Below are 102642 nucleotides of genomic sequence, written 5' to 3'. Positions count from 1 at the left end.
CTGCATAGTACAGGGACTTAGCTGTGGACAGCCAGGGAACTAAAAGAAGGCCAGAGATTGGGGAACAGACAACAATTCTTGTTGAAAAATTTGGAATTTAGTCTAAGAGCAAAGAAAAGCCCTTTGAAGTGAAAAAGCTAAAGGACAGTGCCCAGGTCCTGTTCAAGTCTCAGCACTAGTATAAAAATAAAATAAAAGCAAGAGAAATGACTAAATATACACTCCAGTTGTAAAAGCAAATGCCATGTTGGGAATAAAGATTTTTCTCTATTAGAGAAAAATAATCCAAAAATAAAATTAAGTATAATAAGCAAAACTCACATAACCCTAAGTGTGATGACTCAAAAAGTACATTGCCTTTAAAAATTAAAGTATTTCAAGGCCAGGAGTTTGGCCTAATGGTAGAGTGCTTGGCTAGCAAGCAGGAAGACCTGGGCTCAATTTCTTGCTACCACATACACAGAAAAGGCCAGAAATGGTGCTGGGACTCAAGTGGTAGAGCTCTAGCCTTGAGAAAGCCCAAGGGCAGTGCTCAGGCCCTCAGTTCAAGCCCTAGGGCTGGCAAATTAATTAATTAGTTAGCTAATTAATTAGTTAAAAGTATTTCAAAACCAGGTGCGGTGGCTCCCGCTTGTAATCCTAGCTACTCAGGAGGCTGAGATCTGAGGATCAAGGTTCAAAGCGAGCCCAGGCACAAAAGGACCTGAGACTCTTATTCCCAATTAACCTCTAGAAAATGAGAGATGAGGCCTGGCTCAAGGATAGGGCAGTAGCCTTGAGCTGAAGAGCTCAAGGACAGTGCCCAGGCCCAGGGGCAGTGCAAGTTTTGTCCTAGGAAGACTTTAATGACTAAATCAGTAGCATCTATTTGGTGTTCAGCTATATCAGAGTCTCTTATTCCCGCTTGTTGCACATCAATGGGGTTTCATCTCTCCCTTTCTAGTTCTCCTTGTTTTGCTCTTCTCTTTATTTTGCTCTGCTTTCCCAAATAAATTCTTGCTAAACTTAAAAATGAAACAAAGGGGACGCTGGCTGCGCAGGGCCAAGTTCAAGATCAATCCCAAGAACTGGCAGCGGGAGCGCGTGCAGGACGACCCCTCTACTTCCCCGCAGAGTGGCAGCGCGGGCTGGATCCTGGGCTACAGATACGCCAACAATGACAAGCTCTCAACAAGGGTGAAGAAGGTGTGGAAACCCCAGCTGTGTGAGCGTGAGCTCTACAGTAAGATCTTGGACAAGAAGTTCACTGTGACTGTGACCATGAGGACTTTGGATTTCATCGACCAGGCCTATGGGTACGACTTCTATATCCTCAAGACCCCAAGGCAGGACCTGTGCTCCAAATTTGGGATGGATCTGAAGCGAGGAATGCTGTTGAGGCTTGCCCGCCAGGACCCACAGCTGCACCCAGATGACCCTGAAGGGAGGGCAGCCATCTACAGCAAGTACAAGGACTTTGTCATCCCAGAGGAGGAGGCCGAGTGGGTTGGCCTGGCCTTGGAGGAGGCTGTGGAGAAGCAGAGGCTCCTGGAGGAGAAGGACCCGGTCCCCCTGTTCAAGATCTATGTGGAGGAGCTGGTCGAGCAGCTTCAGCAGCAGGAGCCCGCAGTGGTCCAGAAGAGAGCCCCTCCGGTGCCTGGCCATCAAGCTTGGCCTTCCTCTCTGGGCCTTTAAGCACTGCAGCCATATCCAGGAATGACTGAGGGTTCTTGTGTACTGGCCACACAGCTCCAGGGGTGGTCTTTTCAAAGGTCCTGAAATTCTTGAGGCAAAAAAAAAAAAAAAAAAAAAAGAAACAAAGGCCAGGCGCTGGTGGCTCATGCCTATAATCCTAGCTGCTCAGGAGGCTGAGATCTGAGGATTGCGGTTCAAAGCCAGTCTGTCATGAAAGTCTGTGAGACTCTTATCTCCAATTAATCACCAGAAAGCCAGAAGTAGTGCTGTGGTTCAAGTGGTAGAGTGGTAGTGCTAGCCTTGAGCAAAAGTGCTCAGGGACAGTGCCCAGGCCCAGAGTTCAAGCCACAGGACTGACAAAAAGAGAGAAAGCAAGAAAGAGAAAGAGAAGGGGGGGGGGGAGAGAAGAAAAGAAAGAGAGAGGGAGGGAGGGAAAAAGGAAAAGTTCCTACATCCCTAATCGAATATTGTCAGATTGTCCTTCATTCCTCAATCTTGCCAATAATTTTGAGAGCCATCGCAATAGAATATATTGACAAGCTTTGGGATTTTTCTAATGAGTGAGAAATAGTATACAATATTGATTAAATTTAAAATTACCCTTAGAGGTAAAGTTGAAGGTATTTTCCTAAGGGCTGCTTGTACTTTTTTCTATGGGTCTTACGGTCTGCTGTTTGTTTTGTTCAGTTGGTTTATTTAAAATAAGTCTCCTACAGCCCTATCACCTGAGGACCTCTCTACATTCACTGCTTCCATGGAGAGTTGAAGAACTTGGGAGTTTTAAGGAGTTCACAAAAAGGTTTGTCTCAGCAGATGGAAGTTTTAGCAAGGATTTATTTCAGTATATCAGAAAAAAGTAGGGAGGAGGTAGGGGTGGCGGTCCCTGCTTCCCACACAGAAAATGGAAATTGACACAGTGTTTAAAATCTATACTCCTAGCTACATCTCCTAGGTGCTGATTGTTGTTCAAGGCCAGTCGGGGAGGGAGGGGGGAAAGTTGGTAAGACTCTATCTGGTCAATGTCTGGGAGTTATGGTACATATGTGTCAACTTAGTGACTCAAGAGGATGGAAGTCTAGGCTTACCCAGACACAAAGTGAGACCCTATCTTAAAAATAACTTTAGCCACACTGTGGCTTAAGTAGAAGAAAACTTAGCCTAGCAAGCAGTGCCATCGTGGATGTGCTCCCTGGGTCGGCATCAGGAAGAAGAGGAGCCGGGTTGAGGGCGTTTACTTTTATGATCCAACATCTGGGCCTGTTATCGATTGACTCGGGTGTTGTTAGCCACTTTGTAGGCACAGCTCTTAGCAAGGCTTCTTGGGATTTCATTGGGACCCTAAGAATTGCCTCTATCCTGTTTAAGGAGAGCACATGTTTCCCTTTTTACAGTCGGTAACCTTCTGGGTGCAGAGGTAGGCCTTTTTGGTAGAAACATTTTGGTAGATACCCAGTTGGCACAGGGTGAGGAGAGGTCTTCATGTGTCTGGGTTGCCACAAGCAGATAAAACCTTGTGGCAACCTAGTCAAGTCAATTGTGCAGAAAATCCCCCTTTTGGGTCTGGCCATGCAAAAGCAAATATGGGTTGGTTTACTTACTTGCAATAGCAGGCTTAAGAAATGTCCTTAAGTCCAACACAGTGTCACTGTGTTGTTCTGGAGGTGACACACTGAGAAGGGTAGAAGGGGTAGGCAGCATAGAGTGGGTGGTCTCCACTCCCTGCCAGCCCAGGTGGGATCATCTCTTCCCGAACCCCAGGAGCCTTGTTTTGGAAGTGAGTCAGTAAAGGTTGAGGCTTTGGCTTCTTCTGTGGGAAGCGACACGTATTCTTCTCCAAGGGGGCAAGGTACCAGTAGACTAACTGGCGGGCCTTCCCCCCGTGATAATTTTACATCTTCCTCTTGTAAAGAAATTTTGGCTTTTAATTTTTTCAATAAGTCTCATCTCAGGAGTGGATAAGGACAGTCTGGAAAGATGAGAAAGGAGTGGGTAATTGTTCCTTTTCCTAGACTAGTTGTTCTAGATAGGGACCATACATAGGATTCAATCTTTCCAGTGGTTCCAGTCTTCCCAGTGGCTCCTTGGCTATTCAGTCTTTGTTTAGTTATTGGCTCTTCTGTTTTGTTTTTTTTTTTCAATACTGAACAGGCAGCTCCCATATCCATGAAGAATTTTGTCTTTTTGTATCCTACTTGCAATGTTACCATGGGGTCTGGGGGACTGAGGCCTCATCATTCTGCATCCCCCTCCCAGGGTTAGATTCTGGGCCTCCTTTCTCCTCTCTGGACATTCTTCTTTTTCAATGTCCATTTTGCTTTCAGTATGCACATTGGTCTACTCCTAGAGGTTCCCTATGGGCATTTACAGATGAGTTGCTCTGTCCTGGTGTTGCTACTAAAATTTCAATCACTTTTTTAACTGCTTTTGTCCTCAAGGTATCTTTGTTATCAAACACCTGCTGAGAGACCACTACCAGCTCAAAACCTCTAACCTTCAAAGCTTTTTGCTAATATCTGGGGCTGACTGGGTAATGAAAGCCATATTGAGGGTTCTAAGATTCTCTTTGACCTCGGGATCTACACGCATATAGGTCCTAGATTTTCAAAAGCTATTCCGGAAAAGCAGCGGGGAGCCTCATAGGAGAGTGGCTTTCTAGCCACTGCCCATATCTCTGTTCGCAGATTCTGGCAATAACTGGCAATGCCTTCCTACCTCAGTCATCGTTGTAGTCCTAGTTTGGGTGAGTCAGGGGGGAAGACTAGTTCCAGATGGACTGGTTCATCCACAGGGGGCTTTCTGGTCCAAGGACTACCTTCGAGGCACTGCACCAGATGCACCCCCTTTGCTTTGAGGTGAAGAGCAGCTGGAGAAACCGCCAGGATCCTCCCAGGTGGGTTGATGTGTAAATAAAACTTTCCAATCCTGAGCTAAGTGCCTGGGGTTTTTTCAGAAAAGGATGGATCTTGCCTGTTCCAGTCATACAAGTCACTTTCTATAAACGCAACATACACAGGGTAGGGGGCCTGCCCACAGTCTCCCCTAGGGGCTGCCACAGTATTGGGGCTGCCACAGTATTGGGGCTGTGGTTTTTGTCTTTAAAAACTATGTGTAAGCTCTGTTCAGGGCTATAGATCTTTGCGATGAGAGTCCATCTGCAAATGCAGGTCTTTTAATAAAGACTCCTAATTCAATTTTCAAAACCTTGAAGTGTTTGTAAAATATCAGCTTTGGTCCTTCTCAGATACTATCTTGTTGCCTGTTGAGGTGTGTGTGTGTGTGTGTGTGTGTGTGTGTGTGTGTACTGTGGCTTGAATTCAGGGCTTAGCCACTGTTCCTTACCTTTTTCATTCAAGGCTGGATTCTATCACTTGAACCATAGCTCCCTTTCTGGCTTTTTGGTGGTTAATTGGAAACGAGAGCCTTACAGAGTTTCTTTTCCAGGATGATTTTGAAATAGGATCCTCAGATCTCAGCCCCTCTGAGTAGCTAGGATTACAGGTGCTTGGCTTGCTGTCAGCTTTTATGGGTCATATTTTAAAAATACATCTCTGTTTCTTTGAGTCTCTTGTAATTTCTTGTTGAAAACTAGCTGCTTTAGATACTAGACCGTGATTCCCCACTCTCCTCCTGGGAGAGGAGAAACAACTATCTGTTATTTATTGGGCAATTGGGGCTAATGACTTCAAGTATCTCACTTAGGCAACACAGACATGAAGTTTCTAAGAAGAAAGGAGTGACAAAACATTTCGTGGAATTTATTTTGCGTCTTAGCTACATGCTAGCCTGTTTTTGTATTCTTTTCCTTCCTGTCTGTGAGTTGGACCGTGTCATCCTCTGTGATTGCCTATTTCCCCGACTTTTATTTTATACAGCCTGGCTTTAGTTACCAGATAATTGTTCCATTATTTTTTATGATAGCACCCGATGCATAAATTGCTCTTCTGGCTTCCAAGTTAATTCAAGCAGATGATTATCTCCAGTTAATCAACTGAGGACTCTTTATTCTGACACTGAAACTCAGTTCTTAGAGGTGTCTTTTCCTGGTACTTTCTGGCCTATGGTACTACTGTGGCCTATGGTACTATGGCTTCCTGGTACTACTTGGCCTATGGTTTAGTTTTGTGGTCATAATTTAAAGGAGCATTGCTTTGAAGAGTGAATTTCCTTCCTATTCTGGTTTAAATGAAGTGGATTACTTTTTTTTTTCAGTCCTGGAACTTGAACTCAGGGCCTGGCTGTCTCTGAGCTTTTTCACTCAAGGCTAGTACTTTATCACTTTGAGGGGCTACTTCTGGTCTTCTGGTGGTTAGTTGAAGATAAGGGTTTCAAGGACTCTACTTAAACCTGCCAATGGTCTGCCTCAGTTTACAACACCTTGGATTCAAGGAAAGACAAGAGTCAAGAGTGAACATATTATGACAAGATTGAAATCGACACCCCAGGAGCCAGGAACTTCTTATCTACCTGTCCAATCCTGAGACAAGGAGCAATCACACCACTCACAATTTTAACTGTGTGATTGACACTCTTTTATGATACATCCTTTTCACCCCTGTCCCCATTCTTCCTCTGTTTAAACCTGCACCCTAGAGACTGGCTGAAATATTTACTTTGCCTCTTTCCATAGTATACCCATGCCACATAATGAAACCTTTCTTGGCTCTTTATCATCATTAATCTCTCTGTGTGTCTTTGTTGCTGGTCCTGGGGCTTAATCTCAGGGGTTGTGTGCTGTCTCTAAGCCTCTTTGGGTTCAAGGCCAGCACTCTACCATTTGAGCTGAAGCACCACCTACCGCTTTTTCTGAGTAGTTTATTGGAGTTAAGAGTCTCACAGGACTTTCCTGCCGAGGTTTTGGCCTTGAGCCACAATCCTCAGGTTTCAGCTTCCTGAGTGGCCAGGATTATAGGTGTGAGCTACCAGTGACTGGCTACCATTTATCTCTTTATTTGGAGAAATTGGGGTGAGTAGCTGGACCTGACATGTTGAAACTCATAGAGCTGAGTTTCTCATTATACCTTTGGCAGGCCAAAGTCTGGAGAAAATCTGCCCTTTAGTCTTTAACAATCCATGGCTAGCTGTCTCAGGAGGACATAAAAGAAGGTTTCCTTTCACATAGCTACCAAAATCACATTTATTTGGGAGTCTATTTCTTTCTATCTTGAACTAATGTTGCTTGCATTTTTTACTACCACTTGCTGAGAGAGAAAAGTGAATAACTGGACACCACTGGCTTGAAGTCTGACCTTTAGTTAATTTTTCCTCCCAACCAGTATACCTGTGCCTCAGGTTGTTCTTCCTTTTCCTTGTCGTTTGGGACCTCCTTGCAACCATTTGGGTTCTTCTGAACTAATTACAAGTTTTGCCATTAGTCAGTCAGGGAACTGTGGGATTCTTTGTGGTCTGGCAGGTTTTCTGAGCCAGTTAGGTTCATTGGAACTAATTTGGATCAAACTAATGTTCCTGGAAAGTAAAAACTAAATTAGCGTATATAGCTGTGATACTCATTTTGTCTGTGTCCTTTGTATGTTAAATGTTGTTATGTTCCACAAATAGGTAAGCCTGCTACAATGCAGATCTTAGCAGAATACTTTGCCAGGGTTGGTATCTTCCAAACTGAAAATATTAGTAACACTAACAGTGTGAAGTCTAAATTCATAATGATCCTAACTGTCCTCTTTAAACCCAGAATTAGACATGCCCAAACTCTGCGCTGTAGGCAGAAGCACCCACATAATTAAAATGATTGTGAGCTGGGCATAGTGGCTCACGCCTGTAATCCTAGCTATTCGGGAGGCTGAGATCTGAGGATCGAGATTCAAAGCCAAAGTCAGTGATATTCTTATTTCCAATTAACCACTAGAAAACAGGAAGTGGCGCTGTGGCTCTAGAGGCAGGGCAGTAGCCTTGAGCTGAAGTCTCATGATTGATTCCCCTATCTCTGCATGTGTCCCATCAAGTCATTTTCCCTACCTTGAAGGGTGTGTGTCTTCTTGGGTTATTTTCCCCTATGTTGGAACAGGCCTGGTACACCAACTTCTGTCTGGCCTGGAATGCCTAACGTTACCTTTCTAGCACATTAATAAGTCTCCTTTCTGGCATCTGGCCTTAGTAAAGAAAACCTTGATCTTCTTAACTACATTCACTGTGAGTTGCACATCTTCACCTGATAGGACAAAAGGAAAAGTTGAGATCTAGGCCCATAGCTCACATTTGTAATCATTTCTTCTGAAGAGGCTGAGATCTGAGGATCATGGCCCAATGCCAGCCCAGACAGTAAAGTCTGTGAGAGTCTCATCTCCAATAAACTACCAAATACAAGTGGAATTCTGGCTAACATGAGGTGAGCCGACTCTGTCACCAGCTTTGTGGCCATGATATTCTGACTCATCTCAGGCCCAAAGCAATAGATCAAACCAACTTTGAACTGAAATCTCTGAAACTATGAGAATGAAAGTTACTTATGTTAGGTATTTTGTCATGACAAAAGGTGATTAACCCAAATGCCAATTCCACTGCAGCTGGATGTAGTACAATTCGCTTAACTACAGTAAAAGGATTACAGGTTTAAGGCCAGCCTAAACTACACAGTAAGAGCCTTTCTCAAAAACAAAATAAGAGCTACACCATAGCTCAGTGCTACAGCAGTGTCCTGGCATACACAAAGTCCTGGGTTCAATCCTTAGCATGGCAGAAAAAGAAAAACAACTTTACTCAAATAAATTTGGACAGAAAGTACTTCTCAAATCACTTGGACTCAAATGTAAATGCTAATTCAGCAGTCCTACCTGATACTGAATTTCTAACAAGCCCTAGTTCATGATGCTGGTTCTGATACAGAAAGTACATTTTACAACAAAAATGTTCCAGGGCTTATCATGATGACAACTTTAACCTGCAGTAAACTTGAGGTGGAAGACACAAAGATAGTGTTTCCTAATAAGGCTTAGCTAGAGTTTGGATGAGTATCTCCCAAAGGCTTGGCTGCCAACTTTGGCACTATTGAAAACCGGCAGGTTCCCAGGAATCAGAATCATGCTTCTCAGACGTAAAGCAGTGGTGAAGCCATTCCAGTCCTTACTGGAACTCCAGCCACCTTTCTAATCTTTCTTTTCTTCCCACCTGCCATGGGAGAGCAGCTTCATTCACCCATTATTCCCTGCCATGATATTCTGCCTCATTACAGGCCAGAAGGCAACAGAGCCAAGGACCGCAAACAGAGTCCTGTGAAGCCCTGAGCCAAAATAACCCTTCCCTTAGACGTTGTTCATTGTTGTCTCAAGTATTTTGTCACAGCAAAACAACCTGACTCACACCCTTGAGGTCGCCAGGAATGGCTTAGGAATTTCTAGCCTTATGCTAGAAACACATGTAGGCTTTTCTTTAACTCTGAAACCAGGAGGGAAACTTCCATGGAACTCTCAGTTTCCTCATAGCTACCACACGGCAGCTACTCCTGATTAAATTAGTTCTTGGTCCTTGACAAATTCCAGCTCCCAACGTACATGAACCAATAAAATGCACAAGTTCATTTACAGAAAGTAATGACCCACAAGTCCAAGTAGCCAAGCCACAAGAGTGAAAAAGACAGGATAAAAGGAAAAGAAAACAGCTAACATCTTTAAAACTATTAATAAATGTACCTTTATTATGTTCCTGATGGTACAGAAAATATGTTTAAGACAGCTCTTTTCTAAACTAAATTCTGTCCATTAGCAACAACTCTGACCATCAAAACAGCTGGAATTTCTGTATTTGTGATTTATTTAAGGTTATTGAAAATAACCTTATATTTGTATAATTCTTCCAAAAAGTATACAAAATATCAAGAAATTAAATAAATTTTCTTTATCCCTTCAAGTATTTTTAGTGTTCTGGGTTTGTTGTGTCAATACTGGAGCTTGAACTCAGGGCTTGGGCACTATCCCTGAGCTTCTTTTGCTCAAGGCTAGCACTCTACCACTTGAGCCACAACTCCACTTTCGGCTGTTTTGGTGCTTAATTGGAGATAAAAGCCTCATGAACAGCCCAACTCTCTTCAAAACAAAATCCTCAGATCTCAGTTTCCTGAGAAGCTAGGATTATGGGCATAAGAAACGAGTGCCCAGCTAAATGTTTATGCTTTTAGTGAAAAAAGAAAAGCTAGAATCCTGTATCACTGTGCTGCATTTCTTCTTTAGCCTCCTGGAGGCTGATAAATTGTTCTGTCACTGCCCTGCAGCCAGCATACTAACTGACCTTAATTCAAAGGCAGGATTGTTACCTTCTACCCAGCTACAAGGCTGCTCTTAGGGTGCCCTCTGCTGGCCACAAGTGAAGCAGGAAAAGTCAGACTAAGAATCCCAAGGCAGGAGCAGGAAGGGAGATAAAGAGAAGAAATTGAAAGAAAAACAAAGCTAGTTTTTCTTTTTCTCAGCAGTTTTGATCTCTAAGTTTCAGAAATGTTGCTAACATAACAAAGCGTGTTTGTAAACTCCAATGTCATGGCTCAGAGAAACCTTCTGAAAGTAAAGTGAAATAACAACAACAACAACAACAACAACAACAACAACAACAACAATAATAATACCTCTTGGAGCCTAACAGCAACAAAACAAAAAATGTGATCAATAAACAGAGGACTGACCACGGTTTCTCAAGCATGTAATCTTATCAACATGGTATGCCGAGATTGGGGGATTGAGGTTCAAGGCCAGCCTGGGCAAAGAGTAGTCCAACTCTATTTTAACCAGTGGCTGGACACGGTGGCACATGCATCTCATCCTTAGCAACATGGGACTCACAAGTAAGAGAACTGAAGCCCACACTGGTCCAGACATAAAATAAAATACTACTTCAAAAGCAACAAACATGGGCTGGGAGTTTGGCCTAGTAGTAGAGTGCACAAAGATCTGGGTTCGATTCCTCGATAACACATACATAGAAAAAAGCTGGAAGTGTTGCTGTGGCTCAAGTGGTAGAGTGCTAGCCTTGATGAAAGCCCAAAGACAGTGCCCAGGCCCTGAGTTCAAGGCCCAGGACTGGCAAAAAAGCAACAAATAAATGTAAAAAGAATTGGAGGTGTAACTGAAGTGGTAGAGTGCCTGCCTAGCAGGTACGAGGTCCTGAATTTGATCCCAACGCTGAAAATAGGAAAAGAATTGAACAGATGTTTCTCTAAAGAAGATACACACATGAGCCAGAAAGTTTACGAAAAAAATAAATTCTCAGCATCACTAGAAGCAAAACAATAAGCAATACTTCATTAGAATGTCTACTGCCAAAAACAAAGACAAAACAGCCCAAACTAATATGTTACCATGGATGTAACAAGAAAGTAGAACTGTTGACAGGAATGCAAATTGGCACAGCCATTATGGAAACCGTTTAGTATAGGAAGTCCTCAAAATTTAGAAACAGAATTTCCATATGATTTATCAACTCTACTTCTGAGCATATATCTAAAAACAAACAACAACCAACTGATAACTGGCCCCCAATCTTTTTTTTTAAAGATAGGATCTTGTTACAAAGTCAGTTTGACGCTTGAGGTCCTTGTACATCAGACACCTGACATTGCTGGGATTACAGGAAAGCCTCTGAAACAGGATCTTGAAGAAATATTTGTATTCTCATATTTATTTCTCACACATTTATATCCCTTCTTATGTTTTTGTCCTTATTTCCCTCTCTCCATCCCCTTCCCTCATTCCTCCCCCATTTCAAAAGTATTCTCATATTTATGCTAGCATTGTTTACAAAAATGTGTCTATCAATGCATGAATGAGTAGACAAATGTAGTCTATACCTATAACACATTTGGCTTTTAAAAGGAAGAAAATTTACCATGGGTGGTAGGTAGTGCTTGTGTAAATCCCAGTACTCATGAGACAAGCAAAGGAAAGAATGAAGAAAGGAAGGAAGGAAAAATCTTGCCTTGATGAGTTCCTGTTGGGTGGGTGGCCTCATTCCTGTGTGTCACTCATTTTCCTGAAACACTTCCACTAACAATAAGCCCCTTAATAATAGACAGGAAAGATCCCGAGCATTTCCCCCATTATTCTGCAGTTCTTCCTAACTTGACTCTTAAAAGAGTATCTAACAATCCCTTCAAGGTGGAGGTTTTTGTTTTTTTTTTTCCTACATTGTGAATAGTTGACTTGCTATTTTCTGCCTACAGCATTACCTCCATGGTATACAGTGAAACAATTATTTATTTTACTCTGATGCTTAGGAAAACATAGGTTAAGTCAAAGCTAACAAATAACTGTCCTGGCAGTTCATTGATTTGTATTAAAATAAACCAATGTTTATTTCAAATGTTAAAACAAAAATGTTCTTGCCTGCATTTAGCTTTGGCTGAGACCTTTGAAATGAAGGCCAGGATACTGAAGAGACAAATTATTAGTGCAACATCACCTCCTTCTTCAGCAAAAAGGGGCATTGCAGTATGTGTAGGAGTACTCAGACCCCACCAAGCAAGTCCCAATGGCCGACTTTGAACAAATTGGCTGCTAGCGGGGAAGGTTCCACACAGTAGGTCTCCTAGGTTCCCCAATGGCTCATGGCACAGTGGCCTGTGAGGTAGTCTTCTTTGCATTTACAGGCATCTCTGTGTGTGCTTTGAATGTCCCAAGTGTAAACTTCGGGCTGCACATTCATGCTGGCCCCAGGCCTCAGTCTGCAATTCAGCTTCCAATCTAGCTCTTCAACTCTGCAGGGATATTTTCTTCATCCACCAGCTGCTTAGGTTTTAATTGGCTGCTTAGGGTTAAAAAGGAATATCTCAAACCACCTGCCATACTGGAAAGAGAAAGAAAGCGAAAATTATATACCTTGGATTCCACAAGCCCTTCCTGCAGCATTTGTTGGCATGCTTGTGGCATGAGCTATCAGCACTCACCTAGGATTTAGTCTTTTATTCTTTTAATTAAAGAGACTATATATAATTATCCTCTAAGAGTGTCCTAAAATGTGTTGCAAAAGTAGCCTAGTCAATTCTTACAGCATGTAGGGCACAGTGCTGGGCCCTGGTGGCTCACATCTATAATCCTAGCTACTCAGAAGGCGGAGATCTGAGAATCACAGTTCAAAGCCAACCCCGAGCAGAAAAGTCTGTGAGACCCTTATCTCCAATGAAGCACTAGAAAACCAGAAGTGGAGCTGTGGCACTAGCCTTGAGCTCAGGGACAATAACCAGGAGTTCAAGCACCATGACTGACGTCCCAAAAAAAGAAAGAAAGAAAGAAAAGAAGAAAGGAAGAAAGAAAGAAAGAGAAATTTAGTGGGACACATTTGACAGGAGGAAAGCAGATAACTTAGGAGACCTTTGTGTAAAGATGGGTGAATAGTGTTCAGATCTCAGCCCTTCAGATGTTCTGACACATGATCTAGAAAGTCCTCAAGGAACTGTCATAAGAATGTAAGGGTCATTTGCATATATACATGATCAAATTGACTAAAGTATGATGTACACAGGAGTGAGATTCCATGATGTAACTCATCTGAACAATCAACAGATAGATTTTTTTTAAAAGTGAATTCCAGGAAGCTGAAACATGTCTTAACTTAGGAGGATGGGGCCTCCTTCTGGAAGCAGACAAAAGCAGAAAGGAAAGGGATGTGAATTCCATTTGTGTCATCATATTCAAGTACATATAAAAATGGAACTAGGAAACTTGAGGAGACAGGTGACAGGATGGACGAGGGAGAGAAGATGAAGGAGGGAGAAACGCTGATCAAGATGCATTATACACCTAAATTGACATGTTCAGTGCCTGTACTAATTACTAGACTTGTTGAATGGTAACTACTTAAAGATAAAAGTATAAGTAAAAAACTCTTCTACAATGATTTGAAGAGAAGGAGGAGGAAGAGAAGGAGGAGGAGGAAGAAGAGAAGGAGAAGAAGAAGGAGGAGGAGTAGGAGAAGAAGGAGGAGAGGAAGAGGAGGAGGAGGAGGAGGAGGAGGAGGAGGAGGAGGAGGAGGAGGAGGAGGAGGAGAAAAGTTGGGCTCATGTCTGGAATTCTAGCTAATCAGAAAGCTAAGATTTGAGGATCATGGTTCAAAGCCAATCTGGCAAACAAATCTAGAGATTATCTTTGATTAACCACCAGAAAGCCAAAAGTGGAGGTATGACTCAAATGATGAATGTCAACCTTGAGCAAAAAAGCCAAGTGAGAGTGAAAAGCCTTAATACCAGCCCCAGCAAATGCCCACCTAAGCAAGGTCCCAGAACTAGAGAAAGAGTTCATACTTCAGAAAAAAGAGATTATCTACACTATAACTTATCACATACATACTTCATTTTTCTCCTCAAAAGAACTAGTCCTGTGGTAGCTTAAAAGCAAAATCAAAAAGAGCAGAGGACCGAGGGTTTGGGAGGTTCTGCTGTTCAGAGCGTTCTTGACATACACATGGCCCTAAGTTCACTCCTAGCATGTAATACTTTCCTTTGAACTTTATCACTTATATCCAATATTTGATTTTCCAAAAATGAATTCATTTCAAAATTTCACTCACCAAATATTTAATCCTACAAAGTTTAACAGGGAGAAAATGTAGTCTCCACCTACTAACATTCCAATGTAGGCAACAGACACATTCTGCAGATAAAGAGAGAGGATTTGTCAGTAAAAGAAAAAGATTTAGGGAGAAAGCACATCGAATTGTAAAACCTAAAACTGTATCTTTTAGTTGCATTACATGGTGATTTTTACATATGTTGATTTAATGTTCAATAAATGAATGAAAAGCAGTTAGCTTTTTACAGGTAGCTTTCTAGTAAAAGGAAGTAAATGATGATATAATAACAGAACTAACCCATCTCCAAGCAAAAACAATGGTGAAGCTGAATTATAATAAGTGTTCTTAATCATATTGACAGTAAACTGCTACAGAGTAGAGACTTTTAATAAATTCCAGTGTTCTGTCCATGAATCCAAGAAAGCCTCTAAATAGCCAGTGTGCTGTGTACCTGTGTGGTCAGATGTACACACACACACACACACACACACACACACACACACACACACACACACACACTCAACCTATATGTTGAGCACACTCGTCAAAAACAGTTTATCACAGTACGGTGACAATAGATATTCAGAATCTTTTATTCTCTTCAGTTTCTACTTCTTTTTCCCAAATGACCCCCTCCCACCCATCCCCAATTTGAAAGTAATTATTTGTCATTCCTTTGCTTCCCCCATGCTTTCATTAGTTGTGATGTCCTATGGGGATTCATTGTGATATTCCCATATATGCATATAGGCATTGTGTGATGCCTCCATCTATGTCTATCTTTCTTTGGTTTTGAACTCAGGACTTGATGATGTTTATGAGGCAGGCACTTTAACACTGAATCTGTGCCTCCAGGCCATTTTTTGCCCCTGTTATTTTCAGAGTTTCACTTTATGCCCATGAAAACCTGGGCTGCAATCCTACCACTAGTGCTTTTCTCTGTTACGTGCTGTGGCATCCAGCCATAGTGGTTGAGATAGGGTCTTGACCTTGAACCCCAATCCCTTGATCTCTGCCTCCCAAGCAACTAGAATGACAGGCTTGCACCACTGTGCCCAGCTACTTTGATCGTGTTTTTCCCTTTCCATTACTCTTTTCTTATTCCCCCACTGCCATCCAAGTCATCTCTTTGCTTATCAACTAGTCTAGAAGAGGTAAGAAGGGCTCCTAGCCCTAGCTCAGAAGGCCACAAACTTTCATTCTTACTCCTCCTTTGTTGACAACCACAACAAAAGCAAACTCAGTTTCTATCTTACAGTTTGGATTTCAGTCTTCCAGGCCAGTTGCTCATCACTTACCTTGATGGCTCCAACCACCGCTGTGGTCAGGGCAGAGTTGTAGTAGCTGCACAGAACCGTGGCGTACATCAACAGAAACCTGGGGCAAGGAAATAGACCTCTGAGCTATCATTAGCCTTCCCGGATAGGAAGTGTGGGAAGAATGGTCCATGCACAAGCAAGGAAACCCACATCATGCACAAAGATTTCCTTCCCCATACTTAAACGTGCCTTCCTAATTGTGCTTATCATAGGAAAATGGCCCAGCTGTACATTAATCACACTGCTTGAGGCTGGTGCCTGGATTTCTCTGTGCATTTGCCATTATGTTTCTACCAAGTGGATGTGAAAAAAGAAGTTCTCTTTCTTTATGTTAATTTTGTGAGAATTGTTTTCCGGAAAAGTTCCAGCAGGTGTCTTGGCCTTCTAATTATAGTTTAGGTTCATCCATTTTCTGAGTAGTTTAATTAAGACATCCAATTAGAAGCTCCTTGAATTTTAGTTATGTCCTGTCGATTACACCACACCCCTTTACAGACAACCTAAATGCAGCCAATCTGAGCAGAGGGGCGGGGCCTGCTGGAATAGGGATCAAAAAGGAGCAGCCTGCCTACTGTGTGCTCTTCCCAGATTTTTGATTGATGATTCACCCTTCTGCAGAAGTAATCTTTGGCTTGTAAAGTTCATTTTGAGTTATGGTGTCTTTATTCCTACGGGATAGCCCCACATCCTGTGTTATTTCTAATATGGAGTAATGAGAAGGATTTTTTTTTCTAATGATCTGAAAATGTTCACTGGTATAGCAGTGGTGTTTGCTCCTCCATGGAGCAGAATCTCCCTCAATGCCCAGCAAAGGCAAATGGCTTCAGGTGGAGCACAGCGTGCTACAACTCCATAGGTGACTCTAGTGCACACAGCCAGCAGTGAGGACACAGGTATTAGAAGCAACTCCTGGCTTTAGTCACAAAAAGTTGAACACAATGCCTTGTTTGTGTATGGAAGGTACACTCCTGTACCCTATTACCAAAATTAATTCAGACATTAAATTTGTCAATAACTACAGAACTCTGATCATCACTAGAAAAGAAAAACATCTACACAGAAAAAAAGTTGTAGATGCCAGTCAAAGGTGAGGAAATGACAATAGAGGTGTGGCTCAAATGGTAGAGCTATGGCCATGAACAAAAACAGAAACAAAAACAAAACAAGTGAGACAACAAAGTCCTTAGTTCAAGCCCCAGTACTGGCACATAAAAAATAAGAATGAATTCTTACTAATTGGGAAAGAAGTTAGCTGCAACCTAAGTGAGGTTGCAGGATCCCACTCCTTTCACTCAGATGATTTAATGTTGAAAAGGCTGATGGGGGCTTGGAAAATGGCTCAATGATAGAGCACTTGCTTAACATGTAGCAATAATAATAAGTTTGATTTCACCAGCAATAAAAATAATAATAACAACAACAGTGACAGTAAATGACTAATTGTGAAATGTGAAAGGCACCCTCTACCTCTTAATAAAATTATCTCATCTTGCTTTTAGAATAGACTTGTGTGAACCTAAATCTTAGTATATGTTACCAAGAATATGTGGTTAGGATATTGTCTCCAACATGGTTAGGCTAGAATAAGAGAATTGTCTCTGATATTCTTGACTGGCCCCTTCGGGATCCCAGTCCTCAGAGACAGGTGAAATGGAATGTTGCACTTCTATAAATGCTCACTAGATGTCCCCAGAGGGGCTGGATTAAAATCTACTAAAATCAAAGTGGTATACTCAAATTTATTCTTAAAGAACCATCATCTATTTCCATGTTCAAATAAGTACCTGTACACTGAATTAAGTAAGACCAAGACCCTAAACTAAAAAAAGGCTCCATCTATTCCATACAAGGAAACCCATACCACATTTAATACCCAAAATACCAATCTCTGTGTCAATAGTTTTGAACTCATAAAACACCAAGGTATTTTAAAACAATGCTGAATTCTTACTAAATCTTGCCATTTTGTATTGTTATCATAAAGGTGATATACAGAGGAATTACAGTAATATAAGTCAGGTAATGAGTATGTTTGTTTTTGGACAGTGTCTCCCTTCTATATTTGAAAATCAACATTTCATCTATGCATATTTGAAAACTAATTGCATGTATATTTGCTATACATTTGTTCCCACAACAGTGGTAGCTAAATGTTCTAGCTTGTTTATAAAGGCAAGCCACAGATAAAAGTACCCCAGAGCAAATCACTGGACCAGAACACTGGTTCAAAGTCTTCTCTCTGTTTCTAAAAATAACATAAAAAACTAAGTGATTTGCCCAAAGATTATTTGGCATGGTTGTGGCAGTAATGAAAGACTCAAGTAACTGAATTAAGTTCTCAGGACTGATTACAACTTTGTGTACCAGCACTTACAGACAGATATACAATGTGCATCTATGAAAAGACCACATCCATCCACAACAGTGCCATATATATTTTCATCCTTCATTTCAGGCTCAGAGCTCTCTTGTCAGGTCAGGTTCTGGGTATTAGAGATTCGCTTCCACAAAGGAAGGTCATATATTCGAATCTTGCTCTGCTTTTATGTGTTGGAGCTGGTCATAAAGAAATTTCCTACCTTTGAGCATGGTGGTACAGATGCCTGTAATCCCAGCTAGTCAGCTAGTCCAGAGACAGTTTGTGAGACACTCATTCTCTCCTTCCTCTCCCTTTTATTCTCCCTTGTTCCCATTCCCTTCCTCCCCCTTCTTCCATCCCTCCTTTTCTCCCTCCCTTTCTGTCCCCCCACCAATGTCTCTGTCTGTGTCTTCTCCCTGGATGCCATGAACAGCCTCTGCCACTGGTTTCTGCTACCATGACAATTCTACCTCAAATCAAGCCCAAAACAATGGGTCTAGTTGATCTCGGACTCAAACTTCTGAAATCATGAGTCAAAATAAGTATTTCTTCCTTTAACTTGTTACACAAAAGTAAAGCTTATACAAGAATGCCTTGTACATGGCCAGGAGTTTGGCCTAGTAGTAGAGTGCTTGCCTAACATGCACGAAGACCTAGGTTCAATTCCTTGGAACCACAAACATAGAAAAGGACAGAAGTGGTGCTGGGGCTCAAGGGGTAGAGCTCTAGCACTGAGCTCAGCCCCTGAGTTCAAGTTCTAGGATGGGAAAAAAAAGAATGCCTTCTGTAGTAGCTTTCTGTGATTTTGTCCACCTGTAATCCAGCATTCATGAATCAGAGCAGCTGGGTACCATGACTCACACCTAGGCTGAGATTAAGAGGATCATGATTCCAGGCTAGCTAGGACAAAAGTTTACTGAGACCTCTATCTCAACCAACAAGCCTACACACACATACACACACACACACACACACACACACACACACACATCACATAACTATAAAATATATATATGTGTGTGTTAGTTATTACTGCCTTATACTGTTGTTACTTATTATGTTATTATATATAATGTATATGTTACTTAGCATCTAGGATTTCATCTCATTTTCTGTCATCAGGAGATGAGGTTACCTAAGCCCAACTTTATGGGGTGTTGAGAAATAAACAGGATCACAGCAAAAGACTTAAGTAAAGAGGACTTTCTGGGTAGAAAAAATTCAAAAGATTTTAATAAAAAGCCAGGTGATTTTGCCTCATGCCCTGTAATCCTAACTACTCAGGAGGCTCAGATCTGAGGATAGTGGTTCAATGTCAACCCAAGCAGGAAAGTCCATGAGGTTTATCTCCAATTAACCACCAGAAAACCAGAAATGAAGCTGTGGATCAAAGTGGTAGAGTACTAGGCTTGTGCAGAAAAGCTCAGGGATAGCAGCAATCCCTTGAGTTCAAGCTCCATGACCAATAACAACAAGAAAACTCCATTAATAAAACATCCTCTAATTCCACCCTCTAGCTTTATGTATACATTTTAACTTCTCTGGGCTTCAAGTTCCTTCTCCATCATGTGGAAATAATAGAGTGCTATTCATTCACTGGGGTTGTTGTAGTGATTAAGCTTTAAAAAATACTGTGGGCTGGGAGGTTAGCCTAGTGCTAGAGTGCTTGCCTAGCATGCACAAAGACGCAGGTACGATTCCTCCCGTACCTAATACATGGCAAAAAGCCAGAAATGGTGCTGTGGCTCAAGTGGTAGAGCTCCTAGAATCCCAGGATGGGGAGGCATAGATAGGAGCACAGATGAGAGGATCATAGTCCAGGAAGACCACTAAAAAAGGATCACACAGAAAGAAAAATGGCTGCTTGTATGGCTCAAGTGATAGAGTATCTGCCTAGCAGGATGAAGCTCTGAGATCAAACCCCAGTCCTGAGGAAGAAACCAGCAGAGTTTTAAATCTTACTTGCCAACCTAAACCAAAGTGTACATTTTGCCTTTAATTGCACCTAGGGATTCATGCAAGTCTGTCCATACCTGCTCAGGGCTCCAGAGGAGTCCCCCGAAGGTAACTTCACAGCATTTACATTTGCATTCGAATCGTTTCTTAACTGCCAAACCTCCTTTCTGTGTTGAAATATAATTTTTAAAATGATTACAAAGCCAGCCATGAGTGGCTCACACCTGTAACTCTAACCACTCAGGAGGCTGAGAGCTGAGGATCCAGTTGGAAGCCAATGCAGGCAGGAATGTACATAAAACTCATAGTTCCAATTAGTTATCCCCTCACCCACACACAGAGTAAGTGAGGCTATGACTCAAGTGGTAGAGTGCTAGCCTTGAGCAAAAACACAAAAACAAAAACAAAAGCAGCAACAAAAATCAGGGACAGTGGCTAGGCCTTGAGTTTAAGCCTCAGGACCAGCACACAAAAAAAGTAAAAATGACACTCTGGCTGAGTTTGGTGATTTACATCTGTAATCCCAACTACTCAGAAGTTGAGCGGACAATCATAGTCCAAAGCCAGTCCAAGCAACAAGCTAGCAAAATCTTCATCTTAACAAATAAGCCAAATGTGGTGCTCAGGCCTATGGGCCTATGTGAAAAGCCATGGGTCAGACAGAGATCCAAGCCCCAGCAAAAGCACAAGACTCCACATTAAAAAAAATAAACTAGAAAGCAAAAAAGATGAAAGGCATAGTTCAATCAGCAGAACACTTGCCTAGCAAGCATAAGGCCCTGAGTTCAAAGCCTAGTACTGCCTCCCAGCCAAAAATCATTACAAGTTTTAAAAGTATGCTAAGGTCACACTCGGCGGAAGATGGTGGCGGTTCAGGGTGAGACATACTGAGCTCCTGCCAAGATTCATGTACTGGCAGTGCAGGAGACAGTCCTCAACCAGAAATTGATCCTAAGTAAGCTTTAGGACCACAGAGAACTCAGGCAGAGAGGGGAAAAAAAAGGAAAAAAAATGAATACCAGCACGAAAAGAGAGCGTGGAGCTCCGCCTCGGAGCTTTTCTGAATCAGAGCAGAGACAGTGCTCCACAGCAGCATGGACCCGCTGGCTGCAGACAGAGCCACACAGAGCCTGCGCGAGCCCAGAGCCGACACCGGCCGTGCACAGACCTGCCAGCTTCACGGAACCGGAGAATCCAGCAATTTGTGAGTACCTCCGAGGAGAAGTTTCCACTTCTGCTCCGGGAATGGCATTGGGAGGGAGCCCCTCCCCCTCCAGCTGAGAGCAGTGCCATCTTGACTGCTGGCAATGACCCAGACCAAAGCAATTGGAGCCTGAGAGGTGTTGCTGACAGTGCCACCTAACTGGCAAAGGATTTCCCAGAGATCCCTTAGCCAGAAATCCGGTCCCAGCGCTGCTGAAGTCCATCCCCCTGCGCCACCTGCAGACCTGGTAAACAAAGCCGCCTGTGGAACATTCAGCTTTGTTTTACCAAACAAGCAATCTCATCCGAAAAATCGCAAAGCCAAATCACAAGAGAAAAAGACTTTGTGAAGTGTTTAGATCCAGAATTTACTGGAGACACAAGTTTCCTAACCTCAACCCCCACCAAAAAAAACAAAAAACAAAAAACTGAATACCCTTTTTTTTATCTTTTTTTTACCCCATTTCATTTGCATTTTTAAATGTTCTTATTTTTCTCTTTGCCATTTAACCTACACATTTTTTTCTAATGTTATGATTTATTCCTTTTTTTTCTTTTTTTCTCCTCTCTTTCCCGCAATCCTGCTGTCACTGTGGTTGTTCCTAGAAACACAGTGACAGCTCTGAGTACAGTTTGAACAAAAACGATATCCATATTGATACAGTCACCTGTTTTTTAAACTCCGGGTTCTCAACCCTAGTACCTCTTGGGTAAGAACTCAGAACTGTGAGGAATCTCCCCCCACCTTTTTTCTTTTTCTTTTTTTTGTTTTTGTTTTCGTTTTGTGTGTGTGTGTGTGTGTGTGTGTGTTCTGTTTTCTTTTATTTTGTTGCTGTTTTGTTTCTTTTTCTTTTTTTCTTTTCTTTCTTAAATTGGTATCATTGAAATCTCCTATACCAACCTCTCTCTTTTCTCTATATATTCTTATTACTCTTCTTATTTTGATAAGTTTTATCTAAGTTCATCTAAACTTTCTACACAAATACTATACCTGTCTATCACCTTAGGTCAGTTATCCTTACACGATACCCTTTCTTCATTACTATAATATTCTTACACTTCTGTATTATTATTTTCCTACCTACCTTGTCATCTTTCATATTATTTTTCTATCTCTGGTCCTCTGTTCATCCTTCAACTCTTATAATGCATGGATCTACATTTGATGGTTGTTGAGCAATGCTGTGTATCTAGGTGTTCAATTATACTCTAGGTCCAGAGGGACTTAAATACAATAGAGATTGGATTGAGAGGCTTATTGTTTTGGTCATAAATTGGTCATCTGTGATTGTATTAGATTTGTATGTAAGTGTACAAAAAGAAAGAGAGTGTTATTACCAATCTAAAAGAGCTAATATCTATTGTCAGCCAATTAAAAAGGTCTAGGTTGGTTATATCTGAAAAATTATAATCTTGTTTAGTATTAATTTTGCTCCCATCCTCAAATGGGCGGAACAAAAAACTCAAGAAAAATGTCAAATCAAGGAATAGCATCTCCCACCCAACATAAACAGGCAATGGAGCAGTCAGTGGCAAATGTAAAGGAGAGCCTCCCAAGTGCTATACAAATGCAATTGATAAACATCATTAATGAAAAGTGTGAAAACATAAAGAAAGAGGTAAGGGAGGAAGCCACAGCTAAACAAGAGGAAACCATAAACAAGGTGATATGTGAAAAAGGGGAAGCCATAAAGGAGGCCATAATAAAGGTTTTTCAAAGAAAGATGGATGAATTCATAGAATCCACAAACAAAAAGGTGACTGAACTCCAACAAATGTCCAAAGAGAATAAAGCTGCTGACCTTACCACTCAAATGGAAATCAAGGAGCTAAAGAAATCCATGCATGATCTAAAACAAGAGATGCAAGGCATCAAAAATGAGCAATTAGAAGCAAGGGAGATGAAGAATAAAGTAGATAGCTTTGATAGCAGGTTAGACAATGCAGAAGAGAGAATTTCAGGGGTTGAAGATAATTTAGTTCTTATAGAAAAAGAACAGAACATGAGTCAATTAAATCTAGGAAATATGAGAAAACGCTACAGGAGGTCCAAGATACACTTAGGAAGCCTAATTTAAGGCTAATTGGTATTGAGGAGGGTCTGGAGAAAGAGGTCAATGGCATTGGAAATATACTTCAGGCCCATCCAGATACAAGAAGCTTTAAGAACCCCAAACAGACCTGACCAGAAAAGGACATCCCGCCGCCACATTATAATCCGAACTGGATCAACAGAGGCTAAAGATAGGATCCTAAAAGCAGTCAGGGAGAAGAGAACAATCACCTATAAGGCAAACCAATCAGAATAACCCCAGATTTCTCAGCAGAGACCATGCAAGCAAGAAGAAATTGGAACGATATATACCATGCCCTGAAGTCAAATGACTACCAGCCAAGAATACTGTACTCAGCTAAGCTCTCATTCATACCTGAGGGAACAATAAAAACATTCCATTACAAGGAAAAGCTTCAACATTACGTAGCAACAAAACCAACACTACGTAAAATTCTCAAAGATGTTCTACACACAGAAAACCAACACAAATGTAATACAGAGAAAGACATGGTACTTAAAACTCATAACATCTAAGTACCACAAAAACTATCAAGACATAGGTCCTAATGAAAGCTTGTAAAAACGACAGGAACTAAGAAATATTTCTCAATCCTGACTCTCAATATCAATGGACTTAACTCTCCAATTAACGGCATAGATTATCTAGTTGGATCAAAAAACAGGATCCATTGTTCTGCTGTCTTCAAGAGACACATCTTACCCAAAAAAACAAACACCTTTTGAAAATGAGAGGTTGGAATAAACTCTATCAAGCTAATGGCCCCCATAAACAGGCTGGAGTGCCATCCTCATATCAGATAAAATAGACTTCAAACTAATATTAGTGAGAAAAAGACAAAGAAGGTTACTATATACTATTAAAGGGATCTTTCCTCCAGGAGGACATAACCATCCTAAATATCTACACAATGAATCCTGGAGCTCCAAACTTCATCAAGCAAACTTTACTTTCACTGAAACCATACATAGATCGAAACACAGTGATTGTTGGTGACTTTAAAACACCACTCTCACCTTTGGACAGGTCAACAAGGCAAAAACCCAACAGAGAAACCTTAGAACTGAACAACTATATAGACCAACTACATCTAACAGACATCTGCAGATTATTCCACCCAGCAACAACACAATATACGTTTTTCTCAGCAGCACATGGAACATTTTCCAAAATAGACCACATTTTAAGACATAAAACAAACCTGGACAGATTCAGAAACAACTGAAATTATTCCCTGCACTCTCTCAGACCACAAAGGCATCAAATTGGAACTGAACACACAACTACATCAACGAAAACCCTGTAACTCATGGAGATTGAACAACACATTGTTGAATCACCTATGGGTCATTGAAGAGATCAGAACAGAAATCCAACAGTTTATGAAATTTAACAGACAGGAGCACACAAAATACCAGCTCCTTTGGGACACGGCAAAGGCAGTACTCAGAGGAAAATTTATAGCTACAATAACAAATTAGAAAAATTGCAAACCAACAATGTGTCACCTTAAGCTCCTGGAAAAAGAGCAACAAATCAACCATAATCCCACTAGAAGGAAGCAAATTATTAAAATCAAAGAAGAATTAAATGAATTGGAATCCAAAAAAACTATAGAAAGAATCAACAAAACAAGGAGTTGGTTCTTTGAAAGAATTAACAAAATTGACAAACCCTTAGCAAATCTTACCAAAAAAAGAAGAGAGCATATCGAAATAAACAAAATCACAGACGAAAATGGTAATATCATGACAGAAATTACCAAGATCCAGAGTATCATGAGGGAATACTTCTCAAAACTTTACGCCAACAAATTTGAGAATCTAGAAGAAATGGATGAATTCCTAGCCAATATTAACATACCCACACTGAACCAAGAAGAACTAACCCAACTAAACAGGCCTATTTCAAGCACTGAAATAGAAATGGCAATAAGAGAACTTCCACCTAAGAAAAGTCCAGGGCCAGATGGATTCACAGCTGAATTCTATAAGGTCTTCAAAGCAGAGATCACACCAATACTCCTCAAGCTCTTCAACGAAATTGAAAATGAAGGGTCTTTACCAAACTCAGTCTATGAAGCCAGTATAACCCTCATCCCCAAACCAGACAGAGATTCATCAAAGAAAGAGAACTATAGACCTATTTCTTTGATGAACATCGATGCAAAACTTCTCAACAAAATACTGGCCAACCATCTACAACAACTCATCAAAAAAATTATACACTGTGATCAAACTGGATTCATCACGGGGAGGCAAAGCTGGTTCAACATATGCAAATCAATTAATATAATTCAAAACATCAACAGGAGCAGGGACAAAAATCACATGATTGTCTCAATAGATGCAGAAAAGGCATTTGACAAGATCCAACACCCCTTTATGTTAAAAGCTCTGGTGAAACTAGGAATCCATGGAACATTCCTCAATATAATAAAGGCAGTCTATGACAAACCCACAGCTAGTATTATACTTAACGGCGAAAAGCTAAAGCCATTCCCTCTAAAATCAGGAACGAGACAAGGATGCCCACTCTCTCCACTACTCTTTAACATAGTATTAGAATTCCTAGCCAGTGAAATAAGGCAAGAAGCAAGCATAAAGGGGATCCAAATAGGGAAAGAGGAAGTAAAACATTCCCTCTTTGCAGATGACATGATTCTGTATTTAAATAACCCTACAGACTCTACTCCCAAGCTCCTTGAGCTGATTCAAAACTGTGGAAGGGTAGCAGGCTATAAAATTAACCCTCAAAAATCAACTTCCTTCCTCTATGCAAACAGTGAGAGGAATGAGGCAACAATCAGGAAAGCAACTCCTTTTGCAATAGCCTCAAAGAAAATAAAGTACCTAGCTATTAGCTTAACTAAGAATGTAAAGGACCTTTAGGATGAAAACATTAAAACCCTGAAAAAGGAAATTAAAGCAGAACTAAGGAAATGGAAAAACCTCCCATGCTCCTGGATTGGAAGAATCAATATCGTGAAAATGACAATCTTGCCAAGGGCTATCTACAAATTCAACGCAATACCCATCAATATCCCAATGGCATTCTTTAAAGAAATAGAAGAGGCAATCCAAAATTTCACATGGACTAATAAAAAACCCCGTATAGCAAAAACTCTTCTTAGCAGAAAGAGCAGCGCAGGAGGAATTTCAATACCAAACTTTAGACTCTATTACAGAACTATAATTATCAAAACAGCTTGTTACTGGCACAAGAACAGGCCTGAAGACCAATGGAATAGAACTGAAGACCCAGATATTAAACCACAGACCTATGGCCACCTAATCTTTGACAAGGGAGCCAAAAAAAAAGAATGGAAGAAAGACAGCCCCTTCAACAAGTCGTGCTGGCAGAACTGGTTAAGCACCTGCAGAAAACTAAAGTTGGATCCTTCTTTGCACTAGAATTAACTCCAAATGGATCAAAGACCTGGAGGTAAAAGCTGACACACTGAAAACTTTATAAGAAGGAATAGGAGATACACTAGGCCTCCTTGGCACAGGTAGAAACTTTCTTAATAAGGACCAGGAATCACAACAAATCAGAGAAAAGCTGGATAAGTGGGACTGCATTAAACTGCAGAGCTTTTGTATGGCAAAGGACATAGCTAGTAAACTAAATAGGAAGCCTACAGAGTGGGAGAAGATCTTCACCAACCAAACAACGGACAAAGGCCTCATATCTAAAATATATCAACAGCTCAAAAAATTGAATCACTCCAAAACTAATCTCCAAAGTAACAACCATCCCATTAAAAGATGGACCAAAGACTTAAAGAGAGTCTTCTCTGAAGAAGAAGTAAGAATGGCCTATAGACACATGAAGAAATGCTCAACATCTCTGGTCATAAAAGTAATGCAAATCAAAACAACTCTAAGATTCCACCTCACTCCAGCTAGAATGGCCAGGATCAAGAAAATAATAACAACAGATGCTGGAGGGGATGTGGCCAGGAGGGATCACTACTACACTGTTGGTGGGAGTGCAAACTTGTTCAACCACTATGGAAAGCAGTATGGCAGTTCCTCAAAAGACTAAACATAGAGTTCCCCTATGACCCAGCAATTCCACTACTTGGCATTTACCCAATCATCCAGAAACAAAGACATACTAAATCCACCAGCACAACAATGTTCATTGCAGCACTATTTACTATAGCAAAGATATGAAACCAACCCAGATGTCCCTCAGTTGATGAGTGGATCAACAAGATGTGGTATTTTTACACAATGGAATTCTATGCTGCTGTCAGAAAGAATGACATCGCCCCATTTGTTAGGAAATGGAAAGACTTAGAAAAGATCATATTAAGTGAAGTAAGCCAGACTCAAAGGAACTTAGGTTCAATGGTTTCCCTCATTTGTCATAATCAGTAGAAATCTTGGGCTCTCCTAGCAGAGATTTGCAATAGAGCAAAACCTTGATACAAAAGGCCATATAGTAGGACGGTAAATGAAAAGATCTCTAGGATATAGAAACATAAGCCATATAATGAATGATTGTTGTCCTTAATGTACTATGTTATCTCTCATCTCTTTTGCTGTCCCTTGGTTATCTCATATTGTTACAGTATCTCACTTTGTTACCTAATATATTGGATATATTTGTATTTGCTTTTTTGAAATTGGATAGGGAAGGGGGGAAAACAAGATGAGGGGTGGGGTGGGGGGGAGGGTAATGAGGACCAAGACATGTGAAAGGGTATCATCAATGTATGGGAATTAATGTACCATCTATCTGGCAAATATCATGTAACCCTTCTATTAATTACAATAAAAAATACATGAAAAAAAACTATGCTAAGGAGGGAAGAAGGAAGATGGCAGGGAAACAAAGAATCACCCTAGCTCTTTCTATAGCTCTCTCTAATCCATCAGAGATTTAGGGTCCTAAAATGCACTTTTCCCCACAAGATCAACAACAGCAAATATATAAACAGAGAATACAGATATGAAAAAAAACGAATGCACAAGAATGGAAAACCATGAAGAGCCTTTACCAGCTCCCTATCCCATGCTGACAGCTTCACTACGCTACAAGAGGGGCCTCAAAGCAGCCAGGGACTCCGTGCCCCGACCAGCCAGACTGCAGCATCCAGACACAGAGATCTACCACAGCATCGCTGGTCAGTCCACAACCCATTCCAGTACCAGTGAGTACCCTGCCAGGAACCCCTCCCCACACAGGAGACCAGCACAGATCATGACCCACAGAGCTTGGCCAAGACCCCTCCCTCTGGCCCAAGAAGGGACAGCAGACTTGAAGAGGACTAACAGGCCAAAGCCCTTCCTCACTCCCCTAACCGCTTTGCTGGCTTCCAGCTGGAGGTCACCAGGTCTCACAGTGGCTGGGTGCTATGACTCTGTGTCCTCCACAGCCCTGACCATCAGCAGGGAAAGGCAAGACTATGAACAACCCAGACAAAATCCTGCACATCCATGGAAGCCTGCCCCTCTAGAACCCTCATTCCCATCCTCAAGTTACTCTGCCAAGCCCTCTGCAGAAGACAGGACTACTGCTCAGCTGCTGGCAGAGAGCAGTCCCTTTTTCTGGGCCTGAGAAGTGAGCCCATGCTCAAGCCAGTGACCAACGACCAATCCAGTGCTGACCGAAACCAAACTCCCATGCATGCATGGGAGCCCACCCATTCTGAAGCCTCCTGCCTCCCCCCAAACCCGCTTCCTTGATGCAACTGCCTTCATTGTGGGGATAGAGTTCCCTGGTTCAGAACCGTTGAAGCCTGGGCATAAGCCAGCTCCCAAGTGACAGCCACTGGCCTATGAACCATCCCAGGCCTAAGCACAAACACATCCCTGTGTACCTGTGGGAGTCCATGCTTTCTGAAGTGCACACCCATTCTAGAGGTCTGAATCTAACCTTCCTGGGTCTCACTGCACACCAGACCAAGCTTCTGTCATCTATTCCAAGGCCATGCATGCAGACAAGTGATCGCAGGCCCTCGGACCCAGCATTGGTTAGTCCACCCACTGAGAGCTAGCACAGGCCAAACACAGGCAGTCAGGTTCACTGCTGGGTGTGAACAGGCCAAGCATGGGCCACAGCCCTGACAATCACTGAACTCAAATGTGCAAATCACAACATAAGATTTCAAGACTCAGAACAATTAAGACAACAAACCAAACCTAAAGGCCAGCAACCATCCAGAGAAGGACCCCTGAGAGTGAAAAAGAGGTAGAAGACAAAGGAACCATTAAAGAAATGATGACAGATTTGGCCAATGAAATAAAAGGGAAGATACAGGGCTGGGAGTTTGGCCTAGTGGTAGAGTGCTTGCCTAGCATGCATGAAGACCCAGGCTCGATTCCTCGGTACCACATACATAGAAAAAAGCCAGAAATGGTGCTGTGGCTCGAGTGGTAGAGCTCTAGCCTTGGGAAAGCCCAAAGACAGCGCTCAGGCCCTGAGTTCAAGCCCCAGGACTGGCAAAAAAAAAAAAGTTAAAAAAGGGGGGGGGGAAGGATGCAAAAACAATTCCAAGAGTACAAAGAAGAAATGACAAAGAACATTCAGGACTCTCAAAAATATCTGAGGTAAAAATAGAAATGCTATACACCACATTAAAAGATAAACTGAAGCCAGGTACTGGTGGCTCATGCCTGTAATCCCAGCTACTCAGGAGGCTGAGATCTGAGGATGGCCAATTCAAAGTCAGCCTGGGCACTAATGTCCATGAGACTCTTCTCTAATAGCTTTAAATATCAATGGATTTAATCCCCAAATCAAAAGATAAAGATAAACAACATATTGGATCAAAAACCAAAATCCATCCATTTGTTGTCTCCAAGAGACACATCTCACAGTCAAAGATAACAAACTCTGAGTGATGGGAAGGACAAAAAGATCTTTCACCCAACTGTATCCAACAAGAAGAAAAGAGTGACCACATTAATATCTGATAAAATAGACTTTTCAATAAAATCAGTATGAAGAGACAAAAAAGGCCACTATATAGCAATAAAAAAATGATCCATGGAGAAATCATCTGAACACATTAAACAAACACCTTTTGACTTACAACAGGATAGACCCAAACATAATAATAATAGGAGGTGTTAATACCCCAATCTCACCAAAGGACGGATCAACCAAGTGAAAGATAATCAAAGACACCTCTGAACTAAATGACACCATTGCGCAAATGAACTTACTACACATCTACAGAGTATTCCAGACAACAACAACCCAATTCTTCTCAGCAGCCCATGGCACCATTCTCCAAAATAGATCATATCATAGTACCTACAAAGAATGTAAACAAATACAAGAGAATTAGCATAATTCCTTCTATCCTATCTGACCATAATGGAATCAAACTAGTTCTCAACAACAAAATACACTGCAGAAAGCACTCAAAAACACGGAGCCTTACTTCTGAATAATATGTAGGTCACAGAAGAAATTAAGAAATTAATGTACAAGCAGAAAAGGAAATCATAAAAATAACCTCATTTTCAATAGCCTCAGAAAAAAACTAGGAATTAACCTAACCAAAAATGTTAAAGATCTTTATAGTGAAAAATATCAAAATCTGAAGAAAGAAATTAAAGAAGACACCAGGAAATGGAAAGACCTTCCATGTTCATGCATAGGTAGAATCAATATTGTGAAAATGGCCGTACTGCAAACAAAAATGATATACAAATCCAATGCTATCCTAATCAAAATACCGATGACATTTTTACTGAGATAGAGAAAACAATCCAAAAATTCACATGAAATAATAAAGACCTATAATAACCAAAGCAGAATCACAATACCAGATTTCAAACTCTACTATAGAGCCATAATAACAAAACCTGCAAACTCCAAAGATAGGGGAACAAAGGGCTCTCGTCTTAGTTTTTCTGTTGCTGATGGTTCTATGTTCTTTACAGTGTACTCACATACACATATCTGGAGGGTGGGGTGAGGGCACAGAATCTGAGGAAAAAAGGTGAAAAAGTGCAGCAATGAAGTTCACTGGATACCGATAAAAGTGAACTATGCAACTCATGGGTGGAGCTGGAAGGAAGGGGATAGAAGAGAATAAGGGAACAGAGGATGCTGTATGAAAGAAAATGTGCTTATTACCTAATGTGAGTAAATGTAACACCTCTATAATAACCATTAAGCAAATTAATAGAAAACAGTATGCTAGGGCCCAATGCTAGGGCTGTTAGGTTTTCTTTTGTGAAGGGCTCAATGTCAGGAAGTAGTTGGCAGGAGTTTGTAGGCACAGTGTGGATGGAGTGAAATGGCTTTAGGAGAGTAAACTGGGTGGTGGTGGTATGAAAGTCCAGTGAAACCAAAGATATAACCCAGAGTACATTTTAACAATATGATAACTGAGCTGCTGGTTTGTGTCTATAAGCCTAGCTGCTCAGGAGGCTGTGATTTGAGAACTGCAATTTGAAATCAACCCTAGAAGAAAAGTCTATAAAATTCTTATCTTCATTTAGTTAACAAAATAAGCCAGAAGCGGAGATGAGCTCAAGTGGTAGAGTACCAGACTCGAGTGGAAAAAGCCAAGCAAGAGTGCAAGACACAGAGTTCAAGTCTAAGTACTGGCACTAAAAAGAGAGAAAGGAAGAAAGGAAGAAAGGAAGAAAGGAAGAAAGGAAGAAAGGAAGAAAGAAAGAAAGAAAGAAAGAAAGAAAGAAAACTTAGATGTGGAGAGATTAAGTTGCCCAATGATCCAGAACTAGTCAGTGGCAAAGCTAGGACTCAAACCTGGGCATTTGATTCCAAAATTTAGGCACTCACTGTTGGACTGATGCTGTCACATTAGTGCCCCTAGATGACCTGCTTAAAAAACTGGCCTCCAGCTGGATCTATCTCACATCTATAATCCTAAACTATGCAAGAGGCTGAGATTAGGCAGGGAAAGTCTATGAAACTCTTATCTCCTATTAACCACCACCAAAACTCAGAAGTGGAGCTGTGGCTCAAGTGGACGAGCATCAGGTTTGAGTGACAGAGCTGAGGGACAGACCCTGAATCCTGAGCTCAAGCTCCAGGACTGATACATAAAACAAAAACAAAAGCAAAAACCTAGCCTCTACCTTTTTAACCTTTAAAGTTGAAAGCTTTAAAGCTTTCTTATAGGAAGCTAGCCCACAAGAAAGCTTTATAATTTTTAAGATATTCACTGATTACAACGGTTGTGTTCTTGTGACATTTTCATTTATGAAATGACTACTGATAATAAATTGAGCTTTTCTTTAACCAAGAGAGTATTTATGTTCTAAGCACATTAATAAATGGAGAGAATGCTGGGACTTGTACACAGACAGACAGGGTCAAGCCCCTGACAAGCCCCACCCACCCCTGAGTGACAGCTCCCATTTGCCACACACACCCTCCTCTCCACTGTGGAAGGCTGTCTCCAGATGGCTCACTTCTGGTTTTCCTTCACTGGATGATTGCGTGTATGGAGCATATGAAACAATGAAAACAAAAACTCACTTGAGCTTTACAAGGAAATGAGAACAAAACACTGAACTGCTGCTTAGACAGGAAAGGGACTGGTCTGAGGTTGTCTGGCTTAGGTTGATTGATTTTTCTTTTTTAATCAAAGAGGAAAAGAAAAGAGAGATGGCTTGACAAAGGCTGACTCACAGATGTGACCTAGATTTCTTTCAAGGTTAAATGGTCTCAGTTAACAAATGGGAACACGACAAATATTTAATTAAATTTAGGATTGCAGAAATGTCTAAGTACTGTTTGGGGCCCTCTTACTGTACAACATCCCATGCCCGGTAAAGACGCCTTATTGGTGAGAGTTTTGGTCCTGAAGGAGGTACAGGACTACCACCCAGTTTCTAACTCCATTGTAAGACAGGCTGGCAGCCCAGGGCAGAGTCACCACAGGGTGAGGACTATGGTAGAAAAGCACTGTCTGGGACCTGAGCCTTGGTCCAAACTCAAGCAGGGAAGGATACTGATCCAGGCCCCCAGGAGGCCAACTTCACAATCCCTGCCTACACCCAGAAGCAAAACCAATTTTTCCATGCAGGACAGTTTCTTACATTCTCAAATTTAAGTCACAGTACTGATGAAGATTAAGTGATACACTTTCAGTCACTGGTAACTAAACACAAGAAAGCAAGCCATCACATACCTGAAACAACAATTTAAGTTTCTCAAGAACTAGATCTATAGGAATAATCAGCTATGGACTATCAAATAGCTACATGTGTGAAGTGTGTGTGTGTATGTGTGTGTGTGTGTGTGTGTGTGTGTGTGTGTGTAGGCGTGTGCACCAATACTGGGATTTGAACTCAAGGCACAGTCTCTTAGCTTTTTCACTCAAGGCTAGCCCTCCATCACTTGAGCCATACATACAAATTGCCCCTTTGGGCTTCTGGTAGTTAACTGGAGATAAAAATTTCACAGACTTGGGCTGGGAGTTTGAGTTTGGCCTAATGGTAGAGTGCTTGCCTAGCATGCACAAAGACCTCGATACTACATACATAGAAAAAAGCCAGAAGTGGTGCTGTGGCTCAAGTGGTAGAGCTCTAGCCTTGAGAAAGTCCAAAGACAGAGTTCAGGCCCTGAGCCCAAGCCTAGGACTGGTCAAAAAAAATTCACAGACTTTCCTGCCTTCATTGACTCTGAACCACAACCCTCAGATATAAGATTCTTGAATAGCTAGGATTACAGGCGTGAGACACTGCTGCCTGGTTTTTGTGTATAATACTTAGGGAAATAAAAGATACAGCTTATTGAAGTGGCTCATGCATTACAATCCTAGGAAGAAGGGATTGGAAAGATCAAGGTGCATCTCAACCAATAAAAGCTAAGCAAGGTGGTTCATGCCTGTCATCCTAGGCAAGTCGGAAGCCATACTTCCAGGCCTTTCTGCTTTGATTACTCTCCAGCTAGGGTCTCACTTTTTGTTAGACAGAGCCTCAGACCTTCATCTCTCCCTCTACATCCCTGGTAGCTGAGATGATTAGACATGCATCACCATTCTTGCCTTCAACGTCTTAGAAGATTGTAAAAGAAAGAAATTGGGCATTGTAATCCTAGCTACTTAGGAAATGTAAAATAAACAGAAAACATCCCAGGCCCATACCAGGGCAAAAAACTAAGTCCCTATCTCAAAAATGATAGTGCAAAAAAAAATCTAGAGGTGTAGCTTAGTAAGGATCTACTAAGCTCAAGGTCCTGAGTTCAATCTCAGTACAGAAAAAAAAATTACCCAGGTATGGTGTAATCCCAGCACTAGGAAGGCTGAGGAAGAAAACGGAGTCAAAGACTAACTTGACCACATTGCATGACTCTATCTCAAAAGAAAAAAGAAGCCAGGTACCAGTGGTTCATACCTACAATCCTAGCTATTCAGGAGGTTGGGATCCGATTGTCACAGTTTGAAGCCAACCTGAGCAAGATAGTTTGTGAGACTTTTATTTCCAATTAACCACAAAAAGCTGGAAGTGGATCTGTGCTAGACTTGAGCAAAGAAAGCTCAGGGACATTGTCCAGGTCCTAAGTTTAAGCCCCATGATGGACCTGGGGCGGGTTGTAAAGAAAAGAATAAACATAGTAGGAAGATAGCCCTAAACAATTCTGCAACTAAAATGACATTATTGAACAGCGCAACAGCCAGAATAAAACATTGCTCCTCTAATACTTCCCTACACAATGACGGTACAGTGAGTGCTAAGGGACAAAGGGATCCTAGAAAATTAGAAACATGCTGATAACAGTCCTGATTTTGAGATATCAGCTGGCTTCATTTCTGATGAATTTCTGGAAATCAAAAGGCAACATCATGTTACATTAGCCTGAGTTCCAAAACACTATTGTGCACCTGCTCTTGGCTTTGGAGCTGAGTTCCCATGTTTCATGGATTCCAGTCAAACCTCCTACTTTCAGGAACAGAGTGGCCCTCCATATCCATGGAGTATTGGGTCCTGGGACCTACAGATACCGCAATCTATGAATCTTAAATCCTTTGTATAAGACATATGGCCTTCGCATCTCACTGTAGCTCATTTCTCACCTTTAATATCTAAGACAATGTAAAGGCTGTGTAAATATCGCTATGTGTAATCTTTTAGGGAATAATGACAAGGAAAAATGTCTGCCTGTGTTTGTCATTGACATAATTTTTTCTCAAATATTTTCAGTCCATGTGAGGTTGAAAATGCAAATGTTGTAATATGGATATAGAGGTGACTGATCTGAATCTGAGAACATAGAAAAGAAAACAGAGTTATATTTTGAGTTGATTTAACATGTCTATCATAAATAGACAAGAACGTATTTATTAGTGGCTTCTTACCCAAGAAAACAAGAAAGAAGAAACTGTATGATAAACAGGACATTCTTCCATTGGTTGAATTCAGTGGCCTATAATGAAAAAGAAACTAATGATTAGATTAATAATATTGTAGTTATGGATGGGATGAAGCTAGAATTCACTGATGACAAATACAAAATGATGACTATTATTGTTAAAGCTCTTCAAATCTTTACTAATTTGTGGTAGTCACCAAATCAGATCTAAGTTTACCTTTTGATACATAATCTTAGAGGAAACTTTATTACCAAATGAATAATATTAAGAAGAAAAGTTTAAGCTTATAAATGATTTCCAAGTTTCTCAACATGAAATTTGAACTTTATGAACATGAAGTTTATGCAACATGAATAAGCAAGTAAGTTATTATCTATTAATTGCAAAGCAATTAAGTAATTGGAGTGGATAAGATATAGATGGAGACATTTAAGGCACTACATTTGCTCAATAAATGTACTGGCTCATGACTGTAATTCCAGCTACTAAAGAGGTAAAGATCAAGAGAATATAAATGTTCAGAGCCATCCCCAGTGAAATATTAGCAAGACTATTTCAATAAACGAGCTAGGTGTGCTAACATACCTGTGGTCTCAGCTACTCTGGAGATATAGGTAGGAGGATCCTAGTCTGAGGCTACCAGATGCAAAAACACAAGATATTACCGAAGAAAAACTGGGATGGAAGCATTGTGAGTCAAGTAACAGAACTTGCCCATCAAGTGTATGAAGTTCAAATCACAACACTTTCATAAACAAAGACTCAGTTTCTGCTTTCCAAGTGTATCCTCTTGAAATGACAAGAAACAGTGAAAAGGAGTGTTTTATTGATTAGTCTCTGGCTTGCATCCAAAACCCATTTTAAGGTGACACAAGACTGAATGAAAGTGCTTGTTCAATAATGTGATCAAACCACTTGATAGGAAGCAGCACTTTATTAGCCCACCAAATTTAAGTAACTGTGCATTTAAAAGTATTCAAATGTTTTACAACTCCAAATTTTTAAATAATTAGAGTAGAATTTGCTCCTCCAATTAATACAATCTTGCTGCATTTTGCTGCCATGGATACATTAGGAATATGCACTTACTTCTATCAACTATACATCAACTAGATATGGCAGTATACACCTGTAATCTCAGCACTCAGAAGATGGGGGGGCAGGAGGAGCCAATGTCCAGCCTGGACTATATAGTAAGACTGTGTCTCAAAAGAAACATGCACGCACAAACACATACATGTATGCACACATACATAATATAATACATACACTCAGGTTGATAATTATTGGAACTGTTGATGAACACATGCATTTTATAGTATTCTCTGTATTTCTGCTTATATTAGACTCTGTGTGTGTGTGTGTGTGTGTGTGTGTGTGTGTGTGTGTGTGTGTGTGTTGGTGTGTGTTGGAATTAGAACTTTTACCCATGGCCTCACCCTCTTGCTCAGTATGTTGCTCACAGTTAGAATTCTACCATTTGAGCCATGCATCCAGTCCAGTATTCTTGCTGATTAATTGGAGATCTAAGTCTCATGGACTTTTCTATCCAGGTTGGCTTCAAACCATAATCTTCAGATTTCAGCCTTCTCAGTAGCAAGGCAGGACTGAATAACTCCTTCCTCACTTCTTTTGATATTATTTGTAATGGATCTTGCTTTCTTCTTAGGCCAGCCTGGATCATGTTTTTATGTGCCCCACATAGCTTTCGTAAACTAATTTTTAAAAGATCCTTTTTTAAAATCCTTGTTCCTAATCTACACCGAATGTACTTTGAACCTAGTGCCAGGACTCAAATGATGAAAGTTCACCCACTGAGTGTTTTCCAGGGGACTGATCTGCCAAGAAGAGGAACACTTATCTCTGGCTTCATTCCAAGATTAAAATCAAGGTACTGTCCATAAACCATTGCTGTGCAAATCCAAAGTCCAGGACTGAATTCCCAAATCCGTCAGTCAAGCACACAATCCATACACTCTTTGGTCACCCCTGGTCCTCACCAAGCAGGAAAAATGACTCATCCATTTTGTCCTTCCATTCAAAGAGGGGTGAACATTCAGCTCTCTTTTAAAATCTGCTTTCACTGCAGTTAATCCAAACTTGGAAAATGAGATGCAACTTTATACCAATGTAACTAAACTTACTTCTTTATCACATGTGGGTCATAATCTAAATTTTGCCATGATCGAAAGTGACCATAGGTAGAAAAGGCTATCCTGATCCAAGGAATATGGAACAATGTGTGGAGGGAAAGTTTCACCATTTCCCCTTTCTCTCATCCTGCATCTGTGAGTATCTCTTATGATGCAATGCTTTTGAAAAACAGTCTTTAGGCAGGCACCAGCAGCTCATGTCTGTAATTTTTGTTACTCAAGTGGGTGAGATCTGAGTATCATGTTTCAAAGCCGACCTGAGCAGGAAAGCCCATGGAACTCTTATCTCCAATTACCCAGCAAAAAGTTAAAAGTGGAGCTATGGCTCAAGTGGTAGAGCACTAATCTGGAACAAAAAAAGCTCAAGGACAGTGCTCAGGCCTTGAGTTCAAGCCCCAGCAAATGGCACAAAAATTAATTAAAATATAGTAATATTTTAATTACGATCTCTGCAATTTGTCATTTTATGCAAGACTCTTATTATTGTAAATGTGTTCTATTTTTCTAATTATGAATTTTCTTAATCTATTTACTCTTTGATTTATCTGGAATTTTTGTGATTAGTAGTCACTCTGGGTTTAAGGCACTTTAAGGAAATTTTTCCTAAAATCTTTAGAAATGTTTAAGGGGATATTCTAGCACCATATAGCCTAATAGGAGGGTGATACTCTTCTAGCAAAATAGAATTTAATAAAGTATTGACGCTCTTGTCTTTTAAATTTGACAGTATTGGGTTTTGAACTCAAGGCCCCACACTTGCTAGGCAGGTACTCTACTGCTGAGCCCTTTTACTGCACTGGTTATTTTGAGACAAGATCTTGCTTTCTCCCAGGGACCTGTTTCTGGACCACAGTCCTCTTATTTTATATCTCCTATGTAGGTAAGATGACAGGCATATACCATCATATTTAGCTATTGGTTGAAAAGGGGTCACAAATACTTCTTTCCCAGTCTGGCTTCAACACTCAGTCCTTCTAATATCAGTCCCTCAAGTAGTTGGGAATACAGACAGGAACCATCAGTGCCTGGTACAGATGTTCTCTGACTTAATATACAGCTTCTTCCCAATAAACTCTTAGTTGGAAATATCATGTCAAAGATTCAATAGATTATCCATTAAATTGTTCCTGTGAACAATGTTTTAGTTCAAATAGTCTGTAAGAGTTTGTAGATCCCTATTCCTAGCAATTCTAGCTACAGAGAGGAAGACAGACAGATGTAGCTAGATGGATAGATAGATGGATGGACAGACAGGCACAAACATAAAAACACCAGAATTTGTGCAGTGGTTCAAAAGAAAAGGTCATTTTTGTAATAGTGAAACAAGACAATCAATAAGGCTACTTGATTAAGAATAATTTTGCGTATGTCATTTTTTTACTAATTTGGCTTTAAATCAATGGACAGTAGGTTAAAAAATGAAAATTATTTTCATCTGAAAAATCATCCCTGCTCTTATCCTATGACACTATGAATTCATAGTGTTTACACTTAAGCCTGAAACAGAGGAGTCTTCCTACAAATTGATGCTTCTTGGTGGTTTTCAATGGATGCTGAAAATGACTGGGAATGGTCATTCACTCCTAGAGATGCCATGGCCTTTGGCTGTCTTCATGCAACCCTTTTGCTGTTCCCTCCAGCAGGAAAGTATGTACAGATGAGAAAGGCTGTCTCTACCTAACAATATTGTGGTTGTAGTGCCTGCTGGATAAACTCAGTCCCATCTGTGGCTTTTAGGATGTGAATGCCTGTTACCTCCTGGTTAAGTGTGGTTTCCGTGTTCTTTCTAAAGTTGTACTTTCTAGTTCGTTCGTTCGTTTGTTAGTTAGTAAGCTTGAGACAGTCTCTCCCTATGTTTTCAAAGCTAGCCTTGCAGCCATAATCTTCCTACCTCAACCTCTGTAGTGCTGGGATTATAGGCATGAGTCACCATACCCACTTTGGAGCACTTCTGAATTTCAGGTGAGAAACGATCCACCTCTACTAACATACCATTTAGTTGTCTCTCGTGAATGCACAGTAGCCACAGTACGCAGAGCAAATGCTTAAAAAAATAAGTTCTCAAAATTCAGATATGGCTCCTGAAATGCTGATAGGTAAAATAGCATAATGTCTATGACTTGTTTTTAAATACTCCTAGGATAGAAGCTAATATGAGAAGAACAAAATAACCTAAAAAGTATTGGAGTGGCGTGAAGCACTTGATACTTCACTGGATTATCCTTGCTAAATTTCATATGTTTCAAAATGTCCTTTTAAAAAAGGAAGAATAAATTGATTTTAAAGCTATCAAAATTCTAAGCTGGACAGTGGTGGCTCACATCTGTAATCCTAGCTACTCAGGATGCCAAGATCTAAGGATCGTGATTCGAAGCCAGCCCTGGCAGGAAGTCTATGAGATTCTTACTTGCAATTAACTACCAAAAAAGCTGAAGTAGATCTGTGGCTCCAGCAGTAGAGTAGAACTGAGCAGAAAAAGCCAAGTGAGAGTGCAAGGCAGCAAATTCAAGCCCATTAATAGCACAATTTTTTTAAGCAAAAAATAAACAAAGTAGTCAAAATGCCCTCTCCAGGAAAGTAGCTCTTTCAGGATTCTCAGATTATCACAAAGACCTCAAACTCAGATTGTGATTGTTGTTCTCCAAAATATTCTCAAGTTCTTGTCACTACTCTGGCTTCCACCATGTGTCTACAACTCAATGTCAATAGACATTTGATCCCAAAGGTATCATAGGGGACAACAAACGTCCCTTTGTTGTTCTTGAACCCCTGGGCTCAAGCAATCCTTTGGTATTAGTTTCCTGAGTAGCCGAGACTATAAGAGCATGCCACTAGGCCCACTTTGATTTCTAGCACTCCCCTAGTCATTCTAGCCACCTTTACACTTCCCATTTCAAGCGTGAAGTATGAATTAGCTTTAAAGATGGTAAGACTGTACTGCCGCGCTTACCTGTTGGAGGTCTCCCGTGGAGGCACTAATTATGAAAGTTGGGATGATCATGAAGCAGGCATTGTAGAAGAGCACGCCGTATTTACCGAGCTCCTGCAGGAAACAAACACGACTGCACCGAATTCTAGAAATACAAAGCATCAGACTTCCTGGAACTATTTGCCCAAATTTAAGGCATGCATTCTGACCATGAATTCTGGAATATTTTTGGCAAATGTTTGGGTGTAAGTTGTTTTGTTTCAATTGTACTGTGGTTTCAGAAGAAATATCTGTCTCACACCAGAACAACTTACAACAGATAAAAATGGAAGGCCTCTAGGGTTCTATCTACTTCTAGCATTACAATTGTAGGAAGTTTTTATTTAAAGCATCTTATTCAAAATGAGAAATGTGAAACAAAATTAGGAAGATTAAATAGGTTAACATAACTCCTTTAAAGCATCTGCTCTCTCCATCAAAGAATAGCAGCATTATATATTTACTTTCATTAAAGCTGTCACATTAATTCTCCACCAAAAAAAAAGGATGACATATTGGGATTTTTCTTTCAAAAGGCAACCAACCTGTTTTTGTAACACTGTCACCATTGAAAAGAAACAAATGGCCATAGAGACAAAAAATAAACAAATAAAATAGCTCATGGAAATAAGCCTGTCTGGTCAAAGAGAACTTCCTCACATAGCACAAAGGACTTGGGACAAAGAACCATATGTTTGGCTCATCCTTGACGTTTCAACAACAGCTGGGGTTGGGTGAGGGTGTGGACACTGGGCCCCCCATGACAGGAGGCCACATGGAACAAAGTTCATCCACTGCAGCCCTTTGTGATCAAGAGAGGCCATTGGTGCTAGAGGAGCTCCTAAATGATGCTTGTCATCTCACACCATAGATGAGGAAACAGGTTTAAAGTTCAAAGCCACTATGGCCAGAGAACCTTATGGCCTGTATCCCCAGACTGGAGCTCTCATGTTCCCTGAAGAAATATCTTGACCCTCCAACTTCCATAGTCATTGATGATGCAGGTAAAAAAATATGCTTTGTAAAATGTAGATGTAGGATGAAAATATATTATACATATTAAACATTATATAATTTATAATATGTAATATTGTATGTAATATATAATATAAACTTGACATGTAACATAATGTGTTACATATTATATCATATGTTTTGTATATAAATAAAGTATAATATGCTAGGGATAAATATTTAAAGCATAATATATAATTATTGGATATATAACAATTATATATTATATGATATACTAAATGTACCTTTATGTAACTATTATATATACGTATCCTGATGGCATCTAAAAGTGACACCTTTCTAATTTCTACAGTTTTGCAAGAGCAGAAGTAACAGGGCTAATACATACTAAGAAGAAATTAGTAAAACTAAGAATTATGAAATTATAGATCATGCTACATAAGCTAAGTTACATGTCAACTACACCATTTTCTTTTCATTTTTCATGTCACTTTGGGGGCACATGTACAAGCTGCAAGCCATAGGAAGGAGGTCTGATACCTTTGGGTCCATTTTCTGTTTGGTATAAACTCCATTTGCGGCTGTGAAGATGTCATTCAAGAATACGAAAATATAGCCTTCCAAGTTAAAAGCAAGGTCAGAACTGGCAGAGAGAACATAAAAGAAAAAGGATTATTCAGTCACTCCCAGCTTGGTCTCCAAGCATGCCAGCTTTTCCTCTTTCTAATCATGCTAGGACCAATGCATTCACCACCCAACACAAACCAGACCCACCAAGCAGGTGGCTTCAATAGCTTAGGACCTGAGAACATTAACCATCTACCTTTAACTAAAAATCCCTTTCTGGGGCCGGGAGTTTGGCCTAGTGGTAGAGTGCTTGCTTGCCTAGCATGCACAATGACCTGGGTTTAATTCCTTGCTACCACATACTTGGAAAAAGCCAGAGTGGTGCTGAGGCTCAAGTGGTAGAGCCTTGAGAAAAATCCAAGGACAGTGCTCAGGCCCTGAGCTTAAGCCCGGGACTGGCAAAAAAAAAAAAAAAATCCCTTTCTGATTAGCAGCAGCCCAAGCCCTGAGTTTTCTAAGCGAATGACTGCCTGCCCAGTAGCTCTGCTCACTGTGAACATATGCTGTAGGGAGGGGCCATGCAGCACTGGGGGTGGGTGACCAGAACAGGAAGATAGTAGGAGACAGTGACAACCACACCTGGGGCCCAAAAGGAACTTACCCATCAAAAGGGCAAGGCAGATACCTTGGATAAGGGGCCTTTCTCCCTGTGATTTTTGGAACATCTCTTCGGCTTCCTTCCTTCCTTCCTTCCTTCCTTCCTTCCTTCCTTCCTTCCTTCCTTCCTTCCTTCCTTCCTTCCTTCCTTCCTTGTTCCCTCCCTCCCTCTCTCCCTCCTCTTCTCCTTCCCCTCTCCCTCCCCCCTTCTCTCTTTTCCTTTGATAATACCTCACACTATGTTGATCAACATGGACTCAAACTTCTAGGCTTAATTTATTCTACTGGCTCAGCGTCCTTAGCAGCCGAGACTATAGGTGTGTGTTACAAGTTCCATCTAGTTAGGGTCTGCTAACTTAACAGACAAAAGACAGATTAATAGGAGAGAAGGAATATAAACCTTGTTAATATTTTGCATGTGCAGGAGGTCAGAGCATGAGCTATAAAATAACATCTTAATGAAGGAAAGAGAGTTGGTCTTCGGGGACACATAAATTATGGAAAGTGACTAGGAAATATATAAAGGAAAACAGCAGCAAGGTAAAGTTATTTGAGTTTCCTTTTGTGGACCAATCACAGTGCCAACTCTGTCTCCAATGATAAGAGTTAATGTCCGCTTCCTGGGAGATTTTCATTCAGCTCTGAGACAAAAAGAGACAGGCTGAAAACTCCAAACATCTGTTGGGTCTCTGTTGCCTTTAGCTCTAAATAACACTGGTCATAAAGTAGTATATTTTGGGGTGGTTTATCCTGACTATTTTTCAATATCAAAACAACATTATCTCTAGCCAAACAGAACCAAATAAGCAAAAATTGTATAAAAATATGAATGTAATATGCTTCCTATGCAAACACACACTATATATCTAATATTATATTCATTAACATATGTATAACATAAATACATATGACACAAATATTTATAATACATTGTATAAATACAAATATATATTGTATGTACATACAAATATTTCTATAATATACATAATATCTACGTATATACGTATGTATATAGATATATATTTGTGTGTACACATACTGGGGCTTGAACTCAAGCCATCCTGCTCTTATGTGGCTTTTCACTCAAGGCTTCCTGGTACTCACCCACTTAAGCCACTTCTTTCTGGTGGTTAATTGGACATAAGACTCTCACAGGTTTTTCTGTCCAAGCTAGCTTTGAACCAAAATCCTCAGATCTCAGCCTCCTGAGTAGCTAGGCATGAACCATCAGCAGTGTCAGCACCAGCAAACATATTTATTAGAACACCAATGCATTTTAGCTCATCATGCATTACAATTCTCTAAATCAAAAAAGGAGATTTCTCAAAGTACAGGGCTCCTAAACTTCCTGCCCACTCACGTTTAATGTAGCATCAAGACGCCTTCTATTTCCTAAGAAAATAGATGGCTGTGCTCTAGGTAACTGAATTTGGTCTGAGATGTCTCCAACTTGAGGCCTTCCATAATGAACTTACAAATTAACTTAGCCAGCCCTAGTGGCTGGAGCTTCAGAAAACTGCAGGAGGCTGATGAGCACCAAGTAAGATGTCACCACAGTCAAGTTCTCAGCCTCCACCACGCCTCCATTTCTTGCCTGTGGGAACCTGCAAATTCTGGGCCCTGAAATCTAATAAAGAGAACTGGAATGCCATTCTCTGACTCCCAGAAAACTGGGTGTGACACCAGGAAAATTAATTGTTCTTAGCATTACAGAGACCTGAGATTCTGCCCTAATGTGAGTTAATCAGAATCCAAACTTCCTTGGACCTTGGAGTCAGGTGAAGGACTAAAGAGATGGTGGTTGTTTGCTGACTACTTCGACTTCTAAGAGAAGGAACCCATCCTGAGATTGTATCACTGGTCTGCATCTGTAACTTCAAAGATTATTAATGTGTTTCCTGCATATACTTACTACCCTGTTTGGAAATCAATAAATACTCCCCACGCCCCACTTAATGGGGCCTTGGGTGGCTGGTTGCCAGCAAGAGGCACAAGCTCCCCTGGTCCTCTGAAAACCAATTTCAAGGTCTGGTTTCCTCCTCTTCGTTGCTCCCAGCCATCATCCCAGAATTACTGGCTATTATCCCAGCTTTATCCCAGGATAAGGCAGCTTTGGCGGTTTGCAATACCTGCCATTACAATTCTGCCTGCTAAATGCTGGCAGGAGGGAGCTCTTGGAGTTAAACTAGGTCCTGAGGCCATCAGATTTGGGAATAGTTCCTTAGCTCAGTGAAATTCTGTTAAAGCATACCTTGTCTACAGTTTTTCTCATAAGCTTGAATAAACAGAGAAGATCAAGAGGCAAGAAAGTGCCACCCATCCCTTGGGAGTCTTGGGAAAATGGGCAGGCAAGCAGGTAGGAAGGGAAGCAGGAGGGAGGGAGGGAGGATTAAGAAAAAGGAAGGGAGGGAAGGAAGAGGAGGAGGAGGGAGAGGAGAAGGAAAACTAGAAGAATGGAATAGAAGAGAAGAATCTCTTGCCTTCTGGGGGAGTCCATTCTAGGTGTGAAGTTCGACCAAACAACAACAGCAACAACAACAAAAACTGAAATAGGTTTTTAAAGATGCAGCACACGGCTACTGTCAATATTAGCAGTCCTGTCCCCCTCTTTCTGGTCCTAGAGTTTAAACTCAGAATCTTGTGATTGTTAGGCAGGTCACTTGAGTCATACCACCAACCTCTGGTAGGCTTTAGTTGTTTTCCAAGTAGAGTCTTACATTTTTGCCTGAAGCTGTCCTCTGATCGCATTCCTCTTAAATATGCCTTCTGCAGAGCTAGGATGATAGGCATGTACCACCACTGTCCAGTTTGCCGATTGACAAGGGTTTCACTAACTTTTTGTCTTGGCTCATCTCTAACGGCTTTTCTTCCTATTTCTGCCTCTTGAGTAGCTGAAGTTACAGGTGTGAGCCACCAGATCTGGTGTTTACTTGTCTTAACTGTTGGATTCCCCACACTAGAACAATACCTGCTAACTGTTCATTGCTCTTGTCGAATTTGACAATATACTTGTTAACTATCTCATATGGTTCTCACAACGACCTTCTGAGGTAGATGCTATTTACATTCTGGTGTTACAGCCTAAGTAAAGGATGTACATGAAGTTTAAAAGCCTATCCCTGGTTATAGAGATATGAAGTGAGGAAACAGAAAAAAAAAACCCTCAAGCAGACACCATGGCATCAGAGCCAAACCTTATCTAGTATACAATGAACAGTTTGGACTGTTGGGTCTAAATGAGTTAACAAACAAGTTAATGTTTAAATTCCTCCAACCTTTGTCCAAATGAGCTTATTTTCTATGATCACCCTTATTTTACAGATGAGGAAACTGAAGCATAGAAATGCTGAGAAATAGCAAGGTGGTAGAGCTAAGCCATAATAGCAGGAAATATAACTACAAATAAATTAGGTTCCACACTATAAGTCGACAGGAGTCAAAATGCCAGCTTACTTTCACTCATATGTGAATGATTAAAGTTGCAGTCCTGGGCTACCATGGTGGTTCATATCCAAAATAGACACATACATCTAGTGGCAACATTCTAGCATTGGAAATATCAGATGCTAAAGTACTGTAGAATATTTAAACAAGCACACAAAGCTTTATACATCTGTTGTGGGTTTTTGGTAGTTGAGGGGGGATTGTGTGGGGTTTGGGTACTAGGACTTCAACTATGCATGCTAAACACACACACTCTATTACCAATCTAAGCTCCCAGCTCAGATCTGGACTCAGGATCTGGGTGCTGTCCCTGAGCTCTTTCACTCAAGGCTAGCACTTTACCAACTGAACTACAGCTCCACTTCTGGCTTTTTGTGATGAACTGAAAATAAGAGTCTCATGGATTTTTGCCCAGGCTGGATTTGAACCACAATCCTCGTATTTGAGCATGTATCTAGGATTATAGACATGAGTCACCAGCACCAGGCTAGATTTGCTCAATTTTTAAACAAAATTTGATGAACTTTATAAGTCAAAATTTTGTATTGAAGATATGTAGTAATAAAAGTGAGTCAGTGCATTCTGTAGAGCATATCTACAATAATGTCTACTTCTTGCTCCAGTCTCGGTAGTGTTCAATACAATGTGAGACCCAGTTAAAGTGTTAGGGACGGGCCACTGTCTTCAACAGCTTTTAGCCTCTAGTTGCTCACCTCTATCACAGTCAGATGGAAAATGGTAAAGCAAGGCTGCAGGTGGGGTTATTGTCAGGACACAAAAATGTCATTGAGCAGAAAGATGGTGATGACTCACCCAGCAGCTATGAGGGCCCCAATCACAATGGCAAAGACACTGGCAACAATGCTGAGTGAATACTGCTTCCTGTAAAAGATGAATAAGGGAAATAGGAAACGAGAATGTTAAAAATAGGAATTACGTTGGATTTTTGATTTTCCTTTGTCTGGGGTGTGGACTCAGGGCCTGGGCATTGTGCCCGAGGGCTTTTGTTTATTTGTTTGTTCTAGCTGGTGCTCTACCACTTGAACCACAGCTCCACTTCCAGCTTTTTGCTGGTTATTTGGAAATAAGAGTCTCAATGGTTTTCCTGCTAGGGCTGGCTTTGAACTTCAAATCTTACATCTCAGCTGCCTGAGCAGCTATGATGATAGATGTGAGCCACTGGCACCGGTTTAAGAAGATTATATATTTAAAAGAAACAAAATGGACACTGGTAAATTGAGAGCTAAAACCTAACAGCCAGTGATTCATCAAATTTATTTTACATCTTAAGCAGTCTTCTGCATCTGGTTACCAACTGATTTCTTTAATCTCACTAGAGTGATGTCAGAGCATACACAGACAAGATCTGATTGATAGTCTGAGATGTATGTACTGACTAGAGCTGTCAAAGATTAAGATACAATTCAGTCAGAAGGCTTAAAACACTGAACCATCAACTGAATTTCATTACTAGATAATTTTCACAGAAAATCAAGACTCTGTGTGTGTACGTGTGTGTAGGTACTGGGACTTGAACTCAGGGCCTTGTGATTTTGCTTAGATTTTTTTTCATTCAAATAATGATGAAGTAAACCTCCACTTCCAGCTTTTTGCAGGTTAATTGGTGATAAGTCTCACAGATTTTTCTGTCTGGGCTGGCTTCGAACCACAGTCTTCAGATCTCTGCCATTTATATAGCTAGGATTATAGGCGTGAGCCATGGTACCTGGCAAGACTGTCTTTCCAGATACTAGCCTGAGTGTTCTCTATGAGAAAATGTGTGGGATTGTTTGTTTTCCAGTACAGGGCTTTGAACTCAGAGCCTTATACTTGCTCAACTGGCTTACATACACATAACTGGTTCTCTACCATTTCCGCCATATCTCCAGTCACATTTTGCTCGTTACTTTGGAGACTAAGTCATAAAGACTTTTCTGCCTGAGATGGTTTTGAACTTTGATCCTTCACATTTCAGCCTCGTGAGTAGCATTATAAGCCTGCACCATCAGAACTGGCTGCTATGAGGAAATCTTACATCACTATGACAGAAATTAATTTATTCTGATGTTATAGTCATAGCATCAAATTTGACCTCCCTGATATTCTGCCTTTCATTCCTGTGTGTGTGTGTGTGTGTGTGTGTGTGTGTGATTTTCTTTCTTCTCTATACCAAAATCACTACGTTTTCCAGTGGGCTCAGCAAAATGATTTAGATCTGTTTGGGTGTGGTATTTTCCTCTTTTATAATTTTCAAATTATGAATCTATATTTTCCTAGGAACAAGTGGCATTTGTCTGACTTTAAGTTACAATTTTTCATTTACTCTCTCATTAACTCCTTCAGGGACTATGGAATATTTACCAGCTTTTAAGTACATGAGCTACTTGTCTGTTAGGCATTGCCACTAGCAATGTAACTACTTGGTACAAAAGACTAGATTCTCAATGGGAGAGAATGACACAGTGGGTAGAGCAGGGAGATGAACACATTGGAGGAATGAAGGAAAAACAAGTCACCCGAGGATGATGATTTCCAGCAGTAAAGTGAGCGGGATGGTGAATTTCCTGAGCACAGTGAACATTGGAAGGCTGTCAGGGAAAGATTGGAGGATAATGTCAGACACCTCGCATTGGCTGGCATTTTGATTTACACATCTTACAGCTACGTAAATATACAGATACAGAGATATGTAGTGAACTAGAGATATAAAATATTTTTGTGTGTGCAGGTACTGGGGTTTGAACTTGGGGCCTGGGCACAGTCACACAACTTTTGTTTAATTAAATATTTTATAGTTATTACAAAGGTGATGTAGGTACATCGAGGTTACCATTTCATAAGTCAGGTAATGAGTGCATTTCTTTTTGGACAGGGGCACTCTTTCCTTCATTCTCCTAAAGTTTTGCATTCCTGTCTTTTCCCTCTTCAGTTGTACAATTTATTTCCAGCACAGTATCCAGTGAGTATCACTGCTGCATTTGTTCACTCTTGGTCTATTTCTGCACCTCCTTCCCCTCACAAAGACAGAAAAACAAACAGAAAATAAAACTCTTGCTTCTGTTTCCTGGAGTTCATTTCCATAAATATTATTTTATAAGATTAGTGGCACAGAGGCATCATCTTTGTGTTCCTCTCCTAAGAATATCCTCCTTTGATCTCACTTAGCTTTTTGCTCAAGGCTGATGCTTCATCACTTGAGCTATAGTTTCACTTCCAGCCTTTTGGTGGTTATTTGAAAAATCAGTCTTCTGGACTTTTCTGCTGATGCTGGTTTTGAATCCTCAGATCTCAGCCTCTTCAGTAGGTAGGATTAGAGATGTGAACCACCAGTGCTGGTGTGTTCTATATTTTTAATTGAGTCCAATCACTTTCCAAATTAGATACAAGGCATTACCCTTCCTTATCACATTTGCTATTATTAACTCAGATTGAATAATAAAAATAGAGATAAAATAATATCATCCCACAGTCACATATAGATTCAACCTAAAAGTTATTCAAATACCAGTTGGATTGCTTTGTCTTTTCCTTTACAAAAACCAACATATTGATTTCCAAAATAAATATAGAAATTCAAGGAATCCAAAAAGCCAAAACAATATTTCTAAAGTTAAACTTACTACTATAAAACTATGATAATCTAGACTATCCAGTACTAATTTAATAATTTTAAAACCAATGAAATAGAATTAGGAGTCATTAAATAAATCCTTACAATTATTGTCAGATAGGGTTTCCCTAAGTGCTAGGATTTCAGATGTATACCATCATGTCCAGATTTGGCCATTTGACTTTTAGTTAGGTTATCAGAAAAAAAGTACATACAGGAAGGAATAATCTTTTCCATAAGTGGTCCTGGGAAAAATGAACACTCATATGAAAAGAAGGAATTTGGACTCCTACTCAGATCATATATGAAAAACTAACTCAATATGTAATCAAGGATCTAAACGTAAGAACTCAAATTGTGAAATTTTTTTTGCCTGTCCCAGGTCTTGAACTCAGGGCCTGAGCCCTGTGCTTGGACTTTCTCAAGGCAAGAGCACTACCACTTAAGCCACAGCACCATTTCTGGTTTTTTTCCTGTGTATGTGGTACCAAGGAATTGAACCCGGGTCTTCGCGCATGCTAGGCAAGCACTCCACCACCAGGCCAAACTCCTGGCTCAAACTATGAAATTTTTATAAAGATTGCAGCAATTGCTCATAATCTTCAGTCAAAAAGAAGTCTTATTAGTTACAACACTAAAAGCCCACTCAGCCAAAGAAAAATAGCCTATGGATGTAATTCTATGGTAGAATGCCTGCCTATCATTAAAAGACTCTGTGTTTGATTCCTGGTACTGGAGGGGAAAAATCCCTAAAAATAGTTAAACAGCATTTCATAAAAATGAAAACCTTTAAAAAGTCAGACATGATAGCACATACCTATAATCCCAGCCCTTGGGATGATGAAGCAGGAAGATTCTAAGTTCAAGGTCATCCGACCATACCCATTCTGCTCTCAAAACAACTTTCTTTTTTTTTTTAAATATTTTTTATTGTAATTAATAAAAGGGTTACATGATATTTGTCAGATAGAAGGTGCATTAATTCACATACATTGATACCCTTTCACCTGCCTTGGTCCCATTACCCTCCCCCCTACCCCCCTCTTGTTTTTCCCCCCTTCCCTGTCCAATTTCAAGTAACCAAATACAAATGTATCCAATATATCAGATAACAAAGTGACAATATGCGATAACCAAGGAACAGCAAAAGAGATGAGAGATAACATAGCACATTAAGGACAGCAATCATTCATTATATGGCTTTTGTTTCAATATCCTCTGAAACAAGCCCTTTGGTACAAACAATGTACATTTAAAATAATGAATGGAGACACCAGCTGCTGACAGCACATACCTATAATCCTTGCTACTTAGGAGGCTAGGGTCTAAAGACTGTGAGATAATAGTCTGTGGGACTCTTATTTCCAACTAACTAGTAAAAAGCCTGAAGTAGGGCCGGGAGCATAGTCTAGTGGTAGAGTGCTCACCTAGCATGCACGGAGACCTGGGTTCGATTCCTCAGTATCACATATACAGAAAAGGCTGGAAGTGGTGCTGTGGCTCAAGTGGCAGAGAGCTAGCTTTGAGCAAATAGTGTCCACGGACAGTGCTCAGGCCCTGAGTTCAAGCCCCAGGACTGGCAAAGGAAAAACAAAACAAAAAACAAAAAGCCTGAAGTAGAATATGGCTCAACTAGTAGAGTGACAGACTCAAGCGAAAATGCTAAGGGACCATACCTAGGCCCTCAATTCAAGCCCCAGATCTCACTAAAAATTAAAAAAAATTGAAAAGGGGAAAATTAGTTGGGGATTTAGCTCAGGGTCTCAGGGGATACACACCTAGCAAGTGTAAGGCCCTGAGTTTGGTCCTTAGATCTGAAAAAGATAAGAAAACAAAAACAAAAACCTTTGTACAATTACTATGGGCTAATAATTTTTAAGCTTAAAAATTAAAAAAAAGAAAAAGAAAACTTTACTGACAGGCTCAGAGGCTCTGTTGGAGTGAGGTTTCCCCAGCAGGTGGGAGAAAGTTCACCAAGCGTGTCAATATGATGATGAATATTGCAGTCATTTATTTTTCCTGAATTAAAATAAAACAAAAAAAACTTGAACTTAAGAAGAGGAAAGAAGTTAAGGGGGAATAAAAGGGATACTTCCTTAAAAGTAAATATTTTTGTGTTGTATGTGTAACCCAAGAAGAATTCTGGAAAATCAAACTTGGTCTTTGAACTGCTGAACGCAGATGGGCGACAAACTTTCCGTCAACCATTTCCTTCACAGTACCTTAATTTACTGGTGCTCCATAATCCACTGATGTGGTTTCCAACATATAGAAGAGGCAGCGGAAATAGCTTCAATAAAGAGGAAGAGAGCATAGCTGGTTAGAACACAAATAATGAATTTTCCTCCATGTACAAAAATGGTGATGTTTGTACTCCACCAGTAAGGCAAAATATTCTGTACCTTTTCCTGAACTGACTAAATTTTCCAGAATCCAAAACATATCCATAAGTTTTTCCACATAACTATTATCCTGGGGTAGAGGTAGGAAGGTGAAAGGATCCTAGCTACTGAGGAGGCCAAAATCTGAGAATCATGGTTCAAAGCCAGTACAAGCAGGAAAATTCATGAGACTCTTATTTCCAGTTAACGACCCAAAAGCTAGAAGTAGAATGTGGCTCAAAGTCAGAGCACTATCCTTCAGCACAAAAGCTCAGGGACAATGACTGAGCATGAGTTCAGCCCAGGACCAATATGGACACACACACACACACACACACACACACACACACACACACACACACTCGCAAGAAGCTGAAATCTTAACTTTGCCTGCATTAGTAAAATATTGTTATTGTCCTAAAGAAAACTGGCAATACCAGGTACTGGTGGCTCATGCCTTTAATCCTAGCAACTCAGAAAGGAGATTGATATCTGAGCATTGAGGTTTGAAGTCAGACTGGAAAGGAAAGTCTGTGAGACTTTTATCTCTGATGAACTTCCGAAAAGTCAGAAATGGAGCTGTGGCTCAAATGGTAGAGTGCTAATGTTGACTAAAAAATGTTTAGAGACAGTGTCCAGGCTCTGAGTTCAAGACCTGGACCAGCACACACAGCTAACGTGCATGCGCGCGCGCGCGCGCACACACACACACACACACACACACACACACACACACACACACAGAGCATATGGTCAAGGGCTTTTTTTGAAGGAAAATTCCCTGGTTGAGTAGGTGAGTTGAGGGAGAATATTTCTTGAGCATTTGTACCTGTCTATATGGACAAAAGGAATTTCCTATCTTTTATTGGAAATTGCCACAAGATTGTCAATCTTTTCAAATAGTAGTGCACACTAGCCACATTTAGACAACAATGATTAATTGTCTACCGAGATCAAACCATGTAACAATTGTACTTTTACTGGGTTTGCTGAGAGACACTGCTTCTGAAACCTGTAACACCTGGATCAGGTTCATTGTTTCTGTGGTCTCAAAGAACAAGTGCAGGGACACTGAGGGAGAACTCAAACAGCAAAGATCACAAGGGAAATGATAGAAGCAGAGCTTCTGCTACACAGGTGGTCTCAAGGAAGCATACTACCTGGAGTAAGTTAATAAAGCTAACGGGTTAATAAGGCTTCTCTAGGAGAGAGCTACATGGTTCTAAAATCACAGGCTAGCCCATGCACCTTATCAGTCCCCAAACCCTATAAGAGGCTCCAATCAAGCCTGCCCAAGAGCTCCATGCGCATTTTAAACCCTCTGACTTGGGTGCCCGTTCAAGCCCACACCTCTGAGGTCTAATCAGTTGGCTACAGAGGTGCAAATCTTCCAGGGCAAAGAGTGATGTTCTACTTGTGCAACTACTCAAGATAAGGCGGTGGATGTCTCGGGCCCTGCCTTTCGGCCTGCACACAGGCTTGATGAGGGATGCAGAACCTCCTATGGAAGGGACTTCCTCCCTAATTGCCTAGCCAGATTATTTTTCTGCTTCAAGATCCTTTTATAAGATCACAACAGCACAGAATTTTTCATAACAAATATAATAGGCCATTGTTATCCAGATGAACCCAATCTTGCTTTCTCCACTCAAAAGACCTTAAGCACACAACTCAGGTACTTCATCCTTTGTAACAGTTTGAGATACTAGTATTATCTGCCAAAAATGATCCAATTTTATGAGCAGATTTGCTGTAGAATGCAGCACTGGTATTCACTGAACACTGTTGAAAATGAACTGTACAAGCTGGGCATGCAGTGGCTCACACCTATAATCGTAGCTACTCAGGAGGCTGAGATGTAAAGATCAAGGTTCAAAGCCAGCCCAGGCATTAAAGTCCATGAGACTCTTATTTCCAATTAGCCACCAGATAACTGGAAGTGGTGTCATGGTTCACGTGGTAAAAAAATGCTAGCCTTGTGCTGAAGAGCTCAGGGACAGCGCCCAGCCCTAGGCTCAGAGTTCAAGCCCTATGACCAACAAAAATAAAGAAGAAAGGAAGGAAGGAAGGAAAGAAGGAAGGAAGGAAAAAGAAAATGGACTGTACAATGTGTTGGAGGGGATGGGAGGGAAAAACGAAGAGAGTGTGAGGAAAGGGGTAACATTATCCAAAAAGAAATGTACTTTTTATCAGACTTACATAATTGAAACCCCTCTGTACCTTACCTTTATAATAATAATTGAATTAAAAAAAAAGATTTGCTGGGCTGGGAGTTTGGCCTAGTGGTAGAGTGTTTGCCTAGCATGCATGAAGACCCGGGTTTGATTCCTCAGTACCAAATACATTAAAAAAAAAAAAGCCAGAAGTGGTGCTGTCGCTCAAGTGGTAGAGCTCTGGCCTTGAGTTTAAGTCCCAGGACTGGCTAAATAAATAAATAAATAAATGAACAGGGCATTTGCTGCAGTAAGCGGATATAAAGAAGAGAAGATAGTGGATCTAGGACCTGCCCCCTTACTTGTTAGTCTTGTTCGCAGTCTACAAATAACTCCATAATAACACAACTGATGCAATTCTAGTTTTAGAGGGGCTGGGTTTCAAAAGTCAGTTGCTTCCATTTCTGCATGTGTGTGTGTAAGTATGTTGGGTGTGTGCATGTGGTACATGTATGCAATGGAATTTTACTCATCTATCAGAAAGAAAAATATTATGCTGTTTGAAGGGTAATGGATGAACCTAAAAAAAATTCAGTGAAGTCAGGCTTCAGGGGATAAACAGCACATATCTTATATGTGGAAGCTAGAGCTAAAATACAAAGATAAATGATAAGATGTACAAGGTTCTATGCATATACACACAGCTCAATTCAAAGCCAGCCCTGGCAAGAATGTCCAAGAGATTCTTACCTCCAATTAACCACAGAAGCCAGAAGTGGAGCTGTGGCTCAAGTGGTAGAATGCTAGTCTTGAGCACAAAAGCACAGAGACAACACCTATACCCATAGTTCAAGCCCTACAACTGGCAAAGAAAAAGGAAAAAAAGAGATAAAACTGACTTTTGTAGATGTTAAAAGACAAAACTGCTACAAAACTAGTTTTGCAGCTCTTTGTTGGCTTTATTTAGCTATTACAATTGGCAACAATCTGTCTTAGTGCCTAAGGAAACTCTGCAGAAAAAGAGAAGTGAGGTACAGAGATGGCCTGATTGGCTACAGCCTTCAACCCTATTTGGACATGGTTTGAACAGTTAGCTCCTTGTGACTGGTTGAGATTTAATTACTTATTATGTGTCTTTTATAGTCTGTTTATATATCATGTTAAATTGCAGGACACAGAAACCTTCAGGCCAATATGTGCAGGGCAGTCTTAGGACTAACTTAATTTTAATTCAACAATTCAGACAAAACCAGGGAATTCACTGCAGTGGAAAAACAAATTCCAAAGGAAGAGCTCCAATTAGGGAGAAAAGGGGAAGTGTGAAAGGCCAAAAGGGAAGGAAAGTAAATTAAGTGGTAAACATGCTCAAATATTGGTGTTTAAAAAAGAAATATGGGAGTTTGGCCTACTGGTAGAATGCTTGCCTAGCATGCACAAAGACCTGGATTTGATTTCTCAGTACCACATACACAGAAAAAAAGCTGGAAGTGGTGCTATGGCTCAAGTGATCGAGCTATGGCCTTGAGAAGGCCCGAAGATGGTGCTCCGGCGCTGAGTTCAAGCCTCAGGACTGGCAAAATAAGTAAATAAATAAAATATATGCAAGTGTGAGAGTTTAATGACTATAGAGAATTATTTGATGACAAGAAAGCCAGAGTTAAAAAGAGAGGTCAATGGAGTGCAGGGAGAGGCATTTATTTATTAACCAACTTTAGAATTTGCTAAGCTAGGTATGTCTGTTGCAATTTCTAAGCTATGACCAAAAACACCTGAAGCTGAACAGCTCTATCATGCACTTCATATAACCAGGAAGACTTAACTCACCAGGAAGACTTAATTTATCTTCTTAGACATGCAGCCATACAATCTACCAATCAACCAATGCAAATATACAGATATAGATATATGGATACAGATATAGATATGTAACAGGGAGAAGAACAGAGATCAAAATATAGACGGATATGGATATAGATGATGGAGATGGAGATGATGGAGAGACAGAAAGACAGACAGAGGTGACAGAAACACCAAGAAAAAAAAATCCACAAACAGGTACCAGCTGTGATGGTATCTCATCTGCTCTTTCTATAATGTGACTTTGGCATGCCTTTTTTCCTCCCACCCCAGATGTGGAGTCTGTGGATGTCTTCCTAAAGTTGAAAGGAGCTGACTTGACTAATGGAGCATAGTAGAAAAGATGCCGTGTAGCCTCTGAGAAGGATTCACAGAAAACAAGTTTGAGCCTGTCAGAACACTCACCCACAAGCCTTCTGCCACCATGTAACTGTTCCTCACCCCTGTGCCTGACATTCTGTAAGGTATCCCAAGTGAGCCTACACTAGGGAGCACCTGTAGAAGTTCTAGAAGGAGGGTGGGGAGAGAAAGACAGAGCATAAAACCCCAGCTGCACTAACAAAATCCCTCACTAATATAGTTTCAGATGTTTTGTCTGCAGCCATTAAAGCCTTAAGCAGAACTTCCCCCATGGAGCCCTTCTGGAATCCCTTATTTACTGTGGAAGATAATACAGTGGATATTGTTTGAGCCACTAAGTTATGTAGCAAAACAGAGAGGGAACATCTAGGAAAGGTAGTGACAAGAAACCTACCTTATGATAAATTGTTAAAAGGTTTCCCCTTGAAAGCAAGGATACCCTGTATTGCTATTTCTATTGATTTATCTGTACGGTCACGTAAGGTGGCAAGATCAGGTCAGATCTGTGGGTCATATGATAAGGTCTGAGAAACCATCTGGCTAAGGCAGACACAAATAGGATTAGAAAGTCACCAATCTAAGGCTTATGTCAAAGTGAAATCAAAAGTGAATGATATTTAAATACTCAAATGGAAGAACAATGTTTCCTGCCAGCAAAGGTGTGGAGATAAGGAATGTTAGAACAAAAGTGTAATTTTTTTTTGTACATGACCTGATTGTTTACATTAAAAAGTCAAAAAGGATATATTATTACTAACATTCTATACTTTTAGGTACAAAACCATGCAGAAAAGAACTATAAAAAGACATACCTCTAATTTCAATAATTAGTTTTAAAAGGTACATGCACAAATCTTACAAATCAGAATAAATCTAATGAAAATGCTAACACTCTACAGAAATGATTGTGAAACTTTATTGAAGGTAATTAAAGAAAAGGTGTTTTATGGGTTAAAAATGCAATACTTTGTAGATATCAATTCTTCCCAAATTGGTTTAAAGTTTCAATGGAATCATCAATCCCAACCTCATTAGCATTTGACAAATGGTTTCCGATAGGATACAGAAATGTAAAGAGCCAATAATCAGAGAGACTCACGTCTCCAGATATCCAGGCTTTTAAAATCAATCAACCTATCTATAATAATTAGTGCTTAGTGGTTGAATGCCTGACGAGCAAATGTGAGGCTCAGTTCAGATGCCTGTATTACAAAAACAAGTGTGAACAAAGGTGTAGAAAACAAATGAAAATGCAAAACTAGTGCAGAAATAGTCCATTCATATGAGGTCCATGACACTCTAACACACAATAGATGGCTCTTTTCAACTGAATTTGTGACAAATCTGTCTAGGGGGAAATACGCAATTAGACTTTTAGCTTACACCACTCACCAAAATCAATTCCAAAAAAGATTTAACGCAAAACAAGTGCTAAGTTAGGCACCAGTGGTTCACATCTATAATTCTAGCTACTAAGGAAGCTAAGGTCCTAGAATCGTGGTTTGGAACAAATCTGGGTAGAAAAGTCTGTGAGATATTTATCTCCAATTTACTACCAAAGCTGGAAGTGGAGGTGACTCAAGTGGCAGAGTACTCTCCTTGAGCAAAAGACCTCAGGGACAGAGCCCAGGCTCTGAGTTCAAGCCCCAGGACAGGCACCAAACCAAAAGCTGGAAGAGTGGTTTAGGAATATTGTGCCTGTTTACCAAGTGTGGTACACTAAGTTCAATCTCTAGTACTTCCAATAAGGAAAAGAAAAGAAAGAAAATAAACAACCCAAACAAAATAAAATTAAGAAAGGAAAGGAGAAAATACAGTGTGTATAGAAATGGATCTCATTTCAATTCCTAGTTGTATAGTATTTATATTACGTACCTTTATGGGAATTTTCTTATCAAAATCAGGGAAGTGAATTATCTTATTCAGCTTAGACACATACAGTATCATTATGGTGGCTGCCATCTGGAGGAAAGAAAAATAATTTCAGCAAAATATCAAGGAAAATTGCCTTAAGTATGATATCATTAGAAGGAAACATTCTCAAAACAAATGATAAAAAGAAATATTTTAAAGGTTCAGAGAAAAGAAACCAAGCATTTCATGGAGTGTTGACTGCTTTTTCTGCCACTGTACTTCTATCAGAAATGTAGACAAAAGCTGGGTGTGATGGCTCACATCGGTAATCCTGGCTACTCACGAGGCTGAGATATGAAGATTGCAGTTCAAAGCCAGCTCCAGCAAGAAAGTCCATGAGACTCAGATTCAATTAACCACCAGAACACTGGAAGTGGTGCTATGGCTCAAAGTGGTAGAGTGCTAGCCTTGAGCTGAAGGGCTAGGCCTTGAGCCCAGGCCTAGGGTTCAAGCCTCATGATCAACAAAGAAAAGAAAGAAAGTGTTGACAAAATGTCACACGGACATGATCTTGGGGCTCTAGGAAAAGTGGCAGGTACAAAAAGGAATGTGGTGACCCAAGAATGACCAGAATAGCCACAGACAAAGCTTCACAGTAAGCCGAGAGCATTATGCTCACATATTAAGCTTAAGCTCATGCTTCCCCATTAAAGGGGAACTTACCTTAGGTAAGTTACATATAGCTAATATACACTAGGTATGTTAGAAATCAGTTGTATTATTATTTTCAAACTTTGGGCATAATTTTCCTGTGCAAAGTTCAGAAAAAAAAATTGAAAAACTGCTTCAAATGATTGTAATCCTGCATCATGATCCTAATGAGTTTTAAGTAATATCTGCCCATATGCTTACGTGACTCAGACCCATCATGAATTTTAAGTGTGAATTATAATGCAATTATATAAATTATAAAAATAATATTGTCATTTTTACTTATTTTATAGTTCTTAAAATATACAGTACCATTTATTTAAAATAAATATAATTTGGACTTTTAAAACAAACTTTACTAATCTGTGTGTGTGTGTGTGTGTGTGTGTGTGTGTGTGTGTGTGTAGGTGGGTGGGTATGCACAGCATATGGAGTTTAAACTCAGATCCCAGGAATTGTCCCTGTACTTTTGTTTTGTTCATTATCTATACCAATGACTAATTAAGAGACAGGTTTTTGGTTTTCCTACTTACCTGTCCAATTCCAAGAACAATTGGTGATGGGAAGCTACAAAAAACATAGAATAACAAATCAGTTTAGCAACATACAAAGATTTGAAGAAAATAAATGAAACATTATGCTGGGAAGCAATGGAAACTTAATGACAAACTTACTTATTTGACACTTGTGTATTTCTTTTTCATATTGTTAGTTGACCATTGATAAACTCAAAATTTTCTTTTGCCCTTTGTAGGCAAAACAGATATAATTATGTATGTAAAAAATAATCAAAGGGTGGTTAGGAGTTTGGCTAATGGTAGACTGCTTGCCTAGCATGCACAAAGATCCGGATTTGATTCCTTGGTATCATATACATAGAAAAGCTGGAAATGGTGCTATGGCTCAAGTGGTACAGTGTTAGCATTGAGGAAAAGCCCAAAGATAGTGCTCAAGCCCTGAGTTCAAACTCCAAGACTGGCAAAAAAAAAGGAAAAGAAAAAGAATCAGAGGGGCCAGGAATTTGGCCTAGTAATAGAGTGCTTGTCTTGCGTGCACGAATACCTGGGTTCAATTCCGAAGTATCACACACATAGAAAAAGCTAGAAGTGATGCTGTGGTGCAAGTGATAGAGCTCTAGCCTTGAGAAAGCCCAAAGACAACGCTCAGGCTAAGTTCAAAGCCAGGACTGGCAAAAAAAAGAAAAGAAAAAAGAAAAATAATCAGATTAGAATTAATAAAAATAATTTTAGAAAGGATGCTGAATATAGAAAAATATACAAATATGAAAAAAATTAGTCGAGAGCCAGTGGCTCTTAATTCTAATTAACCACCAGAAAGCTGAAAGTGGCACTGTGGCTTACATGGTAGACTGCTTGACTTGAGCTGAAGAGCTTAGGGACAATGCCTGGGCCCAGAGTTCAAGCCCCATGGCTGACAAGAATGAATGAATAAACAAACAAACAAACAAACAAACAAATAAATAAATGAGGAAGACCTAAAGATCACAAGTTAGAAATTTAATAATCGAGTAATGTTTATTCTCCTCAAATTGACCTATAAAATTAAGCAGTGCAATCTCAGTAAACATACCCATGCATATTTTATTAAAACAAAACAGTTGATATTAAAATTGAATGGAAAGCCAAAGAAGCAAAAATCACCCATGACAATCTTAACAAAGAACAAAGTAGAGCCAAGTGTCAGTGGCTCATATCTGTAATTCTAGCTACTTAGGAGACTGACATCTGAAGATCACAGTTCAAAGTCAACCCAGGCAGCGAAGTTCATAAGACTCTTATTTCCAATAAACTATCAAAAAGCTGGAAGTAAAGGTGTGGCTCAAGCCCTAAGTTCAAGCCTCAGAACTGGCACAGAAAAAAAAGGTAGGAGAATTATCCTCCTGGGTATTAGGATTCATTTGCTATAATAAATGAGAGTGTGTGATACTTGTATAATGACAATTCAACAGGACAAGAAAAGGAAACAGACACAGAGCCAGATTCACTCACATGTGGGGTAATGATACACCGTGGTGGGTGAAAGTCATAATAGTCCCTACCTCATCCTACTCAACAAGGGCACAGCCTACCGCAACTGGCTTGCTCACATGATCATCACCCATTCTCTGCCTCCCATGTATCTTCTTAGGCTACTATAAAAAAGCTAAAAATACCATCAAAACAGCAAAGAATGAAAGAATAATAGAGAAATAGAGAGAAAGAGAGGCAGGGAGGAAGAAAGAAAAGAAGGGAGGGAGGGTGGGAGGGATGAAAACAAGAATGAAAGAAAGAGAGAGAGAAAGAGGAAGGTCTATTTTCCTAGAGAATATTGAAGGAATGACTAGACATTTACCACCTGAGAAGAAAATAAACTCTGGATTCTGGTGGTGTCACCCACATATCTCTTTCCTGACTAAATTACTCCTGACAACAGCATTCCAGCCTCCTAAAGCAACCTGCATCCAACTAACAATTTATATGGGGTATAAAGGCCAGGACCCCTCACCCCACTCAGGAGAGTGATGCAAAGCCATCCCAGTTGTAGAGTCGGTCCCTGGGCTGAAGCCTTTGCTATGACTGCACCACAGCTCATCGTCTCACTCTTTCCACTCTCATCTCCAAGTAGCTCCAAAATATACTGCCTACCTTTTCAGAGTTCAGCCTGCAACACTGAGAAAAAAATTACCGGATGACAATTCAACAGTGCAACATCAAAAATGAAGGGTTTATGGAAGTAAGACCAACGTGTCCAATAGAAGGAATACTCACTAATTTACTTACGACTAGAGAACTCTTTAGTAAGAACAAGGGCACATCAAGAAAATAAGAGCACAGAATCAGATAGAAAAGAGCCAACTGCAGTGAACAGAGAACAAGCAGATCTCAGGAGAGCAAAACAAGGAACTTGCCGCACAAATAACCTTTCAGAACCCAAGGAACTACATAGCCATGGGTAAAATTGAGCTGCCAACACCAAGACAAGTACAGTGAATCTGGAGGGAGAAGACAAATTCTGAAAGACAAATACAGACAAGAAAGACCAATGATACCAAGTCAATCTGATGGCTTGCCCTGGACTAAAGAACTCAACAGAGAGAAAAAAGAAGATGGTTCAAGGACAAAAAAGACTAGCTTTTCTGACATGAAGAGGAAAAAAAACCAGGAATCTTCAAAACTCAAAGAACACAGTGTAACAAAAGCAAAATCTCTTGAAGGTGTTCAAAGACAGTAATAGAAGTCATGAATTACACACACATTCTCTCTCTCTCTCTGTCTCTCTCTCTGTCTCTCTCTCTCTGTCTCTCTCTCTGTCTCTCTCTCTGTCTCTCTCTCTGTCTCTCTGTCTCTCTCTCTGTCTCTCTCTCTCTCTCTCTCTCTCTCTCTCTCTCTCTCTCTCTCTCTCTCTCTCTCTCTCTCTCTCTCTCTCTCCCTCTGTCTCTCTCTCTCTAAAATCTGATAATGGAGTCCCAGCGGTGATCTGTGATGAGGGAAAAAATGTAAGAACTCAGGACTTCGGACACTGTGGTAAAAGGGCTTGTGATGGTTTTTTTTTTTTTTTTTTTTGAGGGGAGGTCATGGGACTTGAACTCTGGCCTGGGTGCTGTCCCTGAGCTTTTCAGCTCAAGGCTACCACCCTACTCTTGAGCCATAGCCCCACTTCACCTTTTCTAGAGGTTAATTGGAAATAAGAGTTTCACTGCTTTGTATTGCCCTGGCTTGCTTTGAACTAGGCTCCTCAGATCTCAGTCTCCTGCGTATCTAGGATTACAGACATAAGCTACCACACTTGGCTTGTGATGGCTATTCCAATTAAATGTACAACAGATTCAAAGAGCCTTGTGCTAATGGTCTGCATCTGTAATCCTAGCTACTCCAAAGCTGAAAAGAGCCAACTGAAGAGGTCAGTTCAAAGCAAGCCGGGAGAGAGGGTGTGAAACTCTCATCTCCAATTTAACAGAAAACAAACAAACAAAAAACTGGCAGTGACAATGTGGTTCAAGTGATAAAGCTCCACCCTTGAGTGGAAAAAGCTAAGTGCACTAAGGGAGGGAATAAGGCCCTGCATTCAAACCCCAGTACTGGCACATCTCACACACACACACACACACACACACACACACACACACACACACACACACGATAAGATTACAAAATATCATGATACGTTATCAAACAAGACAAGAAGGGTTGGGGAAACATAGGGAGGAGAAGGTACCCAGTTTCTTGTTTCAGAGAAGAGAAATTATACATATCTAATGTTGAAACATAGGTTTGAATTTTGCATGATAAGGTTGAGATTAACTCAGTGGTCAAGCTCTTGCCTATTCATTTACAAGGCCCTGGGCTCCATCCCCAACACTTCAATAATAATAATAATAATAATAATAATAACTATAACTTCTTAATGATATCTCACTCTTAAAGGAATGTTTTAAGAAATATTAACTTTTGGGGCCGGGAGTTTGGCCTAGTGGTTAAAGTGCTTGCCTAGCATGCATGAGGACCCGGGTTCAATTCCTTGGTACCACATACATAGAAAAAAGCTGGAAGTGGTGCTGAGGCTCAAGTGGTAGAGCTCTAGCCTTGAGAAAGTCCAAGGACAGTGCTCAGGTCCTGAGCTCAAGCCCAGGACTGGCAAAAAAAAAAAAAAAGAAATATTAACTTTTAGTCGGGTGCAATGGGTCAGGACTGTAATATTAGCTACTCAGAAGGCTGAGATCTGAGGATCCGGTTCAAAGCCAGCCCAGGCACAAAAGACCAAGAGATTCTTATCTCCAATTAATCACTAAAAAATGGGAAGTGAGGTTTGGCTCCTGGGGTAGAGCGGTAGAGCTGAAGAGCTCAGGGTCAGTGACCAGGCCCAGAGGAGGGGTGGTAGGCTTGAGCTGAAGAGCTCAGAGACAGTGCTCTTTTAGTGAAGAAATGTATACAGTTGGCTCTCCAAACTTGCAGTTTCCTATCCACAGATTCAACCAACTGTGGAGCAAATTATTTTCAGGGAAAAGAAATGCATCTGTATAGAACACGTGCAGACATTTTCTTGTCACTGCTCCCTAGATAACGTAGTATAACACTATTCACATGCAGTTAGGTGTTCTAAGTAAATTAGAGATGCTTGAAATATGGGAAGATGTGCATGGGTTACAAACAAATGCTACACATTTTGCATGAAGAAGCTGCGTCGCTGAGGATTTTGGTATTCTGACAAAGTCCTGGGGTCAATCCTGTACGCATCCAGAGTCATGACTATATTTGAACACTGACAATTGTTTGAGTTAAACTTCATTTGCTCTTGTTTCCACTGAATGTAGTAAAACCTAAATTTCAAACAGAAGTACAACTCAGAGCTAGTTGTATTAGACGTCTTAGCTTGGATGCAGATCCTGAGTTACGTTTCTCTATGCTGAGACAGTCCTTGATAAGGTTCGATATGAAAGTCACAGGGCCAGCTGTGAAGTAGTCTGGCCAAAGCTCTTTAAGGTGAAATAAATCGAGCCATTCAATTTAACATCCAGTGACAACGGATAGTGGAGAATAAGTTACTTGCGGTGGTTTCTGTGTTCTCTATGAAGTGTCAGAAGGGTAAAGGGAAGGGCCATAAAAAGTTTCAGGATGAATAAAGTATGGAATAAAAGGATAAAGCTATTTCTGATCAAAGAAAGTAGCCAGCAGCCCCGACGCAGTGTAATATTCTCAATGCTCAGAGCTCGACCCAGTGTTCAAGGAGGCAAGGAAATGACAAAGACAAGCCAACTTAAGAGAGGAAATGGAGTGGTCTGTTATCCCTCCAAGAGTGCTCTCAGAGGGACCAGGTAAGTCATGTCAGGAGGAGCAGGAACGGCAAGAGATAAGATAGAGATCACATCCCAAAGGGATGGGGGTGGGGACAATAAGCAGTGGTGACTGGAGGGGACAGATATCCTGAGAGTAGCCATCCATGGAAAGTAAGTGCAGGACACTTGCTGGAGATGAGACCAGACTAGATCCAGACATTAGGTTAATGGACTTGAAGTCAGATGAAGACTGACGCAAGTCGGGATAGAAAGGAAGATGAAGATTGAATAAAAATCACCTGGAGCTCAGGACCTATAGCAAGGGAGACAGAAAGGGATTGAAAAATGCAGTTTCAACAGAGCAGGAGCTGTGAGGGAACTAAAAGGACATGTCCCCATCTTTAAGGTAGTCATACTGGGTAAGAAAAAAATCCAGCTCGTGTGTGTGTGTGTGTGTGTGTGTGTGTGTGTGTGTGAGCGTGTGTGTGTGTGTGTGAGCGCACGCGCGCACGCGCGTGCAAGTCCTAAGGCTTAAACTCAGGGCCTTGGCACTATCCCTGAGGGTTTTGCTCAAAACTAGTACTCTAGGGGCTGGGAGTTTGGCCTAGTGTTAAGAGTGCTTGCCTAGCATGCAGAAAGGCCCAGATTCTATTCCTTGGTACCACATACATAGAAAAGTGGTGCTGTGGCTCAAGTGGTAGAGTGCTACCCTTGAGAAAGCCTAAGGACAATGCTCAGGCCCTGAGCTCAAGCCCCAGGACTGGCAAAAAAAAAGAGTTACAAACTTTTCCTGCCTGGGCTAGTTTCCTGCCTGGGCTGGATTTCAGCCTCTTGAGTAGCTAGGAGTACCTGTGTCTTTTGAGAGGGCTAGGAAAGACAGAAGACAGAATCTTTGTGAAAGTGCCAAACGAGGAGAAAATTATGAGTTGGGTTTATTGTTTTATTATATAACATTATATAACATAGCTCATCTTATATTCAGATCCTCCTGCCTCCTCTACCTCCTAAATGCTAAGATTATATGGCCTGTTTTTGTTGTTAAATGTAGATGTTCACTTCTCACCCCTGAACACACCCATTCAACAGCTTTTACAGAAACCTCCCCCCATGACTCAGACAACCAGGCTTGTTTGGAAGCCTAAAAGTGTCCTGAAGTCCTGTGATGTGCCCAAAGTCCTGTGATGAATCATGAAAGCAAATACACAGGACATACTGAGCAAATATTTATTGATGTAGATGAAAGGAAGCTCAATCATTTTATTAAGTATTACTAGTTAGGCTTAACTATTTTCTCGCACATCAGAGAAAACAGTATTAAAATGGGGGAAAGAAAGATGAGGGGTGGAGGTGGGGGGGAGGGAAATGGGGATCAAGACATGTGAAAGAGTATCAATGTATGTGAATTAATGCACCTTCTATCTAGCAAATATCATGTAACCCTTCTATTAACTGCAATAAAAATATATGTAAAAAATAAAAAATAAAAATTATTTTTGAGAAGTTGTAAAAAAAAAAGAAAAAGACAAAAGTAAAAATCCCCAATGCAGATCACCTTTGCCATTTTCTGGAGTCTGATCCAAGGCACCATTAGTGGAACAAACTGGCCACAAACACTGGAATGGCATTGTCTCTTCTCCAGCCAGCCCTATCTGGGCCTTGTATCCTCATCCTTCCCAGACACATGACAATGAATTTAAAGCTAATAAATAACTATGACCACCCAACTAGAAATGATCAAAACATAAGAGAGAAAAAAGTCCCCCCAGCTACATCCTCAGGACTCTGTGAATTAAAACTCTATCAAACATTCCCTTCTTCTGTCTTCCAATATAACATTCTGTCCTCAAACTGCTAATGCCAGGATCTGATTTCTAATAGTGTATTGTTGTAATTAAATCACCCCAACTTTCCTACCCTCAAAAAGGTGTGCCTCAAGCATTTTGAAATGAGACACTGAACGGTATTCAAGCCTACTTTTCCAACTGTCTAACATATAACAGTACAGAAATGTGAAGAAATGTTTATTTCTCAGGATTATAAGGATTGGTGCCTTCCTGGGCCTAAATCAATAAATACATAAAACAAAAACTTCCATTTCCTCCTTCAATTCTGAACTCCTGTTTTCAATGTTGAGGATTGAATACAGAGCACGCACGCTACTAGTTACAGATCCAGCCTTGGAAGTGAAATTTTAGAAATGAAAAGACTCATCCCAAAGCTTGTTGTTTGGATAGTCTTCATCTTTAATGCACTGATCCTTGTCTGCTGGTCCCTACCAACAAGGAGAATGGATATTTAAAGGAATCAAGTGCAGTGGCCAATTGTCACAACCTCCTACCTTTAGCCTTCCTGTAGGGTAAGTATGCACTCCGCCCAAGCTCTCTCTCTCCCCTCTGCTCACCCTGGAGCAGGGGTGCGCTTAAACGCAGGGCCTAATCGATGTCACTGAAAGCTGGCACTCTACCACTTTGAGATAAAAGAGTCTTTTGGCCTTTCCTGCCCAGGCAGGCACTGGGCCTGACACTGTCCCTGAACTCTCAAGGCTACTGCTGTGCTACTTGAGCCACAGCATCATATCTGGTTTTCTGATGGTTACCTGGAAATATGAATCTCATCGACTTTCATGCCCAGTGTTGGCTCTGAACCTCCATCCTCAGATCTGGCACCTGGCCCTTCTCTTGTTTTTAATGTGGATGCTAAAGCTTTATTTTTCTTCCATTAGCTTGCACTCTTTGCTAAACAGTTCAGGCAAGTGCAGCCTTCCATTTCTTTGATACAGTATTTGTTGCCTATGAACGCCAGGAAGTCTGCTGCAATGCCTGGTACAGAGCTTCAAGTCATCCTTTCCCTTCCAGGTCCCCTGTTCTTTCCCATCTTTACCTAGGACACTTTAGCAGCACTGCAGTTCTCCATCCACCCATCTAAATATTCTTTTTTTTTTTTTTTGTCAGACCTGTGGCTTTGAATTTAAGAGTCTAGGTGTTATCCTGTCCCACAGGCCACACATTTGGCCTTTTTTTTTTTTTTCAAAGCTACTTGGAGGTAAGAGTCTCATGGACTTGTCTATCCAGTCTTGCTTCAAACCTTAATCCTCAGATCTCAGGTGTGGGCCCCCAGCACCAGTCTAAAAAAAATATTTTTAATCAAAAAAATTATGGCAGCTGGGTGCCTGTGGCTCATGTCTGTAATCCTAGCTACTCAGAAAGCCAAGAACTGAGGATTATGGTTCAAAGCCAACCTGGGCAGAAAAATCCCTGAGATTCTTAGCTCCAATTAACCACCAGAAAACCAGAAGTGGCACTGTGGCACAAGTGGTAAAGCACTAATCTTGAGCACAAAGAGCCTTAGAGACAATGTCCAGGCCCTGAGTTCAAGCCCCCATGACTAATCAAAAAAGAAAACAAAAAAAGTTATGTAATTCCTAAGTTAAAACCTTTCAAGTGACTCCCAATTATACTGAGACCAAAATTAAAACTATTAATCACGGTTTTTCTGCTTCTTCTAATATATGTGCATTGCAGGAACCACAGTGATTCATATCCTAGAACATCCACCCCAGGGCTCCCACCGCACTCAAAATGGATTCTAAGACCTCATCTAGTTGCCATTCCTACCCAAACTTCTCCCTTTCCCAATCCTTGCAAATTATTCTTCCCCTTCTCTCAGAGTGGCTCTCTCCCTCACCTCTCTCAAGCTTTCACTAAATGTTCCATCCAGGCCATTAATGGTCAATGACTTAATCACATTAAGTCACTTAGGTCTCTGTAAAAACTCCACAGGGTTCAGACTGCTTCTGAACAGTGGAATTTTCTGGCATTAACCCCTTGGTTAAGTTGTATCTGAAACTGCCTTGGTTGTTCTTGAACCTGCTTGCTTATTTTCTGTCTCCACTACTGAGATCCGGTCTCTAACAGCAGTGGTTTTGTGCTGTCCGCAGCTGGTTCCCTGGTGGTCACTATGAAATCGGCACCCAGTAGGTGCACAATCATATCTGTTGCACATACATGGGATTCATTTCCCTTGCAGCTCATGACAGTCCACAGAAAACCCTTAGATGTCATTCATTAGCAGGCCTGTGCTCAAACGGTTTGAACCTCTGAGGAAAGTGCTATGGGATTAGTGTCAAGTCACAGATCTCTAAACCACTGCAGACTTCAACAGGATTTCTGAGTCCTTACCAATCCGTTCCAGGAAGTCCACATTCGCTAATCATGCCGGTTATTTAAGAATGAATGGTCAATTGGTTCAAACCAGTTTTGTGAGGCGTCTAGCATTGTTTAGAGAGCGATTCGCTTTAAAAATGCACATTTAAATCACTTTTCTTCACTCTGGGTGCATGGTTAAAAGCAGGCACCTAGTAGACGAGCTCTCCAAGCACTAAGCAGGTGAGTGTGACCCGCAGGTCCCCGCGGGGGGGGGGGGGAAGAGGGAGACACCCCCCCCCCCGCCCGCCCCACTCGTCCACACCGCCGGGGCGGGCGCATGGAGGGCGGGTGCAGCCTCGCCATCCAGCACCCAGGCGCCTCCCAAGGGGCCTCCCCCCACCCCCCGCAGACCCCGCCTCACCCATAGGAGGTCAGCAGTGTCTTGTTGACCAGCACGATGAGGAAGGAGCAGACCCCGTAGAAGAGCGCCGACAGCAGCTTGGGCACCCGGGAGGGCAGCCGCGCCGCGTCGGGCTCGGTGCCCTGGGTCTCGCCCTCGGCCGTCATGTCCTCCCCCGGCCCCGCTGCCCGGGCCGGCCGAGCGCTGGCCTGGCCCGCGGTGCCCCGTACAGCTCGGTCCCCGCCTCCCGGTCGGGCCGAGGAGAGGGCGCGGCAGGAAGAGGAAGAGCCCGAGCCCCAGCGTGAACCCCAGATCCCGGCCCGCCCCTCGCTGGCGCCCCGAAGTCTCCCAAGTGCCAGGGCCCCTCTGCAAGTGGGCTGGGGAACAGTTCCCGACGGCTCTTCAGGGAAGGAAAACTTTTAGGAAGTTTAGGGAGTGTGTGTGTGTGTTTTCTTTTTTTGGAACTTGTAGTTAACATTCACACTTGAGATGTTCTGACAAACACAGACACCCCAATAAACCACTTACCAAAGCAGTGTTCCCAGAATCCTCACCTCCCTCTGTGAACCCTTGGAAATGAATTCTCCCAACTCGTAGCTCTCTATCTCCCATAGAATGTCCTGTAAACGGGGAGCTGCTCCAGAGCTTCAGATAAATGGAGGCAGACTATCCAGGCTCTCTCCCCACTCGGTGGATGGTTTTGTGGGACTTAGCCTTGCGGTCATGTTTTGAGTAGTCTCAGTTTGTTCCTTCGCTCATCAGTTGATTGGCAGATTTGGGGTTGTCGGTGTGAGAGCTATTCTGAAAATGGCTCTCATGAATATTGGTGGGCAAATGTTTTTGTCTGCAAATACTTTGGGTGTCAGTAGGCGTGGAAGAGTCTCAGCATCCTCCAGTAGGGTGGTTTGTGGCAGTTCTGTCCTCATTTCAGAGCCTGTTCCCTAAAACATAGCAATGAACTGCATATAGTAGGCAAGTCAATACCCCACATTTTCATCTTCCACTATCTTGGAAATCTGAAATTTAAACCTGTTCAGAAATGCTGCCAGTCAACTGAAGTTGAAACCTAAATACATCAGGACAAATGTTTTCCTAAATGTTTCTTGGTTGTTCCAAACAACCAAGAGAGGGAAAGACACGTTTTCCACACTGAAACTGAACTTTTGAAACCAGCCAGCACCAGAAAGGCCAAGAGTCCAAATTACTCACACAAAACCAAAGTCCTTGGCAGTGTGGCTCAAGTGGTAGAGCACCCACTGTGATCAAGCAAGCTGATTGAGAACATTAGGTCCTGAGTCCAAACTCTGGTGAGGGGGAGTAAGGAGGATGTGAAGGGAAGAACAAAAGGAGAGGGGGAGAGGAGGGGAGATAAATCCATTTAAAATAGAAAATGAATTCATATTGCAAGTTCAGTCAAGAATCTGAGTCATTTTAGCTAATTTCCTCCAAGATATTTATTATTGTTTCTAGTCACTCTTCAAATAAGCTGTAAAAGGGTACTTTTAAAGCCATTTTTATTGACTTTTATACATGAGGTCCTAAGCACTTCCCAGACACACCCCCTTCCCCCCCTATAATTTTTAGTGATGGCTTGCTTTGTTCCCATTTACCAAATCCCCATTTTTCACCTTGCCCTTTTTTGTGTGTGTGTGCTTTAAGTCAGGGTCAGTACTGTCCCTTGAGCTTTTTATGCTCAAAGCTAATGCTTGACCACTTGAATCACAGCTCTACTGGCTTTTTTGGCAGTTTACTCACACTTTCTTGCACAGAGTTGGCTTCAAACAATGATCCTCAGATCTCTACCCCCTGAATAGATAGGATTGCAAGGCGAGTCCTGGATGCTTTGCCATTTTTTACTGTTTAAATCACAACGCACACTAAAGAGATGCTTGGATATTTTTTGCACAATGAAAGTTAGGATGACCTCTGCCAATACAAGTACTCAGAGAAAACAGATGGAAAAGAAAACCAATTCATTAGGCTCTTAGCAAAGTAAACAGGCTCTCAGTGGATTCTTGGTGGAATGACTCCAGAGTTAAGATATGCAAAGTGAAATGAAATTCTAGTCCCTTATTACCCTAGTTTAAAGTCTGAGATAGAGCATCTACCTATTCTAACACTATGGTGATGAACCACATACGGAAGTTAAGTATAATTTAAAAGACCATAATTTTAAAGGGACAGCAATTCCCAGAAATGAGATGGTAGTAAGATGTATCAAAGTAGGGCTGATGTTAGAATGTAGTGGGTCATATTTCTTATCTTATTTGGGGGGAGGACTGAGGAGTTCCTGGGGTTTTAACTCAGGACTTCATTCTTGTTAGGTAGGCATTCTGCCACCACATTCCCAGCTCTTTCTGCTTTTTTTTCCCCCCAGTCCTAGAGCTTGAACTCAGAGCCTGAGCACTGTCCTTGACCTTTCTTAAGGCTAGTGCTCTACCTCTTAAGCCACAGCACCACTTTTCTGTGTATGTGGTACCAAAGAATCGAACCCAGGGCTATGTGCAAGCTAGGAAAGCACTCTACCACTAAGCTACACTCCTGGCCCACTTTTACCACTTTTAGAATCAGATCTCATCTTTTGCCCAAGCTAACCTATCAGATTGTGAGCCTTTTATTTAAGTTTCTCCAATAGCTAAGTTGACGGTGTGCACCACTGTGTGTGTCAGCTTTTTATTGCTGCTCATGAAGTGCCAGCCTGCAACCATAATCCTCTCCATCCAGCCTTCTGAGAACCTAGGATTATAAGCCAGAGCCACAGCCAGTTTATTTTTTAACTATTTTAGATGTGGTTATGATACTTTTGTAGGAAAATACTTTTGTAGGAAAAAACTTTAAGAATGACCACATACTTTAAGCTTTAAATTAAAATAAATTTTTATTCAAAGCATCTTTCAAAAGTACAGCATATTTATTCATATGCTGCTAACTCTTGCCAAACTACAACTTTGCCATATGAAGCATAAAACACTTCCAAAATTTGAATGTAAACCACATTTTTAAAACAAAAAGCAGTCTGAACACACCTCAAATTTTAGATGCCAATATATTTTGTCCAAATATATACCTTATATCAAAAATGAACCTTTAAAAATGTATCCATAGTGAACAGTTATCATTCCTTTGTTATAATTATACAAATTTTAAAAAATGTTTCTGAAAAACTAGTGTGGTTGACAAAACTTGACTGGAAACAAACAAAAAACCTTTCCTTTTGGAAGGTCTTAAATGTTATCATCTGGTAAATATACTTGTGTTTTCAAATTTTGTATTGCCCTTTCTTCCTTAAGTAACTTATCAGATTTTAAACTTCCCAAAACTGATGAATGTTGCTTTTTAGTTCAGGTATACTTAAGAGGAAAAATTCTTAAGTAAATGTTGGAACCTAAACTGAGAAAATCAGATGCTATGTTCCCTCTAACCACATTTTTAAGTGCTCCAAGTTAAAATTCTATATACCAGATTACAAACAAAATTCTTAGACTATTACAATAAAAATTTTCTTCTTACAAAAAAATCCCTAAATATTTGTAATTTACTGTACAGAGGAATTACATTTTTAAAGTATGTCCTCATCATACACATTATTTGCAACTCTTATTTTCAGTTTCATACTTTTGCTTCTTTCAAGACAATTACATACCTCTTTTCCCATGGCTATTCATTTTAAACTACCTGTATACTGCAAAACATTGGGATGTTTGGATAAAGAAGCCTACATTCTAGATAATGTGTGAACTACATTTGTAGGATACCACCTAAACTCAAAAGTAAAAAAGGCTCTGAAGAACCCATCTTTCTGTCTACTCCTCTGTGGTTTACTCTATGCAATCTCTAAGTTACCATGCTATGCATGTAATTTAATTCAGCTTACAACTAAAGCTGAATTAACAGTTTTATGCCTACATTGGGAGGTCAACTGCTCAGATTTTTTCTTTTTAATATAAAGTGGTGTTTAATAATTTCATTCATTTGGAAAACAAGATTTAAAACCACCACACAAGTCAATACACTTGCAGTTCAAACTATTCCAGATGCCTACATATTTGAGTAACTAATCTTCTGCTGTGCTTAACTGACAGCTAAACTTAGTGAACACAAAATAGTTTGGCATGTTATTCTGAAGTAAAGCAAGAAGGTGGCTTTATGCACCGAAAATATAAATATGGAGGCTTCCATCTGCTAAAAACTCTAAACAAGCAGTACAAATAAAATTTAGTGTTTACTAACAGAAGAGCTAAAACATTTTACTACTCAACAACCCTGTAGAAGTCCCTTTCATTAATACAAACACAAGTGCCAAATCTCATTACAGGGCCCCATAGTAGATGTAATTGGTATAGATATGTACACCAATTACCATATTACCTAGACTTTGCAAGATTAATCACTCAATTTCAGCAAATGAGAAATGTGAAATGTGCAAAAATTCCCAAGTTAACATGTAAAGGGTGACAAGTGCTTTTCAAACTTTATAGTGAATTATAAAGCCCCAGAAAGATAGAGTAAGACTGATTTTACTCCACTTTTGAAGATTCTGAACTGTGGTGCAGCTTACCCAAATCCTCAACTGTCTACTGTCAGGATCAAGTCCATGGCTTACAGCATCTTCCCATCTCTCCAGCTTATTGGGCATGCTATTCTTGCAAACTTAAAACATTTATCTTATACACCCATCTTATACTTTTTTTTTTTGCCTGCATCAAGGTTTATATAGTATCGTTACACATACACTGTTAAAAAAAGACCTTACAAATAATCTACCTCAACCTTCTTTGGCTATTTGTACCATTCCTTTTGTTTTGTTTTTCTTCACACAAATGTCTTATTCAGAAAGTGCCTCCTGTGAGAACTGCTTCCAATGAATGCATTAAACTTGCAAAATCTAGCTTCCCACAATATGTAGTTTTCTACCCTGTACTGTGCAGTCCATATTTACAAAATATTTTAAACTTTACATCAAATCCATTTCCATAGAAAAAAAAAGTGCAATTCTCTCTCACCCCATATTCTGGAGCAATGACATTCTTCATAAATTTCTACAGAATAGCAGCCTAAGACAAGCAAATAAGGTGCTTAGCTTATGCCCAAGGATCTACTTTGTAAGTACGCTGGGCAGTACTTTTGTACAGTGCAGTCTGTGTGCAGCCTACTGGCGGAGTGGCGCCCCAGTCAGATTGGCAAGCTCAATGAGTGCCAGGGCACCATGCAGGCGTTCCCGCTGCTCTTGGAGCCGACGCTGGGCACCGCTCTTCTCATCTTCCTCCTCATCAGACTGAAGGTATTCCAGGGGGTCCTGCTGCTCCTGATCAGCCTTCTGAACCAGCTTGGCTTTTAAGGTGGGGGCACGCTGCTCTCTCATTTCCCAATACCTGTGTGAAAGGTGGACACATGGATTATTTGCAATACATCTAATTCCCAAATACTGACTTCTTTTTCTTTTTTTTTCCAAATGAAGTTCCTTAATACAGCATAGCTTTTCTGTGCTTCTATCTAGTTCTAGTGATTTCACATGTACCATCAACATGCCCATTTACAAAATTCAAAACTCAGCCTCAAAGGAGTGAAGACTTCTGTTCAGGCTCCTTTAACTAAATGCATAAGCAGTTTCCAATCTCATACTCGATTCTAATCATGTGTTTTTGCCATTAAACTGGGGCTGGGGATGGTCATCAGTATTGGAGTGCTTGCCTAACTTATGCAAGGCGCTAGGTTCAAGCTCCAGCACTGCAAAAGAAATGAACCAAAGGAAAAGAAATGGAAGGAAGGGGAAATGAAAAGGGAAGGTAAAAGGGAGGGGAAGAAGGAAGGGGGAGGAAGGAACTATGTAAGGTATTAAAATCACAATATATGGGACATATAAAAATGTCCATATAGTCTTATATATAAATGCTTGCAATTGCTTTATTTGTAGTAGCGTAAAAACCAATGTCTGTCCAAAATTGAGAAGCATCCACAAATTGATTACTCTCCAACAATAAAAGGAATGAATCTTAAATCAATAAAAGGGATGAAATTTAAAATAATGAGGCTGAATGAAAGAAGCCAAACAAGCTACATGTTCAACTATATTTACATAAAATTTTAGAAAAAGTCCAGCAGTGGTGCTTCATGGCTGTCATATTAGCTATGTGGTCAGTGAGAGCATGATTGTAGTCGTAGACCAACCTGGGTAGAAAAGTCTGACAAACTCCATTGCAATGGAAGAAGCTGAGTATGGTAAGGTGTGACTGTCATTGAGATATGGTGGGAAGCAAAAGACAGTAGGATCTCAGTCCAGGTGCATGCCCTGGCAGGAAGTGAAATCCTATTTCAAATATAGGAAGGTATAGCTCAACACCAAAGTCCCTTCCAAGCTAGTACAGCATCCTGAACTTGGTCCTGAGTGAAGAAACAGCCTGTGAAGCTGTGCAGAAGCATGACAAGGTACTAAGTTCTTAATCCTTAAGAGAAAAAATGTTTATATTGACCCCTTCAGAGCCAAATGGCATGCAAATTCATGATGAATTCGATACTTTTTTCAATCAGTCAGGGAAACCCTTGAAAAAGCTTATTAAGAAAACCTGTGTTTAGGGTACTCAAACTAATGATACTATAATTTCCTATCACATAGAATCTAATGCCACTCAACAACTTCACAGGAAATAAAGGACTTTCCAGGATTTTTACAAAATATGCAAGAAAGCAACATGAAACGAGAGAAACCTCAGTTTCTACCACAGCCACAAAGCAGACAGGAATCTTATAAGGAAAGCACAGGGAAAGTGCTTACTTTGCCAGCCACTCAGCAGCAGCCTTGTTGTCCACTGCCTGGTGCTTGCTCAGTGTGTCCGTGGGCTCCTCTCTCTTCAGCCTGGCATAAGGGTGTTTTGGACAGTGGCGGTTTGCATGGGTGAATCTGCTCAGGCAACCTTTAGGAGATAAAAGGAAACACTTACTAAAACAAGCCTCTAATGGTCTTATCAATGTTAATAAAAGGGACAAGAAATTTGTTCTAACACAACTTGATCATCACCAGCAAATATAAATGATAAATGTGTTCATCAAAAAGAGACACCTCAAAAGATGAAAAAAACTCTTAAGTGTGAAAATATTCCTCTCAGCTTTGTTGGTAAGGAGCATAATCAAAAACATGCTACATAGTCAGTAACTAATATTTGCTTAAGCAAATTAAGTTGAATGAGGAAGTCTGTACAGCTCCTGTACAGTACAGGAAAGAACAAAGTAGAGGGATAACCTACAGTGGGAGAAAAGTTTTGCTGTCTATTCCTTAACCAAGATTAATATCCAGACTACATAACAAACTAATAACGTTATCAAAAGTAACCAGGCCAAACAATGGACAAATGACCTGAATCAAGTTTTCAAAAGCACAAAACATCAGGGAAATACAAAAGGACAATAAGATTCCATGTCACCCATCCAAAGAGTAATTATTAAAAAAAAAAAAATCTTGGTCGTGGAAGAACCTTTAATAGGAATGTAAATTAGTATAACACCTATGAAAAATAGTACTCAGGTTCCTCAGAAACCAAAAATAGAACTATATCATTCTTAATTAAGTTAACATACAAAATAAGACACCTGCACACCTATTTGCTGTGGCATTGTTCACAACAACCAAGATAAGGAAGGAGAGCCAGTCTAAATGCCAGTCAGCAGATGAATGGATAAAGAGAATATGGTATATACACAATGGAGTGTTACTTAGTCATTAAGACCAAAGTTACATCATTTGCAGAAAACTCAAAGACGTCGTGTTAAGTAAGCTAGACACAAAGACATGTATTAAATATTCTCTAAATAAAAACTAGATGTCAAAAAATAATTTGTAGACATTTTTAACATTTATAACAATAATAAAATACTATAAAGTAACCGACTATACTGAATTTCATAAATAAAAATATAGAAAAACATCTATGAATTATGATAAAAAAGATTAATATGCTTATTTCAATTGAGTAGTTGAAAAGTTTAACCAGACACAATAGCTTCTGCCTATAGTTCCAGCTACTCAGGAGGCAGAAACTGTAGATAGTAGTTCTAGGTCAGCTTGAACAAAAAGTAGCAAGATCACATACAACAGATCAACCAGGAGTGCTGGTTCACACTATAATCCCAGCCATGAAGATGGTGAAATTTAGAGGGCTGTAGTCCCCCAGGGGTGGGTAGGGAGGGAGATCAGAAAGACTCTACCTGAAAAATAATTAAAAAGCTAGGGTATGTCTTACGTGGTGAAGCACCTGCCAAGTAAGCATCAGACTTAAGAGTTCAAACTCCGGTAATCCCCACCTGCCCCCTTCCAAGTCAAAAACTTTTAAAAAAAGCAATGTAAAAGACTACTCTGAAGGCTATATTTCTTTGATAAGATTGTTTTCCTTCTCCCTGAAATTAAATATAGCATTTTGAATTTTCTTTTAGGGATTTCATCTAAAAAAATAATTTACTTAGAAATCAAGACACTTCCAAGATATTAAGCATGGATTACAATTAGCTAGGAAGAAAATGTGGGTAGGCCAGGGTCCACCAGATGGGAGGCTACCCGTGGTGCCCCCCTCAGCACTCGGGGGGAAAGGTGGAAGGCTTCTACGATGTATAAAAGGTTAACAAAATTTTCCTTCCCTGAAAAAAAAATCTAAGTAAAACACATTTTACCTATGAACTCACTACTTTTCCAGAAACTTATCTATAAGTACATACCATTTTCTGAACAAACAAAAGGCTTCTCTCCAGTATGAAGACGCTGATGCGTTTTGAGCTGTCCACTCTGAACAAAGGCTTTTCCACAGTCTGGATAGTCACACAGATAGGGTCTTTCACCTAGGGAGACAGTGTTATATTATACCTGAGACAATAAAGCAACACATCACTATATAATAAAACACATCACTGCACACAGAGGGACAAGTGGGAAGGCCCATGGCATCACGTGGGTGGTATCAAGAAGGTCTCTTGTAGGGAACGAACCATTATCTTTAGGCCATGGACTGCTGAGAACCAGGCTAGGTACTTAAAAGTTTTCATTTTTATCTTTCCTATATTGTTTATTCCCCCTAATTTAAATCCTGAACTCTTGCTAATTCTTTACATTGTATTCCACTCTTGTTTTCCTGTTCTGTTTCCTCTAGTATGGCCTCCAATACAACCTACCCTCAAGAGACCCTCCCACAGCCTCCTAGCTGGTTTCTAGACTCTTCCTTGCAAAGCACTTCCATAGTAGCTGGCATGTAGCTCTTTTCATCATACCGTCTACCCCCTCACCCCAGATCACCCCAAACTCTACTCCATTCCTTGGACAATTACAAATTACATATTGGCTTTTAAATGTCACATACCATTTTAGCATATGGGGTCAGAATTTACCTTTACCTCCACCACTACAGACATCCTAGCCAGGAGGCTATTCCCCATCTTGATGGTTTTTGTTTCTATTTGTGTTTTGTTTAGCTTTGACTTAGTAGCGGACTAATTAGATTTTTAAGCAAACCCATCAAAATTGGGCTAGGAGCATAGCCTAGAGGTAGAGAGCTCGCTTAACATGTACAAAGCTCTGGGTTCAATTCCTCAGAACCATACACATGGAAAAAGCTGGAAGTGGCACTGTGGCTCAAATGTTAAGAGCGTTAATCTTGAACAAAATGTGTCCAAGTACAATGCCTAGGCCCTGAGCTCTAGCTCCAAGACTGGCAACTACCACCCCCAAAACACAAACAAAAAACAGAAAAAAAACAAGTCATCAAAATTAAATTACTTCACAATAATTTTAATAATAGTATCTAAAGTTAATAATGGTAATCGAATGTAATAGTTTAAATAATAATATATGATATAGTTGGTCAGCTTAGTTTGTAATGATTCAAAATTCTAACTTTACCTGTTTTTAGGGATTTAACTAAGTATATGTGTGTAAACAACAAAAGAAAGAAGCCAGTAAGAACCAGAAAGCTTGTGTGTGATGGCTCATGCCAGTAAACCTAGCTACTAGGGAGGCAGAAACAAGAGTATCAAGGGTTCAAGGTCACCCCTAAACAAAGTAACAAGATCCTGTCTCAAAGCCAGGGCTAAGGGCATAGTTCAAGTGTAGAGTAATGGTTTCCCTAGCACAAGGCCTCTAAATTATTAGAATTATTAGTTCAAACCCCTAAAATGCAAAGTGAGAAAAAGAGGGGAGGGGTAGACAGACTGAGAGGTAAAAGCCCAAGCCCATGTTCTAGACCAGTACTGTCCAACAAAAATAAACTGTAGTATGTCTCATTAAAAAAAGTATGAGGAAAAGGGTAGGTTCATTTTAGTGTGATTTTCATACATAATAATTACTATTATTGTTGGTCTTATTTACTCTTTTTCACACGAAGTACATTTCACACTTAGACTAGACTTCTACATTTCAAGTGCTAAGAATCACACTTAGCTAAGAATCACACATATGGGCAGTATAGCTCTGGACTTAAGGAGCTGATACATTGCAAGGCAGTGGTAATGCATGTTTTGGTACTTACATCTCATGTGTAAATTACTAGCGGAAGACGGCCCTGGTGGCCTACATCTCTAATCTTAGCTACACAGGAGTCTGAGATATGGGGATCACGATTCAAAGCCAGCCTAGGTGGAAAAAGTCCATGAGATTCTTATCTCTAATAAACCACCAGAAAACTGGATAAACCACCAAAAACTGGAGCTGGCACTGTGCTCAAAGTGGTAGAGCACCGTAGCCTTGAGCAAAAGACTCAAGGATAGTGCCCAGACTCTGAGTTCAAGCCCCATGACCAACAATACACATACATGCACAAACAGGCTAACTTTATGAAGAGAAGAAAACAGTCCTCTATAAATTAAGTTTGGGTTCAATGTTACATGGAATAATTTCTACATACAAATCAAGATGTATGATAATTTTGGGACAGCAACTTAAAATACATTTAATTCTGGATAATCACAGTTCAGCATAAATTTAATGGTGAGGTCTAAGGGAACATTGAGCACTCTTAATATTCTATTAATAATTAATAGTTACTCTGGAAAATATAGATTTATCTCCAACTGCTCAGTGAAGAAGAGCAAGAATTGGCAGATAAGACTAAAGCAATACAGAGAAAAAAGTCTTTACTAGCTAGTCAATGAAACATTAATAACCAGAATATAAACAGCTAGAAAAGTTGCACAATGAAAAAAAAATGTAAGGGCAAGTGAGTTGAACACTTTTTGTAAGAAGAAATATAAATGGCTACTAAATACATAAGTGTTCAACATTCTTAGCCATGAAGAAAATACAAATTGAAACTACACTAAGATTCCATATCATTCCACCATTAGGACAATCAATAAGAAAACATAAATAAATGATGGCAAGGATAGAGGAAGGGCCTTATACACTATTGGTGTGAATGTGAACCTAATACAACCACTGTGAAAAATCAGTATGGAGGTTAAAACTCATGACTCTATGCCACTCTTGGGAATATATCCAAAAAACAGTAACTCAATTTATGCTATTGTAGCTCTACCTACCTATCTATCTATCTATCTATCTATCTATCTATCTATCTATCTATCTATTTATCTATCTATCTATCTATTTATCTATCCCCAGTATAATTACCAAAAGCCATTTGAGTTAGAATATGGTAAAGTAGGTGAAATTTGTTCAAAGTGTACTACGTGCACATCTGAAAGTATCACCAAACAAAACCTCATACTACACTTTATGCTAATTCAAAAATAAAGTGTTAAAAATTTAATGATTGCTGTTTTCCTATTTGGCCTACAAATGAATTTTATTAAGTCCCCTTTAGAGTATTAGCAAGTAAAATTCAGGTAGGAGGAGAGTAGAACTCATTTTACAATCATATGACTGTGATCTCTAGCTTAATTACCACAATAACTTTAGAGGTCACATGGAATAAGTATTCCAAAAAATACTACCATAACAAAAAGCAACTGACTACACACTGCTTGTTTTTAAAACTTCAAAAACAATAGTGAACAAAACCTAAAGGTACTACACTTACCTGTATGAGTCCTTTTGTGAGCCTGGAGTGATTTCTCCCTTGGAAATACCCTATTACAGATGTTACAGCGGATCCTGCTGGATGAATGTTCTCCTTCATTTATTAAATCCCGTACTGTATCTGCTCGGGGTCTACCACGCCGGATTCCATCCTGTTAACAATTTTTATAAACCTTAATATAATACTAATAGTCACAAAAGCAATGTATTATAAAAGATAAAAAGTCTTTCTTGAGGGACATTAGCAAAAGTGAGAGGCATGTAGCTCCATCACCCCCCCACCAAAAAAAAAAAATCACAAAAAATTTAGCAAAACTATCCAAATTAGCCCTGTGGCAACTCAGAAAATACTGAATAAGGAGAAAGCTTTGCAGAGTTCTTGCCCAGATTCTCTTTCCCTTCTCCATTGTGTGTCTTCATAACTGCAGCTTACATTCCCATTGTAGGAACCTCAGCCTGCCTTTCAGAGGGGGAACAGAACTTACTCTGATATTAGTGTTTGCCTAAGTTATAACTCTCCCAGAACATAAAACTGATTCTTCAGAGGACGCTCAAAAACCTTGCAAAGCAAATAACCCACTGGATGCCAGAGGCAGTTAGAGTTGAGGCAAAAAGACACATGAAAAGCATGAGAGAAAGTTTCTTTGGAAAATTAAGAGCACTGGCAAGTGCTCAAATATTTAGAAAGCCACACACGTTCATTCCCAGGCCAGACAGGATGCTCAGAAACACCTGCAAAGATTAAAATTTTGCCTCTAGTTGATCGTTAGGCCCAGTACAGCAAAAAAATGAGAGGTAAGGTAAGTGGTGTCCTAGCCCAATAGTAGAGTAGAGTTCAACTTCTGCCACTACCATCATGAAAAAACAACAACAACAAAAGCCATTCTTTGAAGATTTAGAAAATCTCTGCTCCTTTTTTCTTTGGTTGAAAGGTAGAAGAGAGTTTCAGACGTTCAAGGAAATCTCTCAAAATCCTAATGGGCAAAGTGGCCATGGCTTACACCTGTAATCTCAGCTATTCAGGAGTCTGAGATCTGAAGAATGCAGTTTGAAGCCAGCCTAAACAGGAAAGTCTGAGACTCTTGTCTCCTATTAACCACCAGAAAACCAGAAGTGGAGCTGTGGCTCAAAGTGGTAGAGTGATAGCCTTGAACAGAAAAGCTCAGGGACAGCACCTAGACCTGAGTTCAAGCCCTACGACCAAAAAAATCCTAGCTGGACACAAACTAAAGAAACGCACCCTTCTTTGTCTAGCTTCATTGGGAATACTTGGGACAGTTGATTAAATGTTTTGTTTTTGTTTTTTTTTCCTGGTATGTCTCAGTCTGCTTCAATTAATTTCATTATGGTAGAGCATTTGCCCAGCGCATGCAAGGCCCTAGTTTAGTCTCCTGAGAAGAAGAAATACAAAAAGAATACAGACTTAACAATTTAGGAAGGTCACTAAAAAATACAACTCACAAGAAACAATAAAAATAATCTCAGGAGAAAGATTCAGATTTTCAGAATTATAATATACATCATAATACTCAAAATATTACAGAGCATGCAAAGAAAATTTAGAAGTATGGCACATTCACAGGAGAAATTAATTGAAATATACTGAGAAGAAGCAGACACACTGCACTTAACCAGGAAAAGCAATTTAAATCAACTGTCCCAAATATTCCCAATGAAGCCAGACAAAAAATGGGAGGGAGGGGAAGAGAAGAATAATTTCTCATTATACAGAATACTAACAATGAGGCAGAATTTATCAAAAGGAACCACATATTCTGAAATAAAACATTCATTCAGAAGAATCTGCAAGCTTAAAGATAGGTCAGTTGAAATGATCGAGCTTGAAGAGCAAAAAGAAGAATAAAGAAAAATGAAAATAGCTTGTAGAACTTCATCAAGCATGCCAAAACATATATAAAGACAAGAGAGAAAAGGGAAAACAGAATGTTTTAAAGAAATAATGGTTGAAAATATTCCAAACTTGGTAAAATAACGAGTCCAAATATCCAAGAACTTCACTGAACTTGAAAGTAAACACAAGAGATCCACACACTTTGTAATCAAACTGTCAAGATTAAGAATCTTGAAAGCACTAAAAGGGTAGTGACTCATCAGTTTTAAAAGGTACTCATAAGATTAACAGCTGATGTCAAGAGAAACTGTGTAGTACTATGTCACACTTAAGGTCCTAAAAGAAAAAAGAATATATGGTTACGTGGCAGTGGAAAACACCTATAATCCTAGGTATTCAGAACATTGAGATCTGAGAACATCAGTTTGAAGCCAGCTACAGCATGCAAATTCAAAAGATTTATGTCCAATTAACTAGCAAAAAACCAGAAGTGAAGATGTAGCTTAAGTAGCAGAGGTTCTGCCATGAGTAGAAAAAATCTAATAAGAACATAAGGCTCCAAAGGCCACATATCTAAAATATATCAACAGCTCAAAAAATTGAATCACTCCAAAACTAATCTCCAAAGTAACAACCATCCCATTAAAAGATGGGCCAAAGACTTAAAGAGAGTCTTCTCTAAAGAAGAAATAAGAATGGCCTATAGACACATGAAGAAATGCTTGACATTTCTGGCCTTAAAAGAAATGCAAATCAAAACAACTCTAAGATTCTACCTCACTCCAGTTAGAATGGCCATGATCAAGAAATCTAATAACAACAGATGCTGGTGGGGATGTGGCCAGGAGGGATCACTACTACACTGTTAGTGGTAGTGCAAACTCGTTCTTGGTGGTTCCTCAAAAGACTAAACATAGAGCTCCCCTATGACACAGCAATTTCACTACTTGGCATTTACCCAATCGTCCAGAAACAAGGACATACTAAATCCACTAGCACACCGATGTTCATTGCAGCACTATTTACCATAGCAAAGATATGGAACCAACCCAGATGCCCCTCAGTTGATGAATGGATCAACAAGATCTGGTATTTACCCACAATGGAATTCTATGCAGCTGTCAGAAACAATGACATCGCCCCATTTGTAAGGAAAAGGAAAGACTTAGAAAAAAAATCATGTTAAGTGAAGTAAGCCAGACTCAAAGGAACATAGGCTCAATGGTTTCCCTCATTTGTCATACTCAGTAGAAACCTTGGGCTCTCCTAGCAGAGATTTACAATAGAACAAAACCTAGATATGTAAGGCCATATAGTATGACCCTAAATGAAAGGACCTCCAGGATATTAAAACAAAAGCCATATAATGTGTGATTGTTGTCCTTAATGTACTATGTTATCTCTCATCTCTTTTGCTGTCCCTTGGTTATCTCATATTGTTACAGTATTTCACTTGGTTATCTGATATATTGTATATATGTGTTTTTGGTTAGTTGAAGTCAAGATGGGGGGTTGGGGGACCAAGGTATCAATGTATGTGAAGTAATGCACCTTCTATCTGGTGAATATAATGTAACCCTTCTATTAATTATAATAAAAAATATATGAAAAAAAAGTAAGGCTCCAGGCTTGAAGCCCCACAGCTAATACAAAAACCAAAATAAAACCAAAATTAAAAAAAAAAAACCAGCCAACAATATGATTCTCTTCTAAGAAAGAAACAGAATGCAAAATATAGCTAATTGAAAAAATGATTAAAAGCTGGGTGCCAGTGGCTCATACCTGTAAATCCTAGCTACTCAGGAGACTGAGATCAGAGGATCACAGTTCAAAGCCAACCTGGGCAAGAGAGTCCACAAGACTCTTATCTCCAGTAAATTCAGAAAAAAACAGAAGTGGCACTGTGGCTCAAGTGGTACACCACTAGCCTCAAGTACAAAGGCTCAATGGCACAGCCTCGGCCCTGAGTTCAAAAACAAACAAAAACTAAACAAGCAACAACAAAATGAAAAACTCTTGAGTGAGGAACCAGGTGTAGTACTCCTGATAACCTCAACTATTCAAGAGGCTGAGATAGGATTTTTAAAGCAGAATGACTGGCAGTACAGGAATACGAGAAATTATACAGGATCCTAGGTACTCACACACAGTGGCCAAAAGAGGTTACTCAGGAGAAAAACACCAAAGGCTTGGATGCTGTCCCTGACTTTTTTGCTCAAAGCGAGTGCTCTACTACTTGAACCACAGTTCTACTTCCAGCTTCTTTTTTTGGTGCTTAATTGGAAACAAGAGTCTCAAAGTCTAAGAAATGTACTCATTACCTATGAAATAGTAACCACTCTATGCAATATCTAAATAATAAGATACATGCATTAATAAGACATATAAATATTTGAAGAGTCTTACAGACTTTCTTACCTGGGCTGGCTTCAACCTGTAATTCTGCAATCTTAGCCTTCTAATTAGGTATAGACATGAGCTAACAGTGCCAGCTTTTCTAATATTCTTAAAATCATGTTACTGACTATGCATTTCAGAATAGCTGATTTGCTATTGAACATTTTTTAAAAGGTATGATGCAGATGTCAGCGCCTCACAACTGTAATCCTAGCTACTAAGAAAGCCAAGATCTGAGGATTGAGGTTCAGTGCCAGCTGGGGAAGGTAAATCTTTGAGACTCTTATCTCCAATTAATCACCAAAAAGCCTGAAGTAGTGCTGTGGATCAAGTGGTAGAGCACTAGCCTTGAGTAAAAAAGCTTAGTACCAGCACAGGTATAGGTACAGGCACAGAGACAGACAGACAGACAGACAGACACAGACACACAGACACACACACTATGTAATATACAAGAAAATGATAAAAATATAAAATACATATATGAGAAAAAAGCCTGTCCAATAGAAAGACCAAAAAGGTTAACCATATTGTTCTATATCTCACATAACTGTTTGTTTCTCCACAAGCAAAATATGTTTTCCAAAGAAGGAAGTGCTGCAAAATACAATACAACATACTGACCACAAACAGGTAAGGTTTCACTAAATATGCTCTTTTAGCTGAGTCACCTAATGCCCTAAGGAAATGAAGGAGTATCTTTTAACAGTGCATATTAAAACAAGCTATACTACCTAAAAACAACCATTTTTATTTTGTCCTTAACAATAGCAACAAAACTATGTTACTAGGCAGATTTTGATAATTACAGCATAAACTCATAAACCAACTGCAACTATATCTTCTGTAGCCTAAGGAACAAATCTTATCAAGACTGTTGACAGTTCACAAGAAAAAGATATGCCAGCATGACTTCATTACCAAGAAGCACGATTTCATTACCAAAAACTTCAGCATCCTCTAGTGTTTTGGGGATTCTCCCCCCTCCCCCGCCCCCAAGATTAGTATTCTACCACTTGGCTTTCTGGTAGTTAGCTGGAGATAGTCTCATGAACTTTCCTGGCCAGTCTGGCTGTGAACTGCAACCCTCAGACCCTAACCTCCTAAGTAGCTAGGATTACACAGTTGTATGACATAGGTGCCCAGCTCCTTTACTAAGTGTAATTTAAAAAAAAAAAAAAAGAATTTTAGTAACTTCAGGAGGCAATTAGTCATTTTAAAAATGTTTAGTCATGCGATGGCTAAAAAACTTAAGACCTTAACATTTTTATACAGTAAAATTCAAATAAAGGGAATAAACATAACCTAGAAGGTTAAGTAATAAGTCGTAGAGGAAGGTGTTTGTATCTAAATAAGACACTGTAATTGATCCTATTTCTCTTCTCACATTCAGATCTAGGTCCAAACTTTCAATAATTATTTCATAAGTATTCTTTATCAGCTGCTACTAAACAAATTAAAATAACCCCCTTAAAGTCAATTCATATGATATACCTAGGAGCAACATGATGCAGGGATTAAAACAAAGGCTCTGGAAGGTTCCTCAGTTCTACCACCTGCACATCTTAATCTCAAAGACTCTTCTCTACCTTCACCTTCCTCATCAAGTAAGCAAGGTTAAATGAATTTGAAATGTCAGAATACTCAACATGGAGCAGGGCAGTAGTTTGCAGCTAACATTATGAAGTGCTTACTCCATGCCAGGCAGTAAATGGCAGCTACTATGCCACCTGACACAAGGTTTAACAAGACATTAGTCACTTAGCACATACAAATTATTATAACTCAGCTCTGTAGCTGCATGCAGTCTAGATGTCATGATAAGGCAAGGGGACTTTAGATAGATAGTGGCAGTTTGTAAAAGGTGAATAGTATTTGAGAAAGACAACAAAAACATAAGGTAATGAATGCATTCTGAATAGAGGAATAGGGACACAGAGAATGCTAACTTAATGTTAAACTTGATGTCTTCTCTCCCAGAATTTTACCAAACAGAAGGTATGTTAATAAATAATTATACACCAGTCGTGTTACACAATCTTGTGGTGAGGGGCCTGAGTAAGTTGGCAGATGGATATTCTCTCCTAGACAAGGGTGACAGCAACAAAAAAGCAAAAGAAAGCTGAGACAGGACTGCAGGCATAGATGTTAACTCCTCCCCTGGGAGCAATAGAAACAAGACAGTAAGTGAACACAAATGTTCTCAAATCCACAGATGCCTTGACAATCACAGCAATCATAGCACATGCCTCTAAGGGCATACAGATGTCATAGCAGGAGTATGTTACTGGCACTGCCGATATTACAAACCTGTGCATCTTTCCCGGAGGGAGCAACACTTAGCATGACTCACATGATTCAACAATTTCCACAGTACTTTAAACAGGCAAAACAAAGTGAAGAGGTCTGGGACTCCCTCTTAAACCAGCCTACCAATCACATTCCAGACCTTTCTTTCTTAAGGTGAGGAAGCTAAATGAACAATCTTTTGGATCTGTATTTGGCTTGGTTCATTAAGAAAGAAAAAACAAATTAAAACTGATAAACTTATTGGAGTTAAAGGTGTTAAAAGCACCTCCTAGCAAGCCTAAGCCAATTTCAAACCCGTGTATCACACACACAAAAAAGATGAATCAATTTATGAAGGACTATGTGAAAAGGAGAATAAGCATAAATAGCCTTTCATTCTACAAGTGCTTTGTAACATCTGGAAGATTTTACCTTTGAAAGAAATAATGAAAATAAAATTCAAAGCTATGCACTGTGCTAACTTTTTTTTTTTTTTTTTGGTCGGTTATGGGGCTTAAATTCTTGGGCTGGGTGCTGTCCCTGAGCTCTTCAGCTCAAGGGACAGCTCTACCACTTTGAACCACAGTGCCATTTCCTGTGCTAACAACTTTTATAAAAGGATTTTGTGAACTTCTGTGTGAAATGTTTCCAGGCACAAAGAATATACCTGTACATTTTGTCTATGATAACTAAAACTACATTTTTTGGGTAATTCAAATTAAATTCAGTTAAAATAAAGAATATAATCACAAGTACAAAATCTGATAAGTATTTTGCATGTATGCCTTTATGCTTAACAACACAATTTAATGCATTTTTAAAGGGCCAAAACATACGAATCATCCAGCTTCCTAAAAAAAAAAAAAAAAACCTATGGCTCATTCCTGGCCACCTATAGCCAGAAACGGCAACTCTCTCACTAACAGCCAATACTTATGATTCCTACAGCTCTTTCAAATGTTTACTGAGGTGAAGTCTGTCAAAGCAGTCATGTAACTCTATAGTTCTTTAATACCAATGCCACTAGTAACCAAGTGTATCAATTTCCTGAAACCAATCAACACGGAGTTTCAAGGACCTTGTTACTTTAAGACACACGGCCAAACTTACTTCAATTTATACAGTACATATCAATAGACTCACTAGCCCACTAAGTGACTTGTTAGCAGTGAAGATGAACAAAAGCTTACACAGTCACTTAATAAATGAAACATAGTTTATTTTAGACCACTTGCTCATCAAGAGAATACTTATGTAACATCTCTATTCAGCATTTACAGAATGTGAAGTTTTGAAGTCCAATAGTGACCAGACAAACTGGTTTCAGTCCTCCTGGAGGTTTACACGTGGGAAACACGGGTCATATAAGACCCAAGAGATCATTGGGTATCTGAAGGAACAGATATAGATGGATGGATAGATAAGTAGGAAGATAGATTGCTTCCCCCACTAGATAGATAGATAGATAGATAGATAGATAGATAGATAGATAGATAGACAGACAGACAAACGGATGGATGGATGGATGGATGGATGGATGGATTGCCTCCCCCACTGGGAGCTCCTCTGCCTGTACTGGTAACCTTACATGCCCACGAACGATGTTACAAATATGCAAACAGCCCTTGGCACTACCTCCGGGATATGGCCACAGCCATCGGAAAGGCACAGCGTGGGCTGGGGGCCGTGAAAGCGTGACCGACCGTCCTAGTTTGCGGTGCGATCGCGGCAAGGTCACTGTATCAGTTTCTGTACACCGGAGCGGCCTGATCGGCAAAAGCACAGGTGTTTTCACCTGACGGCCACACCCCTCCGGTGCTTGGGAGCGATTCAAGGTTATGGGAAACAAGTGTCGCCCCTCGCCGCCCGCCTTCCGACTGGGCAGTCGGTGTGCGTACGGAATGAAGGGCGAGAGACCCCCCTCCCTCCATTTTCGCTAGTCAAGAGGCCCCAACGCCCCTCCCGGGCTCCTCGACTGTCTCCTCCGCTAGGCAGCTGTAGCCGAAACAGGGCGAACGACACATCCTTCCCTCCCGCACTCTGCGGAACCGCTCAGGGTCTCCAGTCCCCGGGCCGCCCAGTGGCCCACGCCGCGCTCCCGCCCCCTGCACCTGCTAGCCAGGCGCCCCTGGGAAGTCGGCCGCCCGTCTGACGCGCGACGCCTCCCCCCTGCCCCCCACCCCCCCCGCGCGGGGGCCGGTTTTGGCGCGCGACAGTGACGTCAGCGTCCTGTCAGCCGCCGCCCTCGCCGCGGCCAGAACAACCTCGCATTTTAAACTCGGCCCCGCCCTGCCCAGCGCGTCGGCGGGGGCAGCCGGCTGCCGGGCTGCGCCGTTAAACGGGCCCCCGCGGCCCCGCGCCCCATCCACCCGCGCTGCTCACCTTCAAGTGGCCGCTGTCCGGGCTGCTCGCTTCTTCCTCGTCCTCCCCTCCCGAGGCGGCGGCGACCGAGGCAGCGGGCGGAGGCGCGGCCCGGCCCCGCAATCCCGGGTGCTCCGCTACCACCGGCAGGGAGGCCGAGGCCGCGCCCCCGGCGGCCCCGGGGCTGAGCGTCACGTTGTGCGCGTTCTCGCCCCAGCGCCACGGGTACACCATAAAGTCACTGAAGCCGGGGCTGGTGGGGATGAGCGGCGGCGGCGGCTCCGGCTCCCCTCCGCCGCCGCACGCTGGCTTCATCGGGGTCGTCCTGATGACAGACACCAGCACCCGCTTCGGGGAGTCGTGGCAGAAGATGACCGGCGGTGGCGGGTTGTCCCCCATCGGCGCCTCCACGCCCCGTATCATCACCCGGTCCCGATCCGCAGCTCCGGGGGCCTCGGGCTGCACTTCTGGAGTCCCGGTTTATCCCAAGCTCGCTCTCCCGCGCTGCCCTAAATCACCGACTCAGGCCAGCCGGCTCATGCCAGGCGGACGGTTCCCGGAATCTTGCGCAGCGGAACACCGAAGAAGTTGAGGGATGTGGCACTGCCGGCTCCCAGCGGGCAGGGTTGGACCCCCAACCCTGGGTCGAGCCCGCCCTCCGCTCTTTGTACTCCTTAAAGCAGGTTGCAGCGGCGGGAACAGCAGACGGCCGGGCCCTGGCGATGACTGTAAAGCCGGACGTGCGGGACCGGGCACCCGAAAATAACAACCTGCCACGGAGGTCCCAGCTCCGACTTTTCCCGCGTTACATTTCGCGCCTGGGCGGAGCCAATCACGGCGAGGTCCGAGCCCGCTGGCCACAGCGGCGAGTGACAGGTGGAGTGAGCCAATGGGTAGGCCGGGACTGCTCGCTAGCCGAAGGGGGAGGGGCCAAGCCTGCGCGCGGGTCCTCACGGACATGCGATTGGCTGCCTCTTTTCCCCGCCCCCCCGGCCTCGAGAGCCAACTGTGTTCGAAACTACAAGGGAACGCGAGAAGTCTACGCTGGGCCCCGACACACCCGCCTGGAGCCACGCCCCAGCCGGAGACGCCAGCCGGAGGCCCAGAACGGGGCAAGAAAGTTGCTGATTGGAGAAGCTGTGAAGGGGTGGAGCCGGAGGCGGTCGTTGGTCGGTGGCGGCGGCGCGCGCCCCGCTCGGCCCTGCCCGGCCCCGCCCCGTCCGCTGCTGTGGCTGTTGGGCCCAGGTTCCCGCGCGCCGGAATTTAAAGGGCTGGAGCCCGGCCGCCAGCCCCGCCCTCCCATCCGGGACCTCGGCGCCGCGGAGCCTCCGCCAGCTCCTGGTGGCGCGTCCCAGTTTCCTCGTGGAGTTGGTCTCCCCAGCTGATGTACTCTCCGTGAATTAGACCTAGCCAGGGCCACCCTCTAACCGCTTCCCTCCACCGGTCTCAGGGAGCCCTTTGCGGCCATCGCCGTGTTGGGATACAGCTCCGCGTCTGCCACCGGAGACAGGAAGTGGGCTCCAGAGTCTGGGTTGGCGGCTCGCAGCCTGGGGACACAAAGCGGTCCAAAGGAACCGACCTCCATCCCCCCTCTTCCCCGTCCCCCTCCCCCCAACACACACCGCGTTCGGCGTGCTGAGCGAGTGCCCGGCCCGCGCGGTGATCTGGAGAGCCTGAGACGCAAAATCCCAGACCCGGCGCAGCGCACGGCGCAGGACTGAGAATATGCCTAACAGCTCAGCAGTAATCTCACTTGACATGCCCGCCTACCTGCACGGCGCACGGCTCTGCCAAAATGTAGCCACAGTTGTTTAGAAACAAGGAAAACTCGCGTGTTGATACATTCCAAGGCAACATCTTTAAACAAAGGATAAAGCAGGCAATAGTTGATACTTTCATATAAAAAATTATCAAAGGATGCATGTGGATGGGAGTGTTTATGAGTCATCTAGCTAACTACTTTAAACTTCAGTAGCTTCAGAAAAATAAATGGTAAACGCTTACATCCAAGAATGCTTTAGGTTCCTAGGTGCAACTCGGGAAGCTGAGGTCTGAAAATCTCCATTCAAAGCTACCCAGACAGGAAAATCTATGAAACAACGCATAAGGCTCATTGAAACACAAAACTTTACCAACTCGCCGGAATGAAAAAGAACTTTAAGGTTTATGTACATTGCTGAAAGAGGAAAACCATCTGTAGATAAGGATTTGAGATGAGTGTTAATGTTGAGAGAGATGCAAAAATTGCAGGCAAAAGGCCAGACTTTAAAAGCAGTAGCATACATAGGCTTCAAACAGTAATACCTTGGTCACCGATGAACAAATAGGAAAGCTCTCCTGGGTAAATTAAATGCACAACATAAAGGTTAGTAGAGAGCTTCTTAATGGGGCTGTGGGCACACCCTCTTCTGACAGCCCCTCCCCCACCCTCAGAAACCATCTATAACTCCATGCTCTGTGATAATAGGCCTGGGTTTTTGGTTGAGGCCACGTACCTTCAGAACTTACTTGCCTCTGACAGTCATGCACTTCAGATCATGAAGAATATTCTCTTTTATCTGAATAGTTATTTGGAACCATGGTTGAGCTTTGGCTCATGTATCTTAGTTACTGACACTAAGTACATCCTTCCAGATGCTTTACTATTACTACTTCTGTGCTTCTGTCTTTGCTGAAACCATCTGTGCTAACAACCCATTGTAAGGAATACATCCCAAGAGTAAGGAAATAGAGGAGAAACCTCACAATTTTGTACAGGTGTTTCCTAAGAGCATCTTATTGGAGAAAGTTCTGTTTCCTGAGTAATAATGATGTACTCATGAGAGGGGATTGAAGGTGGGGCTGGGGTGGGAAGGGCCCACTGAGAAGTAGCATCCAAGAGAAAAATCAGCTCTGGTAGCTGAGAGCCATCCAGTGGTTTCTGTCCTCAGGTTAATAAACTAATCTGAGTTGTATTCATTTCCTAATTGTATAACTGTAACCCCTCTGTACATGACCTTTACAATTTCTTAAAAAAGTGAATATCATTGCTTCACAGAGACATCCAACATAGAACATTGAAGCAGATGAAGCACTGTTGTAAGATGAGGCCTGATGGATTGGAGTTCATAGAAGACTAAGATTCCATCTGAAACCCACAGATTAAATCTATGTGCTGGAGAATTCCAGGTAGAAGGAACGAATAGGGAATTTGTGCCCTGACTGCTTTAGTTACACATGGTGGGTGCCCTCAAGAACCGTCTTCATTGACTCTTGATCTGAGTCCCATCTCCATGTCAGGTGTCCCCTCACCAAGCTTTCCTTCCTGTTGGGGTGATGCTCCTGAGAGCAGTGTTGAGCTCTATGATCCTCTGAGCAGAGCTTGGAGCTCTGTCCACAGGACACAAGGAGAACACATCAGACTAATTTCTATCTGTGCATTCTTTGCCTTTACATACAAAATCTTTGTATTTGGATCTTAGCTATGGAGATGAAGGTAGGCTGTCCACCCAAGTCGGCTTGGTATTGACATCATAATGCACAACGACTGTGACTATTTTCTGAGCAGCACCAGCAGGGGATGAAATCTAGATTTTTTTTTTACAAAAGGCTAAATATATATTTCCATATATTCCACATATATATTTCCATGCCATACAGTTTTTTGCTATATACTATACATATATTATTACACCCTGAGAGATTGCACTCAAGTCAGGCCTTAGGTTAAAATTCTTTTTTTTTTTCGTTTTCCAACTTGATTCTGCATAAAGAATTTGTATGAACAAATGGGCTATAGAATCAAACAGTGACATAAATTCCAGTAGGTCCCTTCTAAGAGATAGTGCATAATAATCATGACCATTCCTAATATATTTATAATCATCATATTCATGATAATTCCATATATAGTAGACCTTATGTTGCCTATCATAGTCTTTTTTTTCCTTATTTTTGTTATCTTTAGGTAGCTGTACAATTTATCCATTTATTACTGTAGTACATCTTGATCATTGTCACCTCATGCATCATTCTTTTGTAATCTTAAAACTTCTGTGCCTTGGCATGGAAGTGTTCAGGGAAAAATGCCCACAGTCAAATGCCCACAGTGGCTATGAGAGAGTACATGTTTGTTCCTTTCCAGACATATAGCCAGCACTGATCACAATCCTGAAGCATAATAAATCCTTAATACAGGCTTACAAAGAGAATGAACACATGGATGAATAAATACCAACTCTAAGTTAAAATTCTTTAACCAGCACTATAAGGTGAGAATACAGAGAAGCTACATCTTGAGAGTTCAAATCTTGGAGACTTTATTGAAAAGCCAGAAACTACATGGTGGATTCCTGTCTCAAAGGACAGCAGCCAAAAAATACACTTACCATAGTTAGAAAACAGGCTAGAGAGAAAAGAAAGAGCAAAAATGATACCAACAAGATACTTGAGCTGTAGTGGGATGCCACAGTGACCAGAGAATAGCCAGGTGACAAGAGACTTGACAGGAACATGGAGACATATGGCACGGTGTCCGTACCCCTGAGCTGGTCCAGGCCTAAATAGGATCAGGTCACAGGGGCAGGGTCACAGGAAACTCCATCCCCGGGAATTGGACTGACAGGTTCATTAACATTATCAGCCAAGTGCCTGCCCCTGTCTCTAGGGATTCAGGCAGCCCCATCACCTGCTCCCCCACCATGAAGACAAGATGTCAGACCTCACCTCAACCATGTGACCAAGATAGTACCAGCCAGACCTGAGCTCCTTCTTTCACCAGTTTGTATAAGAATTTGCAGGCTAGCCAAGAGGAGATGGGACATTCCGTGGAAGCTGCTGGGAGACCCTGCTGCTACTGCTGACTGCTGCTGCTGCCACTGCCCATCGCTTCTGGATAAAGTTCAAGGTCAGCCTGACATCATCTAGAGGGAATTCACATCATTGTCCTGACCACCTGAACCATGGCAAAAGTGGATAGAACTCCCACCTCACTCCATTACCTCCACTGCTTGCTGGTGGAAAGCAGCTTTGGATCTGCTGAAACTAAGACTTTGGGGAGCCATAGCTTTGAATATCTAATCTGGGAGAGGCTGGTCATGTTGTAATGGGGATAGACAGAGAAGGGGGCATGAAAGTCAATGCACAGACTCCATGTTGCTTCTGACTTCTAACGCTGAGCAAAGGGAAGATGGCAGACAGAACAACTCAATGAAGAATGCTCTACTTTAATTTCTATTAGAGGTATTTGTTGTGGGCACAAAGGAGGCGGTTTACCCTCATCCATAACATAGTGGATGTGTTCATTTGGGATGCCATTTTTCTCCACAGTCCAACTCAGCTTCCTGTCTTGCTCCTCAGTATGAATGCTGCCTGGTTTTCCTACATGGATGGGAAGATAAGCCGGCAGCCATACATGCCATGATATGACCGTGTGTACAATGTCTCCGCTGGGATCTCCTGTGCTATTTCTTGATACAAAATCCACCCAGGGAATCTATGTTACCCTCCTTCCTCTGTCCACCACAAGGCACTTGGCTCCCATTACTACAGTCAACCCCAGAACACAATAGTGTCACTGGCTGCAGGGGAAGCTTGGTGAAGTTTCCTTCTAAATGTAGGGACTCCGGGCTGGGAGGGCAGCCTAGTAGTAGAAAGCGGCCTGGCATGCACAAAGCCCTGGGTTACATTCCTTGGTACCACATACACGGAAAAAGCTGGAAGTGGTGTTGGGGCTCAAGCAGTCCAATACCAGCCTTAAGAAAGCCCAAGGTCAGGAGCTGGGAGTTTGGCCTAGTGGTAGAGTGCTTGCCTAGCATGCACAAAGACCCGGGTTCAATTCCTCAGTACCACATACATTGAAAAAAGCTGGAAGTGGTGCTGAGGCTCAAGTGGTAGAGTGCTAAGCCTTGAGAAAGTACAAGGACAGTGCTCAGGCCCAGGAATGGCAAAAAAAAAAAAAAGCCCAAGGACAGTGCCCAGTTCCAGAGTCCAAGCCAGGACTGGCATAAATAAATAAATAAATAGATAAATAAATAAAAAAATAGGGACTCTGCACTAAGAGTCCTTGATTCCCATTGAATAAAAAAAATCGCTCAATGTTCCAATCTTTGTATCCAAAGTGACATGTTACTATTTTTTTCAAACCCAGGGTTCTTGGCTTTGTTGACCTTACAGAGGGGTTAACCATTGTACCAGGTTCTAGTCCTGTTCTTTGACAGAGCCCAATACATGATGGCTTTCAAGTCTTTTCCCTGTTTCTTTTTCTAACTTTTGGGTTGGTTTTCCATCTCTCCACTGACACAGGCTCTCTGCCTTATTTCCCAGCCAGTAAAATGGTGTTGGTTTTCTTTCTGGCAACATCCACCTAGATAACTTTGAACATGATGAATTTCTCTGTGTTTTCAGCCCTTGGACATTGTCTGTTAAACATGTAGATTCAAAGTAAAAGATTTCAAAATTCCAGAGAAGTCACTGTTCATCATATGTGGTATTGCCACATTCCACAGGGAATTCAATTTCAGAAACAGAGAAGCCAGGCCTTGAGAGGTGGAATTGGGAATGATCCATGAAGAGCTGGCAATTTCTGGTGGACTCCTGTCACAAAGATCTGCAGCCCAGAAAGGAACTTGTACAAAGTGTTTTTTTAATTTTTAAAAATTTTTTTGTCAGTTGTGGGACTTGAACTCAAGGTCTGGAGACTGTCTCTGAGCTCTTTATGCTCAAGGCTCTACCACTTTGAGCCATATATATGGTACTACTTCTGGTTTTCTGGTTCATTGGAGCTAAGAGTCTCATGGACTTTTGTGCCTGGGCTGGCTTGGAACCTCAATCCACAAATCTCAGCCTCCTGAGTAGCTGAGATGAGAGACGTGAGACTTTGGTGTATGGATTGCATAAAGCTTTTTATTTTTTTTTTCTGGTGAGTTGAACTCTGGGCCTAGACAGTGTCCCTGAAATCTTCATTTCAAGGCTACCACCCTACTCCTTGAGCCACTTCCAGTTTTCTGGTGATTAATTGGAGATAAGAGTCTTATGGATGTTAGTGCCTGGGCTGGCTTTGAACTGAGATCCTGAGATCTCAGCCTCTTGAGTGTCTAGGATTATAGACATTAGCCACCATGCCTGGCTTTGCATGAAGACCAAATCACATTTTTAGGGTGGAGAATCAAACCTTCACATACAGATGAAAAACCAAGGTCCAGCATTCTCTGTAGCAAAGCTTCCCTGGGGATAACATCATGACACGTGCAATTCAAAGTATGTCCATTCATGTCCAGGCCTTCCAGAGCTGGGTGACTAGCATCCATTGTGCAACAAGACACCAGGATGACTGCGAGCACAGGGTGAAGTTACTTAGACTGGGTCTCCTTATTTCAGCACCAACATTTTAAAAAAGTTAAGGTCTGGGAGTGTGGCCTACTGGTAGAATGCTGGCCGTGCATGCATAAAGCACTGGGCTCAATTTCTCATGTGATCCAGAAACACACTAGGGGTGAGAACCTGGTGTATCACCAAATCTGCAGTTATTCACTATGTATTTCATAAGCACCATTGTCTCATTGTATTCCCTTGAAGATCACTTGTTGGCACTCAGAACCAATTCTACAAAACAACAAGTATTATAATAAAGTAGTTCTTTCATCCTTACTCATCACTGCAAACATTTTCACCAATATTGTACAATCCACAAGGCCTTGGAGAACATTTGATTTCCTATTGCCTTAAAACTAATTTTTTGTTGTGGTTGTTCATGGGGCTTGAACTTTGAGTCTGGTGCTGTCCCTGAGCTCTTCAGCTCAAGGCTACTGCCCTACCCCTTGAGCCACAGTCCAACTTCTCATTTTCTACTGGTTAATTGGAGATAAGGTTCTCATGGAATTTAGTGCCTGGGCTAGTTTGAACATCATAGCATAGTAAACTATGTTTGAATGTGAAGACTTTCTTGCAGGCTTTGTCATGATGGACAAGCCAGGAGTCTGAACACAGAACCTGTATTGTGCAGGGAGTTCAGACTACTTGATAAAAGCATTGATGAGTAACATGGCACATTTTCTAACGCACTGGAAAAAAGACTCTGAGTTCTCCATCGTCTCAGATTTTCTCATTATGATCAGTATCTGGAGCATAGGTGAGCCTGTCCCCTGACTGAATGGAAAGGTCAGGGGATAGCTCCTCAGTGGACTCCCAATACTCAGGGGTTCAAAGAACCTGCCCGCAATCACACTGAGACTCCCATCTCCACACTCTGAGCTGCCAGACCCAGCTTCCCACAAAAGAAAATTTCCTACAATTATTTAAAGTCTCTGATTCTCACTAAATTCGCATTAATATCTGTGAAAAGGCCTAGTGTTAGAGTGCTTACCAGGCATGCACTGGGTTCGATTCCTCAGTACCACATACACAGTAAAGGCCAGAAGTGATGTTGTAGCTCAAGTGGTAGAGAGCCAGCCTTGAGAAAGCTTAGGGACAATGCCCAGGGCCCAAGTTCAAGACCCAGGACTGGCAAAAAATAAAAATACATTAATAAATAATCTAAGGGACAGTGCCCAAGCTCTGAGTTCAAGCCGCAGGTCAGGAAATAAACAAACAAACAAATGAATAAATTTGAAGAAAGAGAATCAGGCAAAATAAACATTTTTCATACCTCTATGGAATTATGTAAAGGAAATCTAGTTGTAAAAGTACCACACACAGACAATTAAAAAATATATTCAGGGCTGGAAGTTTGGCCTAGTGGTAGAGTGCTTTCCTAGCATGCACAAAGATGCGTGTTTGATTCCTCGGTACCACATACAGAGAAAAAAATGTCAAAGTAGATGCTGAGGCTCATGTGGTAGAGCTCTAGCCTTAAGAAAGACCAAGGATAGTGCTCAGGCCCTGAGTTCAAGCCCCAGGACTGGCAAAAAAATTAAAAACAATACATTCAATACCTAATGCCATATGAAATAGTACCATAAAAATCACAAATCACGCCGTCCATATGCTCTTAACTATATATATTTTCTCCCTGCCACACTCTTAATTATGTTCTATATTTATTGTCCCATGACAAAGGAAGGATTCACAATAGGAGGGATATTTGCTGAATATGGATATATGGGAAAATGTGTTCATAAAATCTGAGTTCCAGAAATGTGGCCTAATGATTAAGTGTTCACCTAGCATGCATGAAAGACTTGGGTTTGATTCCTCAGGACTACATACCCAGAAAAAGCCAGAAGTGATGCTGTGGCTCAAGTGATAAGACTGCTAGTCTTGAGAAAGCACAAGGACAGTACCCAGGTCCTGAGTTCAAGACCCAGGACCGGCAAAAAAAATAACATAATAGGGTGAGGAGTTTAGCCTAGTGGTAGAATGCATGCCTAGTATGCACAAAGACCCAGGTTTGATTCCTCAGTACCACATCCATAGAAAACAGCCAGAAATGTTGCTTGGCTCAAGAGGTAGAGTTCTAACCTTGAGAAAGCTCAAGGAGAGTGCTCAGGCCCTGAGATCAAGGCACAGTACTGGCAAAAAATTTTTTTAAATAAGATAATAAACGAACTAAGGGGCAGTGCCCAGGCTCCGAATTCCAGTTTCAGTACAGGCAAAGAAAAGTATACAATAAAAATAAATAAATAAAAGAGAGTGCCCAGGCTCTGAGTTCAAGCTCCAGGCCTGGCATATAATAAATAAATAAATAAATAAATAAATAAATACTCATTCTGCAGAATGAATATTTTCAGTGAGAAATTCTGTGCCTCTATGGAGTGATCACAAAATTTGTCTGTAAAAGTAATGCACACACATACAATTTAAAAAGAAATTCAATATCTAAGATTATATAAAATAACACACAATATAAAAATTCACAAATTTTGTTGTCCATATGCTCTTAAGTATATTTTATATTTATTTTCCCATGACAAGGGAAGAATTCACAACAGAAGAAATGAATAACATCTGATACCTTCACATAAATTAACCTGTGGCACACAGACAGGCAGACAGACAGACACACACATGATCTTCCCACCAGGACTTCTTTCCCGGAGTACCTGGGAAGGGTTGTCCTGAGCACAGGTTGCAGTGAGGCGAAGAAGCAACAGCAGAACTCGAATCCTGCAGCTGCCAAGCATCCTCTCGGGGAAGGATCTGTGAGCAGCTGCGTGGATGGGCAGAACCACAATACGTGCTGCTTCTTTATGCACCTGTTGTGTGTGCAAAATTCACCAGGCATCCATGGGTGTGCATCTGAATGCGATGATGAATCTTCTTTCCCAAATATCCAGCTGAGCTGATGTGACCCAGCAGGAATTTCACTCCACTAAGCACATGGACAGCAAAGCTAAGGTGAGCTGGGGACATTCAGGTTCCCTGTGACACAGCCATCCCATCACCGGTTCTTCTGCATACTGTTACTGAATTGAATGGAGAGTACAAAAATCCGATGCTGGAAACAAACAGATAGGACAGCAGATAAATATGACATCCTATTCTGGAGATTGTACATAAAACAGGAAAAATATGGGATAGTCTGCACTGTTTAGCTACCCAAAAGGCATAGATGCAGGGTATTGAGGGGTTTGACGGCTTCTAAGACATATATATATATCACATAATACAATATGTGCACTCTACCACTAGACCCTGCTCCCAGATGCTTGACTGTGATTTTGGGATAAAATTGTAATATGAACACACGCACACTCACACCGTGTGCACACTCACATGGGTCTACATTGGCTCCACTCAAGTAGCTTCAAATGGCTTTTCATAAAAGTGGCTTCATCAAGTGCTTATACTGTTCCTTTTTTAAAAATTTTCTTCAAACCTAGAGGAATTCATGAACACTAGAGCAACATTCTAAAGAATACTAAAGGACCTGGGAATATGGCCTAGTGGTAGACTGCTAATCTAGCATGCATGAAGCCCTGAATTCCATTCCTCAGAGCCATTGCATAGAAAAAAGCCAGAAGTGAGTGATGCTGTGGCTCAAGGGGCAGAGTGCTAGCCTTGAGAAAGCTCAAGAACAGTGTGCAAGCCCTGTGTTCTACCCTCAATAATGGCATAGTGAATTAATCAGTATTAATAAATAGTAAGAATAAATGCAAGTAAAGAAATTGATTGAATATATTAAGTGAAGCATATCACCTACAGAATGCAATGAAGTCAATGAAATACATCTGTGAATTATCAATCACTGCGAGACTAGTTTAGTAAAACAAGAAAAGGAAGGAGGCAAACTCCAGGTAAAAAACAAAATGGCAGGAGACAGCCATTTTCCCATAGTAATTCTGGAGATGGCTGTTGAAACCTTATACACAGAGATGAACTGCAGGGCCTCAAATCCTTCAGAATTCGACACAGATTCTGCAAAGTTCACATCTGTGTACTTCACAACATTCAAATGTGTGCAGGAAAAGTTCTTTGTATGACACAGAACTTGCTGCTGAGGCTGTGTGACAGTGCATCTGCGGGCCTAGTGCATCTCAGGAAACACAAAAGTCCTGGCAGCTCTGCCTTTACTGATCGTCTCCTCATTGTCAGATGTGTTGTTGTAGGTGACCCGGATCTCTCGCTGAGCTAGGAAGACACAGGTGAGACAGAGTATGGTTCTGGAACCCCCAACCCAACACTCATAGCTTCATGTAATCCCTGCCCAAACTGGAATATTCCATGTCTGGTCTCTGAGCTACCAGCATCTGCTTCTTGCATTGAAAATTTAACAAGATAACTCAGTCTTAGAGTATGGAATGGAAAGGTAGGGCAGGAGAGAATCAGAGAAATGAACATGACCACAGGGAAGAGACGAGGGTGGGTTATGAGGATAAGGAATCCTGTTGGTATGAGTAGACAACACAATATTTTATTTTTAATTTTTATATTGTTCCCAGTTCTGGGACTTGAACTCAGGTCCTGGGCACTGTCCATGAGCTTTCTCTACCACTTGAGTCACAACCCCATGTCTGGCTTTTTGTATGTGTGTGGTACTGAGGAATCGAACCTAGAGCTTCACTGATGCTAGGCTAGCACTCTACTACTAGGTCAAACTCCTGGCCCCCTACACAATATTTTAATAAGAACAATAAAAGAGGAGACACTGGTCAACTTTGCACTGACAAGTGGCCTTGAGACCCATTTGATCCCCTAATTTCATTATCATGATTAATCCAGGTGCCTGGTGGCTCATGCCTGCCTGCAACCTAATCTGAAGGCTGAGATCCCACATTGTGGTCCAAAGCCAGCTGGAACCAGGAAAATTTGAAGAAAGTCTTGTCTCCAACAAACTACTCAGAAAAAGATTTTTTCACTCTGAAGCTTTCCAGGTGAGGGTTTTATTCACAGGCCAAAGTGGATGTAA

At 41.0% G+C, this 102642-nt stretch overlaps 2 protein-coding genes and 1 pseudogene across 2 annotated transcripts; 1 reads left to right on the top strand and 2 right to left on the bottom strand.

Annotated features, from left to right (window-relative positions):
- The first annotated feature begins 1011 nt into the window (after positions 1 to 1011).
- On the top strand, positions 1012 to 2053 carry LOC150064863 (large ribosomal subunit protein bL28m pseudogene; annotated as a pseudogene).
- A 9887-nt stretch (positions 2054 to 11940) lies between these two features.
- Positions 11941 to 69626, bottom strand: Slc35d2 (solute carrier family 35 member D2). The gene is made up of 12 exons (XM_090329048.1): positions 69433 to 69626; positions 59627 to 59660; positions 58404 to 58490; positions 52000 to 52067; positions 48684 to 48755; positions 46981 to 47049; positions 42040 to 42142; positions 40507 to 40599; positions 35389 to 35456; positions 15477 to 15555; positions 14176 to 14258; positions 11941 to 12456 (listed from the first exon to the last, which is right to left on the bottom strand). Exons 1-12 carry the CDS (start codon positions 69576 to 69578, stop codon positions 12354 to 12356), a joined length of 1005 nt encoding a protein of 334 aa, XP_090185174.1. The 5' UTR covers positions 69579 to 69626; the 3' UTR covers positions 11941 to 12353.
- A 2712-nt stretch (positions 69627 to 72338) lies between these two features.
- On the bottom strand, positions 72339 to 91237 carry Znf367 (zinc finger protein 367). Its single transcript, XM_090329489.1, has 5 exons — positions 90342 to 91237; positions 81423 to 81573; positions 78115 to 78234; positions 76184 to 76322; positions 72339 to 74783 (listed from the first exon to the last, which is right to left on the bottom strand). The coding sequence occupies exons 1-5, from the start codon at positions 90741 to 90743 to the stop codon at positions 74561 to 74563; spliced, it is 1035 nt and encodes a 344-aa protein (XP_090185615.1). The 5' UTR covers positions 90744 to 91237; the 3' UTR covers positions 72339 to 74560.
- Positions 91238 to 102642: the final 11405 nt, after the last annotated feature.

Source organism: Megascapheus bottae, chromosome 3, assembly GCF_031878675.1.
Source record: "Megascapheus bottae isolate mThoBot1 chromosome 3, mThoBot2.hap1, whole genome shotgun sequence".
In the NCBI taxonomy this organism is placed as follows: domain Eukaryota; kingdom Metazoa; phylum Chordata; class Mammalia; order Rodentia; family Geomyidae; genus Megascapheus; species Megascapheus bottae.
This window is presented reverse-complemented; position numbering and strand designations above follow the sequence as displayed.

Coding starts and splice junctions, on each gene's coding strand:
- Znf367 (XM_090329489.1), bottom strand. CDS start 90,743: ATGATACGGGGCGTGGAGGCGCCGATGGGGGACAACCCGCCACCGCCG. Junction 81,574..90,341: donor CGGACAGCGGCCACTTGAAG/GTGAGCAGCGCG, acceptor AATTGTTAACAG/GATGGAATCCGGCGTGGTAG. Junction 78,235..81,422: donor TCACAAAAGGACTCATACAG/GTAAGTGTAGTA, acceptor CTGTCTCCCTAG/GTGAAAGACCCTATCTGTGT.
- Slc35d2 (XM_090329048.1), bottom strand. CDS start 69,578: ATGACGGCCGAGGGCGAGACCCAGGGCACCGAGCCCGACGCGGCGCGG. Junction 52,068..58,403: donor ATAAGAAAATTCCCATAAAG/GTACGTAATATA, acceptor TCTTTATTGAAG/CTATTTCCGCTGCCTCTTCT. Junction 15,556..35,388: donor CTTCTTTCTTGTTTTCTTGG/GTAAGAAGCCAC, acceptor TCCTTGCCCCAG/GTTTCTGTTGATGTACGCCA.